This window comes from Dinoponera quadriceps, unplaced genomic scaffold (assembly GCF_001313825.1).
Source record: "Dinoponera quadriceps isolate SergipeBrazil2010 unplaced genomic scaffold, ASM131382v1 scaffold1252, whole genome shotgun sequence".
Lineage (NCBI taxonomy): Eukaryota > Metazoa > Arthropoda > Insecta > Hymenoptera > Formicidae > Dinoponera > Dinoponera quadriceps.
The window spans coordinates 1,342,984-1,457,790 of NW_014555363.1; the positions used below are offsets into that span (position 1 = coordinate 1,342,984).

The 114,807-nt window shown below is 42.7% G+C and overlaps 8 protein-coding genes and 1 non-coding gene across 15 annotated transcripts; 6 read left to right on the plus strand and 3 right to left on the minus strand.

Annotated features, from left to right (window-relative positions):
• Window positions 1-7,069: 7,069 nt before the first annotated feature.
• Window positions 7,070-20,132, plus strand: LOC106744027. The gene is made up of 7 exons (XM_014618421.1): window positions 7,070-7,560; window positions 14,107-14,237; window positions 14,851-15,166; window positions 16,363-16,606; window positions 16,770-17,000; window positions 17,252-17,407; window positions 18,124-20,132. Exons 1-7 carry the CDS (start codon window positions 7,304-7,306, stop codon window positions 18,490-18,492), a joined length of 1,704 nt encoding a protein of 567 aa, XP_014473907.1. The 5' UTR covers window positions 7,070-7,303; the 3' UTR covers window positions 18,493-20,132.
• On the minus strand, window positions 18,392-23,501 carry LOC106744028. 3 transcript variants are annotated; one of them, XM_014618423.1, is made up of 6 exons: window positions 23,342-23,501; window positions 22,364-22,810; window positions 21,515-21,892; window positions 20,987-21,322; window positions 20,450-20,782; window positions 18,392-18,479 (listed from the first exon to the last, which is right to left on the minus strand). In XM_014618423.1, exons 2-5 carry the CDS (start codon window positions 22,789-22,791, stop codon window positions 20,470-20,472), a joined length of 1,455 nt encoding a protein of 484 aa, XP_014473909.1. In that variant the 5' UTR covers window positions 22,792-22,810; window positions 23,342-23,501; the 3' UTR covers window positions 18,392-18,479; window positions 20,450-20,469. The 3 variants fall into 3 exon arrangements, with proteins under 3 accessions (XP_014473909.1, XP_014473908.1, XP_014473910.1); XM_014618422.1 differs by lacking the exon at window positions 18,392-18,479 and having other exon boundaries at window positions 20,233-20,782; XM_014618424.1 differs by lacking the exon at window positions 18,392-18,479 and having other exon boundaries at window positions 20,233-20,782; window positions 23,261-23,501.
• Window positions 23,502-33,873: 10,372 nt separating this feature from the next.
• Window positions 33,874-42,429, minus strand: LOC106744024 (calpain-D-like). Its single transcript, XM_014618417.1, has 11 exons — window positions 41,612-42,429; window positions 40,730-41,085; window positions 38,662-40,022; window positions 38,279-38,521; window positions 37,481-37,873; window positions 36,910-37,211; window positions 36,514-36,550; window positions 36,116-36,441; window positions 35,689-36,031; window positions 35,232-35,410; window positions 33,874-35,148 (listed from the first exon to the last, which is right to left on the minus strand). Exons 1-11 carry the CDS (start codon window positions 42,010-42,012, stop codon window positions 34,968-34,970), a joined length of 4,122 nt encoding a protein of 1,373 aa, XP_014473903.1. The 5' UTR covers window positions 42,013-42,429; the 3' UTR covers window positions 33,874-34,967.
• Window positions 42,430-43,433: 1,004 nt separating this feature from the next.
• Trnar-ucu lies at window positions 43,434-43,506 on the plus strand. The gene has a single exon. It is a non-coding gene; the product is annotated as a tRNA-Arg (tRNA).
• A 17,949-nt stretch (window positions 43,507-61,455) lies between these two features.
• LOC106744010 lies at window positions 61,456-92,600 on the minus strand. 2 transcript variants are annotated; one of them, XM_014618392.1, is made up of 2 exons: window positions 92,541-92,600; window positions 61,456-62,297 (listed from the first exon to the last, which is right to left on the minus strand). In XM_014618392.1, exon 2 carries the CDS (start codon window positions 62,178-62,180, stop codon window positions 61,509-61,511), a length of 672 nt encoding a protein of 223 aa, XP_014473878.1. In that variant the 5' UTR covers window positions 62,181-62,297; window positions 92,541-92,600; the 3' UTR covers window positions 61,456-61,508. The 2 variants fall into 2 exon arrangements, with proteins under 2 accessions (XP_014473878.1, XP_014473879.1); XM_014618393.1 differs by lacking the exon at window positions 92,541-92,600 and adding an exon at window positions 65,825-66,032.
• Window positions 92,601-93,009: 409 nt separating this feature from the next.
• On the plus strand, window positions 93,010-99,416 carry LOC106744009 (electron transfer flavoprotein-ubiquinone oxidoreductase, mitochondrial). 4 transcript variants are annotated; one of them, XM_014618389.1, is made up of 9 exons: window positions 93,038-93,134; window positions 93,563-93,640; window positions 94,181-94,288; window positions 94,366-94,714; window positions 94,798-95,104; window positions 95,192-95,433; window positions 95,533-95,927; window positions 96,020-96,241; window positions 98,504-99,416. In XM_014618389.1, exons 2-9 carry the CDS (start codon window positions 93,637-93,639, stop codon window positions 98,665-98,667), a joined length of 1,791 nt encoding a protein of 596 aa, XP_014473875.1. In that variant the 5' UTR covers window positions 93,038-93,134; window positions 93,563-93,636; the 3' UTR covers window positions 98,668-99,416. The 4 variants fall into 4 exon arrangements, with proteins under 4 accessions (XP_014473873.1, XP_014473875.1, XP_014473877.1 ...); XM_014618387.1 differs by lacking the exon at window positions 93,563-93,640 and having other exon boundaries at window positions 93,010-93,134; XM_014618391.1 differs by lacking the exon at window positions 93,563-93,640 and having other exon boundaries at window positions 94,186-94,288.
• A 1,015-nt stretch (window positions 99,417-100,431) lies between these two features.
• Window positions 100,432-101,527, plus strand: LOC106743971 (odorant receptor 30a-like). The gene is made up of 4 exons (XM_014618331.1): window positions 100,432-100,632; window positions 100,707-100,811; window positions 101,170-101,349; window positions 101,477-101,527. The coding sequence occupies exons 1-4, from the start codon at window positions 100,432-100,434 to the stop codon at window positions 101,525-101,527; spliced, it is 537 nt and encodes a 178-aa protein (XP_014473817.1).
• Window positions 101,528-102,500: 973 nt separating this feature from the next.
• Window positions 102,501-108,727, plus strand: LOC106744011 (odorant receptor 4-like). The gene is made up of 6 exons (XM_014618394.1): window positions 102,501-102,751; window positions 105,297-105,624; window positions 107,128-107,358; window positions 107,703-107,816; window positions 108,015-108,170; window positions 108,677-108,727. The coding sequence occupies exons 1-6, from the start codon at window positions 102,501-102,503 to the stop codon at window positions 108,725-108,727; spliced, it is 1,131 nt and encodes a 376-aa protein (XP_014473880.1).
• A 1,591-nt stretch (window positions 108,728-110,318) lies between these two features.
• On the plus strand, window positions 110,319-112,741 carry LOC106743982 (odorant receptor 4-like). The gene is made up of 5 exons (XM_014618345.1): window positions 110,319-110,504; window positions 110,769-110,999; window positions 111,088-111,201; window positions 112,450-112,605; window positions 112,691-112,741. Exons 1-5 carry the CDS (start codon window positions 110,319-110,321, stop codon window positions 112,739-112,741), a joined length of 738 nt encoding a protein of 245 aa, XP_014473831.1.
• The last annotated feature ends 2,066 nt before the right edge of the window (window positions 112,742-114,807 follow it).

The window sequence follows — 114,807 nt, forward strand, 5'->3', positions numbered from 1 at the left end:
GGGGGGGGGGGGGGGGGGAAAAGAGAGAGGATCAACGACGCGATAGAACGAGAGTGCCTCTGGACGCACTCCCGAATAAGAGGAGCAACGAAGGGCGGGAAGAGCGGGGGAGAGGGTGTATAAGTTTAAAGGAGGACGCAGGGAGGGCACGAAGTGGATAGAGGAGGATAAGGTGGCGCAGCAGGGGGAGGAAGAAGAGGCAAGGGAGCGAGGGAGAAAGAGAGAGGATTAAAGAGGCGGCGGACCCAGAAAGGGAAAGAGAAAGAGAGAGAGACAGAAAGAGGGAGAAAAGAGAAAAAGAGAAAATAAGACGAAGAGATAGGAAGAAAGAAAGAGACAGAGAGAAAGAGAGAGAGAGAGAGGTCGAATCTGAAGGAGTGGAAGCATAATTCCGAAGGGGGCTTGTGAGCCAGGAAAGCCGGTTCCGCGAATTCGCGTAATCGATTCCGTCATGTCGCGGACCACCCGGGCACGGTCCTAATAAATAAGTAATACGTCGGTTGAACCGAAAGATGGGGATTCCGGGAGGGGCGCGCGGGCCCCGGGATGCATTGTGTGCCGGCGGTGTTACGTGCATACACGTGCTCTCTCTCTCTCTCTCTCTCTCTCTCTTACTCTTTCTCTCCCCCTCTCTGTCTCTCTCTTCCTCTCCTCTCCCCCGCCCCTCTCATTCTCTCTCTTTTCTTAGGCCCGTTTCTGACTGATGCGCCGACCGCTCTCAGTGCAGAACGTGCACTATGCGTTCTTGCCGAGGCTACTGAGACGCGGCCACCGCCGATTCCACGGAGACGCGCCGCGAATTCGTCCCCGAGTTATCGTCCCGAACGATAGGAGCGACGATTAGGGGACACGGGAATGCATTTGGGTGTCCTGACGAGGCGAATCGGCGAATTCGCGATGCGAGTTGCGGAACAAACAAGTGCAATGAGGTAGGGTTGCATCCTCCCAGCGGACTGGAATGGCTTCGATGTCGTACGGGTTGTTCGATACTCAGTAAGCACCGAGCGCATCAGGTATATATATATGTATATTATATCTATGTTACAATTTCTCACCCGACAATGTAAATATAACATAACACCTGTGTCATATTGCATTTGAGTGGCACGGTTGAGTGAGAAATTATAACATAGATGTATTGTAACTGATATTCCGTATTAATTAGATAGTCGCTATCGAACACTTCGCTAGATGCATCTGTTACAGATTCTCTTTCTTGTCCGGTCGCTTTATCTTTTTTAATATTTAAAGTGGTTTGTAATTAACTCACCATTGCGTGCGCGAGCAGCGACAATGAGCAACGAATTTCGGCGTTCTGAAGAATTGCCAGCGGGAAAATCCGAAACGATCGTCGCGGGAAGATTTTCATTGGTCGGGCCGATCGCCGCCAAACGGCACAACACGGCGGCGATGAGAGAAAACGGGCGGCGAAGCGATGTGACATATCACGCGCGCGTGTATTCGCTCGAATTTCTACGGTCTTTGCAACACTTTGCTCTCGAACTATTTTGAAGACACCTATAAATACGTGCATGCCGCGCGCAATATACGACAAGTGCTCCTCCGCAGACGGACGAACATGCCGTATCTGGCCTGCCCCTTAAATAAAATCGGTCGCAACGCGCCGAGAGAAATTATTAACTGCGCTCCATTGTGCGCACATAATGCACGCGCATTTGCGCACACTGCGACGTGCGCGCGCGCGTCAAGGCCGCTTGCCCGAGGAATATATCCTCTCGTTACAGTGGGCGACGTTAAATTTAATGTTTAATTACCCGAATAATATGCGTGCGCGACCCGTCGCGCTGACAAATTCCCAAGTTCTACCTGCTCGGGGAGGAAGAAAGGAAGAGGGAAAGGAAGAGGGGAAGGAAGAAAGAAAGAAAGAACGTCGCCCTTTGAAATTTACGTCGCGTGTGGATGAATGTTTTTGTTTATTCGACCGTGCGGCCGTTCTTTAACCGCGGAGCGGTAAGGTAAAACGTCAATTAATTTAAGCGCAACCGATTAAACAATTTATTCGCGCTCGACACGTATTTTTCGTGTTTTTTAAAATCACGTCTCTCGGTGGAGCGACACGTTCTCGGACAGGGAGATGAATCGGGAAATTTTTATTACGAATCATAGTTGAAGAATAAATAATTTTTAACAATAAACATATAGAGTGGTTTACTTAAATCGAACATCTTAATTATTTCACTTGTTTTTGATGATACGGAAAAAATATCCAAGGAAAAAGTCGTACCGTTCGAAGGGACTTATGATGACACAAAATTTTTTTTCAAGGCTATCTTATTTTGAGAAATTTTAAGGCCAAGATAATTTTTTTAAATACAATAACATATTTTTGTTTGCTCGATTTTATAGCCAACATCGATAGTTCAGCGACCTATGACAACATGACCTTTAAACGATCTTGAACATTGGAATTACGTATGTTTGAGGAAAATAGAAAAGTAAGCTTTAAGTCATAAGAAATTGACCGATCATAGTCGAGTATAAGAAGGAGGATCGATCGTGACTGATCAATTTTTTACTGCTTAACGTTTACTGCACTTATTGTTTTGCTTAAAGCAAATGTCTTTGGGTGGCGAATATAGAATGAAAAATCAGCACTTAAGCGGAAATAAAGAAGAAGACCGTCTAATGCGTGAAGAGCGAGATGTTCGGATTACATAACGTATAGCTCAGGGGTGAAAGTCGCGAATCACTTCGCTCCTTATTTCGTTCACAAAGCCGCACACCATCGCGCAGAGTCGTATTCTCCGACATTCACCGCTCGTTACATACAAACGTGTTCCGAATAAGATCTAAGGTTGCCAATGTGACACCCGACACCCTTGAACCCGTGTAACACTTGGAAGGTGTCCGCGGGTCCTCCGTCAGAGTCAGTATTACGAGGTAGTGAACATCTAAAGCGAAGTGGGTCTTCGCGCCGCAGAGCGTGCGAGAAAGAGTGCAGGAGGGTCAATGGGAGGGGGGGAGGGAGAGGCGGCTATTCGAACAAGTTAGACTCGATACACACAGGTGGATCATCGGAGCCGTCATCCGAGACCTTCTCCAACTCGAGCGATGAAGCGAAGAATACGTATAATCCTCGCGGTGAATGAAAAGGTCCGCAATTTTTGGTCCTTTTCTTCTCGCAACAAGCACACCACCGCGTCCGGCCCGTCTTTTGGCCCTGGTAGCGGAAGACAATACCGGTGCGACAAGGATGAAGGTGCGCTTGCGAATAGTGCTTGTGAGAGAATACCGCTCGGGCGATCAGGTTTGATTGTGTCTAAAATTACAAAATACACAAGATGGGATAACTACATCTCTTGTAACGATGACGAGTGATTAATAATAAGAATAGTTTTTTACGGACCCTTTAGCTACAAAAATAGGCCTAATAAGAATACAAAAGAAAAGCATCGTAATCGACGTTACATTAAAAAATAAATTAGAAATTAATAGTGAAATAATAAACTAGAGTAAATATCAGCAATATGCAAAAACAGAAGGAAAAAGAAATATATGAATTAGTTAGTAGTCGAGTACCGCGAAAGATGGTAGTAAGAAAATTTTTCATGATTGACATTCCATTGAAAAAGTCCATCTTAGACGAGCACTCGTTGCATATCTCAATTAATATAATTATGTATGTATGTTTAGAATGGATAATTGATTTATATAAAATCGTAAATATTTATTGGGTAGATATCCCGAGTCGAAATTTTGATGTTCTTAAAGAGCTTGCAACTATTTAGATGGCATATAGAAATGGCATATAGAAAATATTAATGAAAACCTTCGACGATACATTGATGTATTTATTAATGATACATTTATTAACTTTGCCCCGAAACTTTAATTCTACAAATTTAATTTTAATATTATCTTGAACAGCTACCTACCTCGATGTTAAAACAGCGGAAACGGGAATCGAAGACATCATCAAGGTCAAAGTGGAGATAAATGATACTACTGGTACTAAAATTAAATCTATTTCGCTATCTTAGCTCCTACTGCGTTGCAGAGTTAAAAATTTGACACAAGGTCACAGAAAACTTCAACTCGCTTAGAGACACTCAGCATCACACTTGTGCAAAATTCACCGAATTATTTTTCGCCGTTGTAATGCGATGCAGATGATCCCAGCAATTCGTGTGGAATTTTTAATTCCGCGCATTCCTCGAAAAGCTGGATATTTTATTCATGAAGGACTTTATCCCACATATAATCGATCGATCAATTTCGCCGCGACTTGGGAGAAGCAGGCGCGAGATGGCTCGGACGGTGATGCTTGTTAAATTTAGAAATTTCGCACGACAGCATTAGAGCCAGGGCGATTTTTGTTGGCCATTTTGCGGTTATAAGTCTCATCTTTCGCTGTTTTCTGACCTGCGCTAGGCTTTGACTTTCTGCAAGCTATAACCCGAAAGTTCCCCGCCGTTTCGGCCTCACAGCTTGTTAGACACATGCGAGGGGCGATTTGGACAGATACGCCCACCGTTTAATAAGTTAATTATATTTTACGAGTTCGCGGTCATATTATAGCGAAATAGAATTTCACGGGAGAAGCGAGGGGCGCGCGCAGCACCGGCAGTGTCATCGGCGCTCGTTACGGCGCTGGTACTGTCACGATCGGCCGTAGTCCCCGCCATGAGTCGCGTACGGAATTAATGAACTACATAAAAAGGGAATGCCGTAAATTATTTTCCGTGAGAATTTATCGCATATAAACTTGCCGGCCGCGAAGGTAGCGGGACACTAATTCGATATTGGCGTATATTAAAATACTTAACGCAATAACGTTCGCGAGAGCCGAAGAATATCTGGCGCAACGCCCGGCATTTTTGCTCGTAAAGATATTTTTTATTTGACGCCGAATCGACTAGCGGCCCAGCAGCGTAGGGCCGTGCATTCGATGGAAATTTATGCGAGGGCCCCGCCCTCGCAGAGAGGCCGAGAGAGAGAACTCGGTCGACGTATACGGGCGCCAGCTCGCAGACCCTATCTGAGCCCTTTACGAGCGTCCAATTGCCTCCCTTTCGTCCAAGTCGACGACGCTATACAAAAATCGCAGGTTGCCGGCCGCTCCAGGAACCAACCAGCGCTAGAGAGAGCGGCGCGCGATCTCGCAGGGCGACTCGCAGAGCGACTCGCGAGGAGCAGCGCCGAAACCAATCAACCGTGCGAAACGAGGACCCAGCTCGTCGCTAAAATCCGAACATCTTCGCCCGGTAACGAGGGTTGAGAGGGCTTAATTAAACGTCCGGGAGGACGGGAACGAACAGAGTCGTGTGTGTATATGCAACAAGGTGATCCAAAGTAGAGCGAAACGGTATCAGCGATAAGTCGTAAGGCGGCAAGTCGCGTCGGCGAGCGTCGCTTCAGCACAGCAACGCTCGATATCTGCCGCGGAAACGATGTTTCATTAACTCTGGTTGACAGGTGCCGATTGCCTACTGACCCTTGGCCTTACGTGAAACAAGAGAAGGCCCTCTCTCTCCCTCTCCATCTCGCTCATTCTTTCCCTTTCTCTCTCTCTCTCTCTCTCTCTCTCTCTGCCTCTCCCTCTATCTCTTTCTCCTCCCTATTCCTTCAACATGGTTCGATAAGCAACGCCGTTTTTGGAAGGCAGCCCGTTTGTGTACGAAACGGCCATCGTTGCACGCCTTCTCGCCGCGCGGCTCAGCTCGGCGCGGCTCCGAGGCGCGCGGCGTCCCGTGGGCCCCGAGCCCGGGCGGGCCCGCAAAAATGACTGCCAAAAAAGGCCCAACTTCATGAAGTCGGACCGTCACTCATCGCGGCGAATTGGCTTCCACAACGCAACAATGTAACGCGATGTGTGCATAACGATGCACCGCTCTCACACACGCATACTGACGCGCGGCTCGCACACGCACGCGGATTGAACGAGGCGAGCACGTGGTGCGCCCACACGTGTGCGCGCACCTACACTCGCGCGCGCCCAAGTGTGTGCGCACGACGACCGTCGAGCACACACCACCCTGCTCTCTCGCTCTGTCTTTCCCTCTCTCGCGCGCTCTCGCGCGATCGGGTCCGCACGGGAGTAAAGGTTTTACCGATGGCGTACGCCTATACGCACGTACCATGTAGGCAGAGGTTCCCACACCGCAGGCCATGATTTATTGGCCTGCCACTCGCCAGACCTGCTGTCATCATCGTCCCATGGTTGGTCCATGATACAGCGCGCCGTGTCGTATATAACTTCCCTCTATGCACGATCTTCGCGTCATATCGGCTCCTTCTTTCCTCGCGCCCCGTTGATACAGGAAGGCCGTTCGCCGCGCCGCGCCGTTCCGCCCCCCTGCGCCCCCTCCTCACTGTAGACCGTCCACCTTGTTTTACCTTAACCAGCCGATACCCACCGCCGTACGAAGCCGACAATCACCTTCTTTCTCATCGAGAAGACGTTGCACGCCGCGTGGGCGGGAGGTGCGAATTTCGCAAACTCGATCTGAGTATCGTTAGCGGCCCCGCTGGTACCTCGGAGTCCCCCCCCCCCCCCCNNNCCCCCCCCCCCCCCGGCCGATCTCACCCCGGCGGTGATCTCGTGACGCGTCTATGCGAGGTAAGAGAAAAATGACGGGCCGAAATGAGGTGATTAAGGAGGATGCGTTTATTTCAGGAGTGAGAGGTCGTTGCATCCTCCGACGAACGTGCGCGCGCGCCTTTCGCTCCTGCGACCGGCGCGCTCAGCGCGTCGGGAACAACGCGGTTCCCACCGCGAAGTTGAAGAAAAGTAAAGAACCGACGGATCAAACGAACGGAGCCGCGAATTCCCCACGGGCGTCGGACGGAATCTGAATTTCCGCGCGATTCCCGGGGGGGCGCGCGCCTATCGAATTCGCGCGCACGGGCTCACGGATACGCGCACGGCGAAAGGGTAACAAGCCCGTCGCACGGGGTCAGGCGGGACAGGAAGGTGAGTAGGCGAGGTGGATGAGAAGGAGGAGGAGGAGGAGAAAGATGACGAGGGCACGGACAGAGAAGGCGCGGACGGGACGAAGGAAGAGGAGGGTTTCCTCCAGAACACGGGGGGCGAACGCGAAGTCGTCCGATTAGGAAGCGAGAGGGGTTACACTTTGTTTCGTCGGCCGCCGGCGTGGTTTCCCAAGCGGCGGCGGCGGCGGCGGCAGCGGCGGTGGTGGCGGCGGCAGTTCGCTCGCTCGTTCGGCACACAGTCGAACTCCTTCGCCACTGGACGACGGACGTCGTCGTCGTCGCCGTCACCATCGTCGTCGTCGTCCTCGTCGTCACCGTAGCTGTCACCGTCGTCATCCACGAGACCGTCATGTCGCACCTCATCATCGGCATCCTGATGATCCTCGCGTCGATCGCGCGTGGCTGCCCGTTCTGCGCCAGGCAGTTGTTGCAGCAACTGCAACAGCAGCAGCAATCGCAGCAGCAACAGGAATCGTACCGGGCGATCGGCAGCCTGAGACCGTTCGGCGCCGACAAGCCGACCCGCGTCCAGGAGTTCAACCGGACCGGCGTGCTGCACCCCGAGTACCAGATACCGGCGACCATCAGACCCGGCAACGTGTCTCAGTGAGTATTCGGCAGATCGCTGTTACGTTGCCGCGAAGATTCTCGTACTCGTGATGTTTCTGCGACAGCCTCGATTTTAGATTAAGACGGTAGCGAGAGAGAGAGAGAGAGTCGGATGCCGCCCTACGTTTTATTGGCGGCGGTGTTCGCGCTCCTCGTCCGCCGCGTTTAATTATCCGAGAAAAGTGCTGGCACGTTTAGCCCGGATAATTAAGACATCGTCGCAGTCGCATAGTATGTCCGATCGAGCGTATGATGTTTGCGTATGACGTTATTGTCGACGAAGATTCAATGGCACGCCTTCGACTTTCCGGACGTTTTAACATTTTAATTTTCCGACGTTTTAACGTTTCAACGGCGGAACGAATCGTGGTACTTGAACGAATTACGTTTTGCTCGCGAGAGCGAGAAGTGTATGGATCCAGTTGGGAATTGAATCTCGATCGATGCGATGTGGACTCGCTTACGAATGATCGGTCCGTTCGCTTTTCTCACAGATTTTCCCTTTTTTTTATTCAAGATTCGGCGCGCCGGCGCGTTATTGTCGTCCAAAGTGCCGCTTGGACCGCATGACCCAACGTTCGAGTTCCTCTCGCGGGCTTCCCAGTACTTTATTCAATATTTGACATTTTAATATTCTTTAACTTGTATTTTAATTATACGCAATGCTGTTTGTATTAATTTTGTCGAATTCCACAGTCCATCGTCATCCTGACGGACGAACTGTTTACGAAGCGTATTAAGCTCTACGGCATCGCGACTTTATTAGTTTGAAATTTCACATTTGAAGTAGTCGACAATTACACCGTCGCGCGATCGCCGCGGATTTGCAGAAGGAAAAGATCCGGCGGCGGTTTAATTGCATTTCGCTTCCGATAAATCGCCGCGCGGCAGAATTGGCACGCGCAATTATAGCCGAGCGAGCCGCGCGCGTATGCCTTTAGGCGGCGCGAAATATTTAAGCAACTATTTTTGAGTGTGTAAATTGTTTGCTCGATACGCACAACGGGGGGAACCGCGAACGTTTACAGGAACGTCACGCACCCCGTGCCGCGTATCGTCAACCACACAGCGAACGCTCGTGCACGTAATCCGATGCACATTTTGCTCGTGCTTTGTACTCGCGCGATTCGATACATTCGACCTATATCGCGTGGCTACATAGCCCGGCTTTTTCGCTCGTTCGCGGCACGCCGGATAACGGCGAGATGTAACGTTGATGCGCGTTACGCGGTCAAGGCAGCAGATGCGATTCGTCGCGACGACACACGTGTCGCAAAAGTCGCGCTCCGGCCAACCGCTTCGACGGGAAAGTACTCCCATTGACAAATTTTCCCCGCCACTTCCACAGCTTCGACGGAAGATTTTATCGTTGAAAAATGTCCCCCGTTGTTTCCCGTCGTTTTAACGGAGAAATTTTCCCGTCGAAAATTTCCAACCGCAATTTCCGTCGTGTTGAGAAATGTTTCTTATAAAAAAAAAAAAAAAATCTCCACCGCTATTTTCGTCAATTTAATAGGAGATCTTTCCATTGAGAAATTTCTACCGCTATTCTCATCGTTTTGACGAGATACTTCCCGTTAAAAAAGTGTTCGCCGTTCTTTCATCGTTCCGGCATAAAATTTTCCTATTAAATTTCTTATTTTCTTATTACCATTCTTATTTATTATCCCGCCGGCGAGGTTACGGACGCCAAGTGGAAAAATGTCGCGATAATCAGTTCGACGGTTGAATTTGCACGGCTGGAGGGGAAAAAACGCGGGTTTTAACTTTGAATTTCCCCACGTCTGACAATTACTCGAAATTTGCTCGAACGATAAGGGAAAGCGAAGGCCATGCCGAGCGTCGCTCGCGATGGAGGTGGATTGCCTTCGTTTTCCCTTGCGCCCTTACAATACGCACGCGGCGTCTAATGGTCCGATCCGTCGCGACGTTACGCGTCATAAAGTCCTCCTATCAGATGGTTTCCACGAAACTCCGGCTGAGACCGGGGTGCGGAATTACACCCCTCCATTCGTGGCCTGCATGCCTCAATTTTACGACGACCAGGTATTTATATAGCTGATCGGGTTGGTCGTCATCGACGAGGAAATCTCCGATGAAGCCTTCACCGAAATCACGAATATCGAAGCAACGTCGGGACGGGAAGTCCGGAGGGAGAAGTGCGCGTCATTGTTCCTAGATTTCACTCGCGTGAGGGTAGAGGTACTTCACCCCGACAACAACGTGCGACCACGTCCGTTGAACTTCACCGGGCCATCATTAATAGACGCTTCTTTCGCGGTCTTCGCGCTTCGGATAGCTGCACGCGCGCGGACGCTCTATTCGAAGGTCACGACACCGGCTCTACGATCACCGGTGTACTACGTGCCGTGAATTCTGACGTGCCGCGAGATCTGTTGTCATCTATTCAATTTGGTCTTCGAGTTAGCACCGCGAGTCCATCGTCGACTTACTGCCGACGTTTCGCCCGACCATCTCGGTTCGTTTCTTCGGGGCGAGAAACGGCCCGAAACTGAAATATTCACAAAACGTCAGCGACAGGCGCACGAAGAACGCGGTGCTAACTCGAAGATCAAATTGAATATTTACCCGAACCGGGAAAGTCTAAAATATCATCCGCTGCCATCAATTTCTATCGTTGAACGGCGTCTTTTGCATAAAACGTCACACGCCGCCGGAAGCGACGACCCGTGGAGTATCGACCTTCGTTCCATTTTGTCCGTCATCGATCCCACCACCTAGAGATCCAGCCTCGTTTCTATATCTTCGAAATTTCGGAAAAAGACCGTTTTCCACATTTTCCGGCGTATTTCTTTGATTGTAGTCCCAGGGGTACAAAAATTCATTTAGAAAAATTCAGGTATGCTTAATTAAAACTTGCCACGGGTTTTCTTCCCATTTTTTTCATACGATTATAAAACTAACATGTACTGCCTGGGTGAGAGATAAAAACAATTGGCGGAAAACGGGGGAAAAAGTGGGTTGCTTCGAAACCTGAAAAACCGTACTCGTTTGAGCGACTCCGACGTGTCTCCGTGCTCGTTCCTCCGTGTCGACGTTACCCGTCACCTTTGCCCGTGGTCCTCACCTGTCCGCAGCTTCCCCTGCGAGCTCGCTCTTCTCGCGATGCCGGAGCGTCGCGACGCCACGCGCCGTAAAACGCCCTACCTATCTCGGTCGCGACTTTCCACGAAACTCCACGCGGCAGAGCCGCGCGACAAGAGGAGAGACGGACGGAGGACGGGAGAGAGGGACGGGGGCGGGAGCGAGTAGACCGACTAACAGGATCAATTCGGGACTCCCTCCGCCGCTCTCTTTCTCTCTTGCGCGCTCAGGACGACTCCGCGATGCCGGATTTAGACCACGGGGGTCGTGGCTGTGCGACCCCAGACGCCGCGACGCCGGCATTGTGTCCCGACGCTAATTTTACAATAGCTGTCTCACCGCCAGACGCGAACGAGAAGAGCACGTGCGCCGACGACGACGACGACGATGACGCTCGGAAGCCAACGGGCTGAACCGCGCGCGTCGTCGACATCGACGGAAAAGAAAAGAAAAAATGCGACGCTCTCGAGACGGCGTGAAGAAGAGCGCGAGAGGGAAAGCGGGGGCGGTGGGGAAAAAGAGCGACGTCGTTGAGACCGCGTGCGACTTAACCGGTGTAACTTTTGAGAAGAAGACTGAGAGAGAGAGAGAGAGAGAGAGAGAGAGAGAGAGAAGTGAAAGGACAGGGTGGGCGTAGAGTCATCATTCCTGGATCATAAGAAAAAAATACATAATCTCTAGACTCTCACTAGGTCTAGGGTCACTAGGAATTTTCGGTCGCACGCGTATGGGCTGAGTTCCAAACACAACATTTACACATGACTTCAACAATGCTTTCCACTTCCAGCTAGAGTATTTCGGCTCGGGTATATCGTATTTAAGTATTTTTGTATTATGACTGACGGTTTGGAGAAGAACATCTCACAAGTCACATTAGGTGCAATAATAATATATACAAATATACGTTACTGGTCGATCAACTGATATATTGTATGGATAGTGTGAGAAAGGGAATCACAGGAAAAGTGCAGTTGGATATTTTAGATGTTTTAAACAACAGCTTTGTAGCTAGTATTATCATCTGGTTCATAAAGGAAATTAAGACTACAAATCTAAATTATTAATTGCATTATCGCAGAAATTCGTGGACTCACTACGCACGCAAAAAGTAAAAAGCTATACACAGAACACTGACATTCCAATAGATCACTTTTCGTGAAGAAAACCGTGATGAAATATTTATTTATTAGATCTTTTAGTGATGTCAGTTCCAAATATTCAGATATCTCGGATGTTTCTCGGAAGTTATCCGGGTATCGAGATATCTGAGTATCCGATTATTTATTTCTACTGTTATTTCTCTTTATTTATTAAAGGCAATTATGAAGGTAATGTCAAGAAAAAGTGCTTTGCGAAATATTTAGATTTCACGTCTAAATACGGTGAAATAAAATATAAACTGATAAAACGTTCGCTTCTTTCCTAAAAAAAGAAAAAAATTTATCGGAATCATATATGTTTCCCTTGAGCGTTCACATTTCGTTGATCTTACCTTAAGATTTTATACGCGGATTTACGAGAATATATTTATGTAAAGGAAACCGTGATTTCGTCCACAGAAATGTTTTAGTTTAGTTCCGTGTGCCCGGTTATTCTGGGATAGAATCCCGTAGTACGGTTACCCCGCGAGTTTGGGTGTACTCAGGTACAGAATTTATCCTAACAGCACTAGATCTAACGGCACGGTGAATTCGATGTGCGGACGTGTGCGCGTGTATACATGTGTTGTTGCGTGACTTCAGGATCGCCGGGACTACCGGGTAATTATGTCGATTACGATATGCAATATCCGCAACGGCGTTCCCCGTCGGATTAACGCTGCTGATCGACGACGATTATGATAACGAGAGACTTGCGAGTTATGCGCGCCGGGGTTAACGTCGATAAGTCGGCGGCGACGATTTTTACGACAGCGTTCAGCATCGCGAAGAATGCATCGGATATGGAATCGTGCGCGCTTCAATCCCCGAGTCGGGTTTTGATGCTACCTTGACGCTCTTAAGGACAGTTTGTATCTGCATAGATGGCCTATAGACTAATAAAAACCTATTTTGACGATACACTGACGCTTATTAACTTCTCCCCGGAACCGCAATGAATTTTGCATATGAATTTTCACGCTATTTTGAACAACCTTTTGACGTCTTGACTATTTGGACGTTGAAACAGCCAAAATATAAATCTTAAAACGTCATCAGAGTCAAAGTAGAAAAAAATTAATATCAATTCAAAATTCGTATTCTTATACATAAACAAGAATATATAATCTTATGGAAAGATAAAAATTGTTTACAAGCAAAAATTCTATAATCAAAGATAATTAAATCAAAGAAAATATAACGATATCTTCAAACGAAGAATTGTATCGGTTTGAAGATATCGTTCTTTCCATATCCAATATTTGTTCTTCTCGATTTATAAAAGTTATTCTTGAATAATAAGAATATCATATTTTTAGTAGAATTATATACAATTTCTTTGTGTAAATAAGTTTTATTTTCATATAAGATTATATTCTTGTTTATATATGAGGATATTAGTCTTGAATTGATACTCATTTTTTTTCCATAGGAGTAAATTATATTATTAGAATTAAAATTTGTTTTAGAATCTTCTATTTTGTTGTCTTAGCTCCTATTGTGTAGAATCAAAGGCTTAAAGTAGGGCCAGAATTTCTTTCGTTAAAGGCGTGATATGAACATATAGACACATGTAGTGCTATCGGCATAATCCGGGTGATTCGATACCCAGGTAATACCCGCGGGCTTCGATATCCGAGTCTTTTTTGTAATATCCGGATGTCCGGGTACACACATTCGCAGATATTACTCGAGTATTCGAATACTTGTATTCACAGATAATATCCCGGTAATCAGAAGGCAGTAACGGAGTAAATAGTTACGAATCTGCAGTACATTCTTTTGTTATTTGTTATCATTCGAAAAATTAATAATTGTAACATTGGAGATTAATAGTATATTTACCTGAATTTAAATATATCCAGACGGTCGGAGTCGAAAGCTAGACAACGGATAACTAGACAAGCTAGACAAAGGATATTGAAAGAAAACAATGTTACATTCAAATAAAAGAATTACTCCAATACTCTTAGCAAATATTCCCTTTAATGTAGCATATTTTCCTTTCGGTGTAGAAATTTCGTTTCCTTCAACGAAAATACATTCGGTTTCATTCATTGTCACGTTAATTCAACGAATCTTTCTCTCCGTGCGGCAGCCGTCGAAATGAGCGATAGAGATACAAGTAGACGCGAGAATCTGTGCGAATATTGGAATGTTTGAAAAATTGCGACAAAAAGTAAGCGAGAGATACTCGGACGGATGCACTTCGTCGCGTCGCGAAACCGCGCGACGTTAGCATACGTTCGATATGCCGCGAACACCAATATCAAACTGGATGCAGATGAAATTTTTGCAGGTTCTATTACCTGAGTCCACGAGAAGGCCCCCCTCTCACGTTACTCGTTAGCCCGTGCAGCGGCCCGATCTCATGGACGGTCAGTTACGTGGAGCCGCCCGAAAACGATCAGGAAGCGGAAGGAATAAAGTGTACGTGAAATCCTGCTCGCTCTTGATAGCCGCCGGCTATAAGTCCTGGCAAACAGTTCGCCGGCATTTTATCGTTTTGTTTGGTATTAGCGATTTATGTAAATATTTAGCGAGGCGGCGGAGTCGCCTCCTATATTGGCCAATCTCCTCTCCCGTTGATTTATAATCGCGAGAGAACCGTTCGAGAACCGTCGGCAAATATTTAGCTTCCGAGAGTAGAGTCTTGATTTTTTACGCGGACGCGCCATTCGTACGTCGCTCATCTGATCGATAGCCTGTTCGATATTTCCAAAGCGCCAATGGCCAACGTTGTTATCGTTACTTTGTGAGAACTTGCGATCAACCTCTCGTTTTTCTTTTTTCCTCTTCCTTTTCTTGCGTTTCTTATCTTTCGTTTCTTTTTATGGAAGACAAAACCACACGCGAGCTTTCGGTATCACGGAAAGAGAGTAACTCTTGAGTACGTCCGAGAGAGAGAGAGAGGAGGAGCGCAATATACTTAATAGAGTACTGTTCGTAATCACCTCGTGCACGATGAGCCTGAAATAATCGGGTACTCGTGTAATACGCGCTACGGGCTGGTTGAATGATTCCGAATCAATTTACCACGTAGCGCAAACGCGGTGGCCCGTGAAGACCCTGAAGCCGGGCTCACCTCTCTTCACGTACGAAGGCGCGGACGACCAAAATTTCACGATACCAAAGACGCGGGCCGGTCTTTACTGGTTCGAGATCAAGTCCGTGGAGTCGGTGGCGGGCAACGACGACTCGGCGAGGCGCTCGCCCGGCACCGTCCTCCTGTACGCGACGTCCACCTCCTTGGATCACGTGCCGGGCATTTACGCGAACGAGAAGGAGCACCGGCATCGCTCACTGAGGTTTCAGCAGCGACGGAGTAAGCGCCGGCTGACGGTATCCTGGAACAAAAGGTACCACCACCAACGCGAGTCCCCGCGCGGGAAAAAACGGTGCCGCCGCATCGATGGATCTGCTCGACGGCGATTGGGATCGATCTTGTTGATTCAATAGCAATGTCTCATCGAAACTAATACCGATGGGATATTGAGAGAGAAAGTGATATGTTTGTTTCGATCACATCTCCAGGAAGCGTCAAGTAGCGACAACACTAATCAATATTACATAATCGTCGTGATGTTTTGATATAAATATGATAATAAAAATACAACATGACATTGGTCAAAGGTGGAGTTGTCGAATCAACAATGTTATTGTAATATAACGTTACATCGTCGAGTGCGAGATTTAACTTTGATCTGACGTTGTCGTTACTTGTCGTAATGTTATAGTGTAAATATAACAATAACATTAGTTACTGATATATTTTTCCACTTAATAATTGTAATATAACACACGTTGCACGTAACAGTTGCATCGTTAAGTGAAAAATGATAAGAGACAATAATTTTAGTAATTGCTTTTCATAACTTTCCGCTGAACAATGTAAATGTAATATGATACACGAACATTACAGTTATATTACAGTTATATCGTCAAGTGGGAAATTGCAATTTTGATGTAACGTCTCATCGTTACTTATTGTTCACTCGGAATATTATTGAAACTAATACATCACACATTGTCTCAATATCTCAAGTACCAGTTTCGATGATACTGCTATCGAGTCAACAAGATTAACTCCAATTACGGCGCTGTCGGTCCATTCGATCGCCACACAACATTCCGTTTTCCGTGCGCGATTTTCCTCTTTCCCGCTTCCTCCTCTATCCCCCGCGAATGTTTCTCGGTGAAAATCCGAACGACGCGGCTCGCAATCCCGATACGGATTCCGATATTTAACGAGGTGTCGCGCGCATAATGAATAGCCGACTTCGTCGGCAAGGCGGATGAGAGTTTCTATAGACGTCCGGATGCCAAGAATTTAATTAGCGAGAATGCGCAAGCGAGAACACAGGTCCGAGTGTCGGCTGCGAGTGTCTCGTAATTATCTCTGGACGAGAGATGCTTTCCGACACCTTTCCTCCCCCCTCTCCGTCTTTCCTCATCGTTCGACGAATTTACAAAGCGCGAGAATCCCCTCCCTGTACTCTCCGGACGCGGCCGCGTCCCGCCACGATTTCCAGCCGAAACGTCTTTGTTTTTCCAGCCATGTGGATCCTCACCTGTCCAACTACTGTTTAGCCGTGACGTCCGGCACGCAGCCGCAGCCGTCGACGCTCTGCGCCGCTCGGAACATTCTTAAGACGCACCCGCACACCACGAGAACCGGCTCCTCCTCGAAGGAATACCATCATCGGGGCGTCCCGGAAGGGCTGCACTGTGTACGGCAGACCAAGCTGACGCTCCACAGAATGCGATACGACACTACGTACAACTTCACTCTATACGTGGTCGGTGTGCTCCACCTCCGTCATTATTCCGGTCGAATCGGTTGCTCGTAAAATCCTAGATTGCTCGATCGTTCGCTCGTTTGTTCGTTTGCGCAAGAAAAAAAGAAGGAAACATATATACACCCGCTGAGAGTCTGAAAACGTCGTAACGTTCATCCGACAGGTGAACACGCGGAACAACGTTTCCAATCGGGTCGCCACCGACACCATCAGGTTCAAGAAGCCGGAGCTGACGCTGCGAACCGGTCGTTACACCACGGCCAATCTACGGAAGACGGACGGTTTCGTGAACTTCCGCTATCGGCCGCCGGACAACACCTCGAGCGTTTTTCACATACTTCCCTGCGGCGGCGGCATCGTCAAGGCGAAATTGAGCGGTCCAGGAGTATTACGGGTAAACACGGTTAACACGTAGACGATCGGCGCGACTTTAAGCTGACGAGCGAATTTGTCGAATTTCGTCAATTAATTAGATAATTAATTGATGATCGATATTAGTCAATTAATTAATAATGCCGCGCTGTCCGAGTGGCGGCCGGTTGCGCCCCGTACATGGCGCGCTGCCGCCGAGCGTATTATTACTTATCCAAGTGTTCCTCGTGATCCGCGTCGATACGCATGTAAGCGTGTAACTATGTCGTGTAGGAGAAAGAGGTGGTGGGATATGCCTCATTACGTGTGCCTCCTCTGCCTCCCGGTAAGACGTACACGTTGCGTATATCGACCACACCGCAGGAACTGGTCCGAGTATCCACCATAAAAGTGCTCGCCACGCAGGAGTCGTCCACCATTTATCCGCAGGTACGTTAAAACGTTAGAAACGTTTGCAATAGTTTCTCTCATTCAGCCTTTATTCTTCTTTTTCCTCCAACTCTCGACAATTTTTGCACGCTAGACTGCTAGTGTATGTGTGACTACTGGCTCGTTATCACTTTTATTTTATCGCTGGTAAGTGTTTCCGCGTGTACGCATGCCGCGGGATCTTTAAAGATGAAAATCCTAGTCTTCTTATGGGAGAGTTGACTATACAATCTCACGACGCATGTTAGATTAGACTCCGGGAGTCTTTTCCCATAGCCAACTGAGTTGCCACGCTGAGGAAAAAAAATCCAAAAGATAACAAATATTTATTCGCAGTGCGTACTAGTGACATATTTACTAAAATTTAAGTTCCTTCATTTCAATAGAAATAAACAATTGCTTTCATGAAAAGCTACAGATTTTAGACAATGTATGTTTCCTCATTTGGAAACATTTTTTTTCAGCGTAGAAATATGTATATTAGCATAAATAAATATATATATTGTTAGTGTCACGGAGTAAATGTTATTTATCTTTTAGATATTTTCCCTCTCAGTGTATGCTTTATTTCACATACGAATTTACAAAGATCTGAGATTCATAGCTGTGCGCGAAGGAGTCATCGTGAGATCGATTACCCCGATGCCGGGTTAAAATTAATCCGAAGGGGGGGGGGGAGCACAGGTAGAATGTTTCTTTTTTTCTCTTTAACGCAGATACCGACGAAAAATCCGCCGCGGGAGTACCGGTCCTTGAGGACCTGTCACGAGGTAACGATAGGCGTGGAGCCGGCCGGCGCCGCCAAATACTGCATCCTGGTGAAGGAGTTGCGTAGCTCCTCGTCCTTGGCGAGTGTCACGACCGTTCCGGATCAGTGCGGGCTCCACCGGCGCAGACGGTCCGAGTATACGTTCGAGGTTTGTGAGGAGAAACGGAGCCCACCGAAGGATCGGGCGCTGCCGTTCACGCTGTCGAGGCTGCAGCCCGGCAAGGCTTACCTGCTGCAGATCACGGCGCAGCTGAAGGGTCAATCTTTGTCCTACCCGCTGCTGGGTGTGCGCACACGACGTTCCTGTGACACATGATCCACATGATTCCTATTGAACGAACTGCAGCGACTCGACGATAATCTGCACCGCTAGTGACTTTTTTTTAGACACCCCTCCCCAACTGTTACTGATTAAAAGAGAATTTATGACGCACGGAGGAAGATAATAATTCGGAGGGGCGACGGCAAATTTTACCCTGTCGCAGCAGGTAAGTAAATATACAGGGTGCTTCTTTAGTACCGTCCAATATTTCAGAAACAGAATTTCGAAGTCACCTTATGAAGATATAAACACGTGTTTGTACGAACTGTTTCTTTATAAAGTGACCTGAAAAATCACCGATAGTACTTATGAAACGCACTATATATTTATTTACTTGCTGCGATAACGTAAGATTTCGCCAGTTCCGTCAGATTATTTTTCCCCGTGCACACGAAGATGTATCTACGATGTCCGTGAAATTTGTCCATCTTCGCGCGAGGACGTTCTGACGCGAATCGGGTGCGTAGCTCGTTCATTTTTTGAGACTGACGCGAGAATAACTTCGAGTTTCGGCGGATGTTCGTCGAAGTAAGTAGATGACATCGAGACACGCTATACGTTTGGTACAAATCCGTTGTATCTCAAAATTTCGCCTCGCGAGCCAAGTACCAAGTATCGGTCGTGATCGCGATATTTGATATATGGTAGATATCTTGTGGATCTCTCGTTGATCTTGCTGCTCTCGATCGATCGTAGAAGAGAGGTGTATGTAGCTGATTGGAGAAGTGTTACCTTCGGGGATTACGTTCAGTCGCATTTCGAGGCACAGTCTAGTCTAGATTTTACGACAACGTACAATCGCGGCGTCCACGGTGGGCGCGGGGGGCGACCATACACACATCGATATATATTTTGCTATTTGTGTAATGTACATGTACATTCTTATATATATGTATATGCAAGGTATATCTGAACTCTACCGAATAAACTTACAGGATAAATTCTATGTTAAAAAGTAAATAAAAAAGTTTTAGTAGACATGCGTCCGCAAAAGCTTGGTTTTTGGGATATAGTCTTCGGAAGATTACAAGAAAATGTGTCGCGATAAACGAATTAAGAATACTAATATACTTTTCTTACGTTGGTATATTATTATATTATTATTGTTGCGAGTGAAATTATAAGAAACGTATTATTTCTCCTTGACATCATGGATGCTTACACTTTCGAGGAGCTTGCAGATGTGCATTTCACTCATGGGGCAGCAAATGGCAACGGAAGAGAAGCTGTACGAATCTATCTAACAAGATTGATGATGAAATATTTTTTTTTAACCGAGATTGCAGTTCAGAAATTAAGCGTTTTGAGAAACATGGGGTTATATTTACTGAGACTCTTTTACTTATTCTTTTTTAAAGAATCCATCGTGTAAGTTTGTCGGTAGAGTTCAGATATATCTTGTATATATACGATACGCCTTTTTACCTTGAATAAGTACATCGAGTATTTTTGTAACTTACACGGCGAGTGTACACGTACGGCGTGCGAACGTCAAAGCACGCTTGACACATTCGTAATAAAAGTTATAAGATTCGTCCCTGTGGCGCATAAACACACACACATACACACACACACTCACACTGTGGCCTTACTCCTTCCTTTAATCGTACGAATAAAAATATATACCAGAATGAGTTTTAACTGCAGTACAAAGTTGATAATATCATATATATCGTTTGTCCCGCGATAATTGGTTGCCGAATATTTTAATGCGCGATATCATCGATATTAATTTCTAACAAATAATTCGAGATTGCTACAATTAATTAATCTAATTTAATCATCAACAATTCGAAAATCGCTAATTCGATACTTCCGCCGAAGAAAATTCGGCTTTAAATAGATTTAAAAAATCTGTAATCAAAATATAGTGGAACACCCACGCTGTACAACACATCGCCCGATGTTATACGACGAATAATAAAAGTAGAGATAGTCTAATCGTAATTACCCTTCGTAATTCTTAGTGATCTAGTAGCTGAGTTCCAGTTTGATGAGTCTCAGGAGCTTGTCGCCGGGCGAATTTGGCGGTTCCGATTGCAGGAAGTAGGCCGCTCTCAAGAGATGAGCTAGTCTGTCTTCTCCGGGACAGGTCGCAAGCTCTCGCAGAGTGACTGCTGTGTAAAGCGCTAAACGCGCGCCGTGCGGGTCCAGGCGGGTCACAGTGTCCATAATGCGCTTGCACAAATCCAACTTGCGAGGGTCGCTCAGCGGTATCAGCTGTATCAGCGAGTGGCTCACGGACACGCAATGTTGATGACCGGGATGCAGGAGCACCGTCAGCCTAAAGAATGAATAAATTAATTCTGTTACTTTAGAGACGACGTACTCTCTACAAATTCCTCGGAGTGAAGTCTCGCTGAAAAGGAGTGAGGATTCACTCGAAGCGACGGTCGAAACAATCTGAGTAGAATTTCGCTCGAAGAAATTGAAGGATCAAGTGAGAAAACGGTCAAGACAGAGGCACGAGAGGTCGGGGCTGTTTTACCGTGACAGAAGATCGGAGAGGGTATGCGGGGTCGCCTTTCTCATGACTTCCGTCACTTCCTCCTCCAGTCTGTCCGTCAACTGCGCGACTTCCGCGGATGTGACTGTTCCAGGACACGCGTTGCAGGACCAATCGGTGTCCGGGTTCAAAGGATCGTTCGCCAGCATGAAGCCGTTTCTGCAGGGGCACCGCAAGCTGCCCAAGTGCGTGCCCAATTCCGTCGGGTCGGCGCAGCGTTCGCATCGGCAGGTAAAATATTTCGTGGCGAGGAGGTGCTCTCGTCTGGCCCGCGTGGACCAAAGCGCGTGCGTGTACATGGTACTCAGATGCTCTCCTCTGGGAAATAAAAGTAAGAAACTCTTCGCAAAAAATATAAAGATAGATCAAAATCAAGCCTAGAAAAAATCAACACTGAGGAAGAAAATACTTAAAAGATAAACAATATTTATTCGGTGGATACTAATAATATATTTATTTATGTACCAAAGCGCGGGTGTGTGGAAAACCGATATCAAAATATGAACGTACTTCTTGATGGACGTGATCGCGTTCACCGTGATACGTGGCCTGCCTTTGTCGTCAAGGCGGAAACAGTGTCGCGTGTTGGCCACGCAGGAGTGTTCCAGGAGGGACGCGTTCTCGTAGATCGCGAACGAGCCCTCCGGTGGCATGGTCTCGAGCGCGTTCACATCGATCAGACCGCAAATTTTCGGCAAGACGCTCATACAATCGGGCGCCATCGCCACGATCGGGCCGAGATGCTGACTTATGTTCATTACTTCGTCGTGCGCCTCTGTACCGGGTCCTCGCGAGTCCTCGTGACTCTGCAGATTGGTCAAGGACGTCCAGCGTTTCGACTTGGTGCGCCACAGTATCAGCATACGGATCACCAGCAGCACGTCGCATCTGCGGATCACGCAGGCTCGTGAATCGCGAGGTTTACGGCGAACAGGAAGGCGAATCCGACGTGGAAAAAGGGAGAAAAAATTACGCGGGGGAAATATAAGGAAGAAAAATATATATGTGATTCATCATTTTATACTATATAATACTATTTATAAAAGTAGACTTTTTCATTTCTTAAAAATTAATTTTCTCCATTATTTTATTATTATTCATCCTTCCATTTTAGAACAACATTTAGTTATAAATATTTGTCGATATTCGTATTTCAAATTGGTCGGTGTTCATTATACATTGTAGCCAATGAAAGGACTCGCACATCGCTTGAGGATGAACTTAAAACAATCTTAAATATAACATTCGACTATGAATACCGGTCTATATTTGACAATCCTCGACTTCGATCAGATAAGGAGCCAGACCAATATCAGCAAGAAATCAGAGATGTCCGGATTCTTACTCGAGGGGCTCTACCTGGGAATGATTCTAGCGCGTGCAAGAAGAGTGCATTCGGGTTCGTGTCTCTTTTTGTCGGTGAGGCAATCGGGCCTGCACACCGGCCAGCAGCACTTGCCGCATCTTACGTCAATCTCGGCGCATTGTCCGCCGCAGCCAACGCAAAGCCGTTGGTTCTGTGCGTGAATCGACGGGCCCCAGACCAAAGGTGCCTCCGAGAGGATCACGTCTCCCGGTACCAAGTCCCGAGTAGCCAGCAGGTGCCGTCCGAGCTGGGGATCGTGGCGGATCTCCCAGGCGCAGCACACGGGCCTGTGTCGCGGCCAGTCCCGCGACTGATGGCACTTGTCGCAGTAGAACTCGCGTTTGCAGTTGCCGCACTTCAGCGTGGCGTCCTTACCGCACACCGGACACACACCGTGACTTGCAGCGACAACCGTCTCCATGGGCGAAATTAATTAATTCCTGCGATTTTTCAGATTTCATTCGTCAACTTACTTCATTTTTCTGATTTTAATTTTTACGCGAATCTTTCAATTTTCAACTCTGTTATATAACTTTTCCGATTTTATTCCCGAGGACGATTCGATCCTTCGACTGCGCGATTGCAAGGAATTATTTGGTTTTGAATCGCGACGCATAAAAAAATTCGAAGCGTTTTCAAAGTGAAAACTCGGTGGAGTGTCACGGTCGGCGAAACTTCTCTCGCTGAGGCTTTTACTTAACACATTGACTCCTGTTAATTGCTCGGAAGCTTTACGGTAAATAACTATAAATTCACATCGGCATGTAACTTTTATCATTCAAACGCATCTATCTTCTACCTCGCTTCATTGAAACTTTCCATTGGCTACATAACCGATTTCTCAATAATTAATCAAATTACTTAATATTTTATATGTAATCAAATTATACCTTACACGTAGATCAACGTGGTGGTATCGTAACGCCGGTCGTCGATAATCATCACGGTATTCAACGTGTTAAAATACTTGCGTTGCTTTCGCTCGGAGAGTTAATGACGATCCTCGAGCGATGTAAGGCGTTCGCACGCGCGGGGAATTGCACGCTGTTAGATTTCTTCAATTTTTCGAACTGTGATCACACTGTGTCACGAAAACATCGTACACCGGCTACTAACTTTATCACACTGAACAACCGGCGCCTGTGCTAGCGCGGTGGTCGCGTTTAATTATAGGCCGGAGACGGCCGCATATACACGCTACTATTTCCGTACGGCGCAGGGAACGAGGATTTTTCTATGGACCGCGCATAGATCAGATATAGCAGCGCGTTCCACGTATTTACGCCCCGCATCTAAATCTAAAAAGAGTCCATTGATTACGGAGTACAGAATGATCTTATACGTGTATGGGAAGATCGTTGCTGTTCACTATCATAGTGATACTTGACAAGTTTGGACTTAATAGAGATATATCTCACGCCCGAGGGAGAAACGAAGCTACTTTTCGTCCAAAGATTTTTCTGAATCGGTCGGATTGACGATCTGTCATTGCTTCGAGGGAAATTAATGCTGGGTCCTAGATGGAAAGTTCTTGTTAATTTCGACTACCCAGATAATCGAGCATACGCCTGACCTAAAAATATTTGACCTACGGCAATATTTTTACCTGGATTTGTCATTGTAAAGAGATGCATTGCCTTATTAGGAAGACTCAGGACGCGGGAAACTTGTAAAGTATAACATGCTGTGAATATAACTTTTCTTCGCTCATTTTCAACATTTCTTCTTCACAACGTAACTTCAATCAAAACACAGTCTTACACATCTATGGAAAAGTGACGTAATCAATGGTCATTTGATGACCATTGATTACGTCACTTTTCCATAGATGTGTATGTAGCAATGACGCTACTACATAATTCTCGTAATGACATTTACTGGAATGGGACACGAACTTTTGCACTCATCCAATATTTGCGAATGTGCATAACCCGAGTACCCGGGATATCAAGATATCCGAATTATATTAACAGCATTGATAGAAAAAACGCACAGTGGTTTAGATAATATTTCGATTTATTATTAAACGTGCCTACATGATACAAATCAGGGGACAACACAATTTTTCATTATCACTTTATGACGTAATAAATATGTATGCTTTTATTTCTTCCCTTTCTTTTGCGTGTACGTGTGTGATGGGACTCTCTAATAATTATACACCTTACCTATAGGAGGAGATGGGGATTAATTTAACGATGTTCATCAGATTCGGTACACAGACTATCACAAAGTTGATTGCTGGTTCGGGTTCGTACATGGGTGTTTCTAAAATGATCACAGCCGCGAGCTGAACGACATAAGAGTAACGCGTTCCGAAAGCAAGTCCCCATTTTCCCCGTTATCAATTTGCTAGTTATCCGATTCTTTACAGTTCTTTAGAGACCGTTTTCTCCGAAAACGTCGTCGATAATCGCCGCGAATGCGTATGAAAAAGTGATTTTTAACGTTACGCCACGCTATCTCTCACCCTACGCACCTGATCCCATTCTATTCTCGCTTATACGTTTTGCTCAAACATCGATTTTAATTTCCGCCGCAAAGGTCGATACGTCGGAACTAGAAGAATCAGTATTCATCGTGTTCGAAATTGGGACACGAGCGACACGCGCCGATCTTGGATTTAATAAACTCCCCATTCCGTCTCCAATATGTACCGTAAAATTCGAAAATTACAATATATATATATATATATATATATATAATTTGTGAATATTACATATATAAATATAATTATAGTATTATATTTATAAATTATAATATATCAATATTTTTTTTATATAATTATAATATTATAATTATAGTACATATACATTTTTTATATATAAATATAATATTATAATTAAAAATCTTAATATATCATAATAATTTTTTTCATACATATTTATAATGTTACAATTATAGTTATATAATTGTACATATAATTTTTGAAATTTTCAAGAGCGTGCATCTCCCGGAACCACCGATCTTAATGTTATACCGGTGGTTCTAGCCGCCAAGTAGAGTTCAATTTTGCGAATTTTTGACGTTGTCCCCCTTCACCGAGGCCGACTGCTCGTTCCGATTCCGAGGCATCGACGAGGAAACACGGATATGCGCCTGACGCTTGTATGCAATTTAGAATGCACCCGGTACGTAGCATCATTTATAAAGTACGAGTCGCCCAATGATCATGAGAATGACACCATTGTTCATTTTTTTTTTCATTTTCTTTACACCTTATTATACAAATACAACGAAACACCGTTAATTCTTATATTTTTTTCGCGACATTGGGAATACGCGCGTGCACGTGCAAATATACGCACACATGTGTCCCCAATACGTACACGTGTGTCCCTAGGTATTCCACGAGGTGCGACGCGAGCGCGGCCGTGAACAATCGGCCAGTTCTCGCTAGTCGGCGGCGACGATTAGCCGAAGGGTTGTCGTACCTGAAACGGATAGGATGAACAAGATCGCGCGAATCACGCCCTACTCAGTGGGGTGCTACATCTGCTTAGTCAATTTTTGTCCACGACAATGTCGATGCGTTGTCGTTGCGCAGCTTTACTACCATACATTACAGCTGCGCAACGACGTCGTAACGATTAGTGCTGCTTTCGGGTACTATGATACCCGGATAATACCCGCGAATTTGGATATCCGAACTCCCACGTATTTACGTATTTATTCGAAAGTGAATTTCGGATAAAGAAATTCTCTGATACTGAGCTCGCAAGTCAATGAGAAACAATATTAATTCTACTAGTTGATAATTCCCAGCAATTTTTAATTTGATGAAACAATTTATATTAATGATTTTTTTTGTCAAGAAATAGCGACAAAAATCAGGAAAAAAATCGACAAAAACCAGGAAAAAAATTGCTGATATTTCTGTATTGAATTAAATGGCCAGTGCTTCGAACTGCTGTAAATAATTCAGGTCTACTGTCAAAATGGTTCATTTGCAGACATGTGCTTATTGATGAAAATTCATTGTTTTGGAGTCATTCGTTAATTTGTTGCTTTGTCCTTTATAAGAATCCGAAGTTTGTTAGTCTGATTTTGGGAAAATCCTTGTATATACACGTTAAGAAAATAGTAACAAATAAATAGTCACGAATCCGCAATATACTTTTGTTATGTTTGTTACTTTTCATCGTCCGAAAAATCAATAATTTGCAATGTCTGAAATTAACCGTACATTTCGTTACTCGGATAATCCCGAAAGATTCGAGTAGCCGGATGGTCGAAATTGACAGCACTAATAGCGATCATGAAATTGTCGTTAAAAGTTACCGAGTAGGCGTACAAGTAAAGCGATACTGTTCAATCGGAGACTTGGTACGCCGCCGACGCGACACCGGACGAATATTTGCGGGTCGCGCGTCACCGCCATCGTCGTCGTCGTCGTGTGTACACGCATATGTGTATCGATCATCGGTATGTCACTAACTCTGCGCTATGCATATATATATATATATATATTTATAATTATATATAAATATATATGTATATATTTATATATAATTATATGTAAAATGCATTACGAACTCGCCGCGCGGCTTGCAGCCACGCGTGACGGAGACACCGAAGCACATGCAAAACAACTCAAATTTAACGCAACGGTGCACGACTCCTCTTCTCGCCGGCTCTCTCTCTCTCTCTCTCTCTCTCTCTTTCTCATTCTCTGCCCCTCTCTCTCTCTCTCTCTCTCTGTCTCTTCTCTCCCTTCTCTGCCATAAATAGAATAAATTATTCCTCTCTATTTACAAATAGTACTTCCTCCAGGATGTTTGTGTATTTACGTAGGCCCGTATTCCCGCCGTGCGTTTAGCGCTAGCGCCGCTCACAGCCGGTTACAACGCGCCTCTCAGTCGTGCCGAACTTGATTTCGCCTCTTGAATGCCGCCTGTACTCTTCGCGACGCGGGGCGAAAGAGAAGTCTCGATGACGCTCTTTTCGGTTAAGTCGATTGTGCGGCACGACGCGCCTTGCGATTTCTCATCCCGGCCGGCTGGATGAATTGGACGTGAGCGTTAAACGTACGGTGAGCTATTGTTGTTACTAAATGTACAGCAGCTCTCGTCTGCCCCCGAGCTCGCGCGGATCTCTCGCGGCGATCGTTCGGCAGAACGGCGACGATCGAGCACTCCTCCGTCGTATCAAAATATATCAAAATGTCGCAACTGTAGCGATCGACGTTGCTCTCTCTCTCTCTCTTTCTCCCCCTGTTTCTCCAAGATGAAGAGGGGAAATCCGACGTAATGAATCACGTCGTTTCACGTTTTTATTCGTTGAAATCGCGAGAATGCGCTTTTTCACGCGGAACAGTCGCTTTCGTCGTGCCGGAACAAGGCTGCGTCCAATTGTCGTCATCGAGAGCAATGAAACGATCATCATCTCGGCAAATCGGCGCGACAGGTTTGATTTGTCCCCGAAGAAAGATCGCACGACATTTCTCGGTCTCGTGTCTCACGCAACGACCGTGGAGCAACATCGATTGTCGCGGTTCCGATGCGCTGATATTGTTACATCGATTCGCGAGGTATGTGTACGTGTGTATGTGTGTTCTCACGTGTGTTTAGTAAAAATATGCGCATGTACCAAGCCGCACCCGTTGATAAACGAACGTTCGTCGCCGTTTCTCGACGAATGGAGCGCCGGTGAATCCGCAGCTTCGAACGGGAACGCGCTTTGACGCCTTTTAGCCTCGGTGATTATGCAATATGTAAAATAGATTATTTGTTTGTTTATTCTTTTGTGGAGAAACGCCTTATACGTTACATTATGACATGCGAATGTACGGTCCTTGTCGGGGCTCGCCGTTCGTTCTTTCCTCGTCCTTACACGGAAAAAGAAGCGCTGTTGTATCAATAGAATTGGTCAACAGCGCCACAAATAGGGTAAATCTTCTTGATTCAATAGCAATATTGTTGAGACTGATACTTGAGTTACTAAAACAATGTATGACGTAGCAATTTCAATATTCCCAGCAAACATCAAGTAACAAAAACATTTCGTAAAAAAGTTATAATTATAATATATATATATATTATATTCATATAATATAATAACATATAACTAATAATATTATAAGTATATTAACATTCATTATAATAATTAATAATTAATATAAATTAAATAATGATCACATCATTATATATATTTTATATATATATATATTATAATTATATAAGAAATATATATATATATTATAATAAATTATACTTTTACTTTATAATGTTAAAGTTATTCAACGTTTAGTGGGATTGTTATAGTATCAAGATTTACTTCGATTACAGCGCTGTCGACCAATTCCATTGATACAACAGCACCGTTCTTTCCGTCCGTCTTTTCCTCCTTCACGCGGGTTACAACTCGCTATGATTCCGTCCGTATGGCACTGGATTATTATTTAGCATATCCGCGACTTCTCACCGTTAGCGCCGCCGGCCCCGCGCGCAAAAATGCAAACTCACGCTCGCGTGTTGTGGTAGAAAAAATGAGAACCAATCCTCCCGCTCGCTCCCTTTAACGCCATTACGCACGACAGCGTGATTTTCTAGCCTTCGTTACCTTACGTGTGTTTAAGAATGTGCGCGTGTGTGTGATCTCATACAATGAGAGTTGTACGCTTCGAGGGTGACGAGAGAGAGACTTTTCGTCCCGGAATCTCGATTCTTCTCCTCGCTTTAATCAAATTCTCTCCGGGGTGTCGCTCGGATGACTCGCGCTCACCCGAGAATAATCGTGAAGTGCACAACTCCGATGGTGAGTCCTGTGTCTTATATTTACGAAACTATTATCTTTTGTAAACGAAGGCCACTCAATACAGAACCTACTGCAAATATTAAGTAGTTACTCGTGAAGAATAAATTCCTCCGATGCACCGGCGAATTAAACGACGTTGCGCGCGCGTGCTCGCTTAACACGTTCACTGCCACGGAACTTTTCACGATTCTGGTCTAAGAAGCCAATTTGATTTAATCAAGTAATGAAGCGACGAGATAACTCGTAGTTGGCGTCCTGGGCAAGTAAACAACCTACGAGATATCTCGTTGTTGGCAGTCAACGTGTTAAATAATCCCGTCCGTGGCGACTCGGCCGGCGCGCGAGACGTCGTTCGAGTCGCGCGAGCCATCGTGCGGGTATCCCCGAATCTCTCGTTCGTAAACGTTCACTGAACTTTTGAGCGCATCACCGTTAAAGACTGATTATCTGGACGTGTTTCCGTCAATACGCGCATTACGGATACAGGTGAAAACGGACATTTCCCGGGACTATGTTCCTCGTGTTTTAATCCTTAAGACTAGTCACTAGCGCTTAGGCCCTGCTACAACAAATTCGGCCTGCTGTTTTGAGATCGACGAAGGGGGGGGGGATGAGTGTCCCGCGCCTTGCTGCGCTGTGGCATCCTCCTCGCTCGCGGGAGACAATCTCACAGGTGGACAATCGCAACTAGCGAAGATGCATTGTGAGAAAACCGAAAGCTAAATGAGATTCTCGAATAATCTGCACTCTCTCTCTCTCTCTCTCTCTCTCTCTTTCTCTCTCGCGATGTATTGGGAAACTTAGAGTATGCGCAAGTAATGTACATCGGTGCGAGAATATCAGTCTCTACTAATCGTTCAACTCGAGAAGAGCGAATGAAATTACAAATTCCGACGCTGACGACTGTCCGGAAATCAAGCTCGCGCGATTACGTGCGGTGTGTACACTCGTTTGCGAAACGGCTTGAAATCAGTATGCGTGGTGAAATTCATCGAAGAGAAAAGTGTCGCAACCTTCAATTTAACGGCTGTGTATGTGTGCATATGACTTATCATTACTTAGATTGAGTTATACGATTTTCAGTCTTACACATGATACGCATAAGGCCGAAAGTCGCATGGGTAATTTTAGTTATAATGATAAAGCATACATGACGCAATGTGAACATATTTCTTTTTTTATGAATTTAAGAGCGCATTAAATGCTCATAATTGCGAGCCACTTGCGTGGTAATCGGTTACGACAGGAGCCGAAGTGATATACATGGCATTCGGCGTCGCAACTGCGACGAAGAAGATTGGGGAAAAATTTCAGTATTTTTATTATACTTTTATCTATCGGATAAGAGTATAACAAAAGGCCACTATGCCGTGTACTGTCACTCGACTTTCGTCATAATCGATTGCCGTGCAAATGCGTGAGTCACTGGTTCACAAGATTTCATTGATGCGGTCCTATTCCTTAGGTCCTATAGTGACATCGAAAATTTCCAATCAGGCATCATTCCTGAATATTTGTACATCATGACTACTCTGGAGCATCATCGCCGATTCACGGAATAATCAATAGTTGGTAATGCGCGAATATTCGGACACAATGCGCCTGATTGGAAATTTTCGACTGCATTAATGGAATCTTCCACTCACAATATTATTAACTATTATTAATATGAATATTTGATACGCTCCGAAATTCGTCGGAAGAAACGTGTACGAACCGCAATGCAAACGAGTGTATAATCAGCGCCATGTATGCCAGACCATTCTCTAGATCGAGAGTCAGCCTTACACATACACGCATAAGGTCGAAAGTCGCATGAGTAAGTCTAGTTACAATGGTAAGGCGTACACGACGCAAAAGCCGGCGTAACACTCTCAACACTCACATTATCAGAGTTGATACAATTCTCAATCGTACCGCATTAATTACTACGATTAAAAATCACACTATGTGCTGAGACATATACACTGATGGTGTCAATTCCGGGTACTCGAATAACATTCAAGTATCATTTGGTTATCCGAGTATCCAGTTATTTCGGATGTCACCTCGTTATCAATCTTTTCTAACGTAACAAATTACGGACGAGTGTAACGCAGACTCATGATCGATGCTTGCTACTCCAAATAATACAGAAGATTCCGCTAACGCTGTACTATTTTCTACATCGAAAGTTTCTAGTCAGGCGCATTATTTGTGGCATCATGGCTGTTGATAATTCGATGAATCGATTCTCTGCAGCAGCAGTTATGATGTATAACGTTCAAAAATAACGCACCTAATTGAAAATTTTCAATGTTACTACGTCTAGTGAATGGCACAGCATTAATGGAATCTGCTGTACCAGCGAGTTTGAGTACCCGGATTACAATGACAGCATTAATGTATACTCGGTTTCCAAACGGCTCGAACGGCCTTTTCTTTCGACGCAATTCGCAGCACAGCCGGTGGTCCAATAAGAGAACTTAACTTCTGGGGATTGGTCAAAAACAGGTTCTCTCATTGGACCACGTGTGGCTGTGTTCCAAACTGCACAGACGGAAGAGGTGTCCGAACCATGTTGAAGACACGCGCACGCCGGCCCGTGTATATCACTCGGACGACACAAGCGAATTTGGTAGTAAATCGTAAAACGGCAATTTTGTACTATTGAGCGAAACAGCGTTTTCGCGCCAACGCTCGCAGTCCGTTAAACAAAGGATTTCTGTCGACAAACTTTTCCGGTTTGAGTCAAAGCATCATCGGCTGATCACAGCATCGTGTATTGTCGCATCACCACATTCAATGTGTATAGAGAACTTCAGACAATTTTCCCCCTTCTTTTTTTTTTTGATTCGATGTAATCGCTACTGCCAGACACGCGATCGCGCGCGCGTAATCGACCCGACATTATCTGAAAACATGGAACATGGCAGTTTGACATTAGAGCCAAAACATCAGATCTTTCCGTTGCGGAGCGGCCAGCCGGACGCTCGCCGGTTATACGCGACACATAAAAGCATATTACAATACGCACTCGCATACATCGAGCTTGAAATATGTCCGGGGACAACGACTGTGAGAAATCTTTAAGTTCGTTCTTTTTAACTGACCTGGAGCTGCATTAGAACTGAACCAGTCCGAGCCAGTTCAAGATAGTGTAGGTAGTCCAAGAATACACATCTAAAAAGAACGGCATAATGCAGTAGCCAACATAATGGCCGGTAAATTTGTTAGATTCTTATTTTTCGAAAATTTGACGTTTAAAGTAAGGTTATTTCTTCTACGATAAAAACAGTTACTATTGCAGTTTCATATTTTCTAGTGAATTTAATTTGTCAAAACTATCGTTTTATATCAACTAAATCAATGAGAAAATATTTTATGTTATTTTATATTTAATATTTATATCATTTTCAATGTTTGCAATTTGTAGACTGTTCTTCCAGATTCCATCCTCATCGCAATCTTTCTTCAAGTGACAATGACAAATATATTTCAAATTTCCCGGATGCGAGTCCTGCACTGCTTGCTTTACCTGAACTGGCTGCACTGGTTTAGACTTCACTACTAAAAGGAATGCTTTCCTTTATACAGTTCAGCTAAAAAGAATATTTTAGTGCAGACTTTGTGAACTAGTGCAGCTAATTTAGCTAAAAAGAACAAACCAAGTGTGTTACGTACGGAAGATAGAGTCTGATTGAATATGATGAACGATGAAAGTGCCAAATACAACATTTATGTTCTCCTGGTCATTCTGCAAATGCATTCATCATCAGCGACATCTTACGTCAAGAATTATATTTAAGCCGAATTTTTCCAATTCGTTCCACGTTCGCAAAGTTACAAAGAATGGCACCATCGTTAGACGTGAAAAAATGGAAATTAGAACTTGGCACTTTCATCTTTTACCATATTCGCTCCTCAATTAACGCGATTCAATGAACGAGTTTCCTTTGAAAATAACGACATTTCCGGTTCTCCGGACCGAATTTGATTCACAAGAACCGGAAATTCCGTTTCCTTTTCACTGTCACATTGATTCAACCAATCTCTCTTCCCTGTGCGTGACTTGAAATCGATTTTCTCCATTAAAATACCACATGCAATCGGTGCGACTACACGGTGGATCGCACTTATATTTTTAACATTACGTACCTCAAATATTATTAAATATACTCTCGTCTCTCAACAAAATATCTGCATTTGGAGATTTGATTAAACGTTTTTACGTAACACGTCGCTTAACTTAGGTGTGTCTTTTGAAAAATGAACGATGCGCCGATAACAATTTTTTTAACGAACAAGAGATCAGATTCGCAGACGAGTCCTTATGGTGTCTGTGCGAATGAACGGACATGTTGCTTTCTCTCTCTCTCTCTCTCTCTCTGACAGTACTGCTGCGATATCGGCTGGGTGTACAAACGAGAGATAACACATTTAATATACATACACATATGTACCTTTCCCTCTTTCAAGGAGTACATGAACACAAGAATTAAAGACGTCTAACCCGCTGACTGCCATGCTTGCGCATGTATTTTCGCAATGTACCGACCAAAGGCGAACGGAAACATAAAGAGTGCGCGAGGAATAGTCGTCGACGATTCCGACTCTATCCCCCGACTGTAACCCAGGTGCGACTTGGTAACAGAAGCAAAAGTAGGCTATATACATTGCATAGAATGGCAGTGAACGCGTCGAGATATTTTAAAACTTTCAAGAGAGATCTTTGGTTCTGTAGCCGCGCGCTACGTCCATTATTATGTTTTCGTTTTTTTTTCTTCTTTTTTTTTTTAGCACAAGCTCTCCATCCGGTTGCAAGATGGGAACAACGAAGTCTAGATAAGTTAAAGGTCCTATGCCACTACGGTCGATACATGAGAACCCTCGTGCATAAGGATCCAGCCTCTTTTTTCCCCCGTTTCCTCTTTCCTCTTTTTTTTTTGTTCATTTATATCGTGCACATGTCAAAAATGGAGAACCAAGAACTCGAGTTCCCTCAAATGTGGGTTTCAAAATACGGCCTTACGTGTACAGCAATAAGAGATATCGGCGTGTAAACGTCGACTAAACTGGAAATGTCCCGTTCCGTAATCGTACTACATACTCTAAGCAATTCCAAAAACAATGTGTACGGTGTTCACACACATCCTTAGTGTCTCCTAAAATGGTTTCTCATTTTACATTATATTATTGTGTAATCTTTAGGTTTTGTCGTATTTCTTACGATGCTTAAACGTTAAGTTGAGAAAATAATTTTTTTTTCGTTTATATAACAAGCAAAATGTTCAACTTGTTTCTTCATAAATATTCAATTTTCCATGAGTCTTCTTTACGGCTCAATGGTTCCAGCAGAAACACTTAATTTGCACGTTTCATTTTATTCTTTTCTCTCTTTCTCTCTCTCTCTCTCTCTCTTTCTCTCTCTTTTTTTCCTTTTTCTTTTTTTCCTTAAGTTTGCCCATCCTCTCATTAGCGCGAGCTCGAAGTGCGTGGCGCACCGTCTATCCGAAAGAAGGTATCTCTACCATTAATCACTGGGTCCAGAACCATTGTACATTAATTGTTACTTATTGTATTACGTCCAATGCTGTGTGAGCATGTTGCAACGCTAAGAGCATCCGTGGAATATTATCAGCTAGAAAGCACAAAGAGTATCCTAATGTCGCCGGAACGTCTTACTCTGAAATCTTTCTAGCTTTTGCTTTGGTTTTCTCTTCAGTCAATTTCTCGAACGTCGCGTGTGCAAGAATCGTATCTGGTTTTTACGATCGACTGCACCTTCTTCTAGCGGTCTCCTCCGGAGAGCCTCGGTCTGATTATCTCGCTACTATTCGTCCGTACATCACGTTCTTAGTTTCACGTTATCAAACGAGGACTGTGCAAACCTTCCACCTGAGTATCGATTTGGGGACAATGTTGGGTATCAGGCGGTCCCCAGTCATGCAGGTTGCCACTGTTAGCTAATCTGTGCGTGAGTCGATGTGCTATGGAGAAACCTCCGCTACCTTCCAGCTGCGTTAGGACTATGATGACTTGTCTGCAAGGCGAGAAACGGCGGTAAAGTGAGGGATACGCTTGGTCTCGTGCCGCGTGGAACCAGGCGAGACGACGTGTCTTTACCTGTGAAGGGGTGGAACACTATCGGCAGTTCTGAGTTGTCCTCTCGTGGACACGACGTTATAGCTCTCATGGCAGTCGCATTTTACGTGAATCCACTTGTTCACATGACGATTCTCGACCATTACCACTAAGCCGGCCCATCCTTTGGTTAGGTAATAAGCAGTCATGCCTTCTCTGCCCTGTGAAATATTTGTGTGACAACGATTGAGTTTGAAAAAATGATTGTGTCAAGGATATATTACCCATTGGTGCCGTAATTTTAATACATCAAGAGAGCCACTTATAAATTTAATATCTATCAAGCAAAAATACATTCCTGAATGATAAGTGTTAATTTAAAACGAAGTTGAGGTAGACATATGTAGTATCTTATCGGACACATGTCACGAGTAACAACTGTTCATACGGACTTTCAGGAGGGGGACGAACCGAAATTGTATGAATTATTATTGCTTACTTCGTGCCGTTGTCCCTTGGCCAGTGTTAGGCTGATGATAGCATCGGCCAGAACAAAGGCAGGCGGCGAGATCTGTTCAACCAGAAGCCTCTTCGAGCTGTGAATGGCGAGAACGTATTCCGGATAACTGGACGTGTCTTCCATTCCGGTGTGCCAATGATTGAAGGCTAGGCACACGACGATGTACAGATCCCTCTCGAGCATCTTGTGGCAACCGACGAAGCCGCGCACTTGCCGTTTACTGTGTTCCACTAGTCTACCGACTTCCGGGGCGGCCGGAGACCTCGTGCGAAAGACCACCACGCACAAATCCAGCTGAGAACGTTGCGATTTTTCCGAGTTTCTGCGAAATCATCGTGCGCTCGTTAGCGACTGTATTCTGCGACACGTGTCCGTTGCGCGAGACAGTCTGACAATAGTCTCTCACCTTTGGCCCTCTTGGAACAGCGTAAATTCCGTTTCAGTGGGCTCTAATACTGTCAAAAGGACGCACGACAAGTGCCTGAGGGACGACAACGGGGGCAGAGTGCCGCGTAATCTCACTTCGCTCCAGCCGACCCTCGTCTTACAGATGTCAATGCAATCGAAATACTTGAGAACGTCGTCAAAAGATATCCAAAAGACACCGTCCGAAGCACCATGCGGCATCAGCATCTCCCGTAATTGCGGGGTCCATATAGGGCTATCGTCCGACCAGTCCCCTTTCCAGCTGTAGTGACCCCAAGGATTGCGTAATCGCAACAGCCGTATTCCCTGTGCAAACGAACATCTTTTATTCCGAGGAAATCAAGCACCGATTCAGGCATCGTCGTTTGCGAATCTTACCTGTACATCGCGCACATCGAGGACAGAATATGCATGCCTGGAAAAAAAGGTTTCGATTGTCAGTCGGAGGAGTTTTACAGTTTTCATATAATTCCATGTAACAAGTAATTCTTAATTTCTATATAAATATTTTAATATAAAATATTTAAAGAAATATATAAGGAACAATCTGATATTTCACGCTTTCGCGAAGAAACGCTTAATTTGCTTTTCGGGTTAGTGTCACGTTCTTCATGGATTTGTTTCGTGAACATTTCAGCACGCTTTTCCGAAGAGAGAAACTAACCGATGAAAGGCAATTTTCACACGAAATCACCTCAAACGAGATTAGCACATACATATGTGCACGACAAAAAATAAGAAAGAAGAAAACAATTCGGTTCTCAATGCACGTACCTCGGCCTCAAACCTTTCCGTTGATATTCCTCCTCGTCAACCTTCATATTACCACCTCCGCAGCTAGCACCCATTAGAAACATAGCCTGCCTCGAGGACAAAAGTTGTGCCCATATTAGGTCCCTGTCGAGTTCGTCTTCGCTTGGCAATGCTGAAGGTTGTAAAGGCACGCTCTCACACGGGGCACCGGTCAATGTCGCTAGACCCTCTATAGCACGGCCGGATACTAAGGCTTCGTAACAGCCGTGTATCTTAGCAACCGCTTTCTCGATCAGCGGCACCCAGAGCTGTTTCCGTTTCGCCTTCGACGTAAGACGACGCGCATGTTAACCATGTGTGACTTCGATCATGTATGTGTGGTCGTAGGCAGAGTTGCAACATTTTCTTGCGATAAGCTTCGCAAGTACCGATAGGAAAAAATATTTCCTGAGAATGACTAAAAGACAAATTATCCTATTGGACACGGGATGCGTAGCGAAACTCATCGAAGGAAAGTATTGTAACTATTCTGCCCATGACTGTGTACGTGTGAAGATACAAGAAGAAATCCGGACAACTCGCGGATACGTACCTGAGAGTACACTAAGTGGCCTCTCTTATCACAGGGTAGTAGATCATCAACGAGCACCGTCGTCCACTTGCCATCCTTACACAGTCGGACTTGGTAAGCACCCTCGGGACACGTCTCCCTCATGACCAGAACTCTCCTCACGAGCTCGTCGCTCTCGGCCAACACAGCCAGAGCCGACAGCAACCAGCAATTTCCTAAGACACCTTGCGAGATATCAGAAGGTAAGGGTGTCCTAAAGACAGCCCAAGGCAGTTTAGAATCGACACTTGAGTCCACGTTAATCTGATGCGGCCTCCTCCATTGGACGACGTGATTATCCTTCGTCTCCGCGGGATTATAATACAAGGATTTCGGAGCAGGCGGAAACGAATCGTCGACGAACGGCTCGTTTGTCTGCGAAATTAATACATGCGAGGGGTGTTCAGTTTGCGATAACTTCCTTGTGCTCGTTTCTACCATTACGATTTTAATTTAAACGGCGATTAATATATTCAACGGAAGTGACCAATCGCATTGGCCAATCAGCTGAACTTATCGATACGATTGATCAATTCCGTCGAGTCAATCGTCGATTAGATTTAAATTATAATGATAGAAATTACTCGATTTTCAGCCTTACGCATATACACCAAGTCAAAACTGTAATAATTAGATCCATTATGACCCTATTACGTTGTAATTTTAATTATTAATGCGACTTCCAACCTTATGGGTTATCTGTGAGGCTGAAAATTGTGTAATTTTCCGTTTGGCGGACGATACAGCGCACATGACTGTAATTTAGATTTGCGCCACTACCTCTTTGCAGTATCGCACGATGCGTTCCCACTTTTCGAGCGCTTCTCTCTCCTCCAGCTGCCTGAGGTTCTCCATCACCACGCTCTCTTGCCGCTGTATTCTAAGGGTACTGGTGCCCGACTCGATCAGCCTGGATATCCCCCTGTCTCCGGATACTTGGGACGACAACGACTTCGAGCTTTGGCACATTTCGCAGATGGCGTTCGTACTTTTGTTCTCGTACGTGCAGAGTTTACATTGCCACTGGACACACAAAGCGGAAGATGGTGAAGATCGAGAAAATCGGTAGTGACTCTCTCAGTCCCTCTCTCTTCGAGAAGAGTCGCACGCTCATAGCGATAAGCGGTCTCCGGGAATCCCGGGAATAGGAGAGAACTACTTACTTGAGCGTGTGAAGAGTCCCTGGTCCTCGAGTGCCTTTTGTCGCCCGCCGACGAGCCGTTCCTCCTCACGGAATTCCGATGCCTCGGGGTGACCGCCTTAGAATTCGCCGGAGTCGGACAGAGCCTCGGGCTCGGGCTCCGTTGGCCCAGAGCCCGATTGTCCTTCGGCACCTCCAGGAAATCCGCCAAGGTCTTGCAGGCGTTGCAGTTCTGCGCCGACAGGGGATTCCTCAGCGTGCACGACGGGCACACCCAGCTCTCGCCCTTCCGCAAGGTGGCGTCCTCCAGGTGCATGATGCTCTTGAGCTTCGAGCCGCAGCAAGCCTCGCACGTCGTCCTCGACGCGGCGTTCAGCAGGGTGCATTTTTTGCACGTCCACACCGGCGACGGCGGGTCGATCTGCTCGTCCAAGTCGGACTCCGCAGTGGCCAGGGTGGCCGACTTAGGTGGGATGTATCGAACACTGTCGCCCGTCACCACGATCGGGGATTGTGCGTGCGTCGGGTAGCTGCTGGTGTCCTTGGTGACGGTGATCAGGCTGGGCTGCGTCAACGACGGCGGCGACCTGGACGAGCCGCAGATGTCGCAGCCACCCGACCAGAGCGGGTTGTACGCATAAGAACACTTCCTGCAAGTCCACATGCGCTTGAGCGGGCTGACGCTCGGCACGTCGCCCACCGGACTGGTCGCCTCGCTGTGCGCCTTCGTCGGCACCAACTTGCTGTTCTGTTTCTTTGGCAACGGCGGCGGTATGTCGGGATCCGTGATCCCGATGTAGGAATACTTTGGTCTCGTGTTGAAGCCAATGGAATGTGGCGGCACCGCGGGCGGCTCCTCGTCGTTCAGACTCCTACGGTTGACGGTCTTCTTCTGCGCGACGCCAGCGACCGAGTCCACATCGGAGAAGGATCTCCGATAAGACAGGGGACCGGCAGACGATAACGCGCGCGGTACCCAGGCCGGCACGCTGATAACCACTCCGCTGCAGGGTGCCGGGCTCCTGGGAGCGTCGCACGCTTCGCACTGCTCCAGGCCGGGTGCATTGTCCAGCGTGCAATTGTCGCAGCTCCACAGGCCGTCGTCCTGACGCGTCTCAGGCACCACCAGGCTCGTGGGTCTCTGCACGGCGTGCTCCGAGAGTTTCTGAACGACCGAGCCGTTCGACAGGGAACGACTGACTTTCGACTTCACTCGTTCGTACATGGAGGGACTGTGCCGCTTCGGGGAACGCTGGGAGGTATCGGTGTTGTCTGCGAACGGAAGCGTCGTGGACTCCATCGCTCCAATTGACGGCAGGATCCAGTCTTTGTGCTCCGCTCTCTCGCGTTCGTTCCGACTTATACTCGTCAACTGTGCCATGCCTGAAAAGTTTTCAAGTGACGATTCGATGACGATTTCTCCGCAGGATGCAGATAAGATACAGATAGAAATATATACAGCGCGGTCATGCAGTCACCGGGATAGAAAAGTGAAGTAGCGAGTGCTTTTTGGATGAAAAGGTGATGAGAAGTGATCCCAGAAAAAATCGTCAAAGTAGCGATCAAAATTGACATTTTTTTTTGCCAAACTTTGAGAGTCCTAAGGCCACTTAAAACAAAAAAGGGAACGCTTATCTTTATCTTCTTAGATTTATTTATCTTTGAATAACTTAATATATAGCGAATGTTTTCCACAGTACGGTTTGATAACAAGGGAAAACCAAAGGCATGATACAAGTACACTTTCGGAGCAGTTTGGTTGAAATAAATAATATGTTTCGTCAAATAAGAAATGGACTTCGGCCTTTGAAAGATATACACGTGATTTTTCAATTTCACGTCTATATTTTACAGACTTAACAGCAGCTCAGGAGAAAAGCGACTACACAGTAACCCATCTTAGACGATAGTGCGTTTTTTTAGCGACTCGTCAAGTGACAAAAGATGACTCAAGTGACTGGATGATAGCGCTGAATATATTACATACATCTTCGCATTTTCAAGATATACGGATGAAATAGATGGATGTATAATCTGCGCAGAATATAGATCCTAAAGTGTCTACATTGTCTGTTCACGATGAAGCTCACCTGTATTATTAATTTTAACATCGTTACCAAAGCCGCTTGTACCAGCACCCCCATCTAAGACATGGGCCAGAAGTCCCGAGGTGACTTTGAAGCGATTCTCCTTGTGCAGATTGATCTTCTTACTCTTGCGCGCGCCGATCTGCCTCCTGTCAGTTTGAGCTATCGACGAACTAGCATCACAAGCAGCGCAAATCAACGAGCTGCAGCTATTGTCCAACAGACATCGAATGCAAGTCCATTGCGAGGCTAAAGAGGGCAGAGACGCCGAGCGCTTCAACGGTTCTCTGTCGGACGAGGTCCCGGCCCAGGAGCCGCGGTGCAAATTCTTCCTGACATCGGACAAGGACCTCTCGAAACTGCAAGTTCACAAGATCGGGGGAAAAATGTAATCTCAACAGGTGTTCGTCGTTGGCGTAGCATCGACCGTTGGAACGATCGCACAGCGTTAACATCGTCTACGTTTACATCCGAGGAGAAGGCAGATTTTTACATCCGAAAGGGAGACCTGAGAAAAATTCTGTCTCACCTCTCTCAACGAAGCTCGTTCGCGTTCATTGATAATAAAGACACACATTCGACAAGACGATCATCGTCAGACGTACGATTCGTCACAACGACTGAACGATACGGCCTCGATTCCGCCAAGTGTCCATCGTGAAGTAAGGCACTCGCACACGCGAGAACTCGACATAAGAGAACCGACCACGCTCTAGGCTCAACATCTTACCAACGTCAATACCAACGAACAACAATCTACAAGTACTCAAGCGGAGCAACAACACACATCCGCGACCTCCCCCCGTCTCCCGCAACGTACACAACACACATAGCAAGAAGTCGGAGAGGGGGGAGGAGGGGGGGAGAGGAAATCGCGACCCTCACCCGCGAGCAGCGGCGGCGCGTCGGGCCTCGCTGCACTGGCCGGCGTCGGTGGCAGGAAAGGACGACGTCAAGTCGTCATCCGTAATCGGGTTGCGCGCCAACCTGTCGGTCCTCGGCGGCGGCGTCGGCGGTGTCGATTCCTCGGAGGAGGATCCGTTGCCCCGCGGTGGATCGTCGTCGCGCCTCCTCCTCGTTGGCTGTCGGGCCCCCGCAGCCTCTCGCCGCGGCGCGCTACCTCCGCTACGCTCCGCGCTGCTGGTGGTCGCGAGCCTGCCGTGGCTGGCCCTCTCGTCGCTCCTGAGCCGCGTCAGCCCGCACCTGGCGCATCTCGCGCTCTCCGTCGGGTTTATCAGAGCGCACTCCGAGCAATGCCACTGCAACACCGACGCGATCGAGCCCATTCTCCACGCGTAGTCATGGCTCCCCCGCTGCGCCGCGCTATATCACCACTGTCGCGGAGACGGACACGGTGGGCCACGGACGACGGCGGCGGCGGCAACGGCGGCGACGACGACGGCGGCAGACACGGCAACACAGAGGACGCGGGACGGTCTCTCGGCGCGTGCTCTCCCGACTTCGACGACCTCGACTCACCTGTCCGCGAGAACTCCCACACGCGAGAATTTCCTCTCCTGTCGTCCCGCCGCCGCACGTTGCACCGGGTAGGACGACTTGGCGACGACGCGGCCGCCGGCGGGCGGCGGTTAACGACGGCGATCAGCGGTGCCGCGGTGTACGCGTCCTTCACGTCGTCGTCGTCGCGAGGATGTCGCCGTCGTCGGTCGCGACGGGAGCCCGCCGTTCTTTGTCATATGTTCCGCGACGGCCATCTTTCCCGTCCGGCCCCCTCCCCGCGCGCCGACCCGACTGCACCCTCACCGTGGGCAACTCGCAGGTGCGGCGCAAGCTCGCCCGTTGCCATGCCCGGCGGAGTCAGCCTCTGAAATCAATGCTACCTGTGGTTTTTATTCATATTTCCCATCCACTTCCATGATATTCGTATTTCTTATCCATATTCATTATCCATTTACTTGTTTTTTATCTATACTTCTTTTTGTCACCCACTTCCACGTTATTCATATTTTTTATTCACACTTGCTATCCATTTTCATGTTATATTTATTTCTTATCCATATATTTGTTATCCATTTCCATGTTATTTGTATTTTGCATCAAGCACTTCGATACTCGATTCCGGAAGAAATACCGTCGACATTGCGCGATGTTTTTCGCGAATACCCGGGGTCTTATTCTGCACGTCTAGCGATCGTTAAATATGTCCTTTCACAATTTTTCACAATTTTAGCAAATTCCAAGTTCTTTTCTTCTTATACGAACGTTACGTGTAACATAGTTTCGGCTTAAGAATCGGAAAGACATATTCATACTCGTCTCCACCACCACAGTTTAAATCTAATCGACGATTGGCCAATCAACTGAACTGATCAATGCGATTGGTCAATTCCGTTGAGTCGATCGCTGATAACACTCAAGCCATGGCGGTAGAAACGGATATTAATGTTGGACTCCGAAATATCAGCTATTTTCAGCGTGTTCCGACGGAAGAAGTTACCTCCAGTGTAAATTCCCGAAATGGTAAATCCATGCGAAGAATTTCGGGGAATGAAAATAGACTCGAATCAATTTTCCTTCGCGAGATTAATAATGGCGATGGTAACTCGCACTAGTCGCGTCTATCACGAAGCTTCGAAACGTGCGCTACTGAACGTTACGATTGTCGCGCGCATTAGCGACATCTGCCCGAGGGGAAGTGTGAAACGTACAACTTGTATTACGGCTTCTGAGGTGAGCAGAGCATCACGTCCCTGTGGCGCAGAGGATAGCGCGTTGGACTTCTAATCCAAAGGTCGTGGGTTCGATCCCCACCAGGGATGGCGCGGGCGGACCACATTGTTGAAGCCGTTCGTTTACTTTTTTTTTACACGCACTGTTCGCTCACATCGTAAAATATCAATCGTTGCCAATCGGCGACGACAACGGTTTCATTCTCTTAACTTACTTCGCATTTTCCGTGTGATAATAATAAATTTCACAACGCATATCGACCTCATAAAGTTACACAACACTCGAGAGATGAGAACGGCTGCTTTGTCGATCATTTTTCAAAATATCTAGGTTTCATACTTACTATAATTATAATCAATGTACAAATTATAATCCTAATTATAAATATATCGTGCGAATTATACGTAACATGAGTATACCTGGCCATTAAAACCGAACGCAAACATTCGTGCAAAATTCTTAACTGCACGGGAGGATAAAGGATGTTTTTAACTGTGGGAAAATAAAAATCTGCAGGCTCGTTATAAAGGTTATGCTCGTTATGAAGGTCTGCCGATATTTTCTTATCGAGTTCTTTAATGAAAATCAACTGTTAAATGAATATACGGACGAAAGTGATGAATAAAGTGATGGCTAAGATTAACGGCGTCACGTCAACACACAAGGGAGAGCAGGTAACGGCTTTACTTTGTGTAAATTTATTGAGAGGGTTAAGTATCTCGTCGCGCCTATAAATACCGTATGCATAATTAGTTTTCGCGTTGAAATACTTTCACGCGTCAGTCCTGTCGCACCTCTCTCGGTGTCCTTGCTACTTTATCGGTGACGTTGTTAAAATACTTCCGCAATTTTATCAATGAAAAATCGACTGGAGCCCGCTCGAATGAATCGGCGAAGAATGACGACGACGAAACAATCCGAGAGCGCGTGTCGCATTTAATCGTCCGTAAATACACCCGGTGAATCGTTAAGGGATGACACACGAAACTCTCCGCGCTCGCTGGACTCACCATTAGAATCGCGCCTCCTCCGGAGAGAGCCCTCACGTGCCGTCTCTCCTTTTGGCCACCGAGGCAGCATCCCGTCGGTTTATTTACGGAAACGCTTCTTCTTTGCTTCTTACTGAGAAGCGTCTTACTTTGACTCTTCCGACTGTTAACGGTGTTTTAGTTTTGTTTGACTTCTCAAAGCGAAAATAATTTTCGAGGGGGGAAAGGAAGAGAGGCCGCACAAGAGACGTGGGGAGAAAGGTGAATAGACTTCTCGGCTGGAGAAGAAAGGCGCGTATTTTGCGTCTACGATCGAGACTTCTTCAGAGCGATGAGTGGAATCCCGATCAATATGCTGTTGCGGTTGCTCTTTTTTATTTGCCTTTTTCTTTATTTACGCTCATTCCTTCTCCGGAGCGCGGCTTCTGCGTAATTTCCGACGATTTTAACATGCAAATGCGAATTCCTCCGCGTAAATGATATGCGCGCGTTAATTCCACAAAAAAGAAACTTATTAACCGTGCGTCAACAAAATAACTGCCGTCATGACAAGAGGGAAATTTGCTTTTATTGAAAACAATATGTGGCATCACGTCATAGAATCTTTCCTACGGTAAACATTTGCATCGATAAATGCGTGTTTACGCTCACAGGGCAATATTGTTCTTATACATGCGAATTGTAATCGCGAAGTACCGAAATCACGCCAAGATTCGTCCGGCGTAACCGACGTTTCCGTTATTACGTGTAAAAACGGGTCTCCGCCAAACGACGACGATGGCTTTCGGATTTTCCGCCAAGAGGCACACAACGTTTCCATTGTCATTTTCCGTGGTCGATCGCCAAGTAACGGAGATGTTGAAATTTTCCCCCCCCCCCCCCCCCCCCCCCNGCTGTTTCATCGCCATCTACGACTCGCTCCTCTTTCGGGACGCGCGCCGAGAGATCGTCCGAAATGACCGACGATTACATCGAGGAAAGAGAAAGCGGCAAAATCGAAATTTTGCTTAATCGAACAAGACTTTTTTCCAGCACAACGTTTAGTCCACTGAACAAATGATACAGTTGTTGCGATGAGTTATCAGTCGTTAATTTAATGATTGCGATTTGGTCGGCAACGCGTGTGAACGCAACGTATTGTTGCGCCAACGTGTAATTTGTCCAGTGGACATAATATTTTTTCGACCGTCGATTTTTTGCCAATTCAACTACTATTTTTCTTCTCAATGCAGTGCTGTAAATTTCGATTATCCGGGTAACGGAGTTAATTGGCAGTTACTTTCAAATGTTATGATTTTTTTAACAATAACAAATAATCAACGAATATATCGCAGACTTATAACCATTTACGCGTTACTATTTTCTAAATGTGCTGAATCAGCGTCATGTACGCTGTACCATACTCTGGGTTAAAATATTTTAGTATTATATAATTTCTAGTTTTCATGTACACATAAAGTTGACACTATAATTAGAGAGACGTTATAATTAACTCCGACATTATAACTAAAATTATTTCTACGATTTTCAACGTTATGCGCTATATGCAAAGCTATAAATCGTATAATTCTCCGTCTAAAAAAAGCATACATGACGTCGACCGTGCATATAGAAACAAGATTCTCAAGGTACACAATCAACGAAAGAGACGTCAGACCAGTAAGAACCGGTCGCGGTAATTAATGCGAGTATAAATTCAAACCATGAATTGGATAATATATAAATACACTATATTCTGTTATAATATTATATACGGAAATTAAATTTGAATCTATGAAAGTCTATGAGAGCCGAACGCTAAGTATAAGTATGTAAATAATTTATAGATTTTTCTTTACATGTATAACTAAAATTCGATGACAGATATTTCGATCTTCTGTTTGAGTCATTTTCAATATAAACGCACGACAAGTTTTCGAGCGTAATCACCAACACAACGCAAGACACAGAGGCAATCGATTGTGAGCTCTTCCGATAAAAACTGCGACAGATCTTAATCTGTTAGCCCATATATACACCCTGACACCGCGCAATTCTACTATACACTGTCAAATGCACAGTCAGATTCAAAACGCACAAGACAATCCGGATAGTCCCGAACTATTATTCTGTAATTTGTAATGGAAATGTAATGGAAATTTCGTCATCGTTAACGTATCGTTGCGCAGCTATTTTGTGATGCATTTTATCCGCGTATGTTATGCCTATGTAACGCATCCATTAAAAGTTACAGAATAAGCAAGAATATGGCAACATAATTTACCATTTATACCCAATGAGTGCATGTCATTTATGCAGAAGTATTTGCATTTTGCGCGTTGTGCAACCATAAAAACCGTCGGAAATTAATATGGCGATACTACTTTTTAGTTACCGAAATAACATCCATGAATATGAGTGTCTGGGAAAAGCTCGGATACCTAAATCCGCGCTGGTATTACGCGGGCATCGAAGTATCCGGATTATACTGACAGAATTGGGTGACGACAGCGTGTTCCCGATTTTTCATGCCGCGCTTCCACGAATGATTTCCCGGACTTTCGAACCGTGCCGCGGACGCGCGTATCCCGTGCCCGTCGTCACGCTCTTTGGAATGGAGCCAGTGCAATTTACTAGCAGACAGCTAGTCGCCGCTTCCACGATTCCACTTCGTAATCATAGAGCAGCCTCATAAATAATTGTGTTGTTCTTCCTCCTCACCCTTCGTTTGCAGCAGCAGCAGCAGCGACGGATACGGGTTCTTAATTAGCAGCGATTATTGCGCGCACGAGATAGTTACGACCGGGATGCGGGGTATCGTTATGTAAATCGCGCCATTTTGTTGCCGGTGCGACGAGAGAACGCATCTTTAATTAAATTAGAAAGAGCTTTCTCGCCGAGGTTTACGGCGAATGAAGCGTCGGCGTTGTGGACTTGGCCGGTTGCGATTTGCGCAGGTCGGACTCTTCCGTATTCGTTGCGATTGCGTGCGCATGGCATCGGGTTTTCGTCTCAATTTAAACCGCAAGTTACTTGACTTGTTAGCATTTACTTTGTCATTTACTTCATTTCGTCTTTGCACAGCTCAATTTCTCATTTTCGACGATTCCGACATCCCGATAATTTTGTTGGATTAACTTAAATTTTCTATACCGAATTTCAAACGATAATTTGATTTATTTTACACGTTGAAAAATTGTGAGACGCACGAATGTACATCTCCGCACGGAGAAAAACAATTCCACTGGAGTAACTGAAATTTCCGTTGCCTGGGAACCAGACAAAAACTTGTTTGCAGGAACAAAAAGATTTCTGTAGGAGGTTTCTACTCAGTCATTTGCTCTCAGTCGACTTTTAATGCATCTAAATGTTCATGTGACGGGAATATCATTCTTTGTCACCGAATTTTCATCTGTTTTCTATTCAGTTGCAGGAACTGAGTTTTCTTTTCCGTGCGCACACGAAAAAAGGAACTATTAACTTAGTTACCGGACCTAATTTTTAGCTATGCGAGCTAAAAGCCAAGTACAGGAATAAAAAGAATCAGCTGAATTAATTCAATTTCGATTGTATTATATGGGCAGCTAATTTTCACCTGTGGAAGCTAGTTCTCTTTTTCCGTGCGATAATCGTCACACAATTCGACGAGTATCGCCTCGTGTAATGTAATGCTGCTACGCGTTGTTTTGCGCATAGCACTTGTTCTCAGCTGGTCGCGTCGGTAGATCTATTAAACGTTGACATTGACACCAAGCCTGACGGTCGTAACGAGACCCCCTGCTGCTTGGAAAACTCTTAAATCTTGGCAATTGACACCGCTTGGTCCGTTTACCCCGAGTCAATTAGCCGTTTAACACCCAGAGAAGGTCTCATAATCAGAGCGGCGAATGGAAAATTTTCCATCGGGCGATAAGCGCGGTCCCGTCCATTTGCGTCGCTTTTTCATCACGCGTGAAAATTGAATCGAGTATCTTCGATATGTGGAGCGCTATAATTTTTTCTATCTCCGATAAAACCGATCATTGGTCATCCAGGCGGTCGCTTATGTAGGTACACGTCATAGTCTACACTCGGAGAGTAAAGTGTACGTCATTATTATGCGGAAGATACCGGGTATCCTTAAACAAAAGCGATTTGAAATTACGCTGCGTTATTTGCGGAACTTGAGGTAAAAGCGGAAACTTAGGATTATTCCGAATATCGCGAATGGTCATTGAGAATCTCTCGTCTTCGGGGAGAAATCGAATTGGATTCGCGCAAAGAAATTGCACTTATCGCGTAGAAATGTGACCCCCGTCGTCGCGTCGTTACGTCATTTATTTTCCACAACATTACTGATGCATGTCTAATAACGGTTAACTGAACGACGCAGCTATTTCACGCGTCAACAAACTTTTCTTCGCTTCACTTTGAAGTAAACTTCGCTTGCCGCGAAGAAAATGGTTAATGTCGTGATTATTTATATAAAGAACTTTCTCCTAGAATAGAGATGATGCGATCGCATACAGATGTTCATGCCAGAGCGTATCTCGTGATATCAGTACCACCGGTACTTTAAACACGCAACATATCGGTTATCGATGATAATGTAATACGCATGAGACTAACGTGTGAATTATTTCATCAGCGAATTTTCCGGTGTTCATATGAGAAGATAAGGAACTATCGCTTGTGTGAAGAGGTAACGAATGAAGAGTGAAATTTCCGATCCTAAATTCTAAATTTGTCTATCTTATATCTTAATTTCTCTCTCTCTCTCTCTTAAATGTTTTTATTCTATAGTTATTTGATGTCAAGAAGAGATTTGAAAATCCCAAAGAAAAGACTGAAGGAGAAAATATTGGCGAGTTTTCGCTACTGTGAAAAGACAACGAACAAAGTGTGTGTGAAACACACATTTCTTTTTTTCTATTTCGAAATCTAAATTTTTCTATTCTAAATATTAAGTTTCCTCATTCTAAATCTCTTTTATACCAGAAGATAGCACGAAAATCCTAAACAATCGTCATCGAATACTGGCTCGAGTGAACAAATACCGAGTGAAGCATGAGATGTGTTTTCCTATCCTGAATTCTAAATCTATTTTACGTCAGGCGGAGATCTTTGAAAATTCTGATTAAGGAACCGTCGGACGGAGAAAACACCTCGAGTCGTATATGCGTCTGCCCGTGTTCTTACGTCATTTGACTTTTGCGAGACGTTTTCGTGCCATCTGCGGTCAACACTTATCTCGCACGTGGGGACGCGGAGAAGCGTCTTATCGCACGACAACTTTCGACCTCGTCGACGGCGCAGACCTCGCGGTCTGCTGGCGGAGGATGAGACGCGCGAATTACGTTAGCGCGAGGAGACGGGTTATCGAACTGTTGGAAGCTGCGAAGACGTGGTTTTCGCGTGCTATGATTACACGTAAATCGATACTACGTATCGGCCGGTCAGTGACATCGAGGATCCGGTTAGCGACGGCAGCAATTTTACGCGCGCCACGATTATTTGTGACAATCGAGCGCGCGACGGGAGAGAGCGTTCTATACAATCTGATAATCATCGTCGTTACCTTTCCGGTTCCATAAATGTGTGACGACCGCATAGAAAGATCGGAAGAGAGAGAGAGAAAGAGAGAGATCGGCTGTTATTTATGGGTGCAATAGACAGCGAAAATCGTGTTGGAAGAGAAAAAGAGTTCAAAATTTTATTTAAAATATAATTTATAAGTATAACAATGAAAAATTTCGAGAAAATTTTCGGTATATGTATGTAGAATTAATTAATTTTATTTTATATGCTATCGTTCTATTCTATCATTTTGTTATTTTTATAAATAATATTTATTATTTCTTTATCACTTTTAGAGCTTTTACTTGAGTTCGAAAATAATTCATCAATAAGTAAATCTATTTTATATTTTATTTAATATAATTTATTTTATATAACTTTTTTTATTTTATATAATTTTATATAATTGTGATAAAAGATAATTGTTGCGAATAAAGATTGGTAAAGAGGCCGATGGAGAAAATAAATGGAAACTATGATATCAGCTGATCCATTATGAAACCAAAGCAAAGTTAGTTACAGAACTACGTCAACTTTGTAACTAACAAGGATATTTTCGACAACATCTAATGGAACGCACCTCTCGTTATTCTCGCATAAAGAGAGGCCCCGCTTTCTGATGCAACGGGCCATCGTATTTCACGTGTGTTATTGAATGTTCTAATTATAAGCTCTACCGCAACTACCCTTTTTTTTAGATAGATGGCTGCACAATAAACAGTGCGGCTCTTATCGCGCGAACGTAATTATTTGCATAATGATAATGCGTCTGGCGTCGCGGATAATTTATGTACATGAATCAGTATGAAGCCGCTACCGGCACCGGCGGAAAAATGTTTACGCGCCGCCGTGTGTACGAGCGCAAACCTATAAGGTTGATTCACGTAACGCGATGACGTGCGTCACCCGGGTCGATCGGTCGATGCCGTGAACTCTTTCCTTCTGTCTCCCGAGTGCTCGAGAGACAAGAAACAAAATACACCGTTGTCGGACGATAAATGAGAGCGCGTGGAAGAAAAAAAAAATGTCAGATGCCACTTCGCCTCGGGCGTGTGAGGAAAATTAGACACGCACCGGCAGTCAAATGCGCCGGTGATGCGTATGAATCGATCCTTATCGACGACACCGCTGAGTGTGCAGCATTTCCCAGCGACTAATGGAAACTTTCGGCTCGGAAAAGCTCTCGCTGTTTTGTTTTTCCATAAAACTCTGATAAAAAAGTATCGCGTCCGCGCGTTATCACGAGACGATTGATCGTCCTGCTGCATGTGTCGTTCTATAATATGATCCTTCGTTTTTCAAGCGAACATCCCGCGCTTATGCAAACGGCTTTGCATGAGGGCGCACTGTCCAGTTTCCTCGTCAAAATTATTCGCAAGTTCATGGGGATGGCGCTGTGCGTTGCTACTTATAGTGACTTCGATTATTTACTCTGCACCAGATTAGTGCAAACTAAAAGATCGTTACATACAATGTACCTAAATACAATGGCATTGTATAAGCGCCTTGATGATGAAAATGACTAATGTATATTCCGCCAAATGACGCGACAGTGTTTATCATTATTAGGTGTTTAAAGTATTATAGTTGGTCCGTCGAATCATTTTCATAGAAATCCTTTTAAATGCTAACTGCATACTGATGGAAATACTATCTACGTCTACAAAATTAGAAAATGTCTGGCCATCCGGAAGCTGAGATATTTACAATTAAATATTGCACTTTTTTTATATGTTTCTCTGTATTCTTTGACGTAATATGCTTCTTTTTTTTTCAACTTTTATTTTTAACATCTTCTAAATCACATTTAGGATTTTATTGAGAAAATTACTGTTATATTAAGAAATAATAGAGACATTATACAGAAATTTCAGACTTATTGATCATCTTGGTTAAAAAATATAGCCATAGGAAATTTAAAATTTATTTATTGTATTTAAATATGATATATTTAAATATTTGTATAATACTTTCATTCATTACGTGTGCAACTCAATTAGTTCAATTGATGTATAAATAAAGCATTAGTAAGAAAAATAAAAATAAAAAATATCTCTGTGCCGGCAATATTATGTGTATATTTGTCTCTTAATTTCACTAAAAATTAACATTTATTACTAAGATAGTTAAATAAATTGCATTTGAGAAATTCGTTATTCGACTAATAGAGAGCCGATGAAACGAGGTAAGAGACTTACTTTGTTTCGTTGGAGGTTCTCCATCATTAATCATACTTAATTAAACTTATAATTAAACATGCTATGTTAATTTCATATGTATATATATTCTTTAATTATATTATGCTAATTATACATATCATTAATTATATTTATTTGCCGTATTTTTGGCAATTCAATTGTCGATTAAACATTCGTGCATTCGACGGGAATCAACGTGTTAATATTTATCCTCCTATTGTCGGGACAACTTTCTAAGATGTCGAGTTTCGCTGCGTGGCGTCGCCGACACGCACACACACCGCGTCCCACATTATCGCAATCCACAAGCTTCCGACGCTAATTGTAACAGTTCTCATAGCGCATAACTATAAAGATTCCGACCTGTGTTCCACATAGACGTACTTCCGCGGCATAACGTACACGTGTCCCGTGTGAACGTCTCGAACGTGAATGATGCTCGTATGCGGGACACGCTTCGCACAATCGCTGCGCCGCTGCCACGTGATCATTCGTAATTCAATCCGCGTGTTTTAAGTGAGAGAGAATGAGAAAGAGAGAGAGAGAGAGAAGCAAAGAGAAAGAGACAAATCGATAAAGCCCGTTAACTTTTAATGAACGCACTTTGGATCGGAGCGAATGATGATGCATTGCCCGAGATTGTTTTTAGTTTTCGTTATGCGCTGATCCTTAATCAAAGTGTCATATCCCACGCGTGGTCCATCCCAGAGGCACGTGCGCGTCCCGAGGACTTTCGCCTTGAGAGTTACGAAATCCGAGGATCCCCACAAATCACCTCATGATGCACATTCATGTTTAATGCGCGTCGTCTCGCTGAATTAACACCGATAATTACAGCACTTGGTGAGACGTCGATCGGAGTAACCTTCGAGAAAGAAAGAAAGAGAGAGAGATACGCGAAAGGTACTATCTAAAAATAATGTCACTTACGAGCGACTGATGGCCGCTCTGCATTTTCGATTGTCACTCCAATGTGACAAAATGTATCGTCTCGGCGATGATTCATTATAGGCTCATTATCGCGATACGCCTCGTCGTATTGTACGCTGGAGCGTAGCGGATAGTGCCGCGAACAATCGAATCGAATCGCGCGTGAGTCATCTCTCGATTTGCCTACGGCCGCCATACATCGGGACGCGAGGGCCCCTCTTTATTGCCACGTGTCCGTCGTCGTCGCAGCGTCTGTCTGCGCTGTCAGAGCGCTGAGCCGAACGGTCCGAGTGGAAGCGTTTCGCCGTTCGCGCGCACGCGAGCGAGAGAGCGAACGCGCGCGACAGGTATATTAAGTAATCGAGAACCTGTTCTCCGGAAGCCGCGTCGCGCAACAATATTGAAGTGCAGCGCGTCGGCGACGGCTCACGTGGCCAGTCCAGGGCGAGTCCAGGCTGTGAAAAACAAGCCCACGGTGTCTGCGTGTACGCGTGATAACGCGCGCGCCGCCGGCAAATAAAATTCGCGATAGTCTCGTTCCAATTGCGACGCGCGATTATTACGATGCACCGTTCGCTCCAGCCGTCGCCTCGTCGCTCGACTTCGGATTTACCGGCGTAATTTCGGCAAGCCGTGCACCGAAAACGAACGTGTCTGTCTAGCTGACCGTTCATCCGTGCATATTGAACGATAGAGTGGTCTTAACACATACGATGTAATCGAGATTACGAGTATTTTATAATGTTTTGATCCTGTAACAAGTTCTGACAATTAATTTGGAGCAAGTTAATAAAAAGAGCGTTCAAGCCGTCCTGAATCCAGTGCGCATATTACTAGTACTTAGTCATTAACCGTGTAGTTATTACTGTGAGAGATTATCATTTTGACGTATTGTACCTGCTTCTTCAATAATAAATAATAAATAAATAAGTAGATAATATAAAATAGAAAAACCGGAAATGATAAATTAGGAAAAAAATCAAAAATCAATAACGCGTAAAGTTAGAAGATTCGAGTTATCTAGTCGCGCGTGTAAAGTTGTCCCACCGGTTAGCGTACTGATGTACAGTGTACTGGTGTACGGTTGATACTTCCGTTTTTTAATTAGTCCTTCGCTCAGAAATCCTAGAATATCTACGAGCACGATATCATGCAGCTATCGTAGCGGGTTATCGAACGAAACGGCAGATATTTAATTCTGGTTAGTTGTATTTTAAAATAAATAAATGTCATATGTACACTTTGATTAAAAAATGAACTTTCAGAATCAACCCGATAAATGCGCGGTAGTAAAAGCGTCACGAACGAGGTACGGCTTTTTCTTCGTTCCTTCGATCTACCTCGATGCGAAGCTCGAGTTCGCACGGGAAATACGACGTATTGCTCGTTTTCACTCGCCTCGGTTTCGAGATTCCGCGTCGTTCGCTGATAACCATCGACACCAGACATCACGCTGGAAATCTGCGCAATCCTACCGCATGATTAGATGCACACACGTGTACATTTAATAATCGTTACACGTCACGTGCGTCAAACATGTTTGCAGCGTGCACGCGGGCTTTATGTAACTTCCGGAGGCTTCCCGCAGCGTTCGTCGCATCAGCTTACATTATGCGCCTTTGTAATTCTATTTGTTGTTGTTGTCGTTATAACAGAGAGACACGAGGCGCAAATGCGACGGACGACATTGGTGCACGTGTCGCATTGTCCACGCGAACATATTGGTATTGTTCATGGACAACCGTTGTTTGCGGCCGTTATTAAATGGGTTAAGGGGAAAAGATACTAGCACTCTTGAACGTCGAGATTCGATATCTCTTCTGTAATGAAGAGAGCGCCGAAACGTTGTTTTTAGAAGGACTTTAAATGAGCGTAGCCGTGGATAAGAAGCAATAACGCTCTTACGACGAAACCGCGGGAAAATGTGCGATAAAAAATTAAATTCACACGCGGAGACGAAAATTTGCTGAAGGAATGCAGGAAAATACCAATTCTCTCATAGAGATTCTACACTGTAATTGAACTTGTTGGCTCTTTAAACACTTCTATTGGTCATTTTCCTTCGAGTGATTCACGCGAATAGAAGTTCAAGACCAGATAAGCAAAAGAAATGTCGTCAGCTATATAAGGACACTATTTAAGATATTCACATAAAGACGAAAACTCGCTGAAGGAATTTAGGGAAATTATATTTCTCTTGGAGGTTCTACACCGTAACTGAACTCGTTATCTCTTTAAACACTTCTATTGGTCATCTTCTCTCGAGTGACTTATACGAATCGAAGCTCCAAACCAAATATGTGAAAAGAAGTATCAACTATATAAAAAGATTACTTTATTTGTCAGATTATCAGGTCTTTTCGACATCACTACGTCCGATATCGCTCCCTGTTGCTCGCACTCTTCGAGAGCCCTTGCTCCCATATCTCGCTGCATTTCACAGTGACCGTAGTGCGTGCGATGCGCATTTGCCTTAGAACTGGAATAGACGGCACCTGTGGCAGTCATAAAATCCTATTTCAGCGTCGGAGAAGCGATTTCGTGAGCTCATCCTCCAGTTGCGCCGCGCCGTACTTATGCGTCATAGCGTCCCGCGTTAGCCTGAGCGAGCGCCGTTGAAAGTGCAGTAAGATTCACTTTCTACTGTAGGATTATTCAAAGATCTCTCGGACGAAATACGAGCCACGATTCCGATGCGACGGCTTCATCGTTTCTTCGCCTTTGTATCATATCGTCCACACGATATTTGATTTAATTACGTGACTTCTCAACAGACAGTGCGCGTCTGATTCTTTTGATCGGCTCGATCGAAATATAATTGCGCGTAATATTGAGAAAGGAAAAGGGAAGAACTTCAATTATTTCCTCTCTCATAATGTAGTATATATTTTTTTATATATTTCTACTTTTCTTTTTTATATATGTACATTATTTTTTCGTCTCTTCTTGATTCTTAGCTTTTGTGTATTGTGCCAAAAGGATGATATATTTCGTTAATAAATAACATTTGATATTGAGATATATGTATCTACAGTGTAGAGAAGTATATACGCTGGATATACTTTTGCAAATGCTTCCTTTTCCGTGTCTTCAAACGCACAACCAAAATGTCTATGTCTTGAGCGTTGAATATAGAATCCGTTTTAGACACGGCAAGGCCATTCGTTATGTACAGAGAACTTGCCTTTCGCTCAATCCGTTCTATCTGCTATTTTATGCGAATATCCCTGTCACCTATGCGCGGTGATTGTTCGTTCGAGTGCATGGCGTACAGAGTAAATGCACGACTGCTACAAGATGTCGCGATGTTGCTGCCGGATAATACCAAACCAGATAATATAAATAAAGTAGCCTCCGAATAGTTGAGACGACACTTTTTCCCACTCATCCAGTCTTGAACTTCAATTTATCATGTAAATCATTCAAAAGAAGACAACTAGATAACATATCAAGAAATATATTCGAAGGGAATAAAGATTATACTCGAAAGATAAGATTATAACTGTTACTAACATAGTAACTTCCGGCTTCTTTCGAGTCACTCGTCGCTCGTCAAATCGTTTCTATGCGGCTTAGCTAGATATCGTCCCCCCGGATCCTTAAATTGTACATTCCAGAAGGAACACGTGTCTAACGTATGTATGTACTCTGCGGCCACGCGATAAGCGAATGGCAAGCCGTCGTGGGCGAGAATACTGAATTAAAGTGTCAATTAAGGTAGCGCATGCACTTGCAAATCCCCAAATTACGTTGCCTGACACTCGAGCCGGCGGATTACTGTACGATGACGCAAGTCGTTCTCCTACGTAACGGTGCGTGTGTGCACACGTAGATAATCGCTTGCTAGATCGAGTGGAAAGGCGACTCACAAAGGTTAGCACGGTTTAACGCCTTACCTTGCTGTCGAACGCGATCCTGCGCGACATGAATTGAGTTTTCGAAGGACGAAAATAGCCACGGTCGGTGGACAATTAGCGACCTAGTTCACTACGTATAAGAAAGAAAGAGAGAGAGAGAGAATTGTTCTACTTTATATAATTTTGTAACAAATTTTCGTAGAAATCTGCGTAAGTTAATATTTTAACCTTTTCAGGGATACGTTTAGATATTCAATTTTTCTTATTTAATTCAAACATTGTCCACAGAGGTATAACAAATATTATTACGAATATTCACCACCAAATTTCGCAACAAGAGGAAAAATTTTGCCATATGATTGACAGATATCTTTCTCACTCATGTTCACTGGAAAATTAAATCAGTTTTCTTTGACTCTAATAAATTCATTCTTGAAGAGGTTAAACGCCACGTTGGGAGAAAGCTACTATTAAGAAAGTTTAATGTTTTTCTGTTTAAAAATGTAAACTTTTAAGATTTGTATTTCGCGGTGACTATAAGAGAAATAAATCTTTACAAGAAAGCATTGAAACGCGCGAATGCGACGAAATGCGACGTAATATTTATCGCTTACGCATCAATTTCCACGAGTCAGTTGATTGTATATAATCGGGTATATGTGCATGCTGGCGCACACTACTCACGTTAAGTCCTGCGACAAAACGCAATAACGTCGTAAATATCTTATCCCAACCGCACACGAGATTATCACATGTGCTGCGTTTATCACACCAGAACTCGGGACTTTCAATGTAAACACGTGCAGCCAGTGTCGGAGCCGAAAAGTACTTGCATAAACAGTTCGCCCGAGATTGTGTACGTGCGTACAAATTAATTCGGAAAATTCGTTCCGGCAACGTGCAAAATATTCCGTCGGGAACAATCTTTGCGTTAACGATATACAGATCAAACAAAAAAAGACATTCAAAAGGTCAGGCTCGTGTTTCACCTTTTTCCTACGTTTAACTGATTATTGATTTATTATTATTAATTGCCCTTAGTGCAGTGTTAACTTTTATCTTTAATCCGCCCGCTCTTCACATTGCGAGCAACGTAAAGAGAAATATATAAGTAAATTATACGAGTATCTCTCCTGTTATCACACTTATCTTCTTACTTTGTTGCATATGTATGAGATAAGAATTAAGCAATTACGTAACGCTGAATATAGCACGTGAATTCTTAATAGAGCTCTTGATGAAGCACTGTTTGACGAGTTCAAGTGTTCACGATGGAACACAAAAGCGAGAGCCTACGAAAGTTACGGGCCTAGTGGCCGTGCAGGTAGTACTCTGGTTTCTTGAGCCGTCGTTCACGGGTTCAAGCCTTAGCCGTTCTCTTGTCCGAGAAAAGGAAGGAGGGAGAAATCGCTTTTTTCTATCTTTAGGAGTATAGTTTGAGGGGAACTATTAGTATTAATATAATTCTTAGCTTTGCCTCCTTTCATGGTCCCCTCCCAAGTCTCAATGTGTTATCCGTGTGTGTGCCTCTCTCTACTCACGGGCGTCAAATGGGACTGACATGAACGATTTGTGTCGGGCCGAATTCCAAAGCCAGTATTTTTCGCCTCTCTATGGCACTAGTATTGGATAAGTCGGCCACAGAATTCTTTTGCTCTCGGCGTGAATCGTCGAAAATGCAAGTGCGAGAGTCTCGGTCACGCGATGACGTGGAATATTAAGCATCACGCTTCAAGTTGAATGTCGAGCCGCTCGCGCAATCGCAGCCACGATATCAGAACTCGTTTATCTTGGTGGCAAAAATGAAACCTGCAATTTACATCATTAGAAAGTCACGTGTTGCCGCTAATTTAGGCGGCGGACTGAACGAGGCGATGAGCCCGAATAGAAATGTAATTAGTCGATTTGAGACAAAAATTAGTAGCTAGCTGGTACAGGCTAGATTAAATTTTTTAGCTCGTTATTATATAATTCATTACTGGCTAATTGTTCATAAAAATGTAGAGTCGATTTTGTAATCTAAACGTTGTCCAGCCCGTTATATATGAAATATGATAGAGAAGATGGCGCGTAATTTATTCTAAAATATACAAGGAAAAAATTAGTATGAATTCGTAATTAGTAATTAGTATTAATTCGAGACTCGTATTTTCACATATATGAGCGAGAACATATAATCTAACATGAAGAAATTCTAGTCCTATTAGAATATTATATTCTTGTCATTAACACATTAACGGCGGGCGATCTCGACGAAAGTATGCTAGGTAGCGCGGCGGCCGCCCGCCTCGTTTTTCGGCCTAGAGCGGGCGATATTTTGTATGATCATAAAAACTTTAAGGTACAGTCGAGCTAAATTGTATTACTACGACTCCCGCCTTTAAGCCGCAGTCGAGATAAATCGTAGTACTACGACTCCCGCCCTTAATGTGTTAACGAATAATTTTTACGAATTGAGAGGAAAAAAATATTAGAAAGTAGGATATCTTCAAACTAATACAATTATTAGTTTGAAGATATCGTTTTTTATCCAATATTTTTTCTCTCAATTTATGAAAATTATTTTTAAATAATGAGAATATGATATTTTTAATGGAACTATTTTTCATATGTGTGTGTGTGTGTGTGTGTGTGTGTGTGTGTGCAAGCAAGCTTTATCTTTATATAAGATTAAATATTCTTGCTTATATGTGCTATATGTGAGAATATGTGAGAATATATGTGAGAACATGAATTTGAATTGATATTAATTTTGTTCTGTATATAATTTAGTTGTATATATATACATCTGCCACCAGCATTTAGATATGAAGTAGCAAATCAAAATTGAAGGTGCGTTATTCTATAAAGATTTTAAAAGAACAGGAGCGAGCTTTACGTTACCGCTTGACTAGCTATCATTTTTCACCTCGTAATTGTGATTTCTTTTGTTTAACCATCAGCCAACTCGTTTATCTAGTCATCGTCTAGCCACTAAGAAAAGTGAGCGTTACATTACTGGCTAATAGCGAGACATTAGACACAAATTTATTATTTCGTGGTTAGACACCCACGAAGTTTAATTTCTACGAATTTATTATTTCGATCGCAATCCGCGCCGAATTCAATCGCGAGTTCACATGTGTGCGGCGCTCGTCGTTGCGCGGTGCTTCTTTCGCATCGGAATCGGAATTTCGCGATAAGATAAAGCGACGGCTCATTACATCGGCTAAAGTCAACACTTGCTAGGTCTACCTGGGCAGCGCGAAGAAGGCGGGGAAGCGAAGGCTGGGAAAGGACAGAGCAATTGTCTATCGGCTCGAGACCTTTTCGCCGAAAGAGGATCTTGATGGGCTCTCGCAGTCGAGAGAGCGCATCGCACGTCACAAGTGAAACGAAGATTGGGGATGATCGTGCGCGCAAAGGAGGCTGAGATACGTCACGCGTAATCACTCCGCTCCAGCGATTCCGGCCGGGCGCAAATTGCGTCGCTGCAATTTTGCCTTCCGAGTATGTCGTCCCCCTTAAACAGAACACATAGTCGCCTACGTAGTTTGTTAATTCGATAATCGATCGTCGTCATACGTCACGGTCATTACCGAGGCGACCGCGCGGCTAAAATTCGATTACCAGTGGACACTTCAGCCCCGTTCTAAAGATAGAGAAAAGCGGGACGCAGCGGTCGAATGCAAAAGGTAAAAGATAAAAAGAGAGAGAGAGAGAGAGAGAGAGAGAGAGAAAGGCAGAAGGAGAGAAGGAGAAGAGACACATTCGCGTGTTGAGGTGTGATCGCGCCAGGCACGGACCGCGCTTCTTTTTCGTGAGATCGAAAGTTTCTCGACAGAAGTGCAAATTATTTCTCGTTAACGCGACACGCCTGAGAACTTCGTTATATATTACGATCGTTCCTTTTTTTTCTCGTCGACCTTAATGTCGGCCGTGCGCACGTACGGAATATTTCCAGCGTGCGATGTTACTTGGAAATGAAGAGCTAACGATCCTATCCCCTTGACATAGTGAAAATTCGGCTGGAGATGCCGTTCTTCTCTTCTCCCTCTCTCTCTCTCTCTCGGGTCGACGCGTCGCTACTTCGTCTTTCTAGCAGTGAAAGTCGGACGCGAGACGAAGCGAGATGATAATCGCCGCAACGGGATTAAAGCACTCTATGAAATTGCGTACGACCAGTTACGGACAACCGGAAACGGTTCTACGTACATGTACATGTGTAGTAGGCGAATCGACGATTCGTCTCGCAGCCGCATGATAGCCTAATCGAGAATAATTGAGGAGTCGAGTGTACTAACAAAGCGGAAGTCGAAAAGTGCTGTTTTGAAAAAGGAATACGTGATGGAAAGCTTTCGCATTTAAATGTACACGAGATACGCGACGTTATCTCGTGATTATGGATTTTTTATACAAAAAATGAAGTCTACTTATTTTTCTCCTTTTATATAGCTTGAATGGAGGGAAATAATAGAAATAATAATATAGGGTGCGGCGAAAGGTATGCCCTCATTTTGGAGAGCAATCAATAAAATACTATTAAATGTAGAGGATTGGAAATTTTTTTATTACCTTTGGTACTTCAAACAGTTTTTTTACATTAACGTTTAAAAACGATATCTGCAAGATGGCGGCCTCCAGTAGCAATGCACTGATGTAGCCGATTTTGGAAGCTTCGGGCTGCGTTTTGGCACATCTGAATCGGAATGGCGTTCACCTCTTCGATGATTCTCCTTTTCAGTTCTTGTAGGGTATGGGGACGATGCTTGAAGACTTTTTCTTTCAGATACCCCCACAAGAAAAAGTCACAAATGCTCAAATCGGGCGATCTTGCTGGCCACCCCAAATCACCCCTCAGATTGACACGGTTTACAAAATCATCGTGTTTCAGTTCTTGCACAAGCATGATCTTGTACGGGTGGAAAAACAATTCTTCGTGCAAAATTCTCCGGACAGAACGATCCGACAAACCCAGTGCAACTGCATGCCTCCGAGCAGAGCGCCTAGGCGAACGTTCCACTGATACCCTCACTAACTGCACGTTCTCTGGTGTTGTTGCAGTTCTGGGTCTTCCAACTGCATGAGTTCTTACTGTGGATCCGGTTTCTTCCAATGAAGAAACCCAACGTTTGATTGTTTTTCCATCAGGTACGGAAACATGGCGCGGAATATGGAATCGCAAGCGCATTGCTCTCTGCGTCGCAATGACTGAACGGCCATTTTCCAAAAAAGAGCGCACAGCGAATCCACGATGTTCTCCAGTCCAAATCATGATGTTAACTGAAAACGGTTGAGAACAACCTTCCTAATGAGACCCTGCCCAACAACCTACTCACGCCATCTGGTGAGCAACGGATTTTTCAAACTCGGGCAAACCTTTCGCCGCACCCTGTACAAATAATATATAAAAAAAATATATATATATTATAATAGAAATATAGAAAATCACATAGGAAACACAGAATGCAAAAATAATAAAGTAATAAAAAAATCATATATAATAGAAATAATAAAATAAATTTACGCGATTCGTCGTTTAAAAACTGAAGATCAAAGGTAAAATTAAAAAATTGTAAAAGTAACAAATTCAAAGAAAAATTCGATTTAGATCATACGAGATATTCCGCTCGGTATTCCAAGTACTCAACGTTCTCGTGTAGACGGTGCTAATAATTTTGTTGACTCGTTCGCGAGTGTTCTAACGAATATCATGCTCACGCTAACGCAAACACGCCCATCGCGATCGTGCGAGAGAGTACGAGAGGCGTCGAATGATTTCACGATCGGGCGTGCATAATAGGACTTTTCATTTGGCAAGAACGTGAAATTTACGGCGTTGTTTAGCGCAATTTATAAGCTCACTCGACGTGTTCCCTCGATTTATACTTGTTTTTACATTCGACCGAGCAACATCGTGACGCGCGTTCCTCGCTTCCGGCGAAGCAACCGGCCGTGTACGGCTCCACACCAACGTGCATACAGCGGGAATTCGCGGCTGATGTGTGACGATAGCGCGGTGCGTTCACGACGATTGTAATCGCGAGCGGTAACGCAATGCCGGAATCACGTGCGAAAAATGAGCACGAGCTCAGCGAGTGGCGGTTTAACGTGCGCGCACGTTGCGCACGACACCGCGCGGTCGTGTGTACGATGTGCGTGTGCAACTCCGCAGTGCGCATCACGAGACTGATTAGCGAGTGGACGCGCTAATGAATTAGATCCAGTAGATTTCGCGAAACTCGACGCATTCGGGCTGCACTGTAGCACGGGGACGGCGCACCGTGGGCGCTAGTTTCTCGTGTCAACATCACAATTATTGCGTCCGAAATCTCTTAAACAAGAATGACAACTCGCATCGCAACAACGTGACGGACATTCAATATTGTCCCATCCTACGCAGCCAGTTCCGCGCGCGAACGACGCGTGTGCGTCGCTCGGCCCCCGGGTCGAAATGTTGGCACTGTGTTAAACTCTACGACACAATAAGAGCTAAACTAGCAAAACAAGTTCAATTCCAGTAATATAATTTACACCTGCTCTTTGGCCACGATGATGTCTTAAATTCCCGTTTTCATTGGTTTTAGCAAAGAAAAATGAATTGTTTTAAATACTCGTGTGAATTTATAATAATAATCGAAATATTGAGAGCAACTTGTAGCGTTGAAGACAGCGTTAAAATTAAATATATAGAATTAAGAGTACAAGAGAGAAGTTAGCAAGCATAGCATCGGAAAAGTAAGTTTTTATTAATCTCTAGGACATTTAAGTATGCAATCTATTCTTAAGAGCGTCAAAGTGGTTTCAAAATTTCGAAAATGTCTTGTCGCTCTGGCTCTCCATCACGTTGGGATGGACGTCAGAATAGACGTCGAGTCGACAAAAAGTTTTTGTAAAAAGGTTACCGTAAAAAATAACGAGGAGGATTACTCGAGGCACGTTATATTCGTTCCTCTCGCGCTACCTAATATAATAACGATACTGAGCGCGATTAGATTAAGCGTTCGTACTAATCTCACGTACGATAACGCAGCATGTCTTCTAAAGGCGCTTAATAAGTTCGTTAGCTGGCAATCTGCGAGATCAGTAGTCGCTAGGATTTATCTCCCCCGGAGTTTCAGCCTGCTTGTTGTGAAAGACCGGCTCATCGTTGCGGTTTATTGCATTCGCGAACGACAACGTTGCGAAGTAACTCCTCTGCAGTAGAGCGCGAAGAGCGCTCCATTACGTAAGGAACGTAAGGCGCAAAACGATCGATTCGATATTACTATTACTACTACACTACTGCTGCGCGATCGTGAGAGAAATTCGCGTATTTGGAGCGATCGTTCACTTTCGAAAACGAGGCGAAACGGGAGATAGATACATTTAGACAGAGAGAAAGATAGATAGATAGATAGATAGAGAGTTTATTCAACTCTGGGGCTAAAATTATCATGGGCATACAATACGGTTCGTACAAAAGCAACTGCTAACAAGTGAGACACTATGACAGAAATAGAAAAAAAATTGAAAGTTAGAAGTGCTGAAAAGCGAGTGCTGAAAGATTTAGACAGCATTAAATGCACTCAACATCAACAAAGAAAAGAAAAGCTACAAGTATATATCCGTATAGTTACAGAGCTAATAATAATGGTTTATATGGATAATTGAGTAATTTTTAGAGAAAGAGAAAGAGGAAGGGAGAGAGAGAAAGAGAGAGAAAGAGAAATCGTTTAGTTATTACATCAATCGCCTCGTTGATTTTCGTGATAGAAAAGTTGAATTGATGATCTAATCAGCGAAGATACTATGAGTAAATGTAATTTGAGACACATCTATCTCTTATCTCGTCTCATTGGCTTTCTATTGGGTGTCTATGGTAGTCGAGTTTTCAAGTGTAACTAATTATACTTTGTATGTAATTACATGAGACTCGATAAGTATCACAATGCCGACCACCGGTGATGGTCACGGTATTCCACACTTGACTTGGCTCCACGTGTAACGCCCAACATCGCCGGCACGCTTGGTTTCAATACGGTTTAAAAAGTTTTTTTTCTCGAAACACAGTCAATGTCTAGTAAAACATCTTATCCTCTGGGAAGATAATTATTATTCAAAAACAAGCTCTGTTGGATATCGGCTACGTTTCCAATACTACACCGAGACAAAAGTGCACAAATCGTATCAAAATCAAGCGTACAAAGTGTATACGGGAAAAAATTAGTATCAATTCAAGATTCATATTTTCATGCATAAACAAGAATATATAATTTTATATGAAGATAAAACTTGCTCTTATACGTACTCTATATATTCCATTAAAAATATCATATTTTTGTTATTCAAGAATAATTTTCACGAATTGAGAGTAAAAAATGTTGGATAAAAAGAACGATATCTTCAAGTTAGGAATTGTATCGCATTTTCTATTCAATATTTCTCCCTCTCAGTTCATGGAAATTATTCATGAATAATATTAATATATTTGGAATGGAACCATATAGAATATATTTTTCTTGTAAGAACTTATATATATTACTTATATGTATATAACATATATTTCTTCATGTAAGAACAAATTTTACCTTCATATAAGTATTGATTCTCGCTTATTATATTATGAGAGAATATGAAAGTTTCGAGTTGACATTAATTTTTTTCTATATATTAAAAGACTTCCGGAAATGTTAATACGTTCGCTGTCATATTATAATTATTCTTATGTAATTGTATGAAGCAGAAACTTAATTGGTTCACGCGGATGGGAAAATTATCATCGTCACACGTATGTGACGTTGGTAGCGAACGTGTCAAGTGGAATCGGCAATTTTCAGTAAAGACGAGCTTACAGTGAGAGATCGGTGCGTCACACGCGCGTGATGACGCTGATCTTGTTAACGCGAACGTGTTAGAAGAATTTTTCGAGATTTATACCGATATTCGATGGCCGTTCATAGAAGTTCCGCGGGATAGTTCCAGTAAAGATTCGAGATGAGTCCAATTAATCTCACGTCCGGCGGCTTTTGATTGCTGTTAATTGAACCCGGATCGTTCCGACGCGAGTTCGCTCGGCGTACCGTGTCAAATTAATTAATCCTAAAGCGCCGATCGCGTGCACGTGTCCCGTCGGCTCACGCGTGTGCGACTACGGCGCGTGTACGTCGCCGCGTCGATTCGCCGCAATTCCGCGACTCGATCGGAAGAGGTTGCTCGCGGAATGCGTGTCACGCGGTGCTAACAGTACGCGAGGGATTCGCGCGCACTCTCGAAGAAAAGTTTCCAGCCCCGGCACCATTACTCGTCGTGTTTTCCACGCGCGTTCCTGATAATCGCGTCTCGCCGATAGCGCTCGCGCGAATCAGCCGCGCGAGTTACGACACTTCTCGATAAGGATCCGGTCCGGACGATCGCGCGCTCTGAAGCCCGCGAATAAGCAGCCACTCCCGGAAAAGTGGTCGCGGTTAAATACAGCTCTGGAACAACGAGAGGTGATTATCGGCGATTTTTATCCGCCGATTAACGACGCAGACAACGATGAACGTGACGAAATCAATCGGCGATCGCCGACGCGGAAACACGAGAGGCGAACTTTCGTAAATCGCGACACCTCGCGACATCACGTTGGCACGCATCCACCACGATCGAACAGGTTTTCTTTTTTTCGAGCCAAGGTTTTCGAAGGCGTGCGCGCGCGTGCCTCGCAAGCGTGTCGTCCTCGATCGATTCGCGGTTGCGAAACTCTTTGGCAATGGCGTCTCGCGGATAATCCTGCGGAATTTTGATGCACGACTTGTTCGCGTCGATCGGTTACGGAAAGATCGTGCTCGTTTGTATATCTGCAAAGCTGTTCTTTGCTTATTAACTATTATATTAATTACATTGATAAATCAAATTTAAATTTAAATGAAATGAAATAAAATAAAATAAAATGTAAGTTAATTGGTAAAATTGGTGGAGTCAGAAAATGCGCGATATTCTTTCATATACTTTTTAAAATATTTTATAATACTTTGTTGATAATATTTTATTTTACAATATTTATTTTAATACTATTTTATAACAATATTTATAATACTCCATATAGATTTCCTGACTCCATCTTGGAACAATCGGAAACGTTGTGACAAAAGGTTCAAAAGGTTCTTTTGTTGATCTCCTCGTTCGTGTTTTGCCGCGTAGAAGTTAAACTGCGCTTCTCTAAACCGTAAGGACGACCGGACGCGATCGGTGTGTTATCTTCACATACGTGCCGGCCATTTTGCCGATTTGTTTGTCCGCTCTCGAAAACAAGTCCAATGTACAATTGGCTCGCGGAATGTGGATTTCAAACGGCGCTGCACTCGACGATTTACGTCCACGAAAAATACGGCCCGGTTGCCCTCCTCTCGCGCGAGCCGCTCCGGTAAACAAAGGCATTGCCCTTTGACGAAATAGGGCACGCGACTCATAAATATTTAATGCTCACTGGAATTGAAACACAGCTCGTCTGTATGAACTCTTTGTCGCTATTAGTTCCGCAGTAAAATGTACATCGATCGTTACACATACATATGTATATATTATATTGTCAAATTAAAAAAAAGAACAAAATTAAAATAAAATATTAATGTATAAATGAGGAAAAAGTAAAATATATAAAATTGCGAGAATAATTTTAAGTGAGAGGATGAGAGGATTATCTAGAACATCTCGTGCAGATTTTTCGAAGAAAAATATGCCATTATATCGTCCTCTCATCGTGACGAGAATTTGCTCGACTTGGCGACATAAGGGTGTTCTCGCTTGTTATCATAATGCTGTACGATGTCATGTGCAAATTGGGTCAAATGACAGGTTCTTGATTCTCTCTTTGACGTATGAAATCTGGGCAGATCAGTTGGGAATTAATTGAAACGTAGGACCATAACGACGCTCTCTGACGATCTCTTCGGGGTGGTTGGTTCGTCGCCATGACGACCTCGAGAGGGTCTATCCTCTCCCCGTGATCTCTCGAGGCTGGCAAGAACGCGTGCCTCGAGTGCTGCATCCATGATGTCGATTATTACGTCTCTTTTCACCGTGCGAATTGATTTGCCTGCGAAACCGCGCCGGCTGCAGCTGTTTTGCGTCTCGCGCATATTTCAGAGGCGACACCGTTAAATCTAATATCGCGATACGAGAATTAAGTCCCATCTCAATATGTTAATTATGATCTCAGCGTATTAATCATCGTGTCGAGGTATCACGGGCATTTGTTCATACGTCATTTTGACGAATGAGCGAGACGTAACATCGTTATTTTGTAATTATTATATTTTAACGTCGTTAACGTCGCACGTGAATTTCGTACTTATTAATATTAATCGTCACGTCGAGGAATCACGAGCATTCGTTTGTACGTAATTTTCACGAGTAAGCGAGATTTGATAGCGACATTTCATAATTATTATACTTCAACGTCGTTAGTATCTCGTATTTATTAACGTCAAGTTTATACCGTTAGTGTTCCGCACAAGCGTGCGACAGAACCTCGCCCCGCTTGTTTCTTTCTCTCGCGGAAGCTGGAGAGAATATCTCGCGCGTTACATCGCGACCAGAATCGTGGAAACGTTCCCGCAACTTCTTTCTTTAACCTAGAAATAGAAAGGACTCTGACGCAAGCCTGGAAACTGGTGCAAAGAAACTCGGCCGTCATGTTTGGCAAGAGACCATTGGGCAACCGTTACTATTTTATCTCCGTTTCGGTCGAATGGTTTTCACGGGCCAGTTTCGGCTGACGAAATGCGGCCGCTTGTCGATTTCGGGTTCCTATCGAAAACACCACGTACGAGCGAACCCACGAGAGGCCAAATGGAGAATAAGTTCGCCGGTGAATAACTAGTAAATTGCCCTATCATCGGGTCATCGAATCCATGTTTATTCGCGCGCGACAACCACGACGATATCGGATTGGCGGTAAAAGTTTGTTCGATTTTTCAATCAATTCTTCGATCAAAAGTCTCAGGATTTCTACGAGCGCGTGATCACGCAGCTACCGGAGAGATAACGGATCGTCGAACAAAACGGTGCATACTTAATTGATTGATTGTATTTTAAAGTAAATAAATATTATATGTACGTTTTTATTACAAAGTCGAATGAACTTTTGCGTCAACATGATAAAATTATAATTTCATAAATAAAACAAGAAAGAATCTCAACAGGAAAGATCGTCAGTCGCGAGAAAAATAAAGCACGAGGGCAAGAGAGATAGAGAGAGAAAGAGGGATTTAATTCTACAACACAGTAGGAACTAAGATAGCAAAATGGAGAGGTTAAAAATAATTTCAATTTTGATAATATAATTTACTCCTGCATTAACACTGATGATATCTTAAATCTCTTTAAATTTCGAACAAATTCGGCACATACTTAATTGATTAATTGCATCTTAAAATAAATATATGTATATTTTGATTAAAAAACGAACTTTCTTGCATCAACCCAATAAGTTGTTTAAAATCGCATTACAATTAAATCTGCAGAACTAAAACTTTAAGAAAGAAGTTAATGAATATCAATATTGTCAAAGTAGATTTTAATTAGTCTGTAGGTCGTCCAAGTTGGTATAAACTATTTTGAGGAGAATCGAAGTAGTATTCAAATTTTGACTCATGTATTATTATACGTACGTTTTAATCAAAAAACGGAACGAACTTCTGCATCAACCCAATAGAATTATAACTTCTCCAACAACGAGACGGCACCGGGAAAGATTGGCTGTCGCGAGAAAAATGAAATACGAAGGAGGGAAAGAGAGACAGAGAGAAAAAGAGAGAGAGAGAGAGAGTTTTGCTGTCGGAGATTGAAATGAGGACGGAAGTGGACGAGAGCGGTGGGATTTTCAAATATAACAGGAACATTGCGTAACGTGGCGGAAGATTGGGATATCCCAATGAAGTGGACGCCCACGGACGATCGTCCGTGGCACCGTAACATCGGTCTCCCTGAGAATGAAACGGGCTCCGTTCACGATGCTGAGACTCGTTTTTAAGTAGTGAGTCACACGGCTCTCTATTACCCTTACCCGGGCAGCTTCTGGTAAATCCGACGAGGAAAAAATAAGGAATGCTCCTTACTGTTCGCATGTCACTAAGCGCGCGCGTTCCGAAAATATACCCCGCGCTCCCTCGCGCTGCCTCTTTTTGCAGCGTCAACTTTAAAGAACAGAACACGCGCCGTTGGCGTGTATCGAGAAAGGAGAGTAAAAAAAGAATTTGCATTAATATCTCGCGATATTCGCAGAAGCCTGTGATATTTTAACGTATTCCCGCAGAATACCGTCGTTTTAAAAGTCGCGACGCTAAGTATTATTTGCATCTGTTATCAGAAGTTACACACAGATTGTATATCGAAACGTATTACCCCGAGTCAAAATTTCAGTTCTACATTAAGTCTACTTTACAAAATGCAATCAGTGTATTATTATTGAGAAGCAGTTAATGGTCACTAATAGGCGTAATGATAACACTGCGAATCAGAAAAATTTCGCTGTAAAAGTTTGTTAATGACAGCAACTGTTTCTATCGAAGAAATCTAACTGCAGAAACAGTGGAAATGTATTTATTATTTATCACTTCTTTTTTATTATCTTAACACTTTGACTGCCACGCCGAAATCACATGTTTCGCTCAGGACGCCACGGGAGTATTTTTATTATTCAAAGCATTATAATGGCAAAATAATAATAAATTGATGATATAAGACAACATTCTTACCCAATGGAGCGTTTATCTTATTGGTGGTCACGGATGACCACCGTGGCGCCTTAGTAACGGTTGATAGCGACAAATTAAAACAAGGCTTCGTTTATTTCAACAAACTATTCGCATTCGTTATTTCGTCGTAAGCGAAACGTCCAGAATATATTGGTGAAACGTGTAGAAGATATTAGTAAACAGTATTTGCTCATTCTATATATAATAGTAAGGTATGTGCACACTTCTAACTTCAATTATATGATTATAAAGCAGCATTTACGATTATTTTCTGAGGTGTGTTTATAATAATATTCGTAGATTACCTCTCAAAGATAAGGATGCAAACACTGAATATTTTTCAAGTGTATCCGAGAAGTTTTCATCGGAAGACTCGTCTCAAAATGAAGTATCAGAAGACGAAATACTCCACATATCGTCCACGATAAGGCGGCGCCGAATCGAATCGGATACCGAGGATGAAATGGATATCGAAAATGAAAATGAACATAATATAGACAATAATGAATGGTCAAATAATATAACACAAACAGCGGCAAGTGTAATCCCATTTGTAAAATCCAGAACTGCTGTATAGATCGAGGGTAATCAGCCACACATTTTTTACTTTTTTACTTTGCTTTTCTTACGGAAGAAATTCTACAAATAATTGTTGATGAGACCAATAGATATGCTGAACAATACATGCAAAATAGGAGATCCACTCGTGGACACCAACCGATAAAAATGAAATGAAACGATTTTTCGGGCTACTGATATAGATGGGCCTGGTCAAGTTACCGAAATATGACGCATGTTGGTGTACCAATAACACCTACTGCCGATCTTTTCCAAGAATAGTTATGTCGAGAAATCGATTTGAATTGCTGTTACGATTCCTTCATTTTACCAATAATCAAACAGCAAACACAAATGATAGACTATAAGATAAGACAACTTGTTGATATACTAAATCAAAATTTTTCTAAATACTATGATTTAGATGAAGAGATACGCATCGATGAGTCATTGGTACCTTTCCGAGGACGCATAAAGTTCAGGCCATTTTTGAAACAGAAACGATATAAATACGGCATCAAAGTTTTCAAAATGTGTTCGGGCCAAGGATATACATACCAATTTGAAATATATTCGGGAAAAAACTTAAATGCACCATGCGTAACCCCCACAAGTGTTGTAATGAATATATGCAACAATATTCTTCATAGAAGCCACACAATTTACACCGATAATTGGTATACTAGTATAAATTTAGCCAAAAAATTAATCGATTGCAATACTCATTTAGTAGAAACCCTAAGAAAAAGTAGAAAGGGAATACCTGTCGACGTCAAATTTAAAAAATTAAAACGCGGTGAACTTATCGCAATGCAAAATAAGAAGGGGATTATGGTCCTCAAGTAGACACAAGCGTGACATTTTTATGATCCTGACGAAACATTCGGCTGAAATGGTAGAGGTCTGCAAAAAAAATTATGTTTTTGATAAACCAACAGTAGTTGTAGATTACAACATAGGAAAATGTGCTGTAGATTTATCAGATCAAATGATAGCATATTCCACACCACACAGAAGAACCCACAAGTGGTATATAAAATTAGCTTTAGAGTTATTATTGAATACATCAATTTCAAATGCGATGATACTCTATAAACTAGCAACAAAAACAAAAATCAAGGTATCAGAATTTAGAATGGCACTCGCAATGCATCTTACACAGTGCCATTCACCAGAGCCGTCAAATACACTTATTCGACGAAGATTGCGGCACAAAATGTAGAAGAAAGAAGGGCAAGCGTACCTGGCACGAAAATTTTGCAGAGAGTGTTATAAAAAAAATGTTAAACTGTTAGGATCAAAAATTGCTAAAAATCGGACCAAAAAGGTGACCGCTTACTGTCCAGATTGCATTGATGAGCTACATTTATGTTTAAAGTGTTATGTTATGTTTTAACACAGTGCACCGTTAGATGCAAGATTTGTTCCAATATTTTTTTTATTGATATTCTAATAAAAATTTGTAATTGTTCAATGGGGCACTTTTTATTTCAAAGTATCTTCTATTTATCGGTTATATTCAAAATACGCTAACTATCAATTTTCATTCAATTTTTACAATTATAAAAAGTTCAAGCGCTCCGGTCACCAATGACCACCGTGGCGTCACAGGAGAAACCGTGGCCGGTCATATATGACCAACGTGGCAGTCAAAGTGATCATACTCTTAAAGTACTGTCAACGATTTTGCCTGAAATATTCTTAATTATGTTTAATTGATTCAATTTATATCGTATTTGAAAAACACGCTTATCCTAATAGGATTCGAATTCGAAATTTCTGGTCTTCAGTGTGCTATCGTACGAACTACACCAAATACAACGTATGATTGAACGCATGTATAATACATGTACGTATTTCTGCTACGGGACACGTAGCAATGAATCTTTCACTGGCCAAAATCGGCGAAGTATTAGACAAAAGAACCAAATGGAAGAGTTTCCATCAAAAAATTCGTGAATACTCACTGATTATCAGTGGAATACTGTTTCTCACTGATTTAATTAGTGGCATTTTCATTGATTTGACTTAAAAGAGCATTTAATTTTACATTAAGTCTGTAAATGGAAAATACGACAGTATAATTTCCTTCTCGTTTGTAGTATCAGAGGAACACAATAGTGCTCCTTTGGAGATTTAATATAGAACTAAAATTTCGATTTGGAGTATCTTGCAATTAGAAATCAAATATTGTGCGTTCTCCTTTGTAATCTCCCAATCTCGAGTGACCTGCTCGCGTTACCTCCTATTTGCATTATCGCCATACAGTACGTGGAAAGCAATAGTAGCAATAGGACGGTGTTTCTTATCGGGCCATCTGAACGTCGCATTTCGCATCATTGTCAAACGCGCTGACAAAAGCGGCCCGACACGGTACAATGAACCTCTTCTTCTCTTTATCCATTTTATCTATTTGCCCGACGCACATTTGTCCCACGTGAACGTCATTGAAAGACGAGCGAGTCGCGGACGATTTATAAGCGATGTTTATACAGTTCTTAGGATCGCTGACAAAACTCTTCAGAGAAAAAAGAGGAAGAGGAGGAGAAAAGTGAGAACGACTGGTCAGTGAGATTCGTCGCGTAGAGAATGGTTTCTTAAATTATGTAAAATATGTAATATTTTGCGATGAAACCTATTCTTGCGGCGATATATTTGCGAGTGTTGATCGACGAAACGAGAAAAACAATGGTGTAATGTAATTCAATAATCTCAATAATATTGACTCGACAACCAAATTGGCACGTGTGAACAATAATGTGCTTAAAAATATGCGACACCGCAATGCACCATTTATCTCTGCATTTAGTGAAAAAAGAGATAACGTCGTTATATTCGTCGTTCGTTCGAATTCGTTACGCCGCGAGCATGGTTTACATCGACCTAACAGTAACTCTGCGTGCGCGCGCAATTCACTCATCGCGCGAGCGCATTTTTATTATATCCACCGATTGTATAACGTCGTCGAAACTCGCGGCCGTTTTTATCAACCCGTTGCGTAATGTTCGCGGCGGATCGTTCGCGAACAATTGCGAACAGAATTACAGCGTTTTTCCGCGAGAGATCTAGCAAACCCGACGCGGCTTAAGCAATCGTGCAAATGATGTCGGTGCTCGTGTAATAAGTACGCCTTTTTCCACCAATATTTCTTTTATGTTATAACATGCACCGGGTCAGTCGAGAAATACAGTTCGGTTTTTATCGAAGTGAAATTCCGATTTTATCGCGTTCAACACAAATATATTATTCGTCGGCTAAATGGCTCATTACGATTATTCGTTATCACTTGAAATTTTAGATCTACATTTGACTCGAATTTTCTAACATCTATAGGTTCTGGAGGATCAATGTAGGTTTAATTTATGAAGAAACTTTAGTTCTATTTAGCGTCTCTGCACTGAGAAATCCATTTAGTTGAATCAACTAAATGGATTTCTCAGTAAGGGGCAGAAACGTCCTTATTGAAAATCGAACCGAAAATCGAACTTTTTGACTGACCCAATATCTCTCTGTCGAAAGAAAGACATTTCCGTCGCTTTTGTGAAAATATCTCCTTATCGATTTGATCGCATCGCAGAAAGCATATATTATCTTATCAATCGAATATTTCACGATATTTTAGTCATCGCTACAGCCGATGCAAAATTGCTCGGGCAAAAATATACGCATCACTTAACGGTAATCGCAAAGAGATGTATAATGTCACTGCTCTTTAAGGAGAACTCAAAGCCGCTGGTCGGATTATTTTCCTTCGTTGCTTCGTATTAATAGTCCAGTATTTTCCTTAATACGCTTATTCACGAAACGACGGAGTGTTTTGCAACTTGTCACATCAATCGATCAATCAATCTCGCGCCGTGATCGACACGGTTCGTTGCTTCCCGCGTGTATTCGACGTGTGTTTACCGTCGTCTCCACTATTTCTACCGGACAAGTGTCGCGAACCTCCGATCGTTCGATTCGTACACGAGAGATTCGTAGGGTTACGGCGCTTTCTGCAATATTATCTTGAAATCTCAAACAGGTGCGCGCAACGCATAAGACCGTCGGTATACTCGCATTGTCAATATGTACCAAGCCTGACGTCTCCCGGAACGTAAATCAAACGTAATTGGCATCACCGACACGATGTCAAATATTTCTCTCAATACGTCTTCCGGGAAAACGTGGTCGCCGAATTGCCAATTGCAGTCTCGACAATAAATCCGATGACTCGAGACTTGATTTCGTATCACGGATGAAAAGTTCAGTCGGATATCGATCGATTTGACGTGGTCTATTCGTTTCGAGCAGGGTTTTTTTTACAAATTGCAACGTTTCTTATCGCTTACGTTTTATGACGTAAACGTGGTTTCTCAAATTATAAGCTTGAAAAGAGTGTGTAAATTTTAACCGTGCACGGAGAAAAAAGATAAGTTGAATTAACGTGACAATGAACGAATCGAACGTTTTTTCGCTAATTTGGTTTATGTTAATTAAATTGTGCTACTGCAATGAATATGCAATAACTACGTTGTGGTTTCGCTACAACAGCAAAATATTACTTTTCTCTATAGAATATCCTTGCCGAACTCACATAAAACGAATAAATGATATCAGCGTTTACTTTTGAAGATCTTCTGCGTGAAAAAATCAAAAAGCAAAATAAGTGCATTCTCTCGTTATCCGCGGACATATTTGCAATAAATACCGCTCAGATGGAGTGAAAAAATCTCCTCTGTTATCGTTTTTCGGTGGATAAAAATTTAAGGCGACATTAGGTGGTTTGTGCCACTCGGAAAGGTGTTGGTAAATGTGCTTTTAGTCCGCAGCAGGTAGAAAATAATTCAGTTTAAAGAGTATACGCGCGTGAGAGAAAAAGAGAAAGAAGAGGAGAACGGCTCGGACCCGCTGCTGCGATGTATGTTGCTGCAAAAGCTATTACCGCCTAAAGGTGAAAGGTGGTATCCGTAATTTATACAAAGGAGTCGATTCTTAGTTAAAAGGGTTTTAAGACTACGCAGACGGAAAAATTGATGAGCCACAATTTATAAAAATATAACTTTCACGATTGTGGTCTTTGTTTTTGCACGTTGCGCGTCGCACGTGTACGTATCCGAGTCGAAATTTGGACCCTCCTGTTAATTTTAATTCTAATAACCTTTAATTGTAGTAACCTTTACTTTCGCAACATAATAGTAGCTAAGATAGCAAAACGAGTTCAATTCTAATGATATAATTTATTCCCACTTTAACCACGATGCCTTAAATCTCCGTTTCCGCTGTTTTTAGTGAATAGATTATTTAGTAGATTGTTTTACAATAGGACCTTAGGTATAAAAAATTCAAGACAGAAGTTGACAAGTGTAATTTCGTCAAAGTAACTTTTCACTAATCTATACGCCGTCTAAATACGCAAACTGTCTTTAAGAGTGTCAAAGTAACATTGAAATTTCGATTCGGGTGTGTCTATCTTCTCGACGTCTCTGAAAATGAGTTTACGCGAGACTGACTCCTGCCAAGAATCGTAGCGAGTTCTGATGAACAAAACAGGTATACACGCAAACTCGTAATGGAGACGTGACAAGGCGCTGATTCCCGGAAGCGCGAGTTGTCTTCGTTATGCTATATAATCAAACACAGAAGTTTTTATGTAACTGCGTATAACACGTCGTTATACAGCCATTTTCTTAAGCACAAGTTACGATTCGTATGGCGCAATTATACACGCGCACGTGCGGAAAAGGCGAAGCTGGTATAAAACTTTTTCGATCTATTAGTCGCGCTCGATGAACTGAATTACTCCAGTTTAATTCATGGCCACTTTCCACGAGTTTCTACGATACATTAGCATATGTAGGAAACGTACAGAAATCTTGAGAAATATAATCAAGAAGGTGTTCAGAAATTTGATTTCCCGAGTCGAAATTTTGATGCTACTTTGAGGTTCTTAAGGATAATTTGCGCCTATTGGCTTGTAGATTAATAAGAATTCACTTTGACGATAATTACACTTTAATTCTACAGATTTATGTTAATGTTACTTTGAACGACAAATTTTGACGCTAAAACAGCGGAAACGGAAATTTAAGACATATCAGAGTCAAAGTAGGAATAAATTATATTATTGGAATTTAAATTAAACTGCTACCAAGAAAAAAAAGACTTAAACATTTATTTGTGAAATATAAAATTTCACAGAAATAAGCAAATAAACCAATTAAGAAAACTTAAGTATATTTCACCAAAATATATATTTCGTCATCGTAGTCAAATTTTTTTTTCTAATTAATAAATATCGAAGAAAATATCACAAGAAACATTTACGCAAAATTTCAATTTTCTTTTTCTCAGTGTATTTTGCTATTGCAATTCTTACTGTGTCGTAAAATTAACGGTTCAACAAGAGCCAAAATCTCGACTCGGGTTGGCAGACGACATCGATCGTACCACAAAGTATTATTTCGCGACTCCTAATTACACGATGATTTTCCTTGTATTTCGTACTTTTATTTCATTTTATTTCTCAGGAACACCGTGGGCGATCACTGGATATACTCGATGGGCAATGCACACCTACTCAATCGCGAAAACTCGTATTTGCTTTCATCGATTCGCGGAACGCTCCTTGTAATCTATGCATTCATAAAAGAGAGGAGAGGAAGAGAAAGAGAGAAGGGGGATGGGAAACCACGGCGTCCAGTTTTTGCGGGGCGTCTCACGTTTCAAACGATTCGTGGCGCGCGCGATTGCGATTCTTGTCCTCCGATTTGCGAGTCACGCGATTTATAGGAAGAAGGCAGCCTGCGTGTCGAATACAGGCGCGGTGCCAAGACGCTCTCAGCGTGCTCGACGATTTTTCCTATCTCTCGCGAGCCCATTGTACGATACGAGCTCCCACGATTGTACAATTCCACCTTCGCACGAGACACTTACTTCCAGACAACCGCGAGAAACACACTCGAGAACGTTGCCTCCTGCCTCCCTTTGCGCGTGACGATTTTACGAGGTTGCGAAGTGAACGAGCGTACTGATTAACGTGCAAACTGCGAGACAACGTGGCGTTAACGCAGACTGAATTTTAATATAGAATTAAGACAAATTCTACGTTCTTATCGGCACGTGTACGAAGTGGCCTTTATTATTAGTCATGTCGACGCGTTCCCCCGAGAAGCGATGTAAATTCCTGCACAATGGCGCCGGTTTCTTCGAAGGGTGCAAGGTGATATACATTTCGGTACGTGCGATACAATAGTAGCAGCCCTCTTCTCTTTTACCGTCCGATCTCCAAGTGCCGCAGATGCGCAAAAACCGTTGAGACACCTTGCGAGCGCGAAGGGAGGAAGAACTCACCGCTTCTCGGTGATACACGAGCGTAGGAATTCTGTGAGGTCCCACGAGAGAGTTCAAGCGAGTATCGTACATACGCATTATATATATATATATATATATATTTACCGATTGATAAAAATAGTTATTTATTGTCTATATGGGAGTCCGCGTCGTGTTTTCGCACGTGTATTACGGCGTACGACGTTGTCCGTGGTCACGTGGCTTTCCCCGGCGAAATTAATAATCTTCGCAAATGTTACATGCGTTCATACGCGACTTCCACGAAAGTGTACGCAGAAGCCTCGGGAAATAAAGTATCGATCGGCCGGAGCACGCTTATATTAATAACCTCACGATTTATCAACCGCCGAGGTACGTCGGTCAAAACAGAGACAGAGACACTGACTTTCCCGTCGACTAAAGCAGCTGAATAATAATGTGGAGAAACAAAATCAAGAAATTTGGAGAGCTCCGCTTAAAGCACGGTTAAATAATCCTTAAGTAATAATAAGTTAAATGATAAATCGGAATATTAATAAAATTCGTGAACACGGTACGACATAAAATAGAAATAACGCACCTAAATTTCAATATAACAGATATGACAGAGAATAAAATAATAAAAAGTAAATAAATATAAACATAAATATGTAGAAAGTAAATTTGAATAATGGAAATATGTATTAGGATAAAGTTAGAATTAAATCATTTCGAAGAGAATGTTTTGCGTCTGTGAAAATATTGCGTCTCGATTGCACATTTATGTTACGATTATTGCGTTGGAAATAGTCGCGCGGTGCGATTCATAACTTGATATTTTTGTCGCACGTATCGCGCATCGTGTGCGATACGTTATTAATGGAAACCTTTGGAACATATAAATAAGGGAAAACACATTTCTACTTATCACCACGGCGGCGTGCTTCTTTTTATTTCAGCGCGATACGGTGCTCTTCAAGAGAACTCGAGTAACATCCCGAGTAACTGTGGCCTCTCTCTCGTTCTACACGCTCTCGTAAAACTTGCTAAATGCAAACCGGAAACGTAACGCTACCGAGCCGGTTCTGGAACAGGAATCTCGCGGTGTTCACGGTAGCACAATGCCCGAAAGGTGTCCTTTTGCCTCTCGTGCGATAATCGGACTATCGGCTGGAAACAGACCGACTCGTCGAAAATATTCGCGTCTACCGCTGATAACGGCGTTCAAATTACGCGGATTTAAACAGGAGGAGGAACACTGCGTGTGCCGCGGAGCGATCGATATTGTGGCGGCACTCGGTAGGAAATTCCCCGGATGCCGGAAATTTCGCAGCACGTAGTGCGAGGTGTCCCGAAGCGCACGAATTTGTCCGGGATTAATAACAATTTATGGCGCGAGAAATCGTACCATTCGTGAAAGTGGATGCGATCGTGCGCATTTAATCGGGGATAGGTTTGCGGAACAGCAAACAAATAACGCGATTTCAAGACACATTGACTACATTTATTATCGTAGTATATTTTATGTACAAAGGTGTAATTGCGTATACATATATATACGTTTGTATATATGTGTAAGTATATGTTTATAGGTGTACATATGTATGTATGTCGGTGTGTATGTCTCTGTTTAGGCGTATATGATTATGAATCCTAACCGGGAAATGAGACTAAACGGAAGAACTCTCGGAAGTAGTAGCTCAATGGTCATGCTCTTATAAAAAGTTCAAAAGACTATCTAGAGTAGGCTAGGTAGATCTAATAGGAAATCACGACGAAGTCCACTCCTCTTTCTCTATCTATCTATCTATCTACCCCTCTCCCGCTCTCTTCCTCTTCATCTCTATCTACCGTTTTCTCTCTCACACCCTCTAACGCTCGATACTCGATCGTACAATCGCACGCTCGTCGTCTATCTAACTATTTACAAGGATACGTCGCACCGTGCCGCGATACTTCACTGTTAACGCCTTCTTCGCATGGTAATCGGCTGTTGTGGGGAATTTCGCGGAATATCGGTGAAACAATGTTTCGTGCCGACCTGTATAAACAGGAACGACGTTCGGAAACGCGCCGAAGGATTTGCCGATGATCCTTTTCCCTAGTCAGACTTCCATATAGTTGTTTCCTTCTCTCGCGGGAGACCTCCGTTGCAATTACGAGTTATGGCCCGAGTTTTATCGTCGTCGTCGTCGCTCGTAATCGCAAAGGTGGGCCCGCAGAGTTGTTTCGTGGGATGTTCTCGTATCTCGCGGACGATTCGCTATTCTACGCTAGGGGGGAGGGGGGGGGGTATATCTCGATGCCTATCGCAACGACGGTGTGTCATCGTCTACGTAATATCACAGACAATCTTAAAGTTTACCACAAGACGACTTAGGGGTACTTATGTGACGATAAAGGCTATATCGATCTTTTACAAACGTCCCGGCTGATTTCTCACGAACGGTCCCGTTAACACAGTCCACCTGTGCGAGTAAATTCCGAGATTATCGGCCGTCCGCGTTCACAGTTCGCTCTCTCAGAGTCAAACGTGGCGCTCCGATTCTAATCAGTCGTTTATATGTGTTAAGTATCCGCCTAAGATATAAGATTGCCACGTTCAGCGCTGATCGCGACGACGCGAATGGGCTTTTGTGCGAAATTCTGAGCGGTCGTGGAGAAAAATTTTGCTGAAAACAATCGGAAGGATACGCGAGATCATCGATATATCGTCAATATATTTCTCTCCCTATAGGAACCGAAGTTACAGGTGACGCTTGTGCGAAATCAAGATTATTCCGTCGCTCGCCAGAATCGCCGGAGATACCGAGCCCGATCTCACGTCTGGAATAGTGTACATAAGTCGCGCGTTACCGATTTCTCGCCTCCGGGAAGAAACCGAATGAGACGATGATTCTCTACCGAAGCGTGCGTCGAAAGGAAGCGACGATACGTCCGTCGCGGAAACTTATAATATCGATAAACGAATCGACGGTGTATATGTGTACGTATGAGCGCGCTTCGCCCTGTCGCGGCGAATTACCGGAAGAACCTTCCGACGGGAGGAAAGAACGCAGGAGAGAAAGAAAGAGAAGGAACGAGAAGAAAAGCAACAACCGCGAGCGCGCCGCGCGTTCTCTCGCTTCTCGGGGTCGTGGACGCGAGCGGGCGCGCGCGCACGCTCAGAAAGGAAGCACGAAAAGGAAGCACGGCGGCGGCGCTCATTAACATTCAACGAGATCAGGCTCGAGAGTCTCGATTCGGTTACGGTAATAATTGGGCGGTCGAGGCCTCGCGCGCGTCAAGGTGCCCGGGGGAAGCCAAGCGCGAACGAAAGGAAACGAAGGCGTGTTCGTGTCTCGCGGGAAAGGTCCTCGGGAAAGGCCGGCTCTTCCTGGCCGGCCGGGTCGCTCGCTCGCGCGCGGATCAGGACCACGACGGTTGCCAGGTCGCAGTTAACGGTTGTTCCCCGCGTAGAAAGAGGACGAGCGACGCCAGCCGCGCGGCGCTGCTGCCGACGCGTAGGCAGTCCCGCAGGAAAAATGCCGCTCGTCTGGCCTATTCCCTTCCACCCTCCTTCGCAGCTCGTCCTTCTCCTCTTCGTTCTCCTCATCTTCCTCTTCCTCTCCGCTTCCTCCTCCTCCTCTCGTCGGTCTGGCTCCGGTTGAAAGGTACGCCGCGATTGGTCACAGCTGGCCGGGATCGATGATGCTGGCTGCTAGGGTCTGATGCCAACATGGCCTCGCGACACGACCGCCGCCGATCGCGGTAACGTGCGCGATGATCCGGCAGGAGTGCAAGGTGATTCCTCTCTCTCTCTCTCTTTCTTTCTCTCTCGCACGCGCGATTGATCGTCCCTCGTCTGTCACTCTTGGCACCGTACACTGCACCCGATCGATCCCGGTCGAGTTTCCCGGCCGAGCGAGACCTTTAGGTCTCTCTCGTTCTCCTTCAAGGTCCACCGCTCGCTCCGCTCTCTCGGCAGTCCGGAAGAGCTTGCTCTTAGGGAGAAGAGGAGAGTACACCGGGTAACACCCGCCGCACCACGCGGTTCACCGAGAAAACTGCACACGGCGACACCCACCCTTTCCCTCGTCACGGTAACGTTCGCGGAGGTATCGCGAAGAGATATTCGCCGAGTCCTCCCATACGGAGAGCCGGTGACGGTCCTCCTCCTCCCATCGAGGAGCACGAGAGCTCGTGCTTTCGTTTGGCTTTCGACCAACCGTCGTGTCGACACAGCTGACGGACACGACGCGTGACTGTGCTCGGTGACCGGGTCCCCTTTAAATCTCCTCCTCCTCGACGATCGGCAAGCTGCTCTGGTGCATCAGCGGGCTGTTCCTGGCGGTGAAGGCGAGTATCCAGTACTCGAGCTCCTTCTTGTTCTCCATGAGGAAGGTCAGCGCGATCGGCGAGTCGAAGCCTTTCTGTCTCACCAGGAAGCCCTCCTCGCCGTAGCGCTCGATCGTCGTGTTCCTGAGGTTCAGCACGCCGAGCGGCCGGCATACCTTCTTCTGCGGGCAGATCACGGCGAAATGTTCCACGCTGGTGCGGTAGACCTTCACCTGGACGCCCTGTCGATGACCGTTCGGCCCGACCAAGGTCATGTAGCCGCTCATGTTCTCGGTGTTCCAGCAGGAGTCCACGTTCGAGTCCTTCAGACTCGACTGGTTGAATTGCAGGAAGTTGGTGTGCATCGCTACGTTGGCCGGCATCCTGCTCCTCTCTTTCGCCTGCGACCGGGCTTCTTGTATCCTTTCTCGTTCGCCTTGACGACGACTTCGTCGATGACCGCGGAAGGTCGACCGCTGTGAGTGCGTGCGTGAGCGCGTGTGAAGCTCACCGTGACAGAGAGAGACGGACGGAGAAACAGTCGAGGAGCCTTGCGTGCACGAGACGTCGAAGCTCGAACTTGCGTCGCCTGGAGCGAAAGCGTGTTTTCGAGCGAAACGAAAGGGAACCTCGAGAAAGAGAGATAAGAACGCGTGTGTGATGCCTGTAATCCTCTCTCACTCCCTCTATATATACTTCGCTGTACTCTCCGCAAAGCACTGACGATATTTACCGGTCGCTTGCGCGCAAAGTACTGCCCGCGAAAACTTTCACCGCCGCTATTTATAGCGCGCGCGCGCGAACCGCGCGTAGCGCGTGCGCTGCTCCAAGAGATGTCATCGGGAGCGCGGCTCTCCCGACGTCCATAATACGCGGCTACACGTCGTAAATCAGAGCCGTAGCAAGTGGTGCCGGTCGAAAACACCGCGTAATTTTTCCGGCACTTCTCGCGCTTTACAGGAAGGGAAAATACGTGCCGCTCCCTTTTCGCCTCCCAGGGGGGTTGACTTGGGTTTTACCTCAATATTTAATTTATGACTATCCAAGAAGCCATTAATTTTCACGCAGTCGCTCGGTCATTAAGCGAATGCAGTGACGAACTTGATAAGCGTCGATAATGTGGAGATGATCCTTAAGATGTTATATTACGTAAATAACGCTATTTTTGTATATTTCTTAGATAGATTTTACGTAAATATAAATGGGTTATAAATGCAAATGTGATGCACGTGCGTTTTACCATGTTTATTTAACAGGAAATCCAACTAAAATATATACAAATTTCTTTGCAACTACTATTTTCGTATCTTTTTAAGCCTCTAAATTTTATTGAAAAGGTGTAAAAAAATTCTTCAAAATCTTTATAATTGAAGCATTCACACATTCGATATGTACGAGCTGCGGGATTCCGGTATCATGTAAATATTTGCGTTAACTGATAGCTGGAGGTGTCAGTTTTGAAATTTTTAGTCGTTTTCGTCATATATCGAGCGATGCTCCAATTCATTTTCGCGTGTGTTCTCTTTGTAAAATCAATTACAATTCCACACGATGTAAGCTTTGCAGAAGTAAGTCAATATTTTGCCAGCAAAGTTTTCAAGTATGTCATCATCTCAAATCTTTTGTCAATTGTCGACTTTTATCTTCTACTCTTTTAATTTTATATAATAATAATAATAATAATACATCTGGTGATCTTCTTTTTGCTATTGTGTTACGCACTTTGTGTATGTGTGTACGTACGCCACTGCTTGGTTGGTATTCTTGGAATTTATTCTAAATGTCTGATGTATAAATAAACAGCGACGGTGATAATAATTCATTACGACGTTTCAGAAATGAACAAATGGGTGAGTTTGAACATCGATGCGTCGCATGGAGCAGGATAAAAAGGGAACTATATACGGTGCTGCATAGTAAGTGCACGGAATGCACGCATTTCGTTCTGGCTCGTGCCGCATGCTACGTACTGGACGGACCCGTTGCACCGACGGGCATTGAGTCGCGTTACAAATAAAGTGACAATATCGCGGAACGACAATTCCTTTGTCGAGAATAGAAGCGACCTGGGGATCGGTTATGTATTTCATAACATAGTAAGAATTACAAAAGTGAGCAAATTCACTAAATGTTGATCAATAAAATTTCCAGCAAATTCGTTTTTGCAATTGTAACACGACCCAAGTCGAAAATTTAATCTTACATTAAGTCTATTTAGTTCTACCTTAAGTTTTTAAGTAGAGAAAGCGGAAGTAACGTCCCATTTGTACGCTGAAAAAAGGGTACAATTATCAAGATTTGGCTAAATAGTTCAACAAAATGTTTGGTTGCCATAACTGAATCATTTAATACTTTATATTGCACTGTAGTAATTTATACTATATATAGTATATAGTAATTAAATGATTTGGTTGCAATAACCAAATAATTTAGGTGAAACTATTTAACCAAATCTTAGTAATTGTTCAACTAAATTCGTTTTTTTAGTGTAGCGTCAAAGGAGTACTATTAGTGCTTTGAAGACTTAGTGCAAAACTAAAATAGTATTTAATGTAGAAGTAAAATTTTTTTCGACTTGAGAATCGACCAGCTGATTCTTACATTTCGAGATCATGTTCTCGAAACGCCTCCTTCACCGCCCTTCGTCACCGCAGTTCTTGAACCATCAATTTCATTAAATTGATTCGCAACTCGATCGAACAAACTCGTTTACTCGAGCCCTCGGATTCGCATCCAAATTTTATCGATATGCAGTATCCTCCAATAATACCGCGAATCTAAAGAGATCCCGATGAAAATATCCGCCGTCATGGTTCTCGGAAAAAGGATTTTCATAATGATTACGTAGGATCGACTTACGCGTTACCTCACGTAGTGAGGTTTTTCAGTGGCGCGGTACGACGATTAACGGCTATTTATAGCGACAAGTACGTGCGTGACACGCTTCTCTCATCGTCGCGGATGAGACGACGATCGATCGCGTTTTTCCGCGTTTCCAACCGAAACGCCCCGATCACGCGACTACCACGAACGAAATTGAGTTACTTCCGTAGAAGCGGACTAATCATTATATTCTAAAGTAAGAATAATTTCCAAATCGAGAAAGTCGCTTTATCTTCAATCACACTGAGAATTCAATCAAGCCAAATGGAGAAAATATTATTGGGAAAATTACCACAAAACTTTGTAATGTTGCACCATACCGGAATTGTAACTGAGATTATGATGTGCGTTGTAATCTTTAGTAATGTATTTTATTGTACACATCACGAAAGGTTACAACATACACGTGATAATTTCAATCGTAATTCCGATATGGTCCAACATTATAAAATTTTGTGGTAATTTTTACTATAATATTTTCTCCGTGTAGATGTTAATTATATCTACACGTTATGAGTACTTCGATTGAACCAGAACTCGCGTTCCGTGAAGCTTGTTTCATGGAACCTGCATGCTTCTTAAAATCTCAATCGGGGATTAACCAGTTCCCTTTCCTCCCTTCGGTCAGGCAAAAGGGCGATAAAAGCAATGGCAGTATGGTACCTACGACCCCATATTCAATTAATGCGATAGAGGCGATAAGATATCGATTCGCCGACATGATTAGAACCGGTTTATCGAGCTACCAAGTTCCAGTTTTCCCGTCCTGGCGGCTATTCTGGGCGCACTGGGCGATCAACGGTTTCCGTCGAACGACGAATGAACAGACGGGGTAGATCGATAGATCCATGTCGCCGATCGTCAACGTCGCTCGACATTTCATCGGGAAAATTCGGAGCTCAGTTTCAGAGGGCGTATTTCATCTTTTGAATGCGGAGTACTTCAGAGTTAAACGATCGATGGGATCACGGAATACTTTGGACTGTCGTGCGTCAATCGATGAAAAAAGTAACTTCTTGAAGAATCGAACGCAATAGATCGAGATAAATCAGATTTTAATGTATTACTGTCGTTAAACTATATAGAAAAACTATCATTTGTGTAGAGAACATAAGTCAAAGAAATTTTACTGACGCACATCGGTGGCTAAGAAGTGACACCTCGTATTTGCAAAATGGCCACTTTCAGATATGTAATTCGGTAAACTCGAAATTCTTCTTTTCTCGGCTTGATAAATGTGTTTTATGTTTTTGCTCGAGATCTTAAGAAACTAAAGAATACAGAAAAAATTCGATCGTTCAGAGCAAAATGAATTTGTTTATTTATTTATTCACGGAAACGCAACCCTTTTTATATATAGGATAAATATGTTACATTTGTATCTAAAACGACGTAATTATGAGATAAGAGCTAAGAGATATACGTAATATCAAACAAGACAGAAGAAAACAAAAAGAGAAAGATTGCGATTATAAAGTACACAATAAAAAAATTTGTATTAAAAACTACTGAAATTTTGTGTTACTTTAATTATTAATGTAATTATATAATTAATAAGACGGATAAGCAACGGAAGCAACGAGATACTTAAAAGAATTTACCGAATTTGAGGAGAAATCGTACAGTTGTAATTTCTGACACGAGTAATTGATGATTCGTGCGATTTTCAAAATGGTTTTCCTTTCCTCCCGAGAACTTCTGACTTCGCGATATTTCTATTTAGTCATCGCGAAATATGCGTCCACAGTCCACATAGGTAGAATTCATTAGACGCATGCACGTGTCCGCAGCATTCAAGAGGTTAACCGACGCGCTTCTCGCGCGTTTTTTCCGGATGCGATTCCGGAAAATCGGACAGCAGAATCAGAGCCGCGAATCGACCGCGATTTTTCGCCGCCCGTTATCGCGCTATTGCGCGTTCTAATCGTCGCACCGGGTCGTTGCACCCGACGCGATCCCTTCGGGTACAAGGTTCGCGCGACACCGTTTGTCACCGCTTTCTTCGCAGAAGAGCGCTTTTGGCGCGGGTCCGAGTTTCCCGAGAGTGTGTCTCACTTCGTGACTTTTCGGAACGTCGCTGCTTGAAAATTTTCGCGAGCCCCGCGGCTCCGTGCCGCTGCGTGATTCAGAGTTCGGAACTCGCCGACGGCCCCGGCTGCCAAATAGCCGGCCGGTAGACTCATCGGTATTTATTGACCGTCAGCTGTCCCCGTTCTTATTAAACTAAAAGGGAATCGTTTCTTCGTAAAATGCATAATCCTCACCGGGCGTCCCAGAACTGTCGACACTTCATTCTCGACGGAGACGGACACGCCGGTGAGGGTGAACCAGGAATAATGACCACCGTTTTAACGCGCCCGTCTCTTAACGAGAAATCGATGGCTTTTTGTGTGATGCGTACGATACCACTGAATATTTAAATTTCAGCGGAATGTCGTAAGCGCATTTACCGAAATTGTCCCACGGGGAATCTCATTTCCGCAACTCCGATTTTATGTGTTTATTTATTTCATTTGTTTGTTGCTTTCAGCGAAATCTATTTAATCTGCGAGCTCAAGAACGCGCTGAAGCCCTTGCGCATCGTTCGACTCACGCAAACTGCTGAAACTATTCGTTATTAATTCAAAAACATATACATTAACTGAGAAAGAGAGAGAGAGAGAGAGAGAGAGTGTGAGATGCTGATAATGTTAATGATGATAATAGTTTCTTTTACAGAATCAGTCAGTGAACTGTCGCGACGGAGTAAAATCGATATCGGGCACATCGCAGGTATGTCATCGGAATATAACACGGTGAAAATTCCGCAGGCGTTCTACCGCGCACGTATTACAGATTTAATTCTGCAATATCGAGATCGCAACGTTTCAACATGGATAGACTGACTGGCAAGTCGCAAAAAAAAAGTGAATAAAAAAACATAATTCGTTTATCTCGCGCGTATGTACGAGGGAATCGATAAACGACGTTGTATGCGCATCAGATGGCGGATGCGCCGAGAGACGCACTTGCTTAATTAATGAAAGCGACGTGTGATAGCGATTCGTAAACAATATCGAAAAGAGTGCGCGGTGCGGTGAAGGGGGCAGCGGTCGCGACCGCGTTGCGTCGTGCTGTGTTTTACGATCGCGCGTACGGCACTTTCACGGATCGCGGCCGCGTTCGAACGAGCGGAAATCGTCGGTGGATCCCCGCGGTGAAGAGTTTCCTTAATTGTGTGAAGAACGCGAGCCGCACAATGACACGCCAAGTATTGCACTGATCGTTACACGATCGCCGGAAGCGATCGATCAGCGAACGCGATCAGCACGATCGTCTTTCTCCTCCAGCCTGCGAAAGCCGAAGCTTTGCGCCGGCTCGCGATTTCAGTCGAGTCCCGAGTTAAAATTTTAGTCAAACATTAAGTTTCCAAATGGAGACAACGGTAATAACTCCCTATTTATAGTATCAAATGAGTGCAATAGTGTCCCTTTGAAGACTTAACGTAGAACTAAAATCTGGATTCGGGTAACACGAATTGAAATTTCGACGCTATTACTTATACTTTTACTATATTTTTATTATTATTACTATTATTAATATTTTGACGCTCTTGAAAATAGTTTGCGTCTATTTAGATGGCTTATAGAATAATAAAAATCTACTTTGACGGCACTGTTGTTAACTTCTTTCTTTCACCTTTAATCCTACAGATTTGATTTCGATACTACCTCGAGCAACCTATTTCGATGCTAAAACAGTGAGAATGGAAATTTATGACATCATTAGGGTTAAAGTGGGAGTAAATTAAATTACTAGAATTGAAATTGTGCGAACCTGTTTTGCTATCTTAACTCCAAGCATGTTGAAGAATTAAGATTTTTAGATAGAGTTAAAATTTCGACTCTCGGAAACGATAAAATAAAATTAACACGTTTCGAGCTTAATTATACGCGACTTCTTAAAGAACGGTAATCCGTTGTCCTCTTATAGGTCGAATTTTGTTTGTCAAATAACGTGCGTCTCACAATAAAATGTCATTTCATGTTTACATATCGTTTTGGAGTCGCAATATCAAACTGGCCTGAATGGAACTGAACGAAATCTGGCCTGAATGGAAAATTCAGCGTATCTACGTGGCAGCGAATGTATCGGGTGTTAGTGTGAGGAAAATTCGTCACGCGTTTCCTTCTGATATTTTCCAATCCGACATCGTCACGCGCCTAGAGCGAAACGTGACGAATAGCAACGTGTTGTTCGCCGGATTAACTCGACTTTGTTGTTTATTTATCGCATGTTCGCATATGCTTTGAACGCGGGACGGAAGATTGTGCCAGAACGTCGCTGGCAGTTTCCTCTCGGCGAAGCCGAGCCGCGACACAATGGGGCGGATATTTAGAACAATGCAATGCAAGGGTCACGTAATTGCGTTTTGGCTCTCTGTTTTATCTGTACACTCGGGGCCATGTGGATCCACGTGGATCCACGTGCCACGTGCGGCGCCACGCGATGGCATACACGTAACGGCAGAGAACGGAGGTATCTCATTGTTACATTGCAAGCTGCCTGACATGTACAAAATTACGATGTATGCGATAGCACGTGGAAACAAGACGAGCAATGTCGCGCATGGCGCACGTAGCCGATCGCCACGGATTCTCGATTCGACAGCGATATGAAATTGAAATTATAATTATGAAGTTATTGTTATTATATTACACGAAAAAAATAATTCCATTGGTGTAACTAAATCTTTCGTTACCCGGGGATTGGACGAGAGTTCGGTTGTCGGAATAGAAAGATTTCTGAAGGTTTTTATTCGATTAATTGCTCTCTGTTGTCTCAATCGAATTTTAATGTGGCTAAATGTTCACACGAATGTTCTGAATCGCGATAACACAGATATTTCCTGCCATTGAGTTATTATTTCTCGTCACCGAGTTTTCATCTGGTCCTCATTGAATTGCAGAACTGAGTTATTTCTTCCGTGTAATTTCTGACTCACTCGAACATCGCTGTTGTTATTCTCTCTGTCTCGTTTAAATAAAACTAAAATGCACTCCTCGTGATATCGAGGTGACGGTATTCATTAATTTACAATTACGTCGATTACAAATTAATTATGACCGATTAACCCTTTCGCGGCGAACAGCGCCTTTAGGCGCTCAGCTATAGATTCTCATTCTCAGCGAACAGCGCCGTTCGGCGCTCAGGCAAATTTACCCGCGGTGAACGAACAGCGCCAGATGGCGCCCATCCGAAGCCGCTCTTTTCGTATGAAGGCGCTGTTCGTTTGTTATCAACAACTGCCATTAATGTCCATTAAGTTGTTTTTGACGTGCTAGCAGCATACGCTTCTTGTGCAAAGGTTTTTTTTACATAGTCAAATATTATATACACACTGCGTTCGGAACGACTCGCGTATTTGGTCCGCGCGGTCGATCTGGCATCGGCTGCTTAGAGCGCAACTCTTTCCAGAGCACTCCGCCGCGAAAGGGTTAATGAACACCTATTAAAGTCTGGGAGATTATTGAAATGGGGGATTAATGAGCTGACGGCATAATTAGATCTCGGATCGCTGTATATGGAATTTCGTATATTTTACTACGGTTTTACTCGGTGTTTCTCGGTGAAAATGTGTTCCGCTGGACGACCAAATTCGATCGTAGAGCTCGTAACCATATTCTGGTCGTTGCCCTTTTCACGGCGCCGAACGTCGCGACGCAGACTCTATCGAGGTTGGACACTTAACCGTTCCAAAAATCGATAGAAAGCTACATCAACGAAGCGAGAGGAGCCTCCACTCGGCCAAAAATTGCACGAATGTGCCGCCGCGTGTTACCGCATTATTTTTAGGAACGACCAGGATTGCCTCAAGATTCGCGGCATCCTCGCTCCATTTTATTTCGCTACCTCGTACATTGTTTCTACGTTTCTTTTTTTAATAACATCCCATAAGCAAATACAACGTAGCATGTAACATATCTGTTAGTTGTAATTTCCTATTCAACAATGTGACTATTATATAATGCATATGTTATGTATCAGTTACATTATTGAGCAGAAAATTACAATTAACAGGTATGTTACATATTACACTCTGTTCACTGGGATAATTTGTGTCATAAATAGTACGCAAATTAACCACAAAGAATATTTATTTTTTGTTGTAAAATTACCTAAGAAAAAGGTGCGAAGAGACCTTTTCAAAAAATAATCAATAGATATTAGGTTACATACGTTCTACAAGAAGTCACTCGGCGAATAAATGAAAAAGCTTATCGATGCGTTTATGAATTTACCGACTGCTGCGTGTTTACCGACTGTTTCAAACTGTTTCGAAGCATACGTTCGTTGATAAGACCGTCAGCTGTGGTCGATATTTCCCTCGAATATACACGTAGGTTATCATGGAACAATTCCACCGATGGACAATAAGTCCATCGGTGTAGTCGAAGAAAATGATCAGAGAACGTTTAAACGCGGAGTTATAGATGTCACATTGGGAAAAAGACGATAAATTTCGAACAATTTCCAATCGAGAGCTTCTTATCCGCGTATAATCCGATATCTAAAATCATATCGTTATTTCGGTAATAATACAAATGAATCTACTTCCTAACTAAAGTAATACTCTCATATTGCATTAATTGTTACTTATTTCCTTTCTATGGTCGAATAATATTTTATGATCCTCCCACATTATTATACGTATGAAGTTCGTATTTCACGTATCTCAATCCGAAGCATTTTTGGGCGCCATTACTGTGTCGTAAATTCAATCGCGTCTAACAATAGTCATTCTCGGCGTTCTCGAGTTATTTCCAGAATTAGCGAGTCTCTTATGTTACCAGATACAAAGAAGATTGCTGGATATCAAGGCTCACCCAATACTGCAGGCGTTCAGCAGCCATTGTCGACAGCATTCTCAGCATAAAAGAACACCGATTCTTCCCTCCTTCCGATCCTTCGAAGCCGAATGAGTCAACTGAACATAGACGCATAACAACTAGACCGCGCAGTCTCATATCTTCCTTTGTTTGAACATGTCCGAAAGTAGAAAGAGATAGTTGCTATACGGATACAATTCCATCTTTTTCTAAAGACGTGTAGGTAAAGAATCCTTTCATAGTGGGACTAAAATCTCCATACATTATCAGACGAAGACAAAATGATGCCCGTATAGCAATTATCTCTTTCTAATATTTGACAACTTTTCAACTGAATGCACAGTCTGGTTATTATACGTCAATGTAACTGAACTCGTTCGACTGGCGCGCATTCCAAACTCGACTGTCGAGTTCGACCCGCGCAGCACAGATGTCACTGAGTTCTGTTTCCGATACACTTGCAGTGGTAGGTCACTACTTGATACGATCGACCGAACGACAGCTGCGGACTTTTTTCAACAGTGTTGATCGACGTCGATCAGCAGTTGTGTACGATCATGGCCCCTGCGGTATTTACTGCTTCCGGAATTAGTAAGTTCGATGTGATATTTGATTGAAATCTCTCTCTCTTTCTCTCTCTCTCTCTTCCTTCCTCTTTCTTTCTCTCTCTCTCTCTCTCTCTCTTTCTCTCTCTTTCTCTCCGTGTGTAACATCGCTGCGATATACATTCCGAAGCTCGGTAACTGTTTTGATTAAATCTCAGATGATATCTCCGATAACGGAATAATTTATAAACATCGTATCGGTCTCGAGAGATAGATACTCGAGTGGAGCAACCATTAATTGGACGATCATATGTTATGTAATATCGTCAAATAAAATTAGACATAATGTGTCGTATAATTATATGCAGATACATAAGTTTTTCATTATTTAATACATGATTTGAATCGTATATTTGCGCGCACCATGAATACAAATGTGTGTTATTTAGAATAAATGCTGTTATTTTGACACAGGCCAAACTTTCTGTTTTGTGAATGCCGATCGTTAAGCACGAGCGATTTAACGATCAACGTGTTTATTACGTGTGATGGGTATAGTATGAAATAATATAAATATACTTGTACTTCGTCCTCACGCCATGTGTCTCTCTGCACTTGACCTTTAGATCGTTCCATTTCTTTTCATGATTTTGAAGTTAAATTATTTTTATTCCAGGTACAAGAAATATGAAAAGAACAGACAAGAAGAAAAATAAATTTGTAATCTGTTAGCAAATATTTATTTTTATTATTAATAGAAGTATGTTAAATTTGATAATTTATTCTAAAGAGAAAACAAATGACTTGTGAAAACGCGATTCTTTTCGAGGTTAGAGTTCACGATCGAGATATCGATAAATTATAATCAGCTTTAAGTAGGGGCAATAAATTAAAAACAATTGTATTTATATAATAAATATAACTGTACGTATATATTTTATTCGTTTATTTGTACATATTATGTTAGAAAAATATATTTTCTTATGTTCTACTGCACTTTTGAAATATGAATATGCAAAACTGTTGCCATTATAACATTTTGACGTAACCATATATTCTCTAGTTTAATTGTGATTGTTTTTTTTTTGGTAGTACAGAGGTTACAAAGAGTCGTCCAGAGAGCTTACTCGGACGCCAAGTTTCCTCAGATTACGACTCATTACACAGTGGTGCCTAGAGAGACGGATCCAAGATGGAAAGGTAAATTTTTTCTCAGCTTTTATTGTTTATATAGATAATACAGATAGTGTTTTCAAGATGTCTTCTTTGTGTATTAGAAATAAACATGGAGAGGTATGTGGACGAGACCGACATTCTCATTGTTGGTGGTGGGCCGGCTGGACTATCAGCAGCTATTCAGGCTCGTAGACTGGCGGAGAAGCATGGCAAGGAACTCAGGATTACTCTAGTCGAAAAAGCATCCACCATTGGTGGACATATCCTCAGTGGAGCTTGTTTAGATCTGGTAGCTTTGAATGAATTGTTTCCAAACTGGAAAGAGCTGGGTGCACCGCTAAATACTCCTGTAACAGAGGACAAATTTGCTTTTCTTACTGAGAAGAAGAGGATATCCATACCTATTTTTAAAGGAATGCCAATGTACAATCATGGGAATTATATAGTAAGGTAAGGCAATGCGAATGGTCTCATAAATAAACGAGCAATAACAAATCTGTGTTTTGGCACTAAAAGTCTGCATCTATGTATAGATTAGGACACGTTGTGACGTGGCTTGGCGAGCAAGCAGAAGCCGCTGGTGTCGAAATATACTCCGGCTATGCAGCGGCAGAAGTTCTATATCATGAAGACGGATCTGTCAAAGGGGTGGCCACGAACGACGTTGGCATTGCCAAAGACGGCTCGCCCAAGGATACGTTCGAACGGGGCATGGAGCTTCATGCGAAATGCACCATATTCGCAGAAGGCTGTCATGGTCATTTGACGAAACAAGTATCGAAGAAATTCAATCTCAGGAAGGATTGTGAGCCGCAGTCCTATGGCATAGGGTTGAAAGAGGTAGCTATGTAGTACAACTTACTGAGCTGTACTTCAAAATTGCGAATAATGCGAACTTATTCTAAAGCGAGATGTGTTTCTCGGTAGATTTGGGAGATAGAGCCGGGCAAACACAGACCCGGAGCAGTCGAGCATACAGTCGGCTGGCCACTCGACAGGAATACATATGGTGGGTCGTTCCTGTATCATTTGAACGAAGAAACACCTTTGGTCGCTGTAGGCTTCGTGGTAGGCTTGGATTATAGCAATCCCTATCTGCATCCGTTCAAAGAGTTCCAGAGATTTAAGCAGCATCCAAGTATCAGACCAACGTTCGAAGGGGGAAAAAGGTCAATATCTCCATTAGATACGGATAACGATGTACTTCGGAAATGTACGGATACAGATATTTTTCATGCTCTTCATGTTCGCTCTATTACTAATTGCAGGATAGCTTATGGCGCTAGAGCCTTGGTAGAAGGTGGCTTCCAGTCCATCCCCAAACTCCAATTCCCCGGCGGTTGTCTCATCGGATGCACGGCTGGTTTTCTGAATGTGCCAAAGATTAAAGGAACGCACAATGCCATGAAGAGCGGCATGTTGGCCGCAGAAAGCGTCATCGACGCGATCGTCGACGCGGAAAGTAACACTTCGTCGACGGAGGGATTGGAACCAAAGACGTACACGGATAAAATCAAGAGTAGTTGGGTCTATAAGGAACTGAAAGCCGTGAGAAATATGCGACCAAGCTTCCACTCCTCTCTCGGCTTATATGGCGGTATGATGTACTCTGGTTTCTCCATGTTATTGGGCGGAATAGAGCCGTGGACTTTCTCACATGGAGGTAAACGTCGAAATTGTTTCACTGCGAGACTCGAAGAGATCTTGAGATATGAATTATAAATGATTTGGAAATGTTCATATCTCATGTTACAGGTCCTGATCACACGAAATTGAAGTCCGCAGCTGAGTCCACGCCCATAGAGTATCCTAAGCCCGACAACGAAGTATCCTTCGATCTTTTGTCGTCGGTGGCTCTCACTGGCACTAACCACGAAGCTGATCAACCGGCCCATCTAACTTTGAAGGATGACACCGTTCCAGTGAAGAGAAATCTGGCACACTTCGGCGGTCCAGAAGGAAGATTTTGCCCCGCTGGTGAGTCATCTTATTGCATGCTTGTACGTCAATTCTTACATGATTATGCATGATTACAGGCTGGAACATTTTAACCAAATCGGACAAATGTCTCTGTAACTTCAACTTAGAGATATTTGATTGAAATCACTCACCCTATATACATTAATTGTCCTTTCAATGTATTGTAAGAAATAATATCGTTTGTCGATCCAACATTAATTGTATGTTGAGTAAATTTTGTCTTTTATGTGACTAATAGCTTGAGTTAATCAGCCTTGTACATATTTCATAATTATGCTATGGTAACCTTTCTTTTCACGTCGGTGAGTGTACATGTCTGAAAAAATCTAAAGAATACATTTTCCTGCGAAAGTTGAATAAGATATATGCATGCACATACAGCATATTACATTTATATTTATCTCTGCATTTTATCACCTCGTTCATGTCATTTTTATAACATTTATTTTTAGTGAGTCTAATTGTGTTGTATATATTTAATTTGCTTCAAAATTCGAAGTATCAGAAAAAAGTTTTTGGTTGAAGGAAATATATTGAATTGAAAACTACCTCCAAAAAAAATTATATTTAAACATTTTCATTATTATTTGCATATCAACTTACATTTGCAACATATCACATAAATCAGTATTTCAATATATATCCTTTTTACGATTGTTCTTGTTTCTTATAGTTGTGTTATTTAAATCGTTTAATACGTTAGACAATGGATTCTCGTTGCGTGAGTGTTGGAACCGCTCATTAATATTAAAAGTAATTCGTTCAAGAATGTCTCACGCTATTGGCGCAAACAGAGAAACTCGGCACGCTCACGATGAATAAGTAGCACATTTACCGCATTGCGGAGCTTGATATTCAGCCAGTGTAATTTTACGCCCAACACCGCCCTTGATTTATCTTGTTTTTAAATATCTAACGCGAATGACTATGAGGCAATTCATCTTGCGTTTTTCCCTCGTAATTAAATTGCCCGCTATATATTCATTAAGCCGAAGCTAACTCCATCTTCTAAATATGTAATCTGTCGTATCTGCAACGCGAGTTCCGATTTTCAACACTCGCATGTTGCGCACAGTTTTATCGATTACTGCGCAAAACACTTGTCGTTCTTTGCGAAAATTCGGCCAACGCGAGAAAAAAGGAGAAATTATTCAGCGTTCCGACGATATTATTACAACGTGATCAATTCCATCGGCGATACATTTCCGCAATCTGCAGGCAATCCAGCTCCTTCCTCTTCCGCCCCCAGCCACGTCTCCCCCCTTTTTCCAGTCTTGTCGGGGGTTTATCGACAGGTGTGTCCTTGAACCTGAGCCGCCCGGACAACCCCCGCATGGCTAAACAACCCCGGACCAAGCTCAACCCCCGAAATTGAACAGCGCCCTGCAGCCATCTCCGGCCAACAACCTCCGCCCGTCAATTTATCCTTTCTCGCTGTCCCACGTATTCTATTATTAATTCTGAAACAATGCAGAAAGTGTACTCCAAGTCAGTTTGAAATACTTCTATAATTAATTGTTGAATTTGTCGCGCGTTAACAAGTTTTTGCAAAATCCGTCCTATTATTGTACAGATGGAAATAGTCGTTTGTCATGGAGGAACTGAATCACAGTAATCGTATTAGTCATACTTGTCAGTGCTATTGACGAAATTTTGAGTGTAACATTTCATTTATTTGAATAATTTTACGTCGCTATTTTACGCCGGCATTTTCGCCGTCATCAAATCCGTCTTTTGCGAATAGAGTAAATCATCACTCAGGCGGGAATGTAATTCCAGCGTCGCGCGTAATCATGAGGCAGTTGTGATCATACTCACAAGTTTAATAACATAATCTTGTGGGAAGTCGGCGAGGTGTTTCTGCTGCAATATCAGAAGTTCAGAGTCAGCTCGCACATAATGGATAGCCAGCGGGTGGAAGGGTGGAATTAAAGGCACGTAGTCGGGAATGGTAGTAAGACTGCTATATTATTGCGAAAAAGAGCATTAACGTGCTCGTGTAACAACTTGTTTCTCGTTTCACACAGTGTTTTTTTCGGGTACGACTCTCGTAACTTTCATTGCTTGGCATGCTAAATGTGTTGGTCGATGTTTTCAGAATAAATTTTGTGTTTGATTTCTAGTTTTTGTGTGCTTCTCAGTTTTTTCATCTGTAATTCAGCTGTGCATGTATCTATAATTTACTCATATGATTATTCGAAAAGGAGAAGAATAAGCGCTTAAGATACCACCGTCGAAACTTGTGTAATCTGCTTTCAGGTGTTTACGAATTCGTGCCGTTAGAAAACGGCGACGGCGAAAGGTTACAGATCAATGCGCAGAATTGCATTCATTGTAAGACTTGCGACATCAAAGATCCGAGCCAGAACATCAATTGGGTTGTGCCCGAGGGTGGCGGCGGGCCAGCCTACAACGGCATGTAAAATAGATCAGTAATCTGTTCGCTTCCAAGTGTTCGATCGTGTATTGTTCGACAATGTACTTTCAATATCTTGATTCGGCATGAATCTTATATACTTTACAGAGACGTAGGATATTTCATGACATCTTAATCATATTTTCAAACGTGCGAATCATGTTTCAGGCACGTTCAACTATAATTCGCAACGATTTGTAATTTAGGTTTGTACCATTATGGTATATATATAATTATTTAATATATAGCGTGAGAATAGAGAAGTTATTTCTAGTTGGGATGGTTAATACGATTATAATATTAACTCTGTTTGAGAGAGAAAGAAAGAGGAGGAGGAGAGAGAGAGAGAGAGAGAGAGAAGGGGGAGGGGGAGGGGAGACAGAAAAAAATATAGACGCGATCGGTCTATTTTTTTTTTCTATCCATTCTCGCGCGCACACGTCGATTTTTAAACTGTATATAAATAACTCTTTGTCCATCAAGGCAGTTTGCAAGATTTATTGTTTGCCAGGGTAACAGTTATTGAACTGTACACGTATCGTCGAATAGATTGCGGATATCACACGGTACATTAAATTGATGAAAGCTTTGAAAATGTTGGTGCACCTTTTGTATGATATATTTTTTAAGTGAAATGTTTTCTCAACGCGAGGAAGGTTTTGCACAAATTGATATACACGTATTATTGTAAATATTAGGGGGACCGGAAAGTAATGTCGCTTTCTTAAGTTAAATTCACACGACTACATTTTTAACAAGTTTTATTTCTAATCAACAATATATTCACCTTCGTTATCAACAACCTTTTGCCATCTAGTATACAAATTTTCAATGCCGGATCGGTAAAAATCAATCAAATCAAATATCGACATGCGCAGAAACGACATTACTTTCCGGTCCCCCTAATATATATAATTTATAAAGGTGCATATATAACAGGAAAGAAACAAGCAAATACGCATACGACTGTTATTAGTTTTAAACTAATTTGTATAAATGAAAATTTAGAGAAATTTCGACTTGCATATTATATTTTTATACAAGAGAAAAAATGAAATATACATATACATTATATATATATTTACAATCCAGTTTGTTGACAGGGAATGTAATTTTTCCTTCGTTTTCATTTTCTCTTTCGCAAGTAATTTACTTCACATCCAAGCCTCTGTTCCTCTTTCTCCTAAATGTTTATCCGGTTGAAAGGATGAAACGCATTCCCACTCGTTTTGAAGACCCAATATTGTCCAATCTCGCTTCTTTCTGTGCGATTATCATTTACGTTTATTTTTATTTATTTTACGTTTATTATTTACGTTTATTAATTACGTTTATTATTTATTTATTTTTTCATATGATTACGTTTAATTAGCAATTTAATTAGCATTTGGAAAATATTGCAGTCGCTGTCGGATGCAACGATAGTCCAATATTATCGAAATATCGTGGATCAAAATTGTTAATTTATCGATATTGATAAAATATTATTAATATTAATAAAATATTGTTAAGTTAACTGATATTCAGATCGATGACGTACTGATGTTTCGATATTATCGGACTATCATTGCATCCCTGGCAGAAATTATGATGATTGTGTAGTCGATATGTCGATAAAATTTCCACGAAATTTTTTCGATTCATTATGTAAAAAAAAAAGAAAAATTAGCTTTGCACTAAATGTGCCTCAGATCGTTGATAAACCACAATTCTTCGAACAATTCAGGATCGCCATTTTTAGGCCCTCCATATTGCCGGTCAGATAGAGATAATGTGTCAGGAATTGTTGGAAATCCCGATAGCCGAGGACAAGCACGAGTCGCGCATAGCTACGTTGAGAGCTCTCGCGAACAGGCATCAAAGGATCATTGCATTCGCGGACAGTGTTGAGAATGTGTTCTGCTATGCGGGGCTGATGCAGTTTCTCACAAATACGCTCGTTATTTGTTTTTTAGGATTCTTGATTGTGACCGTGAGTAAAATCCGATATTCTCTTTCCGAACAATATTTTGCAATTTCTCCGAGTGATCCAATTCTAAATCGCAGTCGCACGATTCCAACGAGGTGCTGATGAAGGCCATTTCTTATTACGTCGTTGTGAACGTAGAAGCGTTTGTGCTTTGTTACACCGGCGAATACCTCAGCTCGAAGGTGAGAAAGCGCGATGGAGCGAGATTAATTATTTTCGTGCCGCTTGTTCAGTGCCAAACCATCGGCCGATTGATTTTGGAACTTGTTTAACATGAATCGCGTTCATATCAATGGAATAAGGTAACAGATAGTGGAATTGACACGGGAATGTAATTATCGAGTTCATATGATCATTCAACATTGTCACGTAGGAATATTATGGTAAAGATACTCATTTAGAAAGATCTATTATGATTAACATGTTTCGTGCTACGTAAGCCACTAGTGAACTTTTCATTTTAGTCGTTTGATATTTTAGTTCTAAAATGAAATATAATTATACAAAGATCTGTCGTGATTAATAATATTACGTAAAAAGATCTATCGTGAAACATTATTTCTGAGCAAGTCTATAAGTCAGTCCGCATATGCGTCACTTTGGTACGAATTAAGGCCTACTGAGAGTAGAATTCTGAAGCTGCTGATACTGAGATCTCAGAAGCAACCGGCACTAACAGCCGGGAAATTTGTAGATTTATCTCTGGAGAGTTTCGCAAGCGTAAGAAATCCTTTCTTCGTGAGAATAGCGATACGATTGAATATCGGTGTTTAAACACCGAGAATGAAGTTCATCATTCGTGATTAAACTTGTCGAAATTGTCAAATACATGGTTTTCTTCTTGTAGATCCTGAAGGCCTCTGCGTCTTACATGTCGGTGTTACGCGCCATGTATTAAAACGCAAACTTGTATAGATTCTATACAAGTGTGAAATGCGATTTGACAAAGTGCCCAGCGAATACTTCGAGTCGAAGTAAGAACGTGTACAGAAAATTATAAACTAATTTTTGAAAAGATTATGCACACAGATGTACTTTCCTATATATCCATCTTTATTTTTTGTACTTGTTTCATTTGTAGGAAACTACAAGACAGGTGTACTTAGACATTTGTGTTGTTTCGGACGTTCGTCGATACAAGACGCTTTATCAATCGCATGCACTAATCAACACCTCTTTTCTCGAGTAGCACCATGCTACTACGTCATTGTACACACAAATACGTCAGTTTGTAATGGTATGTTATAGGTTTATTTTGGACGACTTCTAATCACCGGGATCACCCCGAACTTCATTATTCGTGTGTTCGCACGCATGCATTTCCAAAATTGCATACAATTTAATATCTTGAACTTATCGTCACCGTTGCATTTCTTTATGTATTCCTCGAAATGTATTCGAACCGATCTTCCACGAAGATCCGCCACTACATACGGAAAACTTTCCGTAACTTTTCTCGACGATGGTCACACCGACGATCTTTACTCGCACAAGTGTACAACCACATTTTCCTTCTTTCCTTGCATTTTTAAAGTAAATCACCCGCGATAACTACGATCAGCGGCTCGCTCAGCTCCCGGAAGTTACCACCAAGTATCATTCTCGATCCCTCGTTCTTCCCGAAGTCTGCAATCATTCTTCGATCGTCGCAAACTTTTTTCCACGCATTCCTAAGTATGTAATGAAAATATATGCCTAACGTTTGCGACTGGTCGTCGGCGGCCAAGGTGGGGCCCGCATCCGATCACCCATGTTATTATTTTTATGCTTATTCTCCGATGAATGTCCGACGTTCCAAACAAAGCCACGTTCAAAAACTCGCGTCTAGCTCGTTCGTAGACGTAGCGGAAGCGGAATCTCAACCTAGCGCGATGATACCGACTAGCACTCTCAGTCGACCGGTAAAAATCGGCCTCCGTCTCACCGGCGTGTGGCCAAATTCTTCGGTCCTGTTCAAGCTGCTCTGGACATCAGTGATGGGAACAATACTGATCTTCCAGTATCATTACATTCTCAATCACTTCAGCTCCGACGATCTGTCGAATTTGATTGACGGTTTGAGCACCACCTTGCCGTACAGCCTTTTGTTTTTCAAACTGGTCGTCCTGTGGATCAACAATCGGTATGTATTTCCCGTTCTATTTGTTATTTGTTAAGGACGCTAATGTTCTATGGTGTTCGTGAAAACTTGAGATTCTCAAAGGTTAACGTTGACTGCCAAACGAGATAATTCTACGTCCATAGTATTCCGCGACTTAATCCATTAACGGCCAGTGTCTTATTTATGGAACGCTTCTCTTCCGCTTCCTAACTACAATCATTTCATTAACCTCTTCAGGGATGAATTTAAAATTTTTGATTTATAACAACGATTATTATTAAATTTCAAAAATTTGTGTAATTATAAATAACGGTAATTTTTAAATGAAACTACACGTACACATATGTGTCAATATTCCTGAAGAGGTTAATATACACTAAAGAAAAGAACAGCTGTATCGATGAAATTACTTTTATTTAAAAAATATTGTGCCCACTAAACAAATTACGCGTTGATGTAACAATTGCGTTGCATTGATATAGTTGCTAACCAAGTCACAATCATTGAATCGATTGATAACTCGTTATAATTGTATGATTTGTTTAATGGATTAGATGTGCTTGAACAAATTTTGTTCGTTTAAATAAAATTTCATTGAGTCTACTACTTTTTTTTTGTCAGAGTACAATTCTATTTTCATTTATATTACGTAATTCTCAATTACATTCATACTATAAGAAAAGTAATTCTAATACCAATCTGAGACATTTAGGCTCTAAATAAACTGATACCTTAATTAAAAATATTCATGAAATAACTGTGATCTTTAAGGGGATCCTGTAGAGTCCTCCTGTTTTACTGCAAATTTGTTAATATACTCATTACTGGTTGCGCAGAATTAAAAATCCATTTGCATAATTACAATACTTACATTACTTACATGTGAGGATGATTGATTTTATCCGAAAAATGTAAGAAATGTTTATAATTTCTTAATTTTTTCGTTCGCCTTAATGGGTGAATGCTTTATTTTTTTCTTCATTCGTTAAATTATTCTGAGGTAAAGATTAAATTAATTAAAGTTATAAATTTATTATAACTTAATGATATAAAATTTAGAAGCTGAGATATATAAGGTCTAGTAAAAAGTAATCCATTATTTTTGTATCAAATTGGAGGTTTTATTTGACATAGTTATAATGATCCGATTTAGGTCAAATATGCACCGTTTTGTTCGATGACTTGTTGCCATTTCGAAGGTAATTTCATTATGCCTCTCTCATAGAAACCCTCGTCCCTATTGGCAAAAAACTGGGAAAGTCGATTTTCACAAGCTTCTCTTGAGGCGAATTTTTCACCAGCAAAAAAATTCGCCATAGACAGGAACAGGTGGTAATCACTTGGTGCCAGGTCCGGACTATAAGGTGGACGCAAAAGAACCTCCCAACCAAGCTCTCGGAGCTTCTGGCGAGTCACTATCGATGAGTGTGGCCTGGCGTTATCCTGATGGAACACAATTCCTCTCCTATTGGCCAAAGCTGGCCGCTTCTGGGCGATTGCTTCCTTCAGACGGTCCAATTGTTGACAGTACAGGTCCGAATTAAGAGTTTGGCCGTAGGGGAGCAGCTCATAGTAGATAATTCCCTGCCAATCCCACCAAATACACAGCAAAATCTTCCTGACCGTCAACCCTGGCTTGGCCACCGTTTGCGCCGGCTCATCGCGATTCGACCACGATCGTTTTCGCTTGACGTTGTCGTAATTGACCCACTTTTCATCACCAGTAACCATCCGCTTCAGAAATGGATCGATTTTGTTGCAATTCAGCAGCGATTCGCAGATGGAAATTCGATCCATGAGGTTTTTTTGCGTTAACTCGTGTGGCACCCACACATCGAGCTTCTTTTTGAATCCAGCCTCATTTAAATGGTTCCAAACGGTTTTTTATGCAATGTTTAGCTCCTTGGCGATCGAAACGGTGCTTACATGACGGTTGGACTCGACGATTTCCATTATTTTATCAACATTATCGACAATTGGCCTCCCGGAGCGTGGTGCATATTTGACATCAAAATTACCGGAACTGAATCGACGAAACCAAAATTGCGCGTGATTGGCTCTTACAGTATCAGGACCATAAACACTATTCACATTTTTAGCCGCCTGGCTTGCGTTTTCGCCTTTATCGAAGAAAAACTGTAAAGTATGGCGTATTTTCTCTTTGCTGGTGTCCATCTTTGACGCGCGCTCAAACAATACTGAGTCAAGCAGTCACAAAACTGTCTGAGAGCTTTTTTAGTACGAAATCTTATCTTTCTAACGCCATCTGGCGTAATCCGATCGGATTTATACAACGCGAGATACAGATTAGTAAAGCCCTCTATTGGAAAAATAATGGATTACTTTTTACTAGACCTAATACTTACAATGATAATGTAAGTGTAGTCGCAATACTGTCTGTTCGCAAATTAGAAGTGTCATTCTTGATATCGCAAAAGTAGATCATGGCAGTCAACTTGTCGAATTCGTGCCTGCTTTTTTTTCTGTAAATTGGCAAGAACACATTTGGTATCTTGTCGATGTACAATGCATTCGTGTTGTGACGCGTCGCGAAGTTGCGTTGCAGAGTATTCATCGATATCCTGACGACAATGTCCAAGGACTGGCGCGAATACTCCAGCATGTACGCCATGATCGACAAAGCGGTGCTGTCGCATCGTTGCTCCAAATTGGTCATCGGTATTTACGCGACGGCGGTGTTGCTTTACAGCACTGCGTCCATCGATTTTAGGAAGAATGTCGATAGCGATTGCCGGGAGCTGCTTATAAAAATGGAGCTACCCTTCGTCTTCTGTGAATCACCAGTTTATGAGATCATCATGTTCATGCAGTTCATCCATCTGTTGGCGGTCGCCTTGACTATAAGTGTGATCGATGCGTTAATTGTTACGCTGGTAAGTGGAGAAAAGGGAGAAGGATAGAACTCGACCGGTCAATTTGTCAAAATTCTGTCAACTCGTCAAAACGTTACAGTCTTTCCAGCTGTAGCCGGTAAGTTGAAGGCAACGTTAGAGTTCTACCCTTCTTTCCTTCAAGGAAAATTTCTTGGCCGAAGCCCGAAGTAATTATATTTTTTTTTCTTCCCTATTAATTTAGTTAATCAAATTTAGTTGGCCGGGAAGTATACATTTTTTGTGTTAGTTTAGCTATCTAAATTTAAACGTTCATCCTCAACGCCAATTAGTTATATGATTTTGGGTTCTGAATTCATCCGAAGTAACTTTCACCTCTACTAATTGCAGAGGTTACTTAATCTGTACGCCACGACAAGGCGTATGCAGGTAACGTACATATCGAATATGTAAAAACACTCACAGATGAGTAGGCTGGATCCTGAACATCGAAGAGCGATCGATATTCGTTCCGCGAGCCTATCCTTTCTATTATGGAAGTCCGTGAAACTTGTGCCCTTCGTGCAACTCCCGCCACCTGGCAATATCTACACGCCTTCGATTCGCGATCCTTGCGTGCGTCGACGGAACGTTACGTGCGAGGTTGTGGTCTCTCGCTGTGGCGAGACTGCAGGAGGGGATTCCCAAAGTCTTTCTTTAACGTATGGCTTCCGGTTGCTTCGCATATGCTGTCTTTCCTCGTGATGTGAGATGGACACAAAGCCTCTTAACCACATTCTTTTTTCCTTTACTTTAGACTTTTTCTGACCTTTACGTTGTCCAGTTACCATGGTGGCTTCATTTGGGACCATTCGTTAGTGTTACTGATTTTAAGTGGTTTTAGTATGTTAAAACGTTTTACAGTTTTGCTGACTTGAAATAAAGTGATACAATTTCCATGCGTTTTCCATTCCATAGCAGGTGAATAACGAAACTATACGGCAAGTGAATAACGGACGACGTTACGTTCCAATATGTACTGCCAATGCTGGAAATCTATAACATGAACCATTGATTTTCAGCGTTGGTAATGAATTTTGGAATATAACTTACATGTTATCTATGTATCGGCGGTGTTGCCATTTCCACGCCACAATTTCCCCTCCATAGCATAGCACTGACAGAATTTATAGCAAGACTATGTATGTATATATGTACATGTACGGGATGGCCCCTAAAATAGTTTGTTGAAAATGAGTACCTGGAAGATCTCTATAATCGACAAAGTTCAAGCTCGCACACTCAACTACAAACATAACAATTTCTGCCGACAATCTCAACGTTCTGTGCAAGCAAAGGATAGTACTTTTGCACTTTACCGAATGTTCCAGGCTAGGAAAAAATAGTTGGTTAATCATTAGAAAGCCCGGAAACTCAACGTTCATTGCAAAAACTATGCACGCAAAAATTTACTATTTTTAACATAACCCGTTCACCTCTTTTTTGCGTTTTTTTTTCAAAGGGGTCAGCTCATCAACATGTATAACTGATTATCGTAATACGTAGATGCTGCACATCGGTGGACAAATAGATATCATTCATCTGCAGTTGGACGCGATCTGCAGGAAGGACGGCGAGTACGGCTTATCCACAGCCGTCGCCAGGTCCTTGATCAGTAAGCATCATAAAATCATTGCTTTCTCGGACAGCATCGAGAAACTCTTCAGCAATATCGCGCTGATGCAATTCTTATCGAATACAATGATCATGTGTTGCATCGGATTTCTCGTGGTAACAGTGAGTACTCGATCCACTTGAAACTTCGTTCCGTAAGTGCTGAGTACACAGCAACATTTTCATTACACTAGTCGCGATTTTTCAGAAAAGTTACGAATGTCTGCGTACCTCAATTTAGCAACTGGCGTGTTTATTTGTGTATATATGCATTTAATATATCCAGCGAGTTCCCAACCACCTGAAAACAAATAATAGTATATATTTTTAATTGCACTTTTAGACTTTATTGTATATTCCTCCGTTTTTATACGTTTCTACTTTGAATATCATTCATCGATATCTCATCGAACGCATATCGACATTTTTATTGATTGTTTTTCTTGATCGATTTGTTTGATCCACAGACATTAGGTACCACTGATGGCATCAGGATGTTGATAAAGACCTTCTTCTTCTACATTGCCATGACAATGGAGTCGTTTATTTTTTGTTTCGCCGGGGAATACTTGAGTAATAAAGTGAGTAATACATGAAATTGTCGCTAATCCGCTAAGTGCTCTTTTAATTTTCACATTGGGCTGTTGAAACGTCGCTGGGTTCTGTTGCTGTTATAAAAAATATATCTGATGCTTACATACAAAAATGAAGCACCGTTTGTGCGCCGAGGAGGACATGTTGTTCTGCTTCCACGCATTTGCCTGTCGTTTGCATTGTAGAGTAAAACGGTCGGTGATGCGGCATACGAATCTCTTTGGTATGTTCTCAAGCCGCAGGACGGCCGCATTTTGTTGCTCATGATAATGAGGTCGCAGCGACGGCTGACGATCACCGCGGGGAAATTTATGGATCTGTCACTGCAAGGATTCACGAACGTAAGAGTTTAGTAACGATGCGATTTCATGAAAAATCAACAATGCAATTGTTGATTTTTATGCCGTCTCTTAAAATTGTCTCGAAAGGTCTGCATTGTTATTTTTATTACGCGCTTTGATACTGAAAATAATTCTATATATGTCTGATATTAAATGTGATTACGTATGTGTGTAATGTTAAGAGTTATGTATCTTGTAATGCACAATTTCAGAAATTGAATCAACACTAAATGTTCATATAAAAAATCTATATGTTCAAGTTCTATATTAATTAAGTTAATTTAATTATAAATTATTTAAGGACAATATATTTGACAATATAACATGGAAAAGTAATGCCGGAGATATTTTATTCCTATGTCATATATATGATTTGTAATAATTATCAAACATAATAACAAGTAAACATTACTGGTATTCGTATTGTTTATAAAGCTCCAACCATTTCGTTGTATCGACTTATTAATACAATGAACTGATTTATCCTATTCCATTTAATATTTCAGAGTTTGAAAGCCTCCGCGTCCTACATATCCGTTTTATATGCAATGTATTGATGCCGATGAAGCTTAGAATTATACACGCTGTTTATTGTAAACTGTCTAAGTATTGTTATTATATTGTTATTATATTGTTGCTTACAATATAAATATGTTATAACAAATAATATTGAACATTTTGGATGCAATGGCGATAGTACATATAAATATAGGCCTACACATATTTCTCTTATTATAATATTCTTTGGTTACCAATTTTATTGTATTCGTTAATGCTATTATTAATGTGTCATAAGTCGTCTCAGGTAGCACGACAAATATATGAAAAACGTTTATCAACCGAAGAATATTAATCACGTAGCAATAAATTTTTTCACAACACACGAACAGCACTTCGCCAGATTCGAATCGAAAAGAAAATCCTCACTCTCGACAATGTTGACGAGCACAGAACTCTGCGTGGTGTTTCACGATTGTGCTGAGTATATTGGACTCCCTCCTTCAAGCAGTCCTCCTCCATTTTGTTCTCAGTTGAGGCTACATAACTGTGTGCATAAAGTTGATTCCGACCGCTTTTGCAACCGCTTGCATTTTTAAAGCAAATAACGTCGTGACTGCACCTCCTCGCGGTGACGTTCGCCGGCGAAGAGCGCAAAACTTATTACCTCGTTACTTATCCTCCACCGACAAACCTGAAATCATAGTCACCGTAGTTTCCTCTCTCTTGTAACATGCCACGTGTGTACGATGAATAATTTCGATGGCCGGTCGACGACCAACGGAGGGTTCCCGCTTGGACGACGACCCCGCCAGAATCCTTGAAGATTATTCGAAGTTGCGTAGTGGCCGAGCGGTGAGATTTCGATGCTGTATCGAACTTCTAACGATGTGGTAACTTTTGGAGGGTGCCACGATTAACGGCGACACCGAAATAGGCGGGAGGGTTTTTTGTTGTCACAAGCCTGCCGGAGACGCGACTTTATTAATTACGGGCGAACGCAAAATGAGCTTCGCCCGCACCGTGAGCCCTTCCGTTGAATTCGGGCTGCGCGCGATCGGGATTTGGCCGAGATCTCCGTATGCCGTCTTGTTCCGTGTCTTTTGGACAATCTCTTTGGGCGCCGCTCAGACCTTTCAGTTCCAATATATTGTCGGCTGCATCCGAGCTAACGATTTCCTCAATCTGGTGGACAGCGTTAGCACCACGCTGCCTTACAGCTTGCTTTCTCTGAAACTGATCATTCTCTGGCTGAATCAAAGGTAAGGCGTTCTCTCACGCATCTCGACGCGAGTTGAAAAGCAAGTTTCAATTGAGAACGTTCTTCAAATTGAACATGTTCATTCGACGAATTATTTCCCATCAGAGAGGTGAGAAATTAGTTGATCCGCGCGCGGAGCTGCGATTCTCTTCGGCATAATTTCAACTTCTGTCGGATAGATTCGGGTAGTTAGCGCGACAGACATTAGGAATAATCTTTTCAGGTTAATCAACGATATTTTAACGTCGATGTCGCAAGATTGGCGCGACTGCGGCGCTATCACTTTCAATGTGCGCACTATGATGGACAAAGCGCACATCTCGCGCCGATGCTCGATGCTGATCATCGCAGTATACTCGATGGCCGTTGCGGTCTACGTCTCCGTCATAATGGAATTCAACCACATGCATTCTGACGAGCTCAGCAACGAGGAGCAACAGCTCTTTCTTAAGATGGAGTTCCCCTTTGAAGACAACGTCTCCCCCGTCCGTGAAATCGTTCTGTTTGTTCAGTTTATTCAACTGCTGAGTAACGCCTCGGTAATTGGGATATTGGATGCATTCATCATGACGCTAGTGAGTTTCTCATTTGTCTTGTTGAATATATTTTCATCATTTAAGAACATAAATCATGATTTTCCGTTTTGGCGAGCACGTCGAGAAATGTCAATGAAAATCGATAGACGTCTTGATTCAAATTACTCGCAGTTAGCGATCCCGCCTTGTCTGAAAATCTTTGGAAAATCTGTGAAATCTGCAATTTTTTGAAATCCTGAAAAATTAAGAGAAGTCTTGAAATTATCGGATCTGCGGGAATACAATGCGGTGTCTTGTTTTTAGACGTTGCACATCAGTGGCCAGATAGATATCGTGTGTCACGATTTGTGCGAGCTCTTCTCGCGAAAATATGAATACAACTCGTATAAAGGAGCTGCGGGCGTGGTTATTCGCAAGCATCAGAATCTCATCGCGCTGTCGGACAGTGTCGAGAATTTGTTCTCTTACATCGCTCTGATGCAGTTCTTCACGAATACGCTTGTCATATGTTGCATAGCTGTCGTAATCGTTATAGTGAGTGTCTCTTGTAGATACATCTTATATCGTTTAAGTGCGATATTTCTAAGTGCGTACTTACCAGTAATAATCTCCAACGTTTCAGTCGCTCGAAAATGATCAAGGATATATTCTATTCTTGAAGTCTCTGTTCTTTTATATTGCTATCACTCTGGAAGCATTCATTTTTTGTTTTGCCGGGGAATATCTCAGTAACAAGGTTTGAACTATTTCTTATAGAAACGTTAAAATAAGAATACGAATACCGGGGTACGTACTTAACTTGGATCTCTTATTATTTTGAATAATAAGTTTAAGTATGAATATTTAATCTTTCAACATAGAATATATATATACAAGGCGGGTCTTAAAGTCGCCATCTAAAATAACGTAATACATAATTTTACAGAACGATTTTTTAAACGAAAATGAAATGATTTCGAAGGAGCTGTACTCTTGTCAACTGATTTTTTCTATGTAGAGACACCGAAGTCATATAAAAGTCAACTTCATTTTTTTTAATGGAGTCACATAATTTTGTTAACACAAATTGATTCTTTTGTTCATTCTGTGTATTAAAGTATTAAAATAAGACAATTGAAAATTTAATACATTTGAGATATTTTATTTTGGCGCCTTCACATGGAAAAAGTCAGATAACAAGAATACACTCGTTCAATTTGGCGCGGTCCGGAATTACCAGATCACTCAGATGATTATTTATATTCGCGAAGAGTTGCGATTTATTTACGCGGAAACATAATTGGAGAACTCCCTCTATAGGTATACTTGAAAGCTCCCGTGAGTGTACGTGAAGCTCAGCCGACGCCACTTTTACTTATAGCACGCGGGGGTATCATATTGACTAGCGCGTGCGCTATGTTGCAAGTGTTGTAACTTTCAGGCCTCATAACGTGGAACGTATTTAGTGAAAAATAATTTTATTATAGTTTTTAACTTATATATTTTTAACTTATAATTTTTGTGTAAAACTCTCTAGGTCGGTAACAAAAGTATGCAATCAAAAATAGGAATTCATATTAAAAGATTTCAAAGTAATTTTTATATAACCTTAACGATGCTGTTCAAGGTCACACTAAGATTGCTACATAATGCGCCATTTAAAACCTTATAACTTTTATATAAAACATTTTTCCCGAAAATTATTTTCAAAATAATTGATTGTATTATTTAAAATGAAACATTTTGTATAAATATTCTGAATTGAAGTTTTAAATATATGTATTTAAATAAAAATATGCAAGGTTAGGTGTGTGTTCAGGTGTTTTTTGCCTTAGCTATTTAAACAATTCAAAATTTTATTTTGCCAAAATAATTATTATGTGAGTTTTTCGACACGATGATGCAATTTCTGGGATTATGATTCTTTTTGCGGGGCAAAGTTGTGCGCTTAAATATTTCTTTTCTATACAAAAAGTACAATCTTGTCTAGTTTTTCTCTTTCCAGAGTAAATCAATTGCGAATGCTGCTTACGACGTGCTTTGGTACGACGCGAAACCCAGTAAAAGTCGAATTTTATTGATTCTAATGTTGAGATCGCAAAAACGATTGACTGTAACAGTTGGGAAATTTAACGACCTGTCCTTGGAAGTCTTTGCGGGCGTAAGATGTTGAAGATTATGTGTATGTGTGTGTGTGTGTTTCAGATAATATACCCTTTCTAGTACACAGAAATATTATATTTCAGATTTTAAAAGCTTCTGCGTCGTACGTATCGGTGCTACTTGCGATGTCTTGAACAACGAAGAAATATCAAATATCAAATGTATCCGTGTACACATGTATATCATAGACGTATATATATATACATATCATCTCATTATAAGTTGAGTATTTGAGTATTTTATATATTCTCATGTATCATATTTAATTGTTCTTATACATGTTTCATTTTTTCTCCCTTATAAATTTTTTCGTAAACGTGAAAATCTGCATGTTGGATACAATTCGCACGAGATACAATTTAAAAATATATAACAGCATTTACCTTACTGTGTGTTTGTACCTTTGCACTAGTGCATAGTTTTATTAAGACAAACATTTGAGATTTTCTCGTTCCGTTATGTGTTAGATGCTATTACATCACCGTACACACGAATATGTCAGCTTGTAATGGTAAACGTCATAAGATTATTTTAGACGGCTTCTGATCACCGGGATTACCTTGAATTTCATTATTCATGTGTCCGCACATACATTTCCAAAACTTTACATTTTAATATTTCGAACTTGTCGTCTCTTGTTGCATTTTTTTGTGTCGATCATACCGATTTCTTTATTTCAAGTCGATCTTCCACAAAGATCCGCCACTATACGGAAAACTCTTCTCGACGACGGTCACACTGACGATCTTTACTCGCACAAGGGCACAACCACACTTTTCCTCGTTTCTTGCATTTTTAAAGTAAATCACCCGCGATAACCACGATCGGCGACTCGCTCGGCTCCCGGAAGTTACCGCCAAGTAATTCTTCGTTCTTCCCGAAGTCTGCAATCATTCTTCGATCGTCGCAAACTTTTTTCCACGCATTCCTAAGTATGTAATGAAAATACATGTCTAACATTTGCGATTCGTCGGCGGCGGCCAAGGTGGGGCCCGCATCCGATTGTCTATATTAATATTTTGAGGCTTATCCTTCGGTGAACGGTCGACATTCCGAACAAAGCCGCGTTTGAGGACTCGCGGACCCGGCTCGACGTCGCGGAAGCGGAATCTCAATCTAACGCAATGATACCGACCAGTACCGTCAGTCGATCGGTGAAAATCGGTCTCTGTCTCACCGGAGTATGGCCGAATTCTTCGGTCTTGTTCAAGTTGCTCTGGACGTCGGTGATGGGAACAGGATTGATCTTCCAATATCATTACGTTCTCAATCACTTCAGCGCCGATGATTTGTCGAATCTTATTGAAGGTTTGAGCACCATTTTGCCACACAGCCTTCTGCTCTTCAAGTTGGTTGTTCTGTGGATCAATAATCGGTATGTATTTTGCTATGATGTTATTTGTATGAAGTGGAGGATAATATTTCTATGGAGTGCGTGAAAGATTGAAAATAGTCAACGTTGACTGCCAAGCGAAATTATCGTTTGAAGTATCTTGTGATTTAATCGATTAGCGGCCCATTTGCGGAAATGTTTCTTTCCGTCTTTTTAATATATTCATTTTATGCATTGAGAAAAAACGGCTGAATCGACAAAATCGGGGCTCACCCTTATTCGTAAAATATTGTGTCTACTGAATAAATTACGCATTGACGTAACAATACAATAATAATTGTGTCAGTATAGTTGCTGACCAAATTACAATTGTTAAATCAAATGATAACTCATTCCAAAAATTATGATTTATTCAATGGATTACATATTATGCTTGAACAAATTTTGTTCGTTTAAGCAAAACTTCGTTGGTTCTATTACTTTCTTCTTCAGTGTATAATTCCATTTTTGTTTTTAGCACGTAATTTAACTAATACTCTCAACAAAGTAATTCCAACACCAATCTGAAACATTTGTTCTAAACAGACTGGTCCTTTAATTAAAAATATTTGTGAAATAATTATGACTTTTGATGAATTAATATTTTGTTTTTACTTCATTCATTAAATTATTCTAAGATAAAAATAAACGCCATACGTTTATTATTGCTTAATGATATAAAATTTTGGAGCTCAGATAAAATGATAATGTAATAGCAGTATTCACTGTTCGTAAATTATAAGTGTCATTCTTGATATCGCAAAAGGTAGATCTTGGCAGTTAACTTATCGAAATCGTGTCTGCTTTCTCTTCTGTGAATTGGCAAGA

Coding starts and splice junctions, on each gene's coding strand:
- LOC106744028 (XM_014618423.1), bottom strand. CDS start 22,791: ATGGAGACGGTTGTCGCTGCAAGTCACGGTGTGTGTCCGGTGTGCGGT. Junction 21,323..21,514: donor GCGATCACGTCCATCAAGAA/GTACGTTCATAT, acceptor TTTATTTCCCAG/AGGAGAGCATCTGAGTACCA. Junction 20,783..20,986: donor CTCTCCGATCTTCTGTCACG/GTAAAACAGCCC, acceptor TTCATTCTTTAG/GCTGACGGTGCTCCTGCATC.
- LOC106744024 (XM_014618417.1), bottom strand. CDS start 42,012: ATGGGCTCGATCGCGTCGGTGTTGCAGTGGCATTGCTCGGAGTGCGCT. Junction 36,442..36,513: donor TCGATGTGCGCGATGTACAG/GTAAGATTCGCA, acceptor TCGTTTGCACAG/GGAATACGGCTGTTGCGATT. Junction 35,411..35,688: donor CCAAGGGACAACGGCACGAA/GTAAGCAATAAT, acceptor AATATTTCACAG/GGCAGAGAAGGCATGACTGC.
- LOC106744027 (XM_014618421.1), top strand. CDS start 7,304: ATGTCGCACCTCATCATCGGCATCCTGATGATCCTCGCGTCGATCGCG. Junction 7,561..14,106: donor AGACCCGGCAACGTGTCTCA/GTGAGTATTCGG, acceptor AAATTTTTGCAG/GTTCTATTACCTGAGTCCAC. Junction 15,167..16,362: donor ACGGTATCCTGGAACAAAAG/GTACCACCACCA, acceptor TTGTTTTTCCAG/CCATGTGGATCCTCACCTGT.
- LOC106744011 (XM_014618394.1), top strand. CDS start 102,501: ATGATACCGACTAGCACTCTCAGTCGACCGGTAAAAATCGGCCTCCGT. Junction 102,752..105,296: donor GTCCTGTGGATCAACAATCG/GTATGTATTTCC, acceptor GTTGCGTTGCAG/AGTATTCATCGATATCCTGA. Junction 107,359..107,702: donor TCGGATTTCTCGTGGTAACA/GTGAGTACTCGA, acceptor TTTGATCCACAG/ACATTAGGTACCACTGATGG.
- LOC106743971 (XM_014618331.1), top strand. CDS start 100,432: ATGTGTCAGGAATTGTTGGAAATCCCGATAGCCGAGGACAAGCACGAG. Junction 100,633..100,706: donor TAGGATTCTTGATTGTGACC/GTGAGTAAAATC, acceptor TCTAAATCGCAG/TCGCACGATTCCAACGAGGT. Junction 101,350..101,476: donor CTCTGGAGAGTTTCGCAAGC/GTAAGAAATCCT, acceptor TTCTTCTTGTAG/ATCCTGAAGGCCTCTGCGTC.
- LOC106743982 (XM_014618345.1), top strand. CDS start 110,319: ATGGAATTCAACCACATGCATTCTGACGAGCTCAGCAACGAGGAGCAA. Junction 111,000..111,087: donor TAGCTGTCGTAATCGTTATA/GTGAGTGTCTCT, acceptor CCAACGTTTCAG/TCGCTCGAAAATGATCAAGG. Junction 112,606..112,690: donor CCTTGGAAGTCTTTGCGGGC/GTAAGATGTTGA, acceptor ATTATATTTCAG/ATTTTAAAAGCTTCTGCGTC.
- LOC106744009 (XM_014618387.1), top strand. CDS start 93,101: ATGGCCCCTGCGGTATTTACTGCTTCCGGAATTA. Junction 93,135..94,180: donor ATTTACTGCTTCCGGAATTA/GTAAGTTCGATG, acceptor TTTTTTTGGTAG/TACAGAGGTTACAAAGAGTC. Junction 95,105..95,191: donor ATGGCATAGGGTTGAAAGAG/GTAGCTATGTAG, acceptor GTTTCTCGGTAG/ATTTGGGAGATAGAGCCGGG.
- LOC106744010 (XM_014618392.1), bottom strand. CDS start 62,180: ATGATTTGGACTGGAGAACATCGTGGATTCGCTGTGCGCTCTTTTTTG.